The sequence below is a fragment of the Prionailurus bengalensis genome, chromosome B1 (assembly GCF_016509475.1).
Source record: "Prionailurus bengalensis isolate Pbe53 chromosome B1, Fcat_Pben_1.1_paternal_pri, whole genome shotgun sequence".
NCBI classification, from domain to species: Eukaryota; Metazoa; Chordata; class Mammalia; order Carnivora; family Felidae; genus Prionailurus; species Prionailurus bengalensis.
In genome coordinates this window covers 52,946,521-53,089,488 of record NC_057344.1, presented here as the reverse complement: position 1 = coordinate 53,089,488, position 142,968 = coordinate 52,946,521, and the positions used below count along the sequence as shown (strand labels likewise).

General features: G+C 45.3%; 3 protein-coding genes across 10 annotated transcripts; 1 reads left to right on the top strand and 2 right to left on the bottom strand.

Annotated features, from left to right (window-relative positions):
- The first annotated feature begins 49,641 nt into the window (after positions 1-49,641).
- CTSB (cathepsin B) lies at positions 49,642-69,792 on the top strand. 5 transcript variants are annotated; one of them, XM_043565293.1, is made up of 11 exons: positions 49,740-49,827; positions 53,963-54,155; positions 61,785-61,935; positions 62,923-63,008; positions 63,797-63,911; positions 65,124-65,242; positions 66,054-66,139; positions 66,395-66,538; positions 67,062-67,178; positions 68,179-68,307; positions 68,808-69,792. In XM_043565293.1, the coding sequence occupies exons 3-11, from the start codon at positions 61,810-61,812 to the stop codon at positions 68,903-68,905; spliced, it is 1,020 nt and encodes a 339-aa protein (XP_043421228.1). In that variant the 5' UTR covers positions 49,740-49,827; positions 53,963-54,155; positions 61,785-61,809; the 3' UTR covers positions 68,906-69,792. The 5 variants fall into 5 exon arrangements, with proteins under 5 accessions (XP_043421240.1, XP_043421248.1, XP_043421228.1 ...); XM_043565305.1 differs by lacking the exon at positions 53,963-54,155 and having other exon boundaries at positions 49,642-49,827; XM_043565298.1 differs by lacking the exons at positions 49,740-49,827; positions 53,963-54,155 and adding an exon at positions 59,622-59,664.
- Positions 69,793-73,994: 4,202 nt separating this feature from the next.
- Positions 73,995-111,875, bottom strand: FDFT1 (farnesyl-diphosphate farnesyltransferase 1). Of its 2 annotated transcripts, XM_043565286.1 has the most exons (8): positions 111,661-111,875; positions 102,294-102,391; positions 101,272-101,455; positions 94,712-94,840; positions 91,358-91,549; positions 83,685-83,861; positions 82,458-82,610; positions 73,995-74,606 (listed from the first exon to the last, which is right to left on the bottom strand). In XM_043565286.1, exons 1-8 carry the CDS (start codon positions 111,757-111,759, stop codon positions 74,385-74,387), a joined length of 1,254 nt encoding a protein of 417 aa, XP_043421221.1. In that variant the 5' UTR covers positions 111,760-111,875; the 3' UTR covers positions 73,995-74,384. The 2 variants fall into 2 exon arrangements, with proteins under 2 accessions (XP_043421221.1, XP_043421215.1); XM_043565280.1 differs by lacking the exon at positions 111,661-111,875 and having other exon boundaries at positions 102,294-102,727.
- Positions 111,876-120,670: 8,795 nt separating this feature from the next.
- NEIL2 (nei like DNA glycosylase 2) lies at positions 120,671-135,963 on the bottom strand. Of its 3 annotated transcripts, none has more exons than XM_043565271.1 (5): positions 135,577-135,963; positions 133,783-133,922; positions 128,381-128,733; positions 123,625-123,821; positions 120,671-121,712 (listed from the first exon to the last, which is right to left on the bottom strand). In XM_043565271.1, the coding sequence occupies exons 2-5, from the start codon at positions 133,918-133,920 to the stop codon at positions 121,399-121,401; spliced, it is 1,002 nt and encodes a 333-aa protein (XP_043421206.1). In that variant the 5' UTR covers positions 133,921-133,922; positions 135,577-135,963; the 3' UTR covers positions 120,671-121,398. The 3 variants fall into 3 exon arrangements, with proteins under 3 accessions (XP_043421206.1, XP_043421204.1, XP_043421211.1); XM_043565269.1 differs by having other exon boundaries at positions 135,806-135,963; XM_043565276.1 differs by lacking the exon at positions 135,577-135,963 and adding an exon at positions 132,171-132,620 and having other exon boundaries at positions 133,783-133,890.
- Between the last annotated feature and the right edge of the window lie 7,005 nt (positions 135,964-142,968).

The window sequence follows — 142,968 nt, the reverse complement described above, 5'->3', positions numbered from 1 at the left end:
TCCAACTAGCATATGTGTCGCCATCCAGCCTCCGAGGGGAGAAGACCCCGTCCTGCCCTGGGTGGTTTCCACCGGGCCAGACCCGCGCCGGGGTCTGCTCACCCTCTCTGCCCTTGAACATCTTTCACCGGCTCCTGGGGACGGCTGCTTGTTCGTCAGGCTGGCCGCTGGGTGGCGCTGTCCGCAAGAATGGAGGGCGCCGCCGGGCTGCGCAGCCCCGGGGAAGGATGTCTGAGAAGCTCCCTACGCAGGTCAGGGAAAACCAAGGCTCCGTGACTTCAAGGGGCCCAACTGCGGGCCTGAATTAGAAACAAATTCCGGCCCGGGCCGCCAGCTCTTGGCTGGTTTCGGAGTGGGGCTCCAGAAGAGGGTCTGTCGAATGTACTAAGATGAGAGGGTAGGAATGGTGACTGTCCACTATAAAGTGGAGGAAACTGGCCCCTGGGGGTTACAGGACTTACCCAAGTTTCTTTCGCTCCGAGGTCCAGTAAGCACAGGTGCTTCTCTTTCTGTTGTTTGCTCTGTGAACAGGGCACGATTGCGCAATAAATCATAATGGGAGGCGGGGCGCGGGGGGGGGGGGGGATTGACAGGGAAAAGAGAAGATAGGTCTGTTAAAAAGAAAGCCATATGCCCCCAAAGGTGTCACTTCAGTCAAGTTCCCAAACCAGAATTGCAGCGTCAGTACCCAGAAAGGTAGTCTTAACCAGACAGGAACTTTTCAATCAGTGCCAATGAGTCCACCACATGGGCTCTCTGTTTCCCCCAAAGATGAGGTAAGCTGCAAGATGAGACCTCTTGCTTTTTTCCCTAAAGAAAAGCAGCCTTGCCTGGAAGGATTCTTTTCTTTTGCTGTTAACTTTCTTGCCCTGCCCTCCTTCTACAGAAACCTTACATTTTGTTCCCCTCCTCCAAGGACCTCTACTTGCTAGACGGCATGCTGCCTGATTCATGAATTGTTTCAGAAGAGCAATTAAATCTTTGAAATGTACTCGGTTGAGTTTTTGGTATGCAACAGGCCAGATCTGTGATTTCAGAGCTGGTAAACGTGTGGGAGGTCACCACCAGGTGATGCCAGACACTGGCCTGGGGAAAGACTCCACCCAGGTCTCTGGACTAGAGAAGGAGTCCTGGCTCCACTACTCCCAACTTGGCAAAACCTCAGTTAGTTTCACTGTAAAATGGGCGCACTGACCGATGCTCTGCCCATCACAAAAGGAAGAAGTATGCTAGGCAAGGGCACACTTGGCAAAATTGTTACATGCACAGTCAGGGTAGAAAAGGGTAGAAGACGACCAAACCTGCACTCCCGGCCGCTTCTACTTCACAGAAACACCAGTTTGGAAATGGGATTAATCTACAGTGTTTATACTTTGCAGCCAAATTCCCTGGTAATTTGTGGTATGAAGCATTTTTGACCTGGAGCCATATGGGGGCTGAGACCAAAAAGTAGAAAGAGATGCCCAGACCCAATGAACCTCCCAGTCACACGGGCCCCATCTCAAAGGTTACAGCGCCACAGGATGCCTGCCAACTTCACCTTTCCCCCTCTTCCACCTGCCCGCCTCTTCTGCTATGTGACCCTCTTTGCTGCATTTGCCCAGGACCTTACAATTCCCTTCCAGCTTCCTGGTCATAGCAGGAGCGCAAGCTATAGGCAGAACTCACTGTCCCTGCGCAAATACCTTATGTGTTTATAACTCTGTATACTTTGTGTTTTATACACTCAGAAGATGAACAGCCCAATTTCAAAAGTGGGCAAAAGGCCTACATAAACACTTCAGAAAAGAAGATAAATGAATGGCCAATAAGCACGTGAAAAGATGCCCCACATCATTAGTCATCAAGGAAATGCAAATTAAAACCACAATGAGATACCACTGCACGCCCACTGGAATAATTACACAAAAAAGGCTGACCACACCAAGTGTTTGTGAGAATGGGGGACAGCTGGAACTCTTGTACACTGCTGGGGGCGGTGGCGGGGGGGGGGGGGGGGAGTAAAACGGTGTGACCACTTTAAAACCAGTTTTGACAGTTTTCTTTAAAAGTCACCTACAGATGATCTGGCCATTCCCCTTTAAGGTATTTACCCAAGAGAAATGAAAATATACAGGGGCGCCTGGGTGACTCAGTCTGTTGAGTGTCCAACTTCAGCTCAGGTCATGATCTCGCGGTTTGTGAGTTCGAGCCCTGCATTGGGCTCTGTGCTGACAACTCAGAGCCTGGAGCCTGTTTCGGATTCTGTGTCTCCCTCTCTCCCTGCTCCTCCCCCGCTTGTGCTCACACACACTCTCTCTCTCTCTCAAAAATAAACATTAAAAACAAAATTAAAAAAAAAGAAATGAAAATATACATTCACACAAGGACTGTACTCAAATTCATGGCACCCTTCTTTATAATAGCCCCCAAAATGGAAACAACCCAAATTTTCACTGATAGATGAATGAATGAACAAATTGTGGTCTATTTATTTAACGAAATACTACTCCACAATTTAAATAAAAAAGTGAAATATCGACACATGCACCTACATAGATGCAGCTCCAAAAAAAAGAGCTCATACTCTATGATTCCATTTATACACAATTCTAGAAAATATAGTCAAATCTGTAGAGAAAGCAAGATCCATGGTTGTTTGGGGATGGAGACAGAGAGAAAAGCAGAAGGGTGGGATGACTAAGGGGCACAAGAAGACTTTAGGGAGTGATGTATGCTTTCATTATCTTGATTCCAGTGAGGGTTTTATGGTGTATATTCATGGTTCAAATTTTATCAAAGTGTACATGTTGAATACATGCAGTTTACTGTATGTCAATTATACCTCAGTAAAGCTGCTAAATTTTATTAGTTTATTTATCTATTTTGAGAGAGAGAGAGAGAGAGAGAGAGCATGAGCAGAGAAGGGGCAGAGTGAGGGGGAGAGAAAGAATCCCAGTGTGGAGCCCAATGCAGGGCTCGAACCCACAAACTGTGAGACCATGACCTGAGCTGAAATCAAGAGTCGAACACTCAACTCACTGACCCATCCAGGTGCCCCGCTGTTTAAAATTTTTTAATTTTCAAAAAGAAACAAACTGGCATGCCTGGATGGCTCAGTTGGTTAAGCATCCAACTCTTGGTTTTGGCCTAGGTCATGATCTCACAGTTCATGAGTTCAAGCCCTGCCATTAGGCTCTGTGCTGACAGTGTGGAGGCTGCTTGGGATTCTCTCTCTCTCTCCCTGTCCGTCTGCCCCTCCCCTACTCTCTCTCTCTCTCTCTCTCTCTCTCAAAATAAATAAATAAATAAAACATTAAAAAGGAACAAATTATTGATACACATAACAATATGGATGATTGTCAAAATCCTTACATTGAATGAAAGAAGCCAGACATAAACTAGAAGGCACTGTGTGTTTCCAATTATTTGCAATTCTTTGAAATGAAAAGTGCCTGGTGGCTCAGTCAGTTAAGCATTGAACTCTTAATTTCAGCTCAGGTCATGATCTCACAGTTCATGAGTTCTAGCCTTACGTCAGGCTCTATGCTGACAGTGAGGAACCTGCTTGAGATTCTCTCCCTCTCTCTCTGCCCCTCCCCCACTCATGCCCGCACTTACGCTCTCTCAAAATAAACAAATCAACTTCAAAAATAAAATAAAAATAAAATTCTTAGAAATGAAAACAAATAGTAACAGACAGTATATCAGTGGATCACAAAGGGCGTAGTGAAACTTTTGGGGGTGTTGGAAGTATTCATTATCTTCATTTGGTGATGGTTTCATTGATACGGGCATATGACAAAATTCATCAAATTTTACACTATATACATGTATGTGTAGTTTACCATCACGCAATTATACTTCAAAATAATTGTTTAAAAATGCATTAGAGCATCAAAAAATTATGAATACAGTTGCTTGAAGCACATGAATTAATAAAGTCCACAAATCCATGATGATGATCCAAGAAGAGTAATCCAAGGGAATAAAAAAAAAATTCATTTGTTATGATTTGAGAGGACTATAAACCCAACCCCTTACTTTGAAAATGAGTCATTTAAAGGGAAGGAATTAGCCTTGGTTCTACTTTTCCAGTAAGAACTGTATTTCAGTTGATGAGAGAAAGTTCTACCCTCCAGAAAAATGCTGGCTTATAAACATAAGAGGATTAATTGATTTGGGAAAATCATTATTTTCCAATCTTAATAAAACTCCTGATTCCACTGAGGTGTATTCCTTAATGTTGAAACTGTGGAGTGAGTTCTAAGCGGGGAACTAGACTTTGTGTGACAAAGTAACACCCAGTCATTACTGCTGAGCCACAAGAGGAATAGCACGGCTGCCCAACAGAGTGACCAGGCTATCAACCCCTAACCCTGCAGTTTATTATGTGTGCATACGGGACAAGTGGGAAGAGAGAGGATTCTTCACACCAACGAATTCTCCAATTATCTGCAAACACCAACTGGGTGTCCTATGATTTAATTCGATGCTGACCTAACTCCCCAGAGTTAGCCCAGACCCCACAAGTTATACTGTCCCCACGTAAAAACACCAGTTGTACGTCCAAGTCTCCCATACTTCTGACCAACCAGCTATACGTCAGGGGTTCCCACAAAACTTCTCAGGTTCAGTAATTTTCTGGAATGGTTCACAAAACTCAGGAAAAGATGGACTTACATTTACTGGTTTAGTGTAAAGGATATTACAAAGAATACAGATGAAAAGCCAAGTGAAGAGGTGCATAGGGTGAGGACCAGAAGGCTCACTAGTACAGGAGCCTCTGTCCCAGTAGAGTTGGGGTGCATCACCCTCCCAGCACCTGGATGTCTTTATCAACCGGGAAGCTCTTCATACCCCTGGAGGCCAGGGAATGGAGCAGAAAGTTCCAATTCTCTGATCGCATGGTTGATCACTAGCAACCAGCCCCTATGCTGAAGCTATCTAAGGGTCCACCAAGAGTCACCTCATTCGTATAAACCCAGGGAAGGTTGAAAGGGGCTTTTTTATTAATAACAAAAGACAATCCTTTTACCCATACCACTCAGGAAATTCCAAGGGTTTAAGAAGCCCTTGTGCCAGGAGCCAGGGAGAAGACCAAAGATATATATCTTATTTTATCACAGACCAAATATATATTTCTTATTATATTACAATATCACATACACCAATGGAGGAGCAGACAGATTTAATGTGTCTCTTGAAATGCAGAAACACCAAATCTGTCTCCTATGATGTATTCTAGTTAAGAAAGTTAACTTAGGGGCACCTAGGTGGCTCAGTCGGTTAAGCCGCCGACTTCGGCTCAGGTCATGGTCTCATGGTCCGTGAGTTCGAGCCCCGCGTCCGGCTCTGTGCTGACAGCTCAGAGCCTGGAGCCTGTTTCAGATTCTGTGTCTCCCTCTCTCTGACCCTCCCCTGTTCATGCTCTGTCTCTCTCTGTCTCAAAAATAAATAAACGTTTAAAAAAAAAAAAAAAGAAAGTTAACTTAAACCTATCAAACCTTTAGACCTAACTTTCAATTATGGGAAATTTAGAAGATAGAGAAACAGGCTAACCTTCACAGCAGCGAAGCAATTAGACAAGCCCGGAAAATGGGACTTTCTGCAGAACTATTGGCTCGGGAACTTCCCAAGTCAGGGTCGTGATAAAAGGGCCTACTTTTGGGGCTCCTGGATGGCTCAGTCGGTTAAGTGTCCGACTTCAGCTCAGGTCACGATCTTGCCGTCGGAGCCCCACGTCGGGCTCTGGGCTGATGGCTCAGAGCCTGGAGCCTGCTTCCAATTCTGTGTCTCCCTCTCTCTCTGCCCCTCCCCCATTCATGCTCTGTCTCTCTCTGTCTCAAAAATAAATAAACGTTAAAAAAATTTTTTTTTTTTTTTTTTAAAAAGGGCCTACTTGGGGCGCCTGGGTGGCGCAGTCGGTTAAGCATCCCACTTCAGCCAGGTCACGATCTCGCCGTCCGTGAGTTCGAGCCCCGCGTCGGGCTCTGGGCTGATGGCTCAGAGCCTGGAGCCTGTTTCCGATTCTGTGTCTCCCTCTCTCTCTGCCCCTCCCCCGTTCATGCTCTGTCTCTCTCTGTCCCAAAAATAAAATAAACGTTGAAAAAAAAAAAATTTTAAAAGGGCCTACTTTTGAATAAAAGAAACTTACGGGACATAACAACCAAATGCAATGTATGGTTCTGTATAACCAACTGAAAAGGACATTTGGGAGACTACTTGGATTGGAGATTAGGCAATATTAAGAAATTATTGTTTTTTTTAAGTGTGATCATGTTAACTTGAGTCTATTGGGAAATGTTCTTTTTTAAAAAACATATATTGAATGTTTAAAATTTTTAGGGCACCCAGGTAGCTCAGTCGGTTAAGTGTCTGACTGCAGCTCAGGTCATGATCTCACGGTCGTGAGTTCACGCCCTGCATCAGGCTCTGTGCTGACAGCCCGGAGCCTGCTCTGTGTCTCCCTCTCTCTCTGCCCCTCCCCTGCTCACGCTCTCTCTGTCAAAAAAATAAACATTTTAAAAAAATTCTTTAATTTGTTTTAATTCATCAAATACCCCCTCCCCCCCCCCCCAAATACTATCTATGTTTACATTAATCCTTTCCCATGTTTACATTATCGGTGAGCAAAAGCCCTCGAGTCCAATTTTTATCATAAAATCATGGAAACCTAAAAGTTTCATACTGTCAGATTCTGGAACTCAATTAACATTATGAAAATGCATCTCCATATTGGGTTTTAACCAACACCAACATTCCATGTTTCTGGGCAATGTCATAGCATTGTACCCAGACTCCAAGATGACTCCCAATAATTCCTACCTCCCAGTATTCTCACCCTTGTGTAGTCCCCTCCCACACTGAATACGGCTGGCCTTTGCAACCAATAGTATATTACAGATATGACAGTTGTGGTTTCTGAGGCAAAGTCATAAAAGACATGGAGGCTCTGTCTTGACTCTTTCATGGGTGTCTCACTTGGGGAAGTGGGCCTCTATGTTGTGGGGACACTCCAGCAGCACAGAGGCAGAGAAAATAGGCCATCTGCCAATTGCCAGCACCCACTTGCCAGCCATGTGAGTTAGCCAGGAAGGCTGGAGATCCTCCAGGAGGGAGATCCTCCAGATCTTGTCAAGTCTTCAAGTGACCCCTCAGGGGACATCCTAACTGGGATTCCACGAGAGCCCCTGAGCCAGAGCAGCCCAGCTACAACAGCCCCCAAATTCCTAAACCATAGAAACTGTGAGATCATAAGTGATTGCTGTTGTTTTAAACTACTAAGTTTTGGGTTAATCAGTTGCTCAGCAAAGAATAACATGAGCAGTGATGGGCAAAAGCACTGAACAGGAAACAGAGCTGAGTTTCAGTTCGTGCTTTCCCATTATTGCTGTGTCACTTTATTCTTTGAGCCTGGTGATTGTCCTAGTCCATTCGGGCTATTATAACAAGAAGACCATGGACTAGGTGGCCTAAGCAACAAACATTAATTTCTCATAGTTCTAGAGGCTGGAAGCCCAAGACCTAGGTGCCAGTAGATCCAGTGTCTGGTGGGAGCCTGCTTCCTGACTTGTAGAGAGCTGCCTTCTTGCTATATGCTCACGTGGTGGAGAAACTAATCCCATCCTGGGGGCCCCATTCTCATAACCTCCTATAAAACTAGTTACCTCCCAAAGGTCCTACCTCCTAATAACATCCTCCTTGGGGGTTAGGGCTTCAACATATGAATGGGGGGCGGGGAGCAAACATGCAATTCATAACAGTTATCTTTAAAAAAAATAGCATAAAAATACTACTTGCCTCCCAAGTTTGTTCAAAGGATCAAATGTGCATAAAGCACCTAGTACAGCAGGAGGCGTGGGCGATAAACGTAGTACGTGCCCATTGCTTCTTTAACCACACTATTCCTCATTCTCTCCCTTAACATTGGATCTTCTCTGTCCAATGGACCTGAACTGCCCACCTCTGGGGAATGTGTATTTGAAGAGGTTTTATAAACTGTCAAGTATTTCACGTATGCTATTATTAGCATTGAAGAGCCTATCTCAGGAGAATCTGCTTAGTGGGGCTTCCTCTATCAGAGGGTCAGATCAGGGGTCCACCAGGAGTCATTGGTGTCATGTGGATGTGGATGGAAAGTCACAGAAAGACTTTTGCCGGCTGCTGACATCAGGCCCACAAGCTATCTATTGCCAAAGAGTTGAGGCTTTATAAGGCTCAAACTCCAAAGTAGAGAAGGGCATGTGACTCCACAGTCAGGAGACACTGAGGTCACTGCATGGACCGAAGACCCAGAGAGGAAGCCAAAATGCCAAAAATGAAAGATCTTTCGTAAGGACTTCCAAGAAACCAGCAGAATTTTGCTGCGTTGGGAAGTCTGTGCCCTGTGTTGAGCTGTCAGGTGTCCCTCAAGCAAGGACTGCACCCTCCCCCACCCTCCTGCCCTGACCACCTCCCGGAATAGGAACTGGGCTGGGGGTGCCTGACATAAATCACGCCTGACGGCAGGCGAGGAAATACGTACAGTGGTGAAGAAAAAGAGAGAAAAAAAAAACCACCATGACTTGCTCAAATCATGCCGACAAATTCCTATTTGTGAAAGTTTCACTGTCTGAAAAATTTGCCTCACAATGGATTTTCCCCCCTCCTCCTTTATCTAGACAAAGCTATGAATGAATACATATTAAGACCAGGCTATGTACATCAGGGAAACTGAACTAGGTATAACTCTATAGATCGATACGTATAGATGTTATGTATTTAACACTGGATCAAAAAAGCATGTCACAGAACAAGAACATACAACCATTTTAATAAACCTCAAAATAAGGAGAACCCAATAGTGATTATTTACAGGTGCATAACCCACAATAATACTACCTTTTTTCAAGGTAAACTAGGTGCACCTGGCTGACTCAGTTGATGAAGCATGTGACTCTTGACCTCAGGGTGGTAAGTTCCAGCCCCACCTTGGGTGTAGATGATATAGAGAACAAAGGCAAAAGAAATGTAGATAAAATGAAATTTCCTTATAACCTGCAGCCCATTGACAGATACTTGAGGCAGGCAGAGAAGGACATTTCTCCAGGAACTCCCAACGGTCTTAATGTGAATGCTCTGCTAGAGGGAAAAATAACCTTACCATGACAATAGCTAGGCCTCCAGGATCCTGTGGGTCTTTTTTAACATGTGAAAAACCAAAGGTGCCTGGGTGGCTCAGTCGGTTAAGTGTCTGACTTCCACTCAGGTCATGATCTCATGGTTCGTGGGTTTGAGTCCTGTGTTAGGCTCAGAGCCTGGAGCCTGCTTTGGATTCTGTGTTTCCCTCTCTCTCTCTGCCTCTCCTCCATTCATGCTCTGTCTACCCTTTCTCTCAAAAATAAATAAACATTAAAAAAATATAGGGAACGACTTTTGGAAATTTCTCCTGGGTCTTATCTCCCCCAACTCCCAAGTATAAAATCAGTCACTCCTCACAACCCCAGTGCAGCTCTTTCTGCCCAGGGGTCCTGTCCCTGTGCTAGAATAAAAACACCTTTTTGCACCAAAACTGTCTCAAGAATTCTTTCTGGCCGATTGCTCTAAACCCAGCACTTCAAACCACATCATTTTGGCACCCAAATGTGTAGCCTGAGTCTTCTTATCTGAACTCTGAGCTTTGGTACAAACTTGGTGAGTAGTTTGTCTCCTCCCCATTTACTTTCATTTCAGGGGCTTTTCAAGGAGTATGGTCTTGGGACACCTGGGTGGCTCAGTCGGTTAAGTCAGTCCGACTTTGGCTCAGGTCATGATCTTGTGGTCCGTGGGTTTGAGCCCCGCACCAGGCTCTGTGCTGACAGCTCAGAGCCTGGAGCCTACTTCTGATGCTGTGGTTCCCTCTCTCTCTGCCCCTCCCCTGCTCATGCTCTGACTCTCTCTCTCTCAAAAATAAACATTAAAAAAATTTTTTTTAAGGAGTATGATCTTCTTGGAACACTTTCATGTTGATTGTTCAGCCTCCAATCCTCTGTCCTGTGTTCACTCTAATAAGGAGGAGAAAGCATGCCTTTTAGCTGGAAGTCAGTACCTTGGCTGGAATGGTAATAGACCCAGAAACTTGATGTCCTCTCTTCATTTCTGTCCTTATACAAAGTTGTGTGCCTTGGGCATGGGACAGCCACCTAAGTCACCAAGAGGGCTGCTGATCTTAAGACTCCCATCTGAGGTTTCCTCCTCATTGATCTAACATGATCCCCTCCACATCTCTGGTCTAGCTGCCTCTGGCCATGAACCCTCCATTGGGAGCCGGCCAAAACCAGTACCTGAGTGAATTAAAACCCAACCAGGGAATTTGGCTATAAAGACTACAGGTGTTGGAATGTCACTTAGATCATGATGGATTTCTATCTTTACTGTTTTCCATCAGTGTCCCCTACTGACCAGTTAAGTCACAAAAGTGGGTAATTTCCCCTTGTAAAACTCTTCTATTGTTTTCCATGGATTTAAAATAGTGGATTCTTACCGCTAGAACTTACGGCAGGGCAAGGCACAGTATCTCCATCCAAACACAGGCATCCTTTTGTAGTCTAGAATACAATGGAGAAGCAGGAAGGGGGGGGGCGTTGCCAGCAATCCCACCTACAGGATTTTACAGCAGGACGGTGATTAAGGGCAATTTCTTCAAGGCAAGTCTCTGGTTATTTTTTTAAAAAAATTTTTTAACGTTTATTCATTTTTGGTAGGGAGAGACAGAGTGTGAGAGGGGGAGGGGCAGAGAGAGAGGGAGTCATAGAATCAGAAGCAGGCTCCTGGCCATGAGCTGTCAGCACAGAGCCTGATGTGGGGCTTAAACCCACAAGCTGTGAGATCATGACCTGAGCCAAAGTTGGACACTCAACCAACCGGTGCCCCAGGTCATTTTTGACATTCGGGACCTCTGTGTAGGAGGCCAGTCGGGAGTCAAGGGAGATTTTTGGTAACGGGCCTTCTCTAGGCTTCTTTAGTTCCCAAGGACTGTCTTTTGGGATGCCTTTTAACCCACCTGAAACAATTCAGATTGCAAAATTTAAGAAAGGACTGATCTCCTGTAGCACTGCTTGGCCTTAGTAGGATCTATCAGTTAGATCTCTTCTACAGGAAACAGCAAATGGACAGAGATACTCTAGGTCCAGGCCTTCTCTAAATCAGAACCCAGATCTAGGGGCTTCTAGACAGAATGTGTTTGGCCATTTAACAAGGCCAGTAAACTCCCTCCTGATATGTTGGATGATAATGGTCTAAACAGGCCTCCGAATAAACCCAGGTTGCTGAAGGAAACACAGGCTGTCCCTGACAAAGGGGACACTGACTCTCTCTGTCACAGTTCCTCCTCTGAATAGATGTGGGGGTTTCTCCCTCATTCATTTCTCAAGCTAATGGGTATAGTTGGAGTCAACCGTCTTTGGTAAATCTACCTTGGGATGGGGACTTTAAGAAATATTCCCAAGCAGGTGACGAAACTCATTTTGTTTCAGAGAAGTTCTCGGTCTTCTCCAGCCTGACGTGGACTGCATATTTCCACTTCGATGGAAAAAACATGGCATCTGTTCATCTGTCCGAGCTATTGAGGTTTATTTTTTTTAAGTTTTTTTCTATATATTTATTTTTGAGAGAAAGAGTGTGAGCAGGGGAGGGGCAGAGACAGAGGGAGAGAGAGACTCCTAAGCAGGCTCCACACTGTCAGCACGGAGCCCAATGAGGGACTTGAACTCAGGAACCGTGAGATCATGACCTGAGCTGAAATGAAGAGTCAGACACTTTACCAACTGAGCCACCCAGGTGCCCCCAAGCTGATGAGGTTTAGAACCAGGAACCCTCTTTCCCTGCCTTCTGGTGGCACCTCGTTACTTCTGCCTTCCCTTCCCCCTCTTCCTGTTTCTGCCTCACCTTGGGTGAGGCCTGAACAATTGGAGCCCCACTGGCTCCTCCTCCAATCTTCACTGTCAAGGACAAAGAGCACCCCCTCAGACTTAACACCACCCACTTCAGATTTTCCCACCAGTGTCCTGGGTAAAATTGACAATGGGGAACAAATTGATTGACTTTTAAGTGGGCCCCGGTGAAACATAGTCCATATTTAAACTAACTTAAGCTTTTTAGTTTAATTAAGATAGACGTGTCTTTAGAATTATAAGCATTAAATATGAAACTTTTATTCTACCAAGGTTTGCTGAAGGTCAAACAAGCTCGTGTCATCTCTGTTGCAATTTAACAAAAGGATGACTTAAAATGACTGTTAATTTTGTCTGTCTCTAAGTTTTCATAGGTAATTGTTAAGACGGTCTTTGGTAACCTAAAACTGTAAAATTTTTTTTAATGTTTTTATTTATTTTTGAGATAGAGAGAGGCAGAGAGAGAGAAGAGACAGAGCATCAGCTTGGGAGGGGCAGAGAGAGGGAGACACAGGATCCTAAGCAGGCTCCAGGCTGTGAACTGAACTGTCAGCACAGAGCCCAATGCAGGGCTTGAACTCACAAACCATGAGACCATGATCTGAGCAGAAGTCTGACACTCAACCAACTGAGCCACCCAGGCACCCCTAAGACCTTAACATTTTGCTTGGATGATAAATTGGGATCGAATTTGTCAGACATCTAGTACTTTTCCAAACATAATGGAGTGCTAAAGCATGGATTACTAAGTACAGGTTTATCTGCTTTTGACTTTTTTTTTTTTTTTTTTAAGTAGGCTTCAATGCTCAGCACAGAGTCCAAGATGGGGCTTGAACTCATAACCCTGAGATCAAGACCTGAGCTGAGATCAAGTGTCACACACTTAACCGACGGAGCCACCAAAATGCCCCTGCTTTTGACTTCTTACTGCAGAGAACCTAAGGATGTTTGAGTCTGTTGGTGAAAATGCTTTGTGCTTTATTGAAAGATGACACAATAGAGAAACATGTTTTTAAAATTATGGAATGTACTTATAAATTTCAGATCTAAAGAATTCTGGTATAACAGTTCACAATTGATTGCTACTTAGTTTTCACTGGAGGTGCAACTAGGGTTTCTAAGAGTTAAAATTCTGCTAAATGTAACCAAGACTGGTAGAAATAAGGGACGCAATTCAACATGTAGAAAGGTAGGAGATGTGCAAGAAAGACCTAAGGCATAAGAATACATTTTTGTCAAAGGTAAAAGAAAGTAATTTTGTCCCAAAAGGAAACTGGTTGTTTGGAAAGAAATGGCTTGGGACAAAATCTGAATGCAAAGGAAAGTTATGGAGGGCTTATGAAGGAAATCTTTGGAAAGGAATTTTATGTGTGGTCAGGATGGACTAAAGTCAAAATGCATGGATTTTAATTTTTGTTTAATGTTTATTTATTTTTGAGAGAGAAAGAGACGGAGCACCAGCAGGGAAGGGGCAGAGAGGGAGACAGAATTCGAAGCAAGGTCCAGGCTCTAAGTTAGCGCACAGCCGACCCAGGGCTTAAACTCTCGAGCCATGAGATCATGACCTGAGCCGAAGTCGGTCGCTTAACTGACTGAGCCCCCCAGGCATCCCGAAATAATGGATTTTATTTTTTTTTTAATTTTTTTAAACATTTTATTATTTTTTTTTTAATTTATTTTTGAGACAGAGAGAGACAGAGCATGAACGGGGGAGGGGCAGAGAGAGATGGAGACACAGAATCGGAAACAGGCTCCAGGCTCTGAGCCATCAGCCAGAACCCGACGCGGGGCTCGAACTCACGGACCACAAGATCGTGACCTGAGCCGAAGTCGGACGCTCAACCGACTGAGCCACCCAGGCGCCCCCCGAAATAATGGATTTTAAAAGTACGCTGGTATAAGATTGAAAGTCTGCTTTCTCTCTGTTAAAAAGACAAAGTTTTCTTGGATTGTTGGTGTGCTCTTGATAAGAAAATATAAACAACATTTTTCTTTTCTTTTTTTTTTTTTAATTTTTTTTTCAACGTTTTTTATTTATTTTTGGGACAGAGAGAGACAGAGCATGAACGGGGGAGGGGCAGAGAGAGAGGGAGACACAGAATCGGAAACAGGCTCCAGGCTCCGAGCCATCAGCCCAGAGCCCGACGCGGGGCTCGAACTCACGGACCGCGAGATCGTGACCTGGCTGAAGTCGGACGCTTAACCGACTGCGCCACCCAGGCGCCCCAACAACATTTTTCTTTTCTTTATCTGCCCAGGAGACCAGTTTCCATGTTTTGTCTTTATCAGGTCCTTGAGTACTTCTCAATGTTGAAGGAGCTAAGTTTTGCTAACTATATAACCCTGCATATTTGCCTTTGGAATCTCTTATTGTTACCTTGGTTAAATAAATAATTGAGGTTTTTTTTTAATGTTTATTTATTTATTTGGGAAGACAGACAGAAAGACACAGTGGGGAGAGGGGCAGAGAGAGAATCCCAAGCAAGTCCCACACCATCAGCGCTGAGTCTGATTCTGGCCTCCGAACCCACGAACTGTGAGATCATGACCTGAGATGAAATCAAGAGTTGGATGCTTAACTGACTGAGCCACCCAGGAGCCTCTGAATAATTACGTTTTAACTTTTGTAACAGTCTGTAATCCTATTTAGGCATGTGTTTTATAACTTTCTGAAGTTTTTTTAACCAACTTTCTGGAGATTCAAATTGCAAAGGAAGTCTTTTTACCAATTAGGCTTGTTTATTTGGTATGTTAAGTTACTTGTTTAACTTACAGTTAAACAAATAATAAGCCTTAGGTCATGTTTGGGTAAATGCTGTTAACTATTCTAAAGACTGTATGCAATTCCTAAAGTTTAAATGTATTTTGGTATGAGGTCTTCGCTCAATATTCTGATTACTGGAGTGTGTCACAAGTAATTGGATTTCCTTGTCAGCTATATTATTCTGACCTCCCATCAGATCCTTAACCATGTCCATTTTTGAGTCTTCTATCATTTCTATTTATTGTCCTTATTCTCTTGTGAAACGTGTGTCATCTTCAAGGAGATTCATCAATAGGGCTTTGGACAAATACAGGCTTTTTGATCTCTTTGAAATTGGTAAAAATTCACCAAAGAACTAACTAAAAAGTTGCATCCAAACTGAGTAAGAATTAGTAATGTGGGATTAAATAAAGTAAGGAAGATGATTATGGGTTTGAGATTCTTGTTTGATATATTGCTGGTTCTCTAATGTTTGCCCTTCCAGATTAAGGAAACTTTCTCTTAAGATATCTATGACTTACAGAAATATTCATTAGTAAACAAATTGAAGCCTTTGACTTTTCTCTCTACCTGAACCCTCTGAAATTCACAAACCCTCAGTGAATATTCCTTCTTTCATGGCAATCATAGTTACATGCATAGGTTCAATATGAATCTGCTCTCCTTATAACAGGAAACCATTGGAAATATTTCTCATTTTACCAAGACGTTGATTGGAATGTCCTATTTGAGAGACGTGCATACATAGACTCAGATATGCCCACACAGCTTTAAGGAACTAAAGTTGACTTAATGAAGCATGAAGCCAAGAGAGCCCCTTGGAAATGTTGGCCTAATACCTTGCAGAGTTCCCAGCAGCCTTACCAGGTGAGTAAAGAATGTCACTTCCTTGCACGTGAGGAACCTCAGGATATTTGGGGACCTCAAGAAGAGGGATTTGCCCAAATCTACAGGTATTGCAGGCATGTCTGATGGAAGAATTTGGCTGGCTTCTGGTCTAGAGAGGCTACTAAAAGTTCAATTGAAATTCCTTATAAAAAATTCCAGCAAAGCAGATTTTAAAGGATCTATATGATCAATCACTATTCTTTTTCTTTTTTTTTTAAGTGGTTTATTTATTTTTGAGAGAGAGAGACAAATAGGGTGTGAGTGGGGGAGGAGCAGAGAGAGAGGGAGACATAGAATCCAAAGCAGGCTCCAGGCTCTGGGCTGTCAGCACAGAGCCTGTGCTCCAACCCATGAATTTGGAGATCATGACCAGAGCTAAAGTCTGACGCTTAACTGACTGAGGCACCCAGGTGCCGCTGATCAGCTACTATTCTTGCTGTGTCTATGTAAATAATTAGGCCAAATTTGTTAAAACTGGGCTTGTTTTACAAACAAATTAGCCTTGATTTGGCTAACTCTGGAATGAGGGTAATCATAGAGAAAAATTATGTTTCAATAACACATCTTTGTACTTTTTACAGTTGAATACTATTTATTATAAACTAGGCTAGATCCTAAATTCTTCTGGTTTCCTCAAATATTTGACCATGGCTTTCCAACTAAGGTTTCCAATCTTCTTCCATTCACTTGACTTAAAGTCATTAAAAACCAAAACTGCCTTTTTCCTAAAAGCCCTATAAAAATTGACACTGACAACTTCAGGTAAACGTCAGAGAAATAGATCGTGTATAGATAATCTTGTTGCTTGTTATTCTGTGGGGATACTAACAAAGACTCCATGGGCATGTGATTATTTGACCAACTGGAAAATGGGATGTATTCCCCTAACAGTTGTATATGAAAAGCCTTTTCTCACTGTAGACCTATCAATAGATGAAGACTATAGTGCTTTATTAAATTATTCACTTGAGGCCCGGTTAATTCATCAATCTCTAAATGAATACGCAAACCATATCCTCCCTAAACCTGACCTAACATCACTAGCAACCCACCCCGTATAAACCCAGTTGACATGGTTTATTTAAAGGATTGAAACTCTAGTACAGCAGGGGATTTAACTCCAAAATGGAAAGGCCCCTACCAGATCATATTATATACCCCCACAGCCATAAAATTAGGACATTCCTCATGGACTCATATATCAAGAATTAAACCTGTACCTTCTGGTGTGAAAATGTTGGGGTTTGGAGCAAATGGTCAAGAAGGAATTCTTGAAATGTCTTTGGTGCAAAAAGGTGATTTTATTAAAGCACAGGGATAGGACCCATGGGCAGAAAGAGCTGCACTGGGGTTGTGACAGGTGACTGATTATACACTTTCAAGTTAGGAAGGGGTTAGGGATAGCATAAACCTCCAAGGTATTTTAGAAACCCTGAGGAGGCTAGCTATTGTTAGAAACAGGTGATTTATCACTATTTAGTAATAACTTAGTCATGAGACTCTTCCTATGTATATCAGTGGGCCATATACTTGGAGGACGATTGCTAGCATATATCTTGGGGGGAGATAAAGGAGGTTTCCAAAAAAATATCTACATGTTCAAGTAGACTTACAGGATTTTGGACCTCGGGATATTGTTAAGCTAAGATTGCCTTTTGCCCTCAGCTAAAGTGTTAATTAACATCAAGGCGGCTGAGTTCCTAGGGCAAGGTCACTGCCTATCTCAAGGACTTGTCAATGGGCTGGAAGTACAAGAAAATTTCATTTCTTCTTTTGCCTTTGTTTCCCACATCACCTTCCTCACAGGAATCCAGTGTGCCAGCTAACATGCCTTCTTATTCCTGTGAACCTGAGGAAGACCTCAAACTTCTCTTCGAACGAACATGATGGTTGTACCTCTCTTTTTCATTCTCCTTTCCCCAACTTATACTGGCAATTCCTTCTTACAATGGGCCATTCAGAAAGTTAACCAGAGATACTTGAATTATAAACTGGAAAAACCCATCGTATTCCCGAGGCATGATGGATTCTCACTCCACCTGAGCCTGGCATCTAAAACTCTTCTCACTGGCAGCCCTGGAGACTCAGACACTGGGTTTGTGATTTGTTCTAACCATTAACCTATATTTTTTCTTTTGCTTCTATAGAAGTGCCATTTATTAACTACCTGATTGCTTGCTAACTAAAACAGTACATGACGGCTAACACCACTTGCTACACAAGTAAGGCCTTAAATGACTCTCAAAACAGCATTAGATATTTTAACTGCCGTGCAAGGTGGAACATGTGCTATCATAAAAACAGAATGTTGTGTATATATTCCAGATATCACAAAAATGTAACAGGATTGCTAAAAGATATAAACACCCAAATCAGTACTTTAAACAATCTCTCGCTTTCCTTTAGTGATTGGTTGAACTCCTGGACTGGAGGAAATTTTTGGTCAACCCTCAGAAGTCTTTTTTTCAGGGGGCACCTGGGTGGCTCAGTCAATTAGGCATCCGACTCGATTTCAGCTCAGGTCATGATCTCACGGTCATGAGATCAAGCCTGGTGCCAGGCTCTGTGCTAAGCATGCAGCCTGCTTAAGATTCTCTCTCCTTCTGCTCCTCTCCCGTACTCTCATTCTCTCTCTCGTTCGTTCTCTCTCTCTCTCTCTCTGTCAAAAAAAAAAAAAAAAAAGTCTTTTAATCAGACTTCTCTTTCTCATAATAATATTAACCTTGTCTTTTCTGGTGTCTCCCTGCCTGGTGCTAAGACGCCTTTACTGCCATAACCTCCAGCTGACAGATGATCCTTTCTCCTCACGGAGGTTCATATGTGTTGTCTACCTTGGATTGGCTCCCTCTGCCTTTGGTAATTCCTAAATATAAATTCCTCAACTGACCAATGTTGACGCATAGGTAGGGACATCTCTACAACTTTATTCAGCCAACGAAGTTACAGAAGATAAGACCTGTCTACCCTCAACAACCTTAAAGACTGGGTCAAAATTGTTTAAGGGGGAATGATGTGGAGGATAAAGGCAAAAGAAACATAGATAAAATTAAATTTCCTTATAACCTGCAGCCCATTGACAAATACTTGAGATAGGCAGAGAAGGACATTTCTCCAGGAACTCCCAACTGTCTTAATGCTTTGCTAGAGGGAAAAACAACCTCAGCTTGATAATATCTAGTCCTCCAGGATCCTGTAGGTCATCTTTAACATATGAAAAACGTTTTGGCAATTCCCTTTGTCTTTACCACCCCCAACTCCCAAGTATGTAATCAGTCACTCCTCACAGCCCTTTTTGCCCGTGGGTCCTTTCCCTGTGCTATAACAAAAACACCTTTTTGCACCAAATTCTTTCTTGGCCTTTGGCTCCAAACCCCAACACTTCAAACCACATCATAAAGATGACTTAAAAATAATTTTTAAAATATTTACAATAAAGGGGCGCCTGGGTGGCTCAGTCCGTTGAATGTACGACTCTTGATTTTGGCTCAAGTCATGGTCTCACTGATTTTGGCTCATGTCATGATCTCATGGTCATGGGATCCAGCCCTGTGATGGACTCCGTGCTGAGCGTGAGGCCTGCTTGGGATTCTCTCTTTGTCTTCCTCTGCCTCTCTCCCCTGCTTGAGCTCTCTCCCTGTCTCTCAAAATAAACAAGCAAATAAATGTTTGTTTGTTTGTTTGTTTGTTTGTTTGTTTCAAAAGGCAAAACAGCGATACATAGTCAATTTTGAATAGGTGTCACCTCTGGAAGTGGGGGGATAGATAGGGAAGGATACAGGTGATACACTTTGGTGACTAGTGTTGTTATTCTTACATTGGATAGCAGTGTTACTTCATTTCATTATCATGGTCCATAACCTGCATATTTTGCAGATTCTCTCTCAAAATCTACATTTCCTTTATTCACTTTTCCTGTAATCTTAGCTGCAAAAGTGAATACAAACACATTAAAGAATTTTGAGGGGCACCTGGGTGGTTCAGTCAGTCAAGCGTCTGACTTTGGCTCAGGTCATGATCTCAGGGTACGTGGGTTCCAGCCCTGTGTCAGGCTCTGTGCTGACAGTGCAGAGATGGCTTGGCTCTCTTTCCCTCTATCCCTGCCCCTCTGCTCATGCTGTCTCTGTCTCTTTCAAAATAAATAAATAAATTTTAAAAAAAATTTAAGAATTTTGAAAAATTAAAAGGGAAAAATTCCTCCATAGTCCTACCCCTTTATTTGTATTTCAGCTCACAGCCTCCTCTCTTTCCCTATGTACATGGCTTCTTTTTTAACTAGTTGTAATCATACTGTATATACTTCTGCTTCTGCTCTTAACATTGAATTATAAGCAGTTTTCCAAATTTTCTAAAATCTTCAAAATCGTCCTTTTTCATGGCCACATAATGGGATCTCTATAATTCTTCGTGAAAATTCTAAGAATCCTAGTGATTCTGTATGGTATATGTGAGTTTAAAAGAAAATAAGTAATGCTGTTTTATTAGTCTCCCAATGTTGGCATAACAAATTACCACAAACCAGGTACCTTACAACAATAGAAATTTATTCTCTCACAGTTCTGAAGGTCAGAAGTCTGAATCAAGGTGTTGGCAGGACCACTCTCCTTTCCAAGTTTATCTAGGAAAACTTCCTTCATTGTCTCTCTCCTTGCTTCTGCCGACTCTGGCAATCCTGGGATTCACTGGCCTGTAGCTGGTCACTCTACTCTCACCTCTGTCTTCACATCTCCTTCTTCTCTGTCTCTGTGTGTCCTCTCCTCTTCTTGTGAGGACATCACTTATTGGGTTTAAGGTCCATCCTAGTCCATGGGGCGCCTGGGTGGCTCAGTCGGTTAAGCGCCAACTTTGGCTCGGGTCATGATCTCAGGGTTCGTGGGTTCAGCCCCGCATCGGGCTCTGTGCTGACAGCTCAGAGTTTGGAGCCTGCTTCCTGTCCTGTGTCTCTGATCTCTGCCCCTCCCCCACTCATGCTCTGCCTCTCTCTCTCAAAAATAAAATAAACATCAAAATTTAAAAAAAAGGTCCATCCTAGTCCAGTATGATCTCAACTTAATTATATCTGCAAAGATCCTACTTCCCAATTAGGTCACCCTCTGAGGTTCTAGATGGACATGAATTTTGGGAGACACTATTTGACCCGCTCCAGCTGCCTTTTGCAAAAATCTGAAAACAAAAACTGGCTTTTAAATAAGGTGAAAGGTGAAGGGCGCCTGGGTGGCTCAGCTGGTCAAGCATCTGTCTCTTGATTTCTGCTCAGGTCATGATCTCACAGTCTGTGAGTTCGAGCCCCGTGTGGAACTCTGTGACGGCAGCACGGAGCCTGCCTAATTGGGATTCTCTCTTTCTTTCCCTCCTCTGTACTCTCTCCCTCTCTGTGTCTCAAAATAAATAAATAAACTTTATAAATAAATAATTAAGGCAAAAGGGGCCACAAGCCAACCAATCCAGGTGTATTGGCTGCGGGCTCTTAATCCAAGTTGTAGAGAGTTTGCACTCAAAGAGATCTTGGAGATCTGTGCAAACTTCTCATTTCACCATAAGGAATTTGAGGGGGTTAGTGGTAAGGTGATCTATCCTAGGAGACTCAAATTTCTGGTTACATTCAAGGAGGCCACCTCAGGCCAATGCTACTTGAGCCCAAGAGTATATCTTGGGCCCAGTCTATATCTCAAGGACCTTTCCAAGATTATATTATTTCTCTACCACTGAGGAACAAATTAGCACACATTTAACACTTCAAACAGCATACATCTATTATCACACAGCTTCTATGGGCTGAATCTGGACTCAGCTTTGCTGTCTTCTGCTTCAACCTCTTTTGAAAAGCTGAATTCAAGGTGTTGGCCAAGACTGTGTTCTTATCTGAAGGCTCAGCTGGGGAAGAATCCACTTCTAAACTCACTGATGTGGTTGTCAGCAGGATTCAATTCCTTTTGGGCTGTTGGGCTGGGGGCCTCTGTTCCTAGCTGGATTGTGGCTGGAGGTGACCCTCAGTTTCTTGCCTTATGGGCCCCTCTACAGATTGGCTGACTTGAAACGAGGAAATGTATTTTCTTATGGTTTTGGAGGCTGGAACTCCAAGATCAAGGTATTAGAAATGTTGGTTTCTTCTGAGACTTCTCTTTGGTCTGCAGACTGTCACCTTCTCACTGTGTCCTCATATGGTCACCTCTTTGTGTGCTTGTCTGGTATCACATTTCCTCTTATAAAGACAACAGTCCGACTGGATTAGGGCTCACCCTAATGGCTTTAATTAATTAATTAATTCATTCATTCATTCATTCATTTATTTTGAGAGAGAGAGAGAACACATGAGCAGGGGAGGGGCCAAGGGAGAGGGAGAGAGAGAATCTTAAGCAGGCTCCATGCCCAGTGCAGAGCCTGACACAGGGCTTGATCTCATGATCATGAAATCATGACCTGAACTGAAATCAAGAGTCAGACCAACCAAGCCACCCGGATGTCCCGAGGCTTCATTTTAACTCAATCACCTCTTCAAAGAACTTATCTCCAAATACAGTCATACTCTGAGATACTGGGGGTTAGGGAAACTGGGGTTGGGGAGGGACATAATTAAGCCCATAACATAGACCTGACCTTATTTTAGCAGCTCTTACTCTCCTTGGCTCTCACCATCACACTGGTAGCCTCTGAGTGCATCTGACTGAGGATAGTTCCACCAGCAGCCTCAGAGTTCATTGGAGACCCTTCTTACAGGGGGAAGGTCCAGGGCCCTCAGGGATTGCTGTGTTCCCATGTCTTGCCACTGACCCAGTCTCCTTACTCTGGGGCTTAACCTCAGCATCTGGAGCCCACAATGGATGTTTCTAGACAGCTGTTTTTCCCTAATCCATAAATTCTTCTCACTCCTCAAAGCCCTCTAACCCCACACCCTGGCCCTCCCTGAAATGTGCCTCAATCCCCTTTCCTAAATGCTGAGTCATAAACTCCACTCCTTGACCTACCAGTGGCCCTCACACTCAACAGGTTTGTGGACGTATCTCATCAAGAACAAACCACCACTGATTCTGCTCCTTGGAGCAGATTCTTCACTAGAATTCCACAAAGATACACTATCCTGGTTGTCCTTCTCTTCATTTTTCCTCTTGATTCCTCCTTGTATCCCTGACCTCCTAACCTTGGAGACTCTTCAAGTTCACTCCCAGGACTTGTTTTTTGGGGCTATTCTTTCCACTTTGGTAAATTCAATCAGTCTATGGCATTAGACACCATCTATACACTGCTCACTTGCAAATCTTGACCCTCAGTTTGGTGGCTGTGAACTCCAGATTCAGCTCTCTATACAACATCTCAGCTTGAACATTTAATAAGGTATCTCATTCCGGACAGGTCCGAAAGTGAGCTCCTGATCTCCACCTTCCCCCCCAAACTTCCTCCTCTGAAGTCTTCCCCACCTAACTTTATAGCATCTTCAAGCTTTTTTTTTTTTATTTTTTTGAATGTTTATTTATTTTTGAGAGAGAGAGAGAGAGAGAGAGAGCATGAGCGGGAGAAGGGCAGAGAGAAAGGGAGACACAGAATCGGAAGCAGGCTCCAGGCTCCGAGCTGTCAGCACAGAGCCCAACTTGTCAGCACAGAGCCCGACGTGAGGCTTGAACTCACAAGCCCTGAGATCATGACCTGAGGAGAAGTCGGACGCCCAACCGACTGAGCCACCCGGGAACCCCAACATCTTCCAGCTTTTTAAGCCAAAAAATCTTGCAGTCATCCGTGACTTCTCTTTTTCTCTCATAGCCCACATAAAATCCATCCAAAGTCTTGGGGCTCTGCCTTGAGAATATTTCCACTTCTCACCACCTCCCCCACAACCACCCTGGTTCAAGGCACTATCTCTCCCACTTAACTAGCCTCCCTGCTTCTGTCCCTCCTCCCCTTCAATCACTCTCAACACAGCGGCCAGATATGCCTGTTGAAACCTAAGTCAAATCACAGCACTTCTGTGTTCAAAACCCACCAGTAGTTTGCATAACACTCAAAGTAAAAGCCAAGGTGCAGGAAGTAGAATGGGAGCTGCCAGGAACTGGGCGAAAGGGGAGGAGGATGTGGTGTTTCATGAGTACAGAGCTTCAATTTGGGATGATTGAAAGTTCTGGAGGTAGATGGTGGTACTGGTTGCCCAGCAATCTAACAAAAAATAGATAGCTTAAAAAGAAAAAAAAGCCAAGGCCCTCCACATTCTGACTCCCTTTTATTTTCCTGACTTTATCTCCTACCATTTCCCATCTCATACATTCCACTTGGCTCACATAGACCTCCTGACTGTTCTCCAAACACACAGGGCATTCACCACATTTTGCCCTCATTAACCTCTCCGTCAAAAATGCTCTTCCCTGGGGCGCTTGGCTGGCTCAGTCAGCAGAGCATGAGACTCTTGATCTCGGGGTTGTAAGTTGGAGCCCCACATTGGGCATAGAGATTACTTAAAAATAAAATCTTTTTTTTTTATTTTTTTTAACGTTTTATTTATTTTTGAGACAGAGAGAGACAGAGCATGAACGGGGGAGGGGCAGAGAGAGAGGGAGACACAGAATTGGAAGCAGGCTCCAGGCTCTGAGCCATCAGCCCAGAGCCTGATGCGGGGCTCGAACTCACAGACCGCGAGATCGTGACCTGGCTGAAGTCGGACGTTTAACCGACTGAGCCACCCAGGCGCCCCACTTAAAAATAAAATCTTAAGGAAAAATGCTTTTCCCCAAATATGTGGATGGCTCAACTTCCCACCTCCTCATCCTCTCGTGGGGAGACAACATTTCCACTCCGTCCTATCTAAAATTGCAAGCCACACCCTGCACTCCATTGGTACTTACCATCCACCTTCTCTGTTTTATTTTTCTCCATCGCTTATCATCAGGTGACACAATATATCATTATTTATTTGTATTTTTTTAGTTTCTGTCTTCTACCGCTGCAGTGTGAGTTTTGCGGGCTTGAGATTTTGGTCTGCTTTCACTTCCTCCTGCACCCCCAGCTCCTAGAACAGTGCCTGGCACATAGCAGGTGCCCAATAAAATGTTTGATTTCATATTTATGGTGGCCTTGGCAATATTTTTTAAACCAGAAATATTATAAATTCATGAAAAACTTACGGTCTTTCTCCGCAAATCTTCCGTAAACAGTAAAAAAGTGAGATCATGAAAGCTATATGGAAACAAAAGGAAATGTTTATGATCAAAACGGTGGCTATGCACATTATGACTGCAAGGATCTAGAACATGTATTCACGTGGGCAAGAGTGGAAAGAAAGGTGTAAAATGAGAATTGTTGTTAGACTAATGGGAGTACGTTTTTCCTCAAAAAAACCAAATGGCATTATTATTAATGAGGATATTCAGAACCTATCATGTGCCAGATCATATTCGAAGCAACTGACACATGTTGCCTCATTCAATCTTTGCAAAAATAAGCTCTAGGCTATGGTCGTGAGAAGTTAAGTAACTTGGTCAGGATTGCACATGTGGAGGCAGAAGCCAAGCCAAACTCCTGTCTGACTCATGTCAAAATATTAACCAACTCCTGTGTGAGTCACATTTTCTGCATGTCAATATAGCCACAACGATGCCGCATAACAAACCACCCCAAACCTGGGTGACTTGTCACGACTATTTGGTCTCCTGCTTACTGGTTTTCAGGTTGACTATTTTGGCAGGTCTAGACCTGGCAATCCAAAAGTTTCCGCTGGGCGACTTGCTTCAAGGAGCAGGCTGCACGTGTTGTTCAGGTAACCTCCATGTTCATTGGGAGGCCCCTGTGGAAGAGGCAGAGACTCCCAGGGGCATGTTCTTTATCAGGGTCTTACTCTCCTGGAGGCCCTTCTCGTGTGCACACCATGCCCTTTCCGACCTGTGTCCTTTCACTCAGAGCAGTGCTCCTTTGCCTTTTGTGAGGACCTAAGTACTACACTGGTCTTCGAAATTTCAAACGCAAAGCTGTTAAATATCTGAAAGTCATGTGGTCTCTTGAAGAGAGAGCCAAAGTAAGACCCGAACTGATGATCTAGTCCTACCATTCACCAGGCAGGAGGTTATGGGCCACACTGAGAAAACCTCTAGATTTTCCTTCTCAGTCTAAAAATAGAAACCACGTGGATAATATTCAAAGTATTTAGTGACCAACATGGTGCCTGGAGGTTTCCTGCTGTGCTAGTTGTTAACTCTTTAGTACTCGTTAGTTTAAAGCATTCCAAACAGGCCTTGAAACCTGGGGAGGCACTCGGGGACCCTTCACCACTACAATTTATGTCGCTGTTTTATGGCCAGTAAGGGCACACCACTCTGTCCAAACTGACTGTCATCCCTGGAGATCAAATGTCTCCGCCTTGCCATAATGACAAAGAAGTGTTCATCAGGAAATTATGGAACCAAGGTGAGCGAGGTGCCATCATAAGAGGAAAATCCTGCAGATCCCCAAGGCACTACCCGGTCAGATAGCCTTCAAGACTGCAAAATGCTGCCCAAAAGAAAGTCTCTAGCACTTGAGGCAGAACCTCTGATAACAGTTTTCCTTCTCTGCCATAATTTTGCCTTTTGGGATGCAGAGCAGAAATTACTACTATCTGCAGCCTGTAGGACAACCACAGTTCACAATCGTTTTTGTTTGGTCCCATCTGGTATTGGTCCCTCATTTGAGCCAGCATTTAAAGCTGGAGGATTCCTCTAAAAATTCAGATTTCTCTCACTCTCATGGGCAAAGCAGTTAGCCACACAGCCCAAAGCAGTCAGCACCATATTCTGGGTAAACTGTGCCTCTCCCCCCCACACCTCCCCAACTAAAATTTGGGAGCTCTTCCTTTTTTGCCTGGTTGCATCCAAGAAGGAGGGGGGGTGGGGTGGGGTCACCAGCAGCTCTGCTGTAGCCGCATGAGAAAAGTCAGCTAGGGTTGTCGTTCTTGCCTCATCTGCTCATACCAGCACGGTCTGATCCAGAAATACAGCCTCCACATATGCCTCTGGTGTTTCTGTCAGTACGCAAAGGATAGAGGCTCCCTTAAGCTGGGTTAAGTGAACTGCCTTCAGTGGGTCATCCAAGATTTCTACCTTAATGCTGATACCTCTTTGTACATAAAATTAAAATCTTCAATTTAAAAAAAATAAATAAAATAGTAAAAATATAAAAATCCAGATTTCTTCTTTTTTTTAATTCTGTTTATTTATTTTACATAATGTCTACACCCAAGGTGGGGCTTGAATGCATGACCCAGAGATCAAGGGTCCTAGGCTCTGCCCACTGAGCCAGCCAGGCACCCCTAAAACTCCAGATTTCTACTTGTATCAAATAAACCAGAAGATACAGCAACATTCTGTTGGCATCCCCTGCATGGCAAGAATCTGCTAGAACTGAGTAGAAGTTATCCCTTTATGTAAGGCCTATGTGGTCCATGGTTCTCCTCTCTTCACCATTCCTCAAGCTTCTCCCTAATACTAAGACACACAAAAATTACCATTCATCATAATGAACTTTTTTCCCTGATAATAGAGAAATATTTCTCTGGGCAAGACTCTCAAAAATGGGGAAAGGAACTCAGAGCTGCCGACTCCAGGAAGCCTCTGATGGACTCTGACATGACAAAAGCAGTGTGTGAAGGATGGAGGGGGCCCACGGAGCCATTTTGTACCATTGTGCAATTCGTCTCACTGCCTCTGTGAATGGTGCCCCCTAAGGTTGTGCAGTGAGCAATCTGCACAGCTGTTCAGTACATTCCGGAGGCATGAGAAAGGTACAGATATGGCACAGACTGGTGAGAATAGGGCAGGCAGGGTATGGCCCCAAATGGGGTGGGAGAGCACACTAAGTCCACAGAAGGAGCCCTTTCAGCTTTACTAAAAGAGAGAAGAGAAATGACGAAGGCTTGGGATTGATTATGATGGCAGACCTCAGAAGAACATGGACACACTTAACTCTTCCTGCTTTCATCTTCAGGAAAGTACATGATCCCCAAAGGTGAGAACACAAAGCAAACATGAGGAGGCCTCTGAAGTTCAAGGTTAGTAATATACACCTTGCCCTTGTCAGATGGGCTGGAAGCTGGGACTTACAGAGGACTCCCATCTCAGGGGCAAACAAGGCATAGCTGACCGCTCTAGATTAGGTCTCAACTTGATATTTTGTATTGTAGTAAACAAGAAGTTTCTAGACACTAAGAGACAGAGACTAGACAAAATATTTTGTGTTCCCTTTATTTCCTCACCACGGGGTGGCCCTCCCTTAGCCACGGGCCCTTTGATGGGTCCTGCAGCCAAGTCTGGGAAAGCCACCAGGTAGTGGCTTTAAGCCTCCTTTTCCCTTCCCCTAGGGATGAATGTGGGCTCACAAGACCTGCTATCACAAGTCACTTACTTCATTTATAATAATGAGGGGCAAGTGCTTTGATTTTTTCTAAACGCAAACTGCAGCATTAAAAAGCAAGCCTACTTTATAGACTCAAAATGTTCTGCAGGTTCAAGACTTTCTCCTTTCTCTACCTGGCATATTTTCTGAGAGAAGCACATATAAACCTTCATGAGCGGTCAAGACTAGACTATGGCCCCAGCTTAGTTCCACCTGCTCCCCAGAGTATAATGAATTTATTGCCCAGTGAGTGCCAAGGCCTCTTGAGACTGGCTGAGGGGCTGAGAGGGTAAGACTAGGTATGAATTTAGCAGGAGGGGTCTGGGAAGAAGGACTGAAGCTGGAGGCTGCCATGAGCTGCACTGAGATGCCCATGTGCAAGGTCAGAAACAGGATCCAGAAAAGGGGCAGAGATGAGCCTCTCCCTCCTGGGGCTCCCCAGGGTGTTTACCACCAAATAACCACAAGGCTGCCGGCAAGGTGACTACAGAGAACTGAGAACTGACTCCAGCAGCTGCAGGAGAGGGAGAGTGCACTTCCCGCCACGGTGATCAATAAACACGTCAGGGGAAAGATGCATTTATTCTTAGCCTGGAACTCCAAGGTGGAAGAGGAGAGAGGGAGAGCATATAAAGCACAGGGCACCGCAAAAACAAACTTCACAAGGCTGCAGAGTCTATTATTAACTCTTCCGGGTGCTTAACCTCCTCCCACAGGTCCAACATTCTGGCCACATCCAGCCGTCTTCAGGGATGTGCCTGCCATGTCCTTCCTCCCCAAGTGTTCATGCTGATTCCTGGCTTAGAAGGATCTGAGGCATTTGCTCCCCACTCTTCCTCCTGTTGAAATTCTACTGTCTTGAGAGGTCCGAATTCAGAGGTCTTTTGTGAAGCCTTCCCTGATTCTCGAAGTCACAATTCCAATTATGCCTTCTTTCTCCCCATCCTTTGTCTGACGGTGTGTGTGTGTATTTGTGTGTGTGTGTGTGTGTGTGTGCACGTGCATGTGTGGAGTGTGTGTGTCTGTATGTGTGCTGAAGTGTGACTCATGTGGTTCCCCAGGTAGAATACCCCCCTGGGCTGGGCACTGGGGGTCCCTCTGCTTTCTGCACCCCCCCCCACAACCCCACTCAGTTGGTCTTGATTACCGCTCCTGACTGATTTGCTGAATCCTGGCCAGATGAACACCCTCTGTATCCTGGTTTTACTGCTGACTGACTATGGGTGCTTGAACAGATTACCTCAATCCCCGTGCCTCAGTTTCCTCATCCATTAAGAGGTCTTATAAGCTTGATGTAAAGAATGAATGACATTGTACACTGAAAGTAGCATAATGACTATTACTACCATTTATACTTATTTGTTATGTATATATCACATATATTTTTAAATCTCTCTTTGAGAATTCCAAGGTCCTTTTCACCTTGAGTCCAGAGATAAGAATTTCCTTCAATGACTGAAAATGAGCAAAAGAGACTGACTTGTCCTTGAGCTCACAGTGACCTGGGACTATTCTGGAAAGACAAAGGAATTCCTGTCATCCTCTTTGCAGCTCAAACCACGGGTCAGGCTTCTAGAAATCCATCAATATTTAGGACGGGGCTTTTGTGACACCCAACTTTCCCTAGCTGGTCAACATTTTTATAAATAAATGAACACTATTGTTCACAATAATAACGAAAGTGAGAGACAGTGGCTTCGTTATGTTACCCTAATGTGGGGAAGAGAGAAGTCAGGTGACTTAATGAAGAGTCTGAACATTAGAAAACTGAGAAAAAAGACTCTTGCCCTTAGAAAAACTATCTGTAACTTCACTGCTCCCAGAGGAAGTAGCACTTCGGTCCTAGTGGGGAGTGCTTTCCTCATTCCACCCCCCAGCTGCTGTACTCTTCCAGGATTGGGTCCATTCTAGAGGCTCTGCTTTTAGGAAGATAGGGGCAAATGGTAAGAGGCCCAGCCAGAATGATATCACGTCTGGGAACTGTATCCCAGGAACATGAGCTAATGGAACTAAAGCCATTTGGCTCTACACCAAAGGATATGGCAGCCTTGCCTGGGCAGAAAGTGATATTTGAAGCTGAGGAGTAGGGAAGGTAGGGCGGAGATCCAACTTCATGTCAGGAAATTGCACAATCAGAGAGGATTTGTGAGGTTGCAAGGATTCCAGCATCCCATATGTGCAAGCACTGGGCCAGGGATCACTGGCTTGGGTTCACCTTATGTATGGAAAGTGCTACGTAAACTTTTGACAAGCTGTGTGGGATATTGTTGATCTCTTTGGGGCACATAGATGGCTCAGCTGGTTAAGTGACTGACTCTTGGTTTCAGTTCAGGTCATGATCTTAGGGTTCATGAGTTTGAGTCCTGCATCGGGCTCTATGCTGACATCGGGCTCTATGCCTGCTTGGGATTGCCCCCCCCCCACCCCCTCTGCTCCTCCTGTATGCTCTCTCTCAAAAACAAATAAATAAATGAAAGAAAGAAAGAAAGAAAGAAAGAAAGAAAGAAAGAAAGAAAGAAAGAAAAGTTGATCTCTTTGAGAGCAGAGAGCCTGTCAAGACACAATCTTATCCCCAATATCCAGTACGGTACCTGGCACATACAATCATGTTTGAAGTACCTTTCAATTTTAAGATTATTTAGATTCTTTCAAGGACTATAACAAAATAATAATGCTACTGAGAGAGACCTTCTCACCAAAGAGGGTCCACTTATGTGGGTATATAAATATCCACTAAACACCCTTTCTTCACTCATGCAGGGAACAAGAGGTGGGCGGTGACCGCAATCATGTTTTTGAGCTGGTCGCCACACTTCTGAATATTCCAGAACTAGCCAATGATTTCTCAGTAATACATCCCAAGAAAAGTACCTGAGGTAGACTCTTTGCTTAAAGAGCAATGCTGAGGAGGTTTTTTGTGATTCTCTTCCTGCCACTAATTAGCTTTTACTATTGAACTCTGTGCAAAATATTACTATCACCCCTTGCATAATTACCAACTCCCAAACCACAGAAACATTCCAGAATGGGAGCCAGGAGAAAGAGACTGGGAACGAGATGTCGAGTCTCATCACAGTGAGCATCTATGGGAGCCGGTACTTAGCTAGAAGCTTCACCTGGTGTTGTGGGCTAAATGTGTCCCCACAAAATTCATATGTGGAATGAATGAATGAAAATACATTACCTCAGAATGTGATTGTATTTGGGAGATAGGGTCTTGAAGGAGGTGATCTAGTTAAAATGAGGTCATTAGGGTGAGCCCTGATCCAAGATGGCCAGTGTCCTTATAATCCCAGGAAATTGGAAACTGAGAAAACTCAGTGGTGCTCAAGACCACAAGAGGACAGAGAGAGAACATGGCCATCACAAGCCAAGGAGGGGGATCTCAGGGCAAACCAAACCTGCTGACATCTTGACCTCAGACTTCTAGCTTCCAGAACTGTGAGAAAAGTAATTTCTGCTCTTTAAGCTCCCCAATCTGCAGTATACTGCTATGGTAGCCCTAGCAAACCATTTGTACCTGGGATATTTCGTTTCACCCTTAGAACTACTCAACTTATTTTCTTTATTTTGCAGAAGAAATCGAGGCTCAGAGAAGTCACTTAATTTTCCCCAATTCTTACAGTGGGTGAGTGGCAGAGCCAGGATTTTGTATCAGGTTTGTGGGTTGCAAAACCCACATTGTCTCTATCGCATCAAGTTGTCTAGTAAAATTAATGTTTTACTGAAAACACTCTACAACCCATCCTGTAACCAGACCAATCAAAGCAAGATGCTCCAGTGGAAGGGATTTCTTGCCAGTACCATAGGGACATTGGGCTCTCCTCAACTTGACCTCCTGGACGCACTCTGCCACCACCCATGGCAAAGGTCACGTGCACCCGCAGAGCTGAGGACAACCTGACAGGAGAAGATCTGTGGGCTCCTCTCATGGTATTAGAGCCACGTGGTGTTCAACAGGACCTGATGGGAAGCAACTTGGGAGAGGGGAAGGCTCCTTTGTACTCTCTCAAAGAGACATTATTCTACAAACCCTGACCTCAGCCCCCTTCTCTGATGGATAGCAGAGTCAGGCCCCTTCCCTACCAATTAGGATGATGACCACCACCTACAACTTCCGTCTCCCAAACACTATGCTAGGCACTTGGCATCCGTATCATGAGGTGAATACTATCCCCTATTACAGAGCGCACAGAGGATGTAACTGAGGCTTAGAAAGCTGAGTAGCTTGCCCAAGGAGGCACCGACTAGAAAGTCACAGAGCCCACGTCACAGTTTCCAAAAACTTGTCCTTCCTCTCCACCACCCTGCCTCATGCTGACAGAAGCCAAAGGACATGTGGAGACACACTTATGCTCCCATGAGTGCTGGTCCCAAGACCCCTAAGAAGACACACTCAAAATCCCACAGAAGCCTCTTCTTGTAGCCTCACCACAAGAGACAGGAGACCTCCACAGATGGCAACCTCATCATCCACCTAATAAAGTGGGAATTCAGCCAGGAGGAGACCAAAGATGGTTTCTAGACAGCACGTTCCCACCAAGCCATATCCCTAGCTTCTAGCACTCTGTATCTCTCTGCCCCATGCACTTGACCCACACTGCAGGAGACAGCCATGAGGGCGGGGAAGCAGCCAGCATCCACACTATAATCTTTGTGTTTGTTAACTCCGGCTCTGGAAACACCAGCACAATGATGATCCCTATCAGGTGAATGCCTACGTCCTGTTTGTTGACATCTGGGTCAAGTGGTGCCATCATCTGTGTGTGTCCGGAAGAATGGACAGCAGATACACATTCACAGCGCCGCCCAGGAACTCGGGTTCTTATCTGTTCTACCTCGGATAGTTTCATGTCTGTGTTATTTCTCTACATCTTATCCTCCTCAAGCCCCAGTTAAGGAGTTAAGCTAAATCATCTCAGAAGATAAATACATATACATATACATGTACATGTACATGTACATATACATGTACATGTACATATATCTCAGTAGATCATCAAAGCACCAGAGTTTTGGGATTTCATTCCCTGGATTTCATCTCTATCCCAGTCTGGCTGTACCAAGCTCTTTATTATTAGTCAGGATTCTCCAGAGAAACACACCAATAGGATATATATAGAAAAAGAGAGAGAGAGAGAGAGATAAAAAGGAGATTTATCCTAGGAGTTGGTTCATGCAGTTATGAAGGCCAAAAAGTCTCACAATCTGCTATAAGCTGGATACCCAGGAAATCCTGTGGTATAATTCAGTCCATGTGCAAAAGCCCGAGAACCAGGGGAGCGAGCCTGCAGTATAATTCCTAGTCTGTGGTCAAAGGCCCAAGAATCAAGGAGCTACTGGTATAAGTCCGGGAGTCCAAAGAGTAAGAACCAGTAGCTCCGATGTCTGAGGGCAGGAGAAGATGGTCATCCCGGCTCAACAAGAAAGAAAATATTTACCCTTCCTTTGCCTTTTTCTATTTGGGCCCCCAGTGGATTAGATGATACCCACTTGCATTGATGAGGGCTGATCTCCACTCAGTCAACTGAATCAAATGCTAACTGTCTCCAGAAACACCCTCACAGACACACCCAGAAATAATGTTTTGCCAGTTACCTGGACATCCCTCAGGACAGTCCAATTAACACACAAAATTAGCCATCACACTCCTAGATAAGAATCAGAGTCAAACTTTATAATCCATACATCTATCCCTTTACTCAATCATTCAACCAACATCTACTAACTGCTTTCTGTGAGCCACCCGTTGGAATAGCTACAGAAAATCATTGGAAAAGAGTAAAATAGCACTTGGTAACCTGGCTTACCAGACCCCCAAAAATATGCAGCCTCTAGATAAAAACCACAGCCATGGTGTTTTTTGTTGGGGGGCTGACTGATTAACATCTGTTTCTCCACTTAGGTCCTAAGTTATGCACAAGTCATGCTTGCCACTCAATGTCCAATGCCCAGTACAGTGCCTGGCTCATGGTAGGCACAATAAATACATAATAAACAGTGCAAGCCTGAAGAATACATTATTTTTATACTAATACAAACATGAATATGAAATTACAGATGCAAGTCAAATTTTACATGCATTTTTTAAAAATATTTTTTAAATTTTTTTTAACTTTTATTTATTTTTAAGACAGAGAGAGACAAAGCATGAATGGGGGAGGGTCAGGGAGAGGGAGACACAGAATCTGAAACAGGCTCCAGGCTCCGAGCTGTCAGCACAGAGCCCGACGCGGGGCTCGAACTCATGGACCGCGAGATCATGACCTGAGCGGAAGTCGGCTGCTTAACCGACTGAGCCACCCAGGCACCCCTACATGCATTTTTAAGATGAAAATTTTGGGGCAAAAGTGATGGAGGCACAGACAGGTGGAGCATAGAGTTTTTTTAGGGCAGCAAAACTCCTCTGTGTAATGGTGGATACATGTCATTGTAAATTTGCCCAAAACCATAAAATGTACAAAGTCAAAAGTAAACCCTAATGTAAATCCTGGAATCTGGGTGATAATGATGTGTCAATGTAGATTCATCGATTGTAACAAATGTACCACTCCGTGGGAGGTGTTGATAGTAGGGGAGGCTGTGCATGTGTGGGAGCAGGGGGTATATGGGAAATGTGTCTATCCTCCTCTCAATTCAGCTGTGAACCCAAAATGGCTCTAAAACACAAACACAAAACGGGGCGCTTGGGTGGCGCAGTCAGTTAAGCGTCCGACTTCAGCCAGGTCACGATCTTGCGGTCTGTGAGTTCGAGCCCTGCGTCAGGCTCTGGGCTGATGGCTCAGAGCCTGGAGCCTGTTTCTGATTCTGTGTCTCCCTCTCTCTCTGCCCCTCCCCCGTTCATGCTCTGTCTCTCTCTGTCCCAAAAATAAATAAAAACGTTGAAAAAAAAATTTTTAAATAAAACACAAAAAACACAAAAACTTCCTGGCAAGTTTGTGGTGTGGGTAGGTGTGTCTAGAACATGTTCCCTCTCCCAGGAGAGGTTCTGGAGCACCAGCAAAACCATTATACCAACTGGGAAGGACTTGCACCCCTACCCCCACCTCCACCCCAGTGGCTGGGCCCCCTGCTAGCCATCTCGTCCTCTCCGTCCTCTCCACAGCCAGACCCCAGAACTGGGAGATCAGCACAACACTGGGTTTCCAGGCACATACAATCCCACCAGCAATCCTGCCCGGACGCAGTTAGTTCAACTGAGCAAGTTTGGAGTTTCCTAAAGGAACTTTTGCAGAGAAGTGAAATTGAAAAGACAGCGTGAGACTGGTCCCAGAGCTCTAACTGGTACAGGGCCTCCTGAGGCCAGGTTGGGGTAGATAAGCCTTGAGGCACTTCAGAGAATGGGGAGGCGGCTGTGCATGAGGAGAGAGGGAAGAAATGAGTTGTCTGGCCACTGAAAGAAAAGGGGAAAGATACGTAAAGGAGCAAGAGAGCCCAAAAGATGGAGAGGTGGGGACTAAATGGAACCCAGCACAGGTGGGGTCACTAAAGAACATTATCTGAAAGGAGATGCCTCATGTTCTGGACGCCCTTCTGCAAAGTAATGTTTACTTATTTTTGACAGAGAGAGAGAGAGACAGAACATGAGCAGAGGTGGGGCAGAGAGAGAGGGAGACACAGAATCCGAAGCAGGCTCCAGGCTCTGAGCTGTCAGCACAGAGCCCGACATGGGGCTCAGGCCCACGAACCGTGAGATCATGACCTGAGCTGCAGTCGGGCGCTTAACCGACTGAGCCACTCAGGAGCCCCTCTTCCGCCAAGTAAAACCCTCCTCCACCTCTTGGCCGCCTCCGGCCCACCTCACTGTGCACTCCCAAATCTCCAGGAGGGTCTACGAAACTCCCCAGGATTTGGGCAGATGTGTACGAAAATCAAGCATGGTCTGGAGTTCTATGTCCTCAGAAAGCAAGTACACCCCTCCCCCAGTGTGCTTCCTCCACCCACAGATAGGCAAACATGAAAGGGACAGCTTTAAACATCCAAAGGGCCATGAAAATGGAAGGTTTCCATCCATATTACCTGGCTCTAAAGAAAGGGGAAGCCCCCAGTTGAAAACCTAAAGCAAAAGCACCAAAATAGAAAAGCATAAAAGGAACAAGTTGACAGAACACAGATGTTTTTGCTTTGACTGACTCCGGTTAATCTTAGATACGCAGACCATGCTTCCCCTCCTGTCCCATGGTCTTGAGCTGATGTGCTGGTTCACCGTGAAGGCTGGTTTCAGGCTTGAGCAAAGACTGTCCTCCTGCCCTAGGCTACCTGACCCACGTCTGGCTCAGTGCTACAAGCACCCTCTGATGACGGGTCTGGTCACGTTACAACCCTGCCTCCTACATGTCAACTCCCCTCTGTTGGCGGCAGGCTCCATTCTTTTATGGATTCACAGCCCGTAAGTCCAGATGACCTTCCAGGAAGCTCCTTTCCAGGACCAAAGGCCATGTCTGGCTGAGTGAAAGGCAGCAAACGGAGTTTGGAGTAAGCTGTACCCTGCCTCCATTGAATGTCCAACCCCTTCTCAGCCCTTGGTACAAAATTCACCAACTTCCCCCACCTGATCCATGACTGATCTACCACTTCCCTTCACACACACAAATGAGATGATTAACAATTAAAAAATGCTTTATACGTTTAGTCACAAACACACACATCAATTAGAGGAGGTCTTCTCATCCACACATAACTCTAGATAAACAAACAAGGATGAAAAGCGCACACGCATAAACATCTGGAGGAAACAAAGGATTTCATGCCTTACCATGGATCTCTAAAATCTGAAGGCCTTCTCAAGCAAATGCAGAATTCATGAAAAATAAAAACACTTCTTTAAAGGTTAGTTAATTTTTGAAAAGTGCTCACCAGCTATCGATAGCAAATGAGCCAATGTTTCTAAATTGATAGAGAAATTAGACCATTCTCCATGGCCCATCTCAGTGATATTAAAATGAGCCCGAGCAACGAGTATGCATTTAAATGGGAACAGTTTACTCTTCTCCTTCCCTTCATTTGGATTATGGCCGATGATTGAGAAACCCTAAATTGGGGTATGTCCCTATTGTCACTCTTCCTATTGGACAGTGAGTATTCACTGCTGGTGGCATAGGGCTGCCTTTTCACAGAGGCCTAAGTCAGTAAGTCTGCCCGGAGGGGAAATTTAGCACCTAAGACAAAAATGCCCTGAAACATTCCATGAGAGCCCAAAGTCTGAGACCTGAAGTAGACTCATCAATTCTCCTACCTCAGACCCTCTTTGCGAGCTTCTCAGCAGCCTTGGAGTAGGTCCAGGGGACCATGTGGCGCCGAAGGTGATGACTATAATCTCAGAAAACGAGACAGGAAGAACACTGGACTGAGTCAGGAGGCTTAGCTGCTTACGTGCATGTGACTTTGGAAAATCGCCCAGCCTTTCCTTGGTTTTGTCATCCGGAAAAAGCCTACCTCACAGGGCTGCTAAGAGGCTCCAAGTAGAAAACGTTGAGGGTGAGAATATGTTGTAAACTGTAAGAAGCCATATGAGTGCAAACATGCTTACGTGTATTGCCAGTGCTTTGATTTGGAGCAGGCTGTTTACTGAGCTTGCTCTGTGCTGGGCACTCAATGCTGTACAGGTACTAACTCCCTGCCATGGATGGAATTGTGTCCCCCCAAATTTCATACATTGAAGCCCTAATCCCCAATGGCACAGTATTTGGAGATGGAGCCTTTGGGAAGTAATTAGCTTTAGATGAGGTCACTCATGAAATAAGAAGAGACACTAGTGAGTTTGCCTCCTGTCTCTCTCCACCTGTCCTCACAGAGGAAAGGCCATGTGAGGACACAGCAAGAAGGCAAAAGCATTTGCAACCCACTGAGAAAGCCCTCACCAGACGCCAACCCTGCAGGCACCTTGAGCTTGGACTTTCAGCCTCCAGAACTGTGAGAAGCAAAGTCCTGTTCTTTTTTTTTTTTTTTTTTTTAATTTTTTTTTTTCAACGTTTATTTATTTTTGGGACAGAGAGAGACAGAGCATGAACGGGGGAGGGGCAGAGAGAGAGGGAGACACAGAATCGGAAACAGGCTCCAGGCTCTGAGCCATCAGCCCAGAGCCTGACACGGGGCTTGAACTCACGGACCGCGAGATCGTGACCTGGCTGAAGTCGGACGCTTAACCGACTGCGCCACCCAGGCGCCCCCAAAGTCCTGTTCTTTAAGTCACCCTGTCTATTGTGTTTTGTTACGGCAGCTCAAGCTGACTAAGACATTCCCTTGATCTCCTAACAACCCTGAGATCACCTCTATCATCACTGCCATTCTACAGATGAGGGAAAAGGAATCTAGAGAATTGAACAAACTTGTCCAAGGCCAAGGCCACCAACTGGGAAGTGGTGGAACCAGGATTATGAATTCATGGCAGAGACTACCTGGAGCTCACCGAAACCATTTCTTCTTCCTGGGCACACAGCTAAACCATGTTTCCCAGCCCTGGTACTGGGAGAGTTCTCCTCAGTGGAATGTATGTGAAAGCATTGTATACTGCTCATAACCCAGGGTGGTGTAGAGGACATGGACATCTCCACCATTTTCTCCCTTTCCTTTGGCAGGGAACTCAGAGTCCATGTGTAGGAGATGGCCCTGTGACAAGAAGGGAGCAGCCTGGGTCCCTCAGTGACATCATGAAGGAGAGCACCTTCCCCCAACCAACCCTCACTGGTCTCCAACTGTAATAGGAGATGAACTCATGTTAGAAGAAGAAGAAGAAGAAGAAGAAGAAGAAGAGGAGGAATAAGGGGAAGAAAGAGAAAGAGAGAAAGAAAGAAAGAAAGAAAGAAAGAAAGAAAGAAAGAAAGAAAAGAATGAAAGAAGAAAGAAAGAGAAAAAAGAAAAAGAAAGAAAGAAAGAAAAAGAAAGGAAGGAAGGAAGGAAAGAATGAAAGAAGGAAGAAAGAGAAAAAAGAAAAAGAAAGGAAGAAAGAAAGAAAGAAAGAAAGAAAGAAAGAAAGAAAGAAAGAAAGAAAACTGCTGTTGGGATAGGTCTATTTGTTATAGAAGCTCATATTACCTCATGTGAAATCTAATTATATAAGGTGAATTCTAAACACCAAGGTAACTAAACCAGTATTTTATATAAAAATGATGAAGATACTTGTTTGTAATGTAAAAACCTGAATACCACCTCTGATTGTAAACCAGGACACAACACAAAGATACTTTTTTTTTAATATTTAAATTTTATTTAAATCCAAGTTAATTAACACATAGTGTAATAATGATTTCAGGAGTAGAATTTAGTGATTCATCACTTACATATAACACCCAGTGCTCATCCCAACAAATGCCCTCCTTAATATCCCTTGCCCATTTAGCCCAACCCCCCAGCCAACACCCCTCCAGCAACCTTCTGTTTGTTCTCTGGGTTTAAAAGCCTCTCATGGTTTGCTCCCTTTCTTTTTATCTTATTTTTCCTTCCCTTCCCCAGCGTTCCCATGTTTTGTTTCTTAAATTCTACATATGAGTGAAATCATATGATACTTTTAAAAGGAATATAGGAAAGCTCATTCACTGTGGCATTTGTCTTCAAGGAAATTTATTCTGATTACCAACACTCATGCAACCTAATCCACTAGGCTCTACAGCAAAGTTTCCTTTTAACTTTCAGGAGCCAGCGTAGCCCCTGTCCCTTAAGAGACTGTCAATTAACATTTGTTGAGAATGACTGGCCTTTGCTCCCTCATTGCTTTCTGCTCACTACACATACAGTCCGGAATGTCCCCAGGTTTTTCTCTGGGGACTCTTCTGGGAAAGTCCAAAGCAGCCCTGTACACTACGACAGTGTTACAGGCTGGCCTGTATCCCTCCAAAATTCCTATGTTGAAGTCCTAACGCCCAGGACCTCAGAATGTGACTGTGTTTGGAGATAGGGCCTTTAAAGAGGTGATTATGTTAAATGATTCTATTAGGGGCGGGCCTAATCCAACATGACTGTTGTCCTTGTAAGGAAAGGAGATTAGGACACAAAAAGAGACACCAGGGATTGTGTGTGCAAAGAAAAAAAAAAAAAAAAAGATGTATTTGAACCCATCGTTTAAGTATAGTTTTTGTGGAGTTCTTTTCAACTTAGATTATGTTTTGGTTCATATAGTTCTAAGACCAGAACTTTATTCCAATGTGATATTAAGAAAAATTTCAAAAACAACAAAACTGGAAGAATTTTACAGTGAATTTTATGATGAACACTGATATGTATACCCAGTATACTACCATTAATATTTTACTGCATTCACGCACATTTATCCATTTTTGCTCCCCTCCTTCAATTTCTCCATCCTTCCATCATCCTAATGCATTTCAAAGTAAGTTGCAGGTATCTATAACTTCCCTTTCAGCATCTACATCACTAACCAGAATCCAGTATTTGTTTTCAGTGGTTTCTTTTCATGTAAAATGTATCAACAATGAGGAAACTCACAAAGCTGAAGTGTATATTCCCCCAGTGTTGACAAGGATATACATCTGCTGTTCTATGAAAAGGAAGTATATTCAAGACTGCCAAGGGCCAAAGGATCCCCGTGACCAAAGAAAAAGGCTGACAAATTTATTGAGGCAAGAAATGATCTGTTTAGGGAACTTAGGAAAGACACATGTCTTGCGTGGATGCAAGACTAGTAGACTTCTGCAATCCCACCTCCCTGAAAATCTACTTTTTATAGCCCTTAGAAGCTGGGAGCCCTTCCTGGGGAACCACTCAAAAAGAGAATGTTTAGGAATAGGTGTGCGTCACAGTCTTCTCTCCAGGGAAGAACATGGATATTATGCCCTGACGGTGTGTTTGAGGGTGTGCTTCAGGGTGTGGTTAAACAAAAAGAAAAAATGGGGGGAGGGCAGGTTGAGCTCGAGAAGGTTTCAAGGTCAAGAAGGTGGCAGATTTGTCCAAGATGGCGTCAGTCTCGCTCACACACCTGTGTGACCCAAACCCCTCTCAAGCTGTAGAACATAACCATCACTCCAGAAAGTGGTCAAGCCTCTTCTCAGTCAACTCCACTCTCACTATCCCCAGAGGCAACTACTGTAACTTTCATTCCACTATAGATTAGTTTTGCTTGCCTTAGAACTTCATTTGAAAGGAATCATACAGTATGCATTCTTTTGCTTACAGGTTCTTTCAGTCAGCGTAATGCTTTCAAGACTGATCCTGTGGTTGGTTGAGTGTAACAATAAGTTGACCTCTTTTTCTGCTTGGGAAGTATGGTTAAATATACTAGGGCTTGTTGATTCATCCTCCTACAGATGCACACTTGGTCTGGTTCCAGTTTGGGGCTATTATGAATAAAACCACTATAAACACTCTTGTATCAGCATTTTTGTGGCCACGTATCTTCATTTCTCTTGAGTAAATACATAAAAATGGAATCATCGGGTCATAGGATTAGGGAGTGTTTAGTTTTGTTTAAAAAAAAAAGTGTCAGAGTGTTTCTTAAACCAAGGTGCCTGCACTGTTTTACTTTCCCACTAACGATGTGCAATTACCCCATTGCTCCACATCCTTGCCAACATTTGGTGTTGTCAGTGTTTTTAAGAAAACTAGACCTTCCTATATATCTGGCTCTGGACATTAGGAAATGGGAGGGGCTTGCCATCCCTAAGCATGTGTCAGTGGGCGCTGGGGTTGGTGCACTGTACAGGATCTAATTTAAATTTACTCCTCATAGCAACTTATTCAGAGGCTGAGAGAAGTGGAATAATTGTAGAACTGGGCTTCAAACCCAGGTTTTCCTGGCTCTTTTTTTTTTCCCCAGCTTCGTTAGAAACAAGAAGGTGTTGAAAAGGGAGACTCCAGTGCAAAGGAGTGTTTGTCAACCTTTTCCCATTAGTCAGAGCCCATCAGGAAGCTCAGAAGATTCCGGTTCACGTTGGAAGCTGATGCTTCTGGCCCTGTAGGTTTGGATGACTTGGGGACAGAGAATAAGGGGGGAGAGAAATCCTTCTCCAAACACTCACTTCCTTCCACCTGCTAGAGGTCTTAGGAAATAAAGCTCTCAGGCTCATAAAAGGCCTGAAGGAAGAATAAGGGGCCTAGAGAGACCTTCCTCCGAAGGTCTTTTCTACATCCCTAAGCCTCTGGCAGAAGGAACCTCTGGGGCTACAGGGTTCTGGTTGCAGCTCTAATCCCAGTTAAAGTTCTGCCTTGCTTATATAATATCCTCCAAAATGGACTGGTTGACCCAGTGGGAGCCAATTATGTCCCTGGGGAGCTTCCAGTTTTGAGGAAATATGTCATTGCTGGGATTTGGGATACAAATGGAGAGGAAATGGAATGCATGGAGCCCTGTCCATCCAGTCCCCACAATGGTATGAGGTAAATATAAATATCTTCATTAGCCAGATGAAGAATCTGAGGGTCAGAGGCTCTGAGTCACTTATCTAAAGTCATACATGGCAGATTCCAAACGTCTTCCACCTCCCAGAGGAAAGGATTGATGCAGGGGCTGTAGAATCACAGACCTGGAGCTGAAGGACTGACAGAACCCTCTCCATAACCCGCCAGACTGCCCGTGAGAATCCACACTATGGTGAAATTCTCAACAAGACGGCCTCAGCTTCTGCTGCACCCGCTCTGTGTTGAGACCCCCACCTCTGAGACAGAATGCTGAAGCGTGGGGATCTTGAGGGAAGGCAGTGCCTTCCAAGTGGTCTTAGTAGGGACTAGAACCTGAAGCTGGCGGGGGAAGGAAGTTCCCCAGCAGACCCAGTAAAGGGAGAGTAATTCTTAGCAGAAAGTATGCCATGGGATCCTGGGCACTTATTTCTACAGGTTACCTATTTGCATTTTAGCAGCAATCTCCTAAGGACACAGTACCTTGGCCAGTAAAAAAGCCACTCTTTGTCCCTTCCTAAAATCCCATCACAGACTGTGGCTCACAGGTGTGTGAGTTGTGGCCTCTCTTATTGCCTGTTGAAGCAGGAGAAAGGCTGAGTCTGCGGGTTCACAAAGTGCTGTTATAAACGTTGCTCTGCTCTCAATAAATTGTCTCAAGTTGTCTTTGAGTCCCTTTTTCTTCATCTGTAAAAACTGTTCCTTTCATCACGCGGTGGATGAGAATATTCTTTAAAAGGCATGTATTATATAATAGAGTGTACTACAGAATAGACAGTTAACTGTTTTCTATTCTCTTTTCCTCTGGTCTTTGGCCAAATAGATGGTTAAAAAGAAAGTTAACTTGTTCTATTGTGTTAAATATGATCCTATTCCTTTGGGGATTGTGAAAAGACTTCCATGCTGTCACACTTTTGCCTTGGGCCTATGACCTTCTTGTCCAGCTGCTCTCCTTTTAAGTCCATTTGGGCAGGAAGGTTGGTCTGATCTTGGAAGACCCTTGCAACTCTAAGCCTGCAGGCGAATTTGAACTAACAGGTTTGAGCACTAACTGGGAGGAAAGGAAAGATAGGGAGGGAATTCACTCATCACTGTTGAGCCAACACCTGGGAGAAGGAACTGAGACCATGACCACTGCTAAAATTGTTACCCGAACCTGGTTTCTCCCCTTGGTGGATTTTGGGCCTCAAGTCACAACCAAGCCAAAGAATAGGAAAAGGAAAGGTCTTGCTTGCAACAAATACAGAAGAACACCTAGGATCTTTCCCAAATCAGTGTCTGCTCGAACAACAGTTCTGGGGAAGTGTTTTTTTGTTTTTGTTTTATTTATTTATTTATTTCTTTATTTATTTTATGTTTATTTCTTTCTGAGAGAGAGAGTGAGAGACAGAGCATGAGCGGGGGAGGGCAGAGACAGAGAGGGAGACACAGAATCTGAAGCAGCCTCCAGGCTCCGAGCTGTCAGCACAGAGTCTGATGCAGGGCTTGAACTCACAAACCTCAAGATCGTGACTTGAGCCGAAGTCAGAGGCTTGACCGACTGAAACACCCAGACCCCCCCAGACCTGGGGAAGTTTTAAGCTAAGGGTGCATACATATTCACAAACGGGTTTGTGTAATGGGAATACAGCATGAGGCTGGGCCAAAGGTCATCTTAAAGGAGTCCATGTCAAAATCACTAGGGCCAGCAAGGGTCAGCATTATCAGTTCTCTGACTCCAGCTGGTCTGGTATTTGAGTGCTCATAGGGGTTTAGATCCTGTGAAGATAACTCACCAGTGCTCAGTGTGTGTCAGGTCAATTTTCACTTCTGAATATGATTAGGCTACCTGCTGACCCGCCAGTGGCTGTTTGTTCTTACATTCTTTCACAAGACAGCTGGAGGCCTAAAATGATATTTCGTATGTCAAGAGAGCTATGTCTGTCTTTCTTCTTCTGGGGAACCCTAACTCTTTCTGCTTGCAATACCACCAGAAACCATTGCCAACTACTAAAGCACCCACTGAATAGCAACAGACCATTGGTGAAAAATCTTTCCACCACAGAGTCTAACTCCCCGGGGGATTTAGAAGCCGGCAGAGAGAAGCCAGAGGAAAACAAATTTACAAGCACTTACAAATAAAATGAAAATAAATCGGGCATTTCTTCAGAAAAAGGACTTCTTAAAAGACAGCCCAAAGGGGGCACCTTCGTCGCTCAGTTAAGCATCCAACTCTTTTTTTTTTTTATGAATATAATTTATCATTAAATTGGCTTACATACAACACTCAGTGCTCATCCCAAGTGCCCTCCTCTGTGCCCATCACTCATTTTCCCCTCTCTCCCCATCCCCCTCCTATCAGGTTGTTCTCTGTATTTAAGAGTCTCTTGTGGTTTGCCTCCCTCCCTCTCTGTTTGTAACTATTTGTTTCCCCTTCCCCTCCCCCATGGTCTTCTGTTAAATTTCTCAAGATGAACACATGAGTGAAAACATATGCTATCTGTCCTCTGACTGACTTATTTCACTCAGCATAATACCCTCCAGTTCCATCCACGTTGCTGCAAATGGCCAGAGTTCATTCTTTCTCGTTGCTAAGTAGTATTCCATTGTACATATAAACCACATCTTCTTCATCCATTCGTCAGTTGATGGACATTTAGGTTCTTTCCATAATTTGGCTATTGTTGAAAGTGCCGCTATAAACACTGGGGTACATGTGCCCTTAAAGCATCTAACTCTTTTTTTTTTTAACGTTTATTTATTTTTGAGACAGAGAGAGACAGAGCATGAATGGGGGAGGGTCAGAGAGAGGGAGACACAGAATCTGAAACAGGCTCCAGGCTCTGAGCTGTCAGCACAGAGCCCGACGCGGGGCTCGAACTCACCGACCGCGAGATCGTGACCTGAGCTGAAGTTGGACGCTTAACCGACTGAGCCACCCAGGCGCCCCTAAAGCATCTAACTCTTGATCTCAGATCTGGTCATGATGTCACAGTTTGTGAGATAGATCCCCATGTCAGCACAGGGCTTGTTTGGGAGTCTCTCTCCTTCTCTCTCTGCCCCTTCCCACCCTCAAAATAAAGAAATAAATAAAAACATTTTTTAAAAGGGGGTGGCACCTGGATAGCTCAGTTGGTTAAGCTTCTAACTTTAGCTCAGGGCATGATCTCACGGATCGTGAGTTCGAGCCCCACATTGGGCTCTGCACTGGCAGCGCAGATCCCGCTTTGGATCCTCTGTACCCCTCTCTCTGCCCCTCCCCTGCTCGCTCTCAAAAATAAACAACATTAAAAAAAAGAATAGGGGCGCCTGGGTGGCTCAGTCGGTTAAGCTCCAACTTCAGCTCAGGTCACAATCTCACAGTCTGTGAGTTCAAGCCCCGTGTGGGGCTCTGTGCTGACAGCTCAGAGCCTGGAGCCTGTTTCAGATTCTGTGTCTCCCTCTCTCTCTCTCTCTGCCCCTTCCCCACTCATGCTCTGTCTCTCTCTGTCTCAAAAATAAATTAAAAAAACATTAAAAAAAAGAAATTATTAAAAAAAAGAATAGTTTTTAAAAAAAAACAGGACAGCCCCAAAAAGAAAAAATAAATTATTGCTACCTTAGCCTTTTCCTGTACTTCTCTCCTCAATTTTCTTTTATTTGGTAATAGATGTATTGAGATATAAGTGACATACTATAATATTTATCCATTTGAAGGGTACAATTCAATAGCTTATATATAATTTTATAAGATATTATAAATATAAATGTAAATTTGTATTTATATATAACATAATTTATATAACATATATTTATAAATATATTATTTACTATAATAATATAATAATATAAATAGGGGCACCTGGGTGGCTCAGTCGGTTAAACGTCCAACTCTTGATTTCGTCTCAGGTCATGATTTCACGGTTCATGAGCTTGAACCCCATATTGGGCTCCACACTGACAGTGTAGAGCCTGCTTCAGATTCTCTCTCTCTCTCTCTCTGTCTCTTTCTCTCTCTCTCCCTCTGTCCCTCCTCCACTCTCTCTCTTTCTCAAAATAAATAAACTTAAAAATGTATAAATACTATCTATAAATAGATAAACATAATAAATAAAAGTATAAAACCATCATCACAATCAATTTTAGAACACTTTTATCGCTCTGAAAAGAAATCCTGTATCTTTTATCTTTCACCCCCAAATCTCCTATTTCAGCCTCAATCACAAATCTGTCTATTCTATATATAGAGTGGCCTATTCTGGACATTTCATATAAATAGAATTAATAACTATGTGGCCTTTGTGACTTGTTTATTTCACTTAGCATAAATGTTTTGAAAGTTTATTCATGTTGTAGCATACACAAGTGTTTCATTCCTTTTTGTGAATGAAAAATGTTCCATTGTATGTGTGTATGACATTTTGCTCATCAGTGGATGGACACTGGATTTTTCCATCTTTTGACTACTGTATATAATGCTGCAATCAACACGGAGCACAAATTTTTGTGAAGACATATGTTTTCATGTCCTTTGAGTATATACCTAGGCCTCTTTTCCAGAGGTTCAGCAGGCGAATGGCTTCTGCCTATACAGGCCCAGGCCCTTATAAGCTCTGAGGGGTATTCACTGAGCCTCTGACCTCAAACCTGGCAGATTAAGATTCAAGGCCCACTTCATTCACTGATACAGTCACTCAGTAAATATTTATTGATTCTGTACCAGGTGCCAGGCACTCTGTGACATGCTGGGGATGCAGAAAGAACAACAAAGCATTAAACAGCAAAATTCAACCAAGTTAATGTAAAGATCTAATTGGCTTTATTAAGCAATTTGTGAATTGACCAGCACCCCCCATGTAGCAAGTAAGGAGGGCTCCAAGGAGCTGTACAAAATGGAAAGTTTTTGTGGGAAAGAGGTTGGGGTAAAAAGTTATAGCAAAAGAAGACCGTTCCAGGCACCGCTGCCTTCCCTTAGCGGGCAGGGGGTCTTATTAGGTGGGTAATGTCATCTTCCCAGGGGAGGGGAGGGGGCATGGAAAGGGCCCGTGGGACAGATGACCTCATTGATGCTGACCAGAAATTCCAGATAGATTAGTTTAAAATTCCACTCTTGGGTAGGTGGAACCTGCAGTTAAGTCTTGGTTTGCTGTCCTTGGGGCAAATGACTCCACTGTGGTCCGGTGGCTTTCTTTTTAACTTTAGGGAAAAATGCTTGTCCTCACTGAGTTAAGATCCAGTGAGGGCGGAGGCGGGGAGAATAAACAAGTAAGTTATGTGCTGTGTTCCTTTCCCCGTGAAGCATTCCCAGATGTGGTAGGAAGGGTCAAATTCTACTCTGGTAGTACTTGTTTATCTCTTTTTTATTTCAAAAGTGATTTCTAGCTCTATAATGGCACCCATTGAAAACATCATACAAATGAGACAGTGCAAAGTAGTGAGCACTCCTGTTACGATGAGAGATTTATCATATTTATCTGCGTGTCACCCCCAAGTGGGTTTCCTTTTATGAGCTCCATTATGGGGTTTGAAAATGACTGACACCATGTGGAAAGTGATATGTCAAAATGATGAGGGAGCATAAGGCAGGCTGAGAGCAAAGCACAAGCCAGCACACCTGCCGCCCCCAGGTGGGATATGTATGATATTCCCTGGACACTCCCAGCTACCCAAAAAGGACAAAAAACAAAAAAACGACAGCAACAAAAAAACCCTACAAATTGTTAAACTGAAAAAAATCTCCACTAGTTTACCAGAAAAAGGCAATCTCATCAATAGCCTACTGTCCGGGGCACCTGGGTGGCTCAGTCGGTTGGGCATCCGACTTCAGCTCAGGTCATGATCTCACGGTTTGTGAGTTCGAGTCCTGCGTCGGGCTCTGTGCTGACAGCTGTCGGGCTCTGTGCTGACAGCTCGGAGCCCGGAGGCTGCTTCGGATTCTGTGTCTCCCTCTCCCTCTGCCCCTCCCCTGCTCATGCTCTGTCTCTGTCTCAAAAACAAAACAAAACAAAACAAAACAAAAACATTAAAAAAACAAAATAAAAAAAATTAATAGCCTACTGTCCAGGAACTCCATACTGTCTTGATGTTAATGCTTTGCTAGAGGGAAAAACAACCTTAGCTGGACAATAGCTAGGCCTCCAGTAATCTGTGAGTCTTTAGCATAAGAAAATCTCTTCGGAAACTTCCGTTTTGACTTTGCCCCACCTCCATAGTATGTAACCAGCCACTCTTCACAACCCCGGTGCAACTCTTTCTGCCCACAGGTCCTGTCCCTGTGCTTTAATAAAATCACCTTTCTGCACCAAATATGTCTTCAAGAATTCTTTCTTGACCGTCAGCTCCAAACCGCACCATCACCCCCAAACCCCATCAAAAACACTGATTTGCAGTCTAGAGTCCCTGGTTCTCAAGATATGACTGGGGAAGCTTGCAGTGGGACCACCTTGGTGGCCAGTCTTCTTCCCCACTATTGTGAGTTCCTCAGCTATCCCACTCAATTGAAGGTTTAGTAACCGTGGGTGGACCCCGAGACTTCCTTCCTTCCACTCTGATCTTTAATGGGGACCAAACAGGTAGAAGTATATGTGTCCAGATGGTTCTCTCTGATGGGCCCTGGCAGGCACAGGGACTGACAGCTGGAGGCCAGGCATCCCCAAGATGCAGCAGCTATCAGCTAGGACCTCTTGGGGACAAGATCTACAGACCTAGAGTTTTCTAATTATCAGAAGCACCTAGATAATACTGGACTTTCCTGAGCCTCTTGAATACAATCGAGACAATACCGACCTAGCAAAGTCATCAAAAGTCTGAGAAGCACTGGGATTCATGGAGGGGGTGGGTCTTGAGTCACCCCACCTTCTACATCAGCCTCCCTAGGCACTCTCCAAATAAATTCCAAATAAAATAGCGTACTTGCTGTGCGTGTCCCCTTTAGGACAGGTCTCCTGGCACCCCTCTTTCAAACATTTCTGCCCCTTCTCTTCCATGGACATCCTGACGCAGGTCCTGAAATTCATACCCATTTATTATTACACAGCCGGAGTATTTTACAGGCACGTTCTCAGAATATCAACGCCAAAAGAGCCTTTTAAGGCTCTTCTGGGAGGCCTACTATCATGATAATCCCCACTCAGTCAGTGGTTTCTGAATGAATGAAATGAAGGACAGTTACCCCTCCCCCCCAGCAGGGATCCATCAGGCTTTGAATGGCTGCTTTCAGGCTCCGGCTGCCCCTGGGGAATTTCTCCCGGCTGGATGGAGGTCCTTAGGGCCACCTGCATCTCCCCTCGGCTCCCCACCGGCCCCCATCCGTAAGCTCCCCCTACCCACCAGCCGCGGGATCTCCCGGAGCCGTGTCGGGTACAGGGTCCGCTGGGGGGTGCCGAGGGCGGAGATGCGGGGGGCGGGCCGGGGTGGGGGAGGCGGTGGGGGAGCGGGCCGGGGTGGGGGAGGGGGTGGAGAGGCGGGCCCGGGGCTCGCAGCGGTCACGTGGCGAGTCAGCTGGGCGCGCAGGGCGTGGCGAGTCAGCCGGGCGCTGTAAATAGGCGCTGGGGCCAGCTCGGGGAAGCTCCGGCGGCGGCTTGGGCATCGGCACCTCAGCTCGCAGGCTGCAGGCCCAGGCTTTTGGCTGCGGAGTCGGTGAGTGCGGGCGGGCGGTGGAGACGCGGCGCCGCCGCGATGGAAGTGACCTTGGCGATGGGACGGGGACACCGGGTCCCTCTGCACCCCCGCCAGGCCCAGGCCGGGTCCCGAGATATCCCGGGGCGTGCGGGAAGTGGGGGGGGGGGGGGGGGGGGGGGGGGGGGGGAGGAGGACCCTCGGGCTGTCACAGCTGGGCGGGCAGGGATGGCAGCCCGCACACTTCCCAAAGTCCGTGCGGGGAGAGAAGCAAAAAAACAATCCCACGAGGGCAGCCTGGCACCCGCCCCAACTCCGGCCAGAAAGCAGGCACCCGCCGGCCCGTCCCCTAGGGCTGTGCTCGCGGCCCCGGGTCGGCTCAGCCAGACCCCACGATCCGCCCGGCTCCAGGGTCGAGCCTGGGTAGCAGCCCGGGCGGAGCTGGGGAGTTTGCGGGGGAGATCCGGGGGAGGAGCTTGCGGGGAAGCGCTTGGCCTGGGTTCTGGTGACTTTCCGGGTAGGATCTACCTCCCCAACCCCTTGTGAGCTTCTGGGCCTCAGTTTCCTCAGGAAATTGCTGATAAAATAGTGTCTCCCTGCAGGTGTTTTCTTGTTTCAAAGGGTTTGCTTGGGCAACTTTCTGCACACGACCACACACGATTCCAAGGGACCCCAGAAGATAGAAACCAGAACCCGAGCCTGGAACTGGGTGGAGTCGGGTGGAGGCCACGTGTTGAGCTAATTCCACCATGGACGGGGAAATTAAGCTGAGAGAAGGTTGGGAGACTGGGTGAAGGGCATGGGGCTCCAGTCCACCTCTCCCTGGGAGGCTGGGGGTGGAGGGGAAGATGCCACTCCCTACTGCAGTGGAGCGAAGGTGGCGCCTTCCACAGGCCAGGGTTGTGTGCGAGAGGAGAAAGCAGGCCAGAGTCTCTAGGGCATCACCTCTTCCCTCAGCTAGTGACCCTGGAGGCCTGGGCGAGGGAGTCGAAGGGTAGCAGCAGGCCGTCCTGGTAGATGTAAATTGGATTTGCCTTCTTAGTGGGCCTAGAGCATTCTCTTCCACAGGCTGGAGGAGGCCAACAGGCTGGGGGGGGAGGGGGGGACGGGGGGACGGGACGGGACGGGGTGGGGATGGGGATGGGACAATTACTTAGGCCCACATCCCCAGTGGGAGGGGAGGAGGTGGGGTTCAAATGGAGACCTAGCTCCTTTTGTTACTTGGGAAACAAATCCTCAAGTGCCTCCGCCAGAGGCAAACACAGCTGAGATACATTCGTTCAGTTGACTTTATAATAGATTCAGAACGATAAGAATGTGACAGGTGACGAGGCTTAGAAGGGTGTCTGTTTTAGTAAGGGCTGCTTTTCTGCCCTAACATCTTTAATTTAATGGAGAATTGTTTCCTGTTGGCACAGTGTGACCCAGAGCCCTTGAACTTATGGGAAAAGGGGACTGAGCTGCACCCTGCCCCCACCCCCCAGGCAGTGGCTTTCCCAAAGAACAACCCTGAAGGTGCCCTGGAGAAAGGTTCTACTCAGATCTTTCTGGGCATCTATCCCACAGCTGGGATACTGCTGCTCAGCAGTGGAAAGCTGTAGATCCCTTATCTGGGGGCTTCGAAGGCCAGTCCAGCCCTGGCTCTAGTAACTGCCCTGCTGTTGGGTCAGGACAACTCTGTTTCTGAACTGGTCAAGCGGTGAGGCCTTTTGGCTACAGGATGAACCCACCGGTGTGCTGCTGATTCCGCAGCTTGAGCTGAGGACTTTTCTTCTAGACTGGCTCTTTCTTTTCCCAGTTACGGGACCTGGGAATTGGAGTAGGAAGCTGCACACATTTTAGGGATAAGAGATTTTGTGTTGCTATTGGCTGTTGGATTGAGAGGCAATGGAGAGCATATCCAGAGAAGCTGTCGAGCATCTGTTGGGTCATTTTCTTAAATGTGGTCATGACTTGTGGTTGTGTAGACTTTCCCTGTCATAAGGAGAGAAAAACTGAAGTATTTCAGAGGGAGGGCTCATGACATGACGTCTGCCGCCTATTTTAGATAGTTTCACATAAGGAAGGTGTTAAAGAAATGGGAATTTTTCTGGATCAAGAAGGATTGAAATTGGGCACTTTCGTAGGGTTCAGCCTCACCTGCAGAGAGATGGTGGGGGTTGACATGGGGATGAATCTAGGTGAGGCACATGCAGGTATGTATTGTATATACGGGATAGACAGCAGTGTCTGCATCTGGACCCATATATAGCGTCACCTCTTGGTTTAAGCTCAGCACACACTCCAGAGGCTGCCTAAGAAAGGGTGTGTGGGCGATAAATCCTCCTTCCGTGGCTGTTAATTAATGTTCCTATTCCACCCTCGTTTGGATAGGGAAGAGGACCTAGGAACCAAATGTTATTATATATTTAGACTTCAACCAGTCTCATTTTTAACCTCAAGCCTCATGCCCACACCCTTCCCACAGCCCCTGCGGCCTCCAAGTCTCAGGCTTGTGTGGGGTTCCTAGGGTGAGTGCACTTCTTGGTTACAGCTCCCCTTTGAAGGAGGCAGGTTGCAGCTTGTTGGCTCTGCAAATCCATTACCCACCGGGGCCTGCCTCTGATCTTCCTGGGAGACATCCTGGCTCCTGTCTGTTCTGTTCTTTAGAATTCTCCTGCATGCTTTTTTTTTTTTTTTTTTTTTTGGTAATTTTAATACTTTATATCAATCTGTGAACAATGTTATTAAAATTGATATTACTGTAGTTGTGCTGCGGTGTATCCCTTCCCGCTAGTGTTTGTGCGATTTATTTATGTTGATACATGAAGATCTAGTTCCTCTCCAACGCACAGAGTATTTACCAAGGTTACAGTTAGTTTTTACTTTTGCATTATTCACCATTGCACTACAGTAAACCCTCGGCGTCTCAGGCACTTGCAAGAGTTTCTCGAGGGCAAGAGCAGGAGAAGTCGCATTAATTGCTGGGTCATAAGGTGTGTGTGCACTTCCGTTGTGCTAGATGCTGATAGAGAGCGCTGTCCAGTGGATGTTATCAGTATGTGTTGCTAGCGGGGTTGAGAGTTCCTGTTCCTCATTTACCACCACTAGCTATCACCAGACTTTAATTTTTACCAAACTGATGGGCTTGAAATGGTGTCGCTGATTTAATTTTTATTTCCAGGAATTCAAATTAATTCCTTGCCCAAGAAACCACTGATCTAGTGAGGTTTTCTATTTTTGTTGTTGATCCCTGACAGTGTTTGTAGTTTTAATGTGTCTGTTAAGAGCGAGAGCGTACTAAGGTTTCTCTACATCCTAACAGGTATCTGGACTTCTCTGTAATTAGGTGGCATTTTCTAATTTTTTTTTTTTTTAACTTTCAGAATGCATGTGTGTTTTGGGTACTGTAGTTTGACGCTTCCCCTTTACAGATGAGAAAACTGAGGCTCCTGCAAGCTGGTGACATGACAGGGGTCACTAAAATAACTGAGGTGGAATTTCTCCTAGAGTTTGATCTCTTGCCAGTTGTCTGTCCCTACTCAGATATACTCCTCAGGGCTTGCTTGTTTTCTCAAGCACCAGTTTCCCTCACATGTGATAAAACAAAGGCTTCATACAAGACCAAAGGTCCCTTTCCAGCGTTACTGTCTTATGAATGCTGGACGCCGAGAAAGATGCATGCCTACAGTCTTGACTGTTGTAATCTGTCTCCACCAGGCCAGTAACTCACTTTGGTCTGGTCATCAAGATAACCTAGTTACCAGGAAGGATGAGGGGAGGAGGGGGGATAGATCCCACCAAAATAGGAAACCGATCCAGTGTAAGGCACCTAGATACTCTGCCAAAAGACCCAGCAGGGGCTGGGCTTCCCCATGACCCTCTGACCTGCTGACCTGGACTTGGGCAGGATGTGCTCACACATGTGTAAGTCACGCGGCTGCCAGGCTTGTGCAAGACCTGGGAAGGCCGTGCCAGCCAAGGGCCTCCGCCACTCCAAAGTGGAGGCCTTGTCAGACATCAGCCAGGAGCCACCGTCTCAGTCACTTAACCTGGTTGGTGTTTGGGAGTGCTTTGTTCTGGTGGTCAAGAGAGCAGAATGAACCAGTGTTTGGGGACCCGTTGCTGCAAGTAGGGCGATCATAATTTTTCATCCGTTTTTTCATTTACTTCTGAGAGTAAAAAGAATGAGCCTGGGACATCAAGAGTTAACTGGCCTGTGACTAGAGAGATGTGTACTCCCCTCACTAGTGAGCCCACAGCCATTTCCTGGTGGCAGTTCATTATAAGGGCTGCCCGCTCCGAGCCAGGCTGCATGGAAGGCGCTTTCAAAAAGACCATCTCCTTACATCTCCCAACAGCCTTGTGAGGTGAGTATGTTTTCCTGGAGCTTTGAGAGGAACCCAGATCAAGCAGAGAGGCAAGGCCTTTCTGTCGCTTGTGTTTGGCACTGCCGAAGTCTTAGCCACCTCCGTACCCAGCCGGCAGAGAGATGTGATCTAGCCTGCAATCGAATTACAGAGCTGCTGTGCCCCTGCAGGCTGGGGAGGCACAGAACCCTAATCTCATTTAAATCTCCAAGGATTTCTGAAAGCTTTTGCAAAGCGGTCCTGAGGTCCTTCAGAATCCGGGCAGTATGTCCATGGGAGAAACAGAGACATGAGAATGCAGTGCCCCCTTTAGCATCTCAGCAAGTCAGTATCAGGGCTGTGGAGCAAAGCTGGTGAGCAAAATCTTCCAGAACTTTCTAGGACTTTGCCCAAACTCTCTTGGTTCTCAGTGATACAAGTTTTTTCAGTTGCTGAGGGCCTTCCTGGGGTCCATTGTTTTAAGCCTAAGGTAGTAATTCTCTTCTTCTGTTTGCAGGATGTGGGCTGCCGTGGCCGATCTTAAGCGATGTTCCATTGTGGGCCGTGTAGCTAGATGGTTTCCAGGCCCTGTGGGAGACTAGCGTTGAGCAGGCCCGCCCTGCTCAACCTGGTGGGAATTAGTCACTGATTTTGGACAGATGGTTGGCAGGTGTGCTGCAAGGGAAGTACCTGTGAGTGGCCTAAGCTGTTTAGGTGGGTGAGGCAGCTGGGGCCTTCTCGCTGCTTCCCTTTGACCCTGCAGGGCTGTTAGCTGCACAGCTGGTGGCTGACTGCAGTGGACCCCCTTTCTGGGTCACCCAGGAGTTGCTTTGGGGCATTCAGCTGCAGAGCCTGGCTCTAGAAGACAGATTGCCAACTGCTGCCTGCTCACCCGTGCAGCTTTAAGGAGACGGATGGCGACTAGGAGCCCTTTTTGTTGTGTTATTTTTAATTTAAAGATCGTAAGCCATGAAGTAGTTGAACGTGTTTCCATCAGGAGCAAAGACATGAAACACGAAAGACACATCAAGGCTGTGATTCAGACTCAAAGGCAAGGCCCGAGCGTATCTGAGATGAAGGCACGTTGTGTCAGCATCACAGCCGCTCCAACGCTGAGGTGTGACTGGGCAGGTTGAAGTCAGAGGAAATGAAGAGCTGCCTGGTTTCGATGTGTAGGTGTACCAAAGCGGTCGAAACTTCAGGAACAACCATCAGTGGTGATGGCAGGAGGCAAGATAAGTCTTTGTGGGGGAGAAAGAAGCTTGACGAAGTTCTCTAGCAAGGTCCCACTCAGTCTTCATATCCCTCCTGCCTGTCCACCTTCCCCCTAATCTGTAGCCAAGATACAACTTTAGTTTGTGGCTGTTGGTAAAATCTAGGTGCACTCAGTTTTTGATTCTTTAGAGCCCACTGTGCAAGACGGTGGCAGTATACGAACAGCAGCAGTGGTCAGGCACGAGCCCCGTATGGGAAGGAAGACGTGCTAGGCATGCATTCCTCCTCTGTGTGGGCCACAAGATTGCCGCTGGCTTATGTGGGAATTGCAGACCTGTCTCCTTAGATTCAGTACAGATTTCGAATCCAATCTACCTGAGGGGCTCTACAGTCACATGAGAAAGCTTTCTTAAAAATCAAGCTTGGTGACAGTCCAAACTGATTGCATGTCCTTAGGGATATCAGGACTCTCAGCCTTCTGTGACTTGGCATCAGCTCCTCTCCTGTGTTTATTCCAGCACCTTCCAGAGTCCCAAGGTCTGCATTAGTCCCAGGAATGGCTTCAAAGGAGTCTGGGGAATGGTTCTGCTATAAGGGGGTGCGGGGGTGGCTAACGGGATCAGCTGGCCCCAGGCCCCTCTGTGCCCGTGTCGACATTCTATAGACCCTCAGTGGGACGTGCTTTCATGTAAACCGTTAAGTGCCACAGGGTTTGGAGAGGAAAGAAATGTGAGAGTCTGCCCTTTTTTAGCCGGAGTTTGTCTTGGCAAAATGGCAGAGGGGTGTAGTGGAACCCCAGGTCTACCCAGGAGGACCAGCTGACCCGGGGCCAGCTGACCCATCTGCCCGCAGCTGTTCCCTCCACCAGCCCATGCCCTGAGAGGGAGTCTGGTGACTTGGAAGTGCTTATCCACTTCGGGCCCCTCTTTTCTCACAGAATAAGGACTTGCTGTTGTTCTCTGCTGTAATTAAAAAAAAAAAAAAAAAAAAAAAGCCACAGAACTGAGGAATTAAAAGGGAAGTATTTGCCCAAAAGAGGGGAAGTGAGAGCTGGCTCTGTTTCATGCGAAGGCCAGGGAACCCATGACCAACATGTTAACAAGCTTATTTTATTTATTTATGTTTTCATTTTGTTTTAATGTTTATTTTTGAGAGAGAGAGAAAATGAATGAGTGGGGGAGGGGCAGAGAGAGGGGGAGACACAGAATCCGAAGCAGGCTCCAGGTTCTGAGCTGTCAGCACAGAGCCCGACGTTAACAAGCTTATTTTAACCATTTGCACATAGGTTGTCCAGTGTGCATGATTTGTGTGGATGCAGAGAGAGATGCCTGGAGCTCACTGAAGTCAAATTGCCACTGCTCTCAGGACATCTGTGTCCCCTTCAAGGAGGAGAAAGTTGACTTAATGTTCTTTGGGCTCAACAGTCTCCAGACTCTCAAAATGGAAACCCACTTGGAGGTTCATTGAGGTTAAAACCTCATTTTAATTCAGACTCTTTGTGATAGAGGGGTTTTGTGGACAGGTTTGGAGTGAACCGGAATTCTCTGGCACAGGCTAGAAGTAGGGGGAAGAAGGGAAGACGGAGGAGGGAAGGAAGCAGGGCAGTGAGTTGGACCTGGGCATTAAGCGTGCCCACGTGAGCAGCCCTTTATTGCTTTCTTACTGTAGAGCAGGCGCTGTACCAGGGGCTTCTGCCCACCCTCATGACACTCTTGATTTCCACCTGGAGCAATGAATGGTCATTAGCCCCATCTAACAGGTGGTGAAACTGAGGCTCAGTACAGGTGGGTACTCAAGGGTGCACAGTTAGTAAGTGGAAGATCTGAATCCAGGTCTCCTGACTCCAAGCCCAGTGCTCCTCCGCCCCACAGACTACCGCAGCTATTAGCCACTTCAACCCCGACTTTCCGCCAAATGCCACAGCCCTGTGCCTGGAGGGCTGGGCTGAAAAGAGGAGTTTCCCAAGTGCTCAGTCCTAGTGGGGCTGGGAATCTGGTTCAAGATGAGCTCCCGCCCTCCTGGCTCACATCTCTGAAGTTCACTGGGGCCCCTGGTTCTTCCTGACGCAGGGTTGTGAGTAGGGAGAATGAAGTTAACAGGAAATTTGGAGGAGGGCCTGTGGAACCGAAAGAAAAGGGCAAGTGCACCAAAGTGTCACATCTGGGGGGCCTGGCAGACCTCAGGAATTGGGCCCGGGTATGGCCATGGCAGCCGTCAGTGCAGGAACTGAGAACCGTCCGATAAACGGGTCGTGGCTGTGGTCTCTGCCACCAGAAAAGCCAGAGGAATCTTGTGTAAAGTCCAGGCTACCATGGAATTGCTCCCATTCTCCACTTGCCTATGATGTAATATCTCAGCAGATGGCTAAGCCCCGGGGGCCACCTGGAGACATATAGGGAGCATTCACCTGGGCCTGGCTCAGGACCCAGCCACATTCCTGTCACCCCTTCCTGACAGGTCACAGTGAAAGCCGAGGATAGGGTGTGATTCTGATGGGCTCTTCAGCCAGGTCTCAACCTGCTGGCATGGGTCTCAATGCCCACGTGCCCAGAGTGTATACTCCAGTGTTTGTGCCCCAGGTTCTTACATCTGGGGAAAATGTGAAGGTACCGGCTGTAATTCAGAGGGTGCCGTGAAAAAGGAAGGAATCTGACTGCTTTGCTTCTTTGCCCAGAAGTTCTAAAAGAGACCTCAGGGGCGCCTGGGTGGCTCAGTCGGTTAAGCATCCATCTCTTGATTTTGGCTCAGGTCGTGATCTTGAGGTTGGTGAGTCTGAGCCTCGCATCAGGCTCTGAACTGATGGCATGGAGCCTGCTTGCGATTCTCTCTCTCCCTCTCTCTCTTTTTCAAATTAAACTTAAAAAAATTTTTTAAAAAAGACCTCAGCTCCCTTGCCCTTTCCACCATGTGAGGACACAGACATTCACCTAACAGTTGGAGGTCACGTGGGTCCCTGATGTGGTCTGGTGAACACCAGCCTCCCTGTGAGTCACTGGAAAGAAGGTGTTCTGTGTTTTGAGCAGAAAGTCACTAGGGAGAAGGCCTCACTGTTGACTGGAAATCAACTGGAAGTGCCTTTGGGCTCAGGGGTTTTGGTAGCTCCGGCTACTCTTCCTAAAAGACCAAAACTTTGAATATAATATGTTAATTTAATTTAAAAAAAAGGGGGGCTAGTGGAGAATAAATCTCCCCGCCACAGATATTGCTTTCATATGTTTTTCCTTGTGTTTTACATGTGGTAACGGTAATGTGAATGTATATTGCTTCATGGTCTCACACGCTTACCATGACTCACCGGCTGCTTGCTTTTTTCCACTTACGGGTACCTTGGGCTTATTTGCTTATCAGTACAATGTGATTCTCGCTTCAGCTAGTTCCTATCTTAATGGTTACTTTGTATTCTATTAATCATTTACTGTAACTTCACAGTTGCAGTTAGTAGACACTTGCTTTGTTTCTGGTCTTCTGTGATACAAAGAATATTCAGTAAACATCTGTATACCTATATCTGTGAATTTGAAGCTCATAGGATACATTTCTGAATGTCAAATTGTTGAGTCAAAGCGTGTGCAGATCGCCAAATTAATAGAAATGGTCGGTGGCGGGGAGGGGCGCCTGGGTGGTATCGCTTAAGCATCCGACTTGGGCTCAGGTCATGATCTCACGGCTCCACGGCTCATGAGTTCGAGGGCCGCTTCGGCTCTGTGCTGACAGTTTAGAGCCTGGAGTCTGCCTTGGATTCTCTGTCTCCCCTTCTCTGTGTCCCTCTCCTGCTCATGCTCTCTCTCTCAAAAATAAATAAACATTAAAAAAAAACAAAAAGCCAGGCCATCGTCTCCATGGGGTTCATAAGCCCAGCACCTCTGCCTCCCCACACCTAATCCACCCCCCAGGAGCTGTCCAGCTGTCTGCCTTTGCCAGGCCTTAATTTTATCTGTACCTCCCTGTGGTGGAGCATCTTTTAATATCTGCTGGCCATTTGTAGTTCTTTTTCCTATACTTCACTGTGTGTGTCCATTTGCCACTTTTTTATTCTGCTTTTTCAGGTTTTTTTCAAGTTTACTAAGTTTTTTATTTTGTGAGAGACAGAAGCAGAGAAGGAGGGGGAGAGAGGAAGCATGAGCAGGATAGGGGCAGAGAGAGGGAGAGACAGAATCCCCGCATGGAGCCCAACATGGGGCTCGAACCCACGAACCATGAGATCATGACTTGAGCTGAAGTCAGAGTCAGATGCTCAACTGACTGAGCCACCCCTGTTTTTATTCAGATTTTTAGGCGCCTTTTGCATATTAAGGAAATGAAGCTTTGCGTATATGTAAGTACTATTTTGTAGTTGGTCACTTTTTATTTTGTTTTCTAGAAGAGTGGCTTTATTTTTATGTAAGCAAGCCTTGTCCCTTGGTTTTACGTCAGTCTTAAGTATCTTACTCCGATAATAGGTTGTTTAAACTGCGTTTATTTTCTTCATACGGTTTCTGTTTTAATTCAAGAACTTTTTTCCGTGTAGCGCTTCTCGTGTGTGAGAAACCAAGTGTAAACGTTCAGCCTTACTATTTTTTCCAAGATGCAGATGTGCGAGCACCATTTATGACATGTGCTGTTTCCTCACCCACCTATACCACATACGCTGAGCACCCACACATAGGAGATGCTTCTGAATGGTCTGTTTTGTTGACCAGACTGTTCTCAGGCAGGAGTCACCCAGGGTTTTATAATGTACCGACTATCTCAGAAAGCAAGCCTCCATCAATGCTCTTTTCTAGAATCGTTTGCTGCCATCATAGTTATTCGTTGGGATGAATTGTTGCTGAGGCAGCCGTCAAGTTTAAATCTTCCCTCAGACGTACTTCACTGTGGGAGGCGGCATGTTCAGTGCATCTTCCTGTAACCCCATGACCCCGGAGGAGGTGGGTCACTGTGGAAGCCCCAGAGGTCAGGGACAGGAAATCCTCCCCCTCTCCCCACCGCCGCCACTCCCCACTGTGTGGGCATCTCACAAGGCCCCATGGTGCTGTGACACCCAGAAGAGCATTTCTTGCTTTCGTTAGAGCTGCTTGCCTAAGAGCGTGATTCAGAGGCCGAGCGGGAAACTGCCCGTCTCCTGACTTGCAAGCCAGTCCAAGATCTAAGGACTGTGGTTGTAATGGGATGATTTCCCTTCTCGGGAGCTCCCGCTTTGAACCAGGAAACAGAGCCCTTGGCTGACTGGAAAAACCAGAGAAAAATCTCAGACTTGTGCCACTGGCCAAACCAGCCCTGCTTCCCTGGTTCTGCTGAGTTTGGCACACTCTGGGCTTGGCTCGCTTGTGTTTTGCTTGTTTTATATCCAGAATGTGTCTCATGAAATGTATTTTCTTTTGTATTTTTCTGTTCTCATTGGGCCTCTACTTGGGACCTAATCTGTTGACTCTTTCAGAGCACTGACTTGGAAAAAAGTCTCCAAGACTTGGGTTCTACAGACCCATGGAGAGGCAGTTTGGCAATAGTAGGGAGGGCACTGAACTCAATTTAGCCTTAGTATCTGCGTTCATTGATTTGTTTCGTGGAGTCACCGATCCTGCTTTGTGGCCTGGGCCCCGGGGTTATGACAGGCAGCGGGTCAGTGCGCGCCCCAGCCTCTCAGCTCCCAAGATAGCCACAGACCATCCAGGGAACAGCAGTGACTCAGACACAGCTTGAGGACAGCCCTCAAGACCCAGGCCACATGCATCACCAGGACGCAGCTGCAAAAGGGCCTCGCCGCTTGCAATGCAGCCATGTGGTTTTCTCTGTCCTGTCTCCCAGGCATCTGGAGGAGAAGCAAATACAGTCCGTCTTAGCCCGTGGGCTGCTACGACACATACTACACGTTGGGTGGCTTCTGAACAGAAATTTGTTTCTTGGTTCTGGATGATGGGGGGATGTCTGAGGTCAGGGTGCCAGGATGGTCAGATGAGGGCCCTCTTGAGGTCACCACACTTCTTGTGGAGTCCTCACATGGCCGAAGGGAAAGGGAGCTCTCTGGGGTGTCTTATAAGAAACTAGTTCCATCACAAGGGTTCCATCCTCCTGACTGATCACCCCCCACAGGCTCCACCTCGTAATCCCACCACATTGGGGTTAGGATTTCACCATGAATTTGGGGGGCTGGGGGGCACGGACGTTTAGTCCACGGCACGGTGCTGTGATGTGGGCATAGGTTGGGATTTTGATGATACGAGGCCTGGGAGCCCATGGTCCTTGAGGGCTCTCTGCCACCACACCCAAGCTTTCCAGGAGAGGACACTGAGGAACAGAAGGGGGCAGAGATGGCAGAGCCGGGAAGGGGACGTGGGTGTTTTGACTACTGGGTTGTTTCTGGCCCTGGAACCATGCCATCACAGATGGCACCCTTGTGTATGTTAAGCACTTGAACTGAAAGAAATGTCCTGATGTCTTGTGTGTTTTCTTTTCTAGGTGACTCTAAGATCCAGCATCCAAAATGTGGCAGCTCTTGGCCACTCTTAGCTGCCTGGTGGTGCTGACCAATGCCCAGAGCAGACCGCCTCTCCAGCTTCTGTCGGATGAGCTGGTCGACTACGTTAACAAGCGTAACACTACATGGAAGGTGGGCTGTGGGGACTTCTTTGCGTGTCCCTTTTGGGGATCGGTCTGTGCATTCTGACTCCCAAGGGAGGTGGCCGCAGCTGTGGCCCACAGGACACTCTGTCCTGGACAGTTGGTCTGATTGAGAGTCCTGGCCACTGAGGCCCATGCCTACCTGCTCCCTTCCGTGCGTGTGTGTGTGTGTGTGTGTGTGTGTGTGTGTGTGTCCATAGAAGTGCACTGGGTGATAAACGAGCTTTGGAAGGGTTCACGATCAGGAAGACCCTGAACCCCACCATGGTAGGTGCTAGTGCTCATCAGTAGTGGCAGCACCTCAATTCTGGCTGGCCCACAGTCCTGGGGCTTCAGGAATTAAGAAATGAGGAATAAGCCACGTTCAGGGCTGCAGAGCGTCTCTCTTGACATCAGTAAACATAGCAGATCAGAGGAGACACCCACTGGCCTGGGAGCTGTGTGCTGCCCGTGTGGCTCGCTCTGGGCTGATCGTGGCCTGCTCGCAGGGTGCCTGTCTTGTCCTTTCGGGCTGCTGTAACAAAATACCACAGACTGGGTGGCTTATAAATAGAAAAGTATTGCTTGTGGTTCTGGAGGCTGGAAGTACAATTTCAGGGCGCCAGCATGGTTGGGCTCTAGGGAGGGCACTCTTATGTTGCAGATGGGTGACTGTTCATTGTGTCCTCGCTTAGTGGGAGGGGCAGGCCAGCTCTCTGAGGTCTCCTTTATAAGGAGACTAATCTCATTCGTGAAGTCTCCACCCTCATGACCTAATCATCTCCTGAAGGCCTCACTTCCAGGTGCCATCAAGGGTTAGGTTTCACCATGAATTTGGGGACACGTGTGTTCTCTAAGAGGGCCCCAACCCCCCTCGCTCTGCTGAGCTGAGCCCTGGCCTTGTCAGGCGTTGCATGTGGGCGGTGTGCATACTTCCATCCACCCGCATCCCTAGACACCCCCTCTGTTAACTGCTGCGGGCGGGGCTCTCTTCCAGGCTGGACACAACTTTTACCATGTGGAGCCGAGCTACCTGAGGAGGCTGTGCGGCACCATCCTGGGTGGGCCCAAGTTGCCCCAGAGGTGAGTGCCTGCTCCCTGGGGGATAGATACTCTGTTGCACCTGCCCCGCTGCCATGGGAACCGCAGGTGTGTGTTTGGCACAGCGGGAAGGAGGGAAGAAAGGAGGCCTTGGCACCCACAGGTCTCCCCCTCCCAGAGCCGCAAGGACGCCACCTGACAGGGCTCAGCCCCCAGTGCCCGTGTTTTGTGCTGCTGCAGGTGTCTCAGAGCCCCAATGGAAAAGGCCCCAGGTCTGGTTCTGCATGACCGGGATGGACCCCAGTCTTAAACGGTTTAAGGAGAATTTAAGAAAAGTCATATGATCTCCATTAATGTTCCATTTTTTTCTAGAGAACTCTGCAGTGGGCATTTTCATGTAGACATTACTCTTGTAAGAAGCATTAGAAATCTCTGACAACACAGATGGAATAGCTATGAGACTTAACACGGTGGTGAAGATACTAAAATTGATGCAAGGACCCTGGGCAGACCCTGTGTGGGGCAGGTTAGGGGAGGACGAAACACAGTTGTGTGGACTTTGTGGCCAAAACTCTTGAAAGATACTCCAGAAAATAAGACTGGAAAACAGCATAGGGAATGAGAAGCTGTGTTGAGCAGTAGAATTCCTGGTTTGGTTCTACAGAATTCCCAGGGGACAGCCCTGCAGCCATCATCTTGGGCTTGTCTCCCTTGTGTCTCCCTTGTGTCTCCCTTGCCAGGCGGTGGCCTGGCCCGAAGTCACTGGCCTCTTTAGGGGTGGGGGTGGTTTGTGACATGCAAGCTTGTCACGGAGGCCTTCCTTTATCTAGAGTTTCGTTTGCCGAGGACATGGTTCTGCCTGAAAACTTCGATGCCCGGGAACACTGGCCTAACTGCCCGACCATCAAAGAGATCCGAGACCAGGGTTCCTGTGGTTCCTGCTGGGTGAGAGGGGCTGGAGTGACGTGGGGGGACAGCTGTCAGATCAGCCATGACTAGGCAAGTTATGGGAACTTGCTGAGCCTTCGTTTCTGTCAACATAAAAATTATGAAGATCTGTGGTGGAAGAATAGATAGATACGCAAAGTGCCCTGGGTGGCCTGTGTGTGTGCTGTGAGGCTGTCTCTTTTTCTGTTTGATGCGCTGTCCCAGGCCATCAGCAAGCACCATTAGACTCCTACTCTGCTTCGTGGAGAAACATCCATCTCTGTCAATGAGCTGTCTTAATTTTGTTTAACTGTGGTAAAGTGCACGTGGTATATTAACCATCTTAGCCATTTTTGGTCGGCAATTTTTTTTTAACGCTTATTCATTTTTGAGAGACAGAGACAGAGCACAAGCAAGCAAGGGGCAGAGAGACGCAGAGTCCAAAGCAGGTTCCAGGCACTGAGCTGTCAGCACAGAGCCTGAGCTGGGGCTCAAAACCATGAAGTGTGAGATCATGACCTGAGCTACCTTAGCCATTTTTTTAATTAAAAGTTTTTCTTTTAATCATTTATTTTTTAGAGAGAGAGTGTGTGAGCAGGGGAGGGGCAGAGAGAGAGAGGGAGACATAGAATCTGAAGCAGGCTCCAGGCTCTGAGCTGTCAGCACAGAGCCCGATGTGGGGCTTGAACTCACGGACCGCGAGATCATGACCTGAGCTGAAGCAGATGCTTAACTGAGCCACCCAGGCGCCCCTGTCCTAGCCATTTTTAAGTGTACTGTTCAGTGGCGTTAAGTACATTCACGTTATTGTGAACGCATCACCATCGTCCATCCATAGAACTCTTGTCATCTGTAAGTGTGGAAATTAAACACTGCCCCTCCGTTCCCTGCCTCCCAACAACCACCCCTCTCCTTTCTGTCTCTTACTGACCAGCCTAGATACCTTGTATTAGTGAAATCATACAGTATTTGTCCTTTGTGTGAGCTGTTTTTTCTGTTAACAGAAACCACATTTTAGAAATGAGCTGAGTGACCAGATAGAGATGTGGGGTGGATGGGTCTCCTAACTTTAAAGACCAGCTTGAGCACCAAGACCCTCACTGACCTTGGGAGAGACTAGTCAGCAAGGTCTGAGCTGCCTGCTGTGGTCCTCTGATGCTGTGGACGGTGGCCGGTGGGGCCCACAGTCCAGGAGTGGGGCTCACCTGCGTGGGGCTTGTTTTCCTGCAGGCATTTGGGGCTGTGGAAGCCATTTCTGACCGGATCTGCATCCTCACCAATGGCCACGTCAATGTGGAGGTGTCCGCCGAGGACATGCTCACCTGCTGTGGTGACCAGTGTGGGGATGGGTGAGTCTGAAGCAGCATCCTCCACTGTGGGAGCCGGGCCCCTGGGAATGGCACTGGGAGTCCCCAGGCGGAGGCCTCCTGGACAGCGGCTGAGGGCTCCCTGAGGACAGGAGTGGTACTTGCAGGTCAGATAACGGTCCTTTGCTGGGACATCTTGGGGACCTGGGGAGTCCAGAAGCAGGCCTGGCGTGACTGCTCTTTTCTGGGAGCCGCCTAAAACCGGGCTGACCCCACAGTGCTGGGTGTGGGTGGTGGGGTCCAGGCACAACACAGATGGTCTTGGAATATGTGATTAAGTTTCAGATCTCAGGCCTGGTTTTTGTCATCTTTGTTCCCTCTTCTTGCTGAAGGAAATGTAATAGCCTTGGGGTCTGTTTTCTGTAATTAAGAATGTTGGGTGCTTGCCTTTTTGCCAGCTCTGGCCTTGGTTTTATAACGTGGTTCTCAGATGTGGCTGCAGATTAGAAATACCTGGGAGTTTAAAAAACAGTGCCAAGGCCTCACCTCACACCAGTCCTTGGCCTTCGCATTTTCTGTATTAAAACACCAGGGAATTGCAATGTGCATTCCGTGTTCCAGGAAGGACACAGCCTAGTTTGGGGTAGACAGGAAGAAGAGTGTCGTTCCGACTTGTTGAGGATGGTGGTGGTGATTCCCTGGAAGAAGTGACTAGCCAAGGAGGGGATGAAGTGGGGTTGGCTGAGACCCAGGAGAGCTGCTGGGCCAGTTGCAACCCTGGGGCCCCAGGCAGTGGTCTGGGAGCAGCTACAACTTCTCTCACAGTGAATTTAATGAATGGCTCTTTTCTCAGCTGTAATGGGGGCTTTCCTGCTGAAGCTTGGAACTTCTGGACAAAACAAGGCCTGGTTTCTGGTGGCCTCTATGATTCCCATGTAGGTGAGTGTCTGCCATCAGCGCATATCTGGCTAGATGGATTTTATATCAAAGAACAGTAACAGGCTCATTGTGCATTACAAAGTGACAGTTGAGGGTGGAAGGCAGGAGGCTGGAGAAGAAGGCGGAGTTAGCACAGTGTGGGGAATGCTGTGTATTTGACCTACTGCCCCTGTCACCCCAGCTCTGCCCTCTGCTTCAAGGGGCTTCTGAAGAAGCTGTCGGCTGACACCCTTTTTTCCACTTGGTCCCCCCCAGGCTGCAGACCCTACTCCATCCCTCCCTGTGAGCACCACGTGAATGGCTCCCGGCCCCCATGCACAGGAGAGGGGGACACCCCCAAGTGCAGCAAGATCTGTGAGCCCGGCTACACCCCATCCTACAAAGAAGACAAGCACTACGGTAAGGTGGGGCCTGGGCTACTACCCAGCACCCTGGGCCCGGGGACCTGCCGACACCCTTCCCAGGCCGGAGAAAGGGAGAGGCCAGGGCAAGTGAGTCTGAGTCAGGAACGCAGGATGGAGAAAGGAAAGTTATGAAGGACTCTCCTGTCAGAGGGAGCAGCACGCTGCATTTCTGCATGTCTCCACCCTGAATTTGGCCTCAGGATTCCTGTTGTTTGAGAGTCACAGACCCTCTGGGTGGGGAGGGACCAGACCCCTCGCTTTACAGAGGAGTAATCTGGCCGAGAATCTTTCTGGGTGCCACTCTACCCTTCTTCCAGGGTCTCCTGCTCACTGCCCCTCCCGATACAGAGCTCTGCTCTCCCACTTCTTGGCTTCCGGGTCCAATTCCATCATTCTCCCCTGCAGAAGCCTTCCCTGACCCCCCAGGCTGGGTGAATCCCCCTTTAAGTCAGTGCATAGTTGACTGAGGGAACCGTGGGAAGCACGCCTCACCCCCACTCGGCTGATTCATTTGCCAGGATGCAATTCCTACAGCGTGTCCAACAGTGAGAAAGAGATCATGGCGGAGATCTACAAAAATGGCCCTGTAGAGGCGGCCTTCTCTGTGTTTTCGGACTTCTTGCTGTACAAGTCTGGTATGTATTGGCCCCTCTGATGGCAGTGGGAGCAGAGGAGGTCTGGGTTCCGGGGGACCACCAGGACTCTATCAAGGAAGAAGACCTCATTTTGTCCTGGCCACGTCCCAGATCATGCCTCACATTCAGTGGATGAGAAGACAGGAAGCACCTGGCCGTGTGGGAGGCTGTGGGGATTCACCCGGGGAATGAGGACAGCCCCTGGCCCAAGAGCCCTCTTAGAAACCCCCCATTCTAGATGAACGGTCTATAGCTGACCACTTCGGTCTCATTTACATTGTGCCAGATGGAAAACTTCAAACCTCTCAACTTTTATGAAACCTCATTGGATAAAGATGATTCTGGCACGGAAAAAGTTATAAAGCTGGCAGGTTTTAACAGTCCCCACCCATATTACAAAAGGATGCATTTTCATTTGACAAAGTGATTCACCAATGAGGGGATGGCCTGCTTGACAGGCCCATGGGCACCTCTGCCTGTATCTTTCTTCATCCATCAGTGCTCACCGCCACCAATCCGGCCTGTCTCCTACTTCTCCTCTGCGTGTATCCCAGGGCAGCAGTTAAAACTCTTTTAAGTTTTATGGAACCCTTTTGACAAATAAATCCTTACGTGGAGTCCCAGTATGTAGAACAGATAACTGGTTAACATTCCATTTTTTCCTTAAATTTCCTTAAATACAAAGAATTTGTAACTTTAGTTTTAAAGGGGACCAAGAAGCGTATTTTGTTGGGACCCCCATTTTAATATTTTTTCAACATATTTGAGTGTTGGGCTTTCAAAAACCTATTTAAATACTTCCCGAACGTTGTGGGAGCCCCTGGAGCCTTCTGGGAGAACACCAGGCCTCTTGTACTACCCTGTTTGCAAGCAGTTCTTTGGGAGGGCTCGTTGGGCCCTCTGGACCCCATTTATCCTGACAGGTAGCTGGCTGAGGTGCAGGGATGCCGTGGGAAATGGGGCATCGGCCTGGTCTCTACCTGAATGGGCTTTCCCTTAGGCGTGTACCAGCACGTCACTGGAGAAATGATGGGAGGCCATGCTGTCCGCATCCTGGGCTGGGGCGTGGAGAATGACACACCTTACTGGCTGGTTGGGAACTCCTGGAACACTGACTGGGGCGACAATGGTGAGTGGCAGCCCTCTTCCTGCTAGGAGGGTGTGGTGAGCCAGGACGTAGGGGTCCTCTTGTCCTTTTCTGCTCAGCTGAAAAGCTGCTGCACAGCTCCTAACACTAGGCCCGGGGCTCAGCTGTGAGCCTCCAGGTTTCTGGGTGCTAGTGAGCTGGGGGTTCCCTTGCCATAAGGGTAGACTCTGATCCTGAGAGGGTGGTGTGAACCAGGTGACAGCTTCAGGTCGCTGGTGCCCGCACAGTTCCCCCATCGCCCCAGGCGCAGAGCCGGTTTATGTGGGGTCCACTGGAAGTGGTGTCCAGAGGCCTCACGATGTGGTGCCAGGCTCCTGGGCAAACAGTAGACATCGATAGGGCACCTCGATGCGGATTTGATGCTTGCTTTAGGGCTGGGTTGGGGTCTGCCGCTCCTAGGTGTTTCTGGGGTGAGTCTGAGTATGTTGACAAGGACCAAAACCCAAGGCACACTTTAAAGGCATATTACTTTTGGTTCCCAGGCTTCTTTAAAATCCTCCGGGGACGGGATCACTGTGGAATCGAATCGGAAGTTGTGGCTGGAATCCCATGCACTGAGCAGTACTGGAAAAGGATCTAATCTGCTGTGGCACTGGTCTTGCCAGCCCCGGGGCAGTTTTTCCCTAAATCGAGCCAATTGGGCTGGTAACGGAGGGTAGGAATGTCTTTTATTCTTTGCATTCAGTTGAGATACAAGAGGTTTTGGACAGGGCCTGAAGGATTGGGCCAAACCTCGTGTCTACCGTCAGACTGTCTTCCAAGGAGACACATCCGAAGCCTGCCACCTTCCGGCCCGTTCAGTGGACCTGCTGTCACAGTGCACACTTAGCCCACGTCAGCGCCCGCTGCAGGCACGGCGAGGCCTCCCCCGTAGACTAGTGCTGCGCGTAGTGCCTGCTGCTCCGACTCCTGCGGCCGCCGCCTCCACGCCGCCCCCCCGCCCCCCCCAACCCGCGTGCACCAGGGAGCGAGACAAACATCCACATGGGCCTGTAGGCTTTCCACAGGAATAGGAAGTGGAGTTCCTCACAAGACAGATTGCCACCAGCGGCAGTACTTCTGAGCGAGGAACTTTCTAGATTTGGAGTAAGTTGAGGAGGAAAATAGTGCGGCAGCTCTCTGGAGAAAGCTGTTCTCCCAGGGCCCTGCATCCCTTGAGCTTTGCAGTACTGCACCCCCTCTCTGGTCTTCTCCGTGGCATGGCTCCTTTTTAAATAGGGGTTTTTAATTTTGTGCACCTCAGCTGGTCATGCGGACAAACGAGGAAACTTTTTGGAAGAGCTGGCCTGCTTCACAGGCTGTCTCCTTACAACAAAACCGGGTGGTCGTGAGCGAATAGGCCTATCAGCCTGACACAGTGGAGTTGTTTGGGAGAAGCCAGCTTTAACCGTTTAAAAAATCACTGCTTCACTCTGTTAATTTAACAAGGAAAGGAATGACGGTGCCAATAAAAGTTTGCTCCCTTAACGTGAAGCCTTGTGTTCTGGCGGGGATCCCGCTGTCCGTAGACTCGGAGCTGCTGTCTGTCCTTATCCCGTGGAATCAACATTTTCCTGCATCTGGGGGTCCTTGAAACTCTAACTGGGGGTCTCTTGCCTCAGTTAGGGGGAACTAGATAAATGCCTACTTTAACTCCTCGCTGCCCCAGCTGCACTTTCAAACCAGTTTCTCTCTTCTTAGGCCTCTGCCATTTTCATCCACCCTGTTTGGTAAATTCATCCCCTAAACTGCCTCAAGCCCTGATGAACTCTGCCCCTGCTTAAAGAGCTAAGACCAAAGCCATACTCCGCATTTTACCAGCTACAGGCCAGCAGTGACCTGTGTGAGGATTCACACAAGCAATGGCGTATCAGTGATGCCGTGACCCAGGTGTCCTAGCGGAGGACCGGCTTTCCCTGGTCCCCTCCGATGTTGGAACGGGATGGAGTGCTCGCTTCGGCAGTACATATACTAAAATTGGAACAATACAGGGAACGGGATGGAGGCAGAGCCTGTGTGTCGTATTCTCAGTTCCCTAGGTCTCTGATTTACACTGCTGGTTAACCGTGGCTTTGCATGGGCCTAGTTAAGAATCCTAAGCAAAGACGCGTACCAGTTCTTGGGAACGGGGGAAACTGCAGCCATCCCACTGGCCTATCAACACGTGACTTCTTTCCCTGAGAGGTAGACTCGCTCCAGAAGCATGGAAAGTGTGACTTTTGATGTGAATTGCAAGTTAGGAATCAGAGGGGCACCTGGGTACCTCAGTCAGCTAAGCCTCTGACTCTTGATTTTGGCTCAGGTCATGACCTCATGTCTCTCGGGATTGAGACCCTCATCGGGCTCTGCACTGATGGCGCGGAGCCTGGTTGGCATGCTCTCTGCCCCTCCCCAGCTTGCGCACTCTCTCTCAAAATAAATGAACATTAAAAACAAGGAATCCGAAACTGCATCATCAAATAAGCTCTTACACCCGGTGAATACTGAAGGGAAAATTTATGAAACCCGACATATTTCAGAAGTGTTTAACAAAGGCTACCAAAGCCACAAATTTTGCAATCGCTTTATTCTTAAAATTGCAATCAGAAGACATTCATAACCTCAATGTAGTTCTAACAAATTCAACCTGCTCTCCAAATGGAGTTGAATGATCCCGTTTCCATCCTGTCTGCCACATGCCCACCTGCAGCCCATCCTCCCCCCTGGAAGGCGAAAGAGCTGCCCTAAAACGAAGTACCCAAATGAACTTCATGGCATCCTCAGGGTCAGCTTGAGTCTTTGTTAGAAAATAAAACAATGTCTATTTAGGATTGGAGTCGATGTCAATTCTTTCATAAACCTCAAATTACCTCACTGACCACCACCCTGTCACCTCAGTTCAATTGGTGCCATGTTTTCCTGGGGTGCCTGTCCTGATAGATGGAAGTGACCGTCTGTGCCTTTTCGTTTATTCCCTGGAGAAGGACGTGATTTTAGTTTAGACTTCGCATCTGAGCACACAGTTGAACCTGTCCCACTCTTCACATACATCAGATAGCTACACTTGAAAAGCATGGCCATCACCTAGCTTGTCAGAAATGCAGAATTTGGGCCAGACCTCAGTCTGCATTTGTAATTTAACAAGACTCCTGGTAATTCAATATGTTCACTCAAGTTTGAAGAATAAGGCCTTAGAGCAGTGGTTCTCAAACTGGGCTCCTGTCCAGCAGCAGTATTTGTATCAGCTGAGAGCTTAACATGCAAGTTTTGGAATACCGCTCCAGACCTGAGAGACAAATGGTCCCAGCAATCTGGGACCTTCAGGCAACTCTGATGCTAAAGGCTGAGAACCACAGCCTTAGAGCTCTGCTTCCAAAGCTGCTAAGAATAATTAACAAATGGCTAGCCATGTCTCCTCCCCTATGCACATGTGCATGCCGGACCCAGAGAAATGGTTCTGATAGAATGGGCTTCTGGGTAATTGCTCCAAGCACTTGCCCAAAGGGAGATAGGTGGCTCTGTGTGTCTGCACAGGCCTTACCTGGAGCTCTAGAAGCTCCCAGAATGTGGAGAGCAGATTCCTGCTCAGGTCTGTTATAATGGAATTTTAGATTCAGATGGGTCAGATCCTCCTCTGAGGAAAAGCTAAAAAATACTTCACTGTAAGTAGAAATCAAGTAGACTATGGGCCAGAGATGCTAAATATTTGATGAATAATTAGTGTGGAGCAGAGTGAGGTGGCCAGATTTAACAAAAATAAAGGATGCTTAATTAGATTTGAATTTCAGATCAAGGAATTTTTTAGTAGAAATATATCCTGTGCAGGGCACCTGCATGGCTCAGTCGGTTAAGCGTCTGACTCTTGATTTCGGCTCTCATGATCTCAAGGTTTGTGAGATGGAGCCCTGTGTCTGGCTCTGCGCACTGAGTGCAGGACCCTCTTGGGATTCTCTCTCTCCTCTCTCTGCCCTTCCCCCTCTCGCTCACGTGCTCTCTCAAAATAAACATTAAAAGAAAAAAGTATGTCCCATACAATTTGGGGGACCTAATTCTACTAAAAAACACTATTATGTCTGCAATTCAAGTTTAACTGCGTATCCTGTATTTTACGTGGCAATTTAGAGAAACAGAAGGGCAATGGTCTTCCAAAGCACTCAGGAGTGGACAGTAGAGCTAAGACCTTGGCACAAGTCAACGATAGGAAAAATTCCACAGCTTTACAGTTGGGAGGGACCTGGAAGGTCATCTAATAAACCTTACAGAAGCTTAGAAAGTCGCACAGGTCACAAGTGAGCCAGGAGGAAAACTTCCGGTACATCCACCTCCGACCAAGGCTCTCCACCAAGTTGTCCTGTGTTCTACACAGGACAGAACTAATCTGAGACTTCAACGCACAAATTTATAACAACCTACCTTGGAATCTTTAACCAAATTCCGATGTTTAAATTACTTGGGAAATTACTGTTGAGTGCGGCTCACAGCTGTACTCCAGGTGGCAAAGGACTTTGGCTTCAGTGTGGTGACAAGTTTGTCCAGAACTGAGCCCCAAACCAATCAACCAACTGCAGCTCCCACAGACCAAAACTAAGCCATTGTGTCAGGCGGCGGCAGTCACAGGACGAAAATCAGTGTGGGTGTGCGTATAACAATGCAAGGCCAATATTATTGCTGGGGAAAACCCTCAACTTCGGTGATTAAGTCACCATCCACAAAGGACAGCAGCAAAAGAGTAGACTATATACTATGTACATGGAGAGCATTAATGGCTTCTAGAAAGCACTTTAATGCCCTACGACAGTGATTGCTCAGCTTGAGGGGCTTTTTCAAACACCCCTAGAGAGGGGTCCTCCCTGGTCCAGGCTGAGATTCTCGGTGAGTCACTGGGTGAGAACGCATCACCAACCCCGGCTGCGTGGGAGTAAAGAAGAAGGCAAACAGCGATGCTAGAAGAATTAGGCTAAGTACATTCGGCTTCCCAGCCCATCACCTGAAAACATTTTTGTCTTTGTTGAAACTTCAGTGTATAAACGTGATTTTTTTTAAAAACAGAAACAAAGGACAAAATAACAACAACCACCACAACCACAACCACAAGCCCCCTGGATGTAATAAAATCTGCTGTGGCTAAGAGAATTGGCCCACTTTAGAGTAGGCTGGCAGAGTTAATGCAGGTTACGGGCTGGGCAGTGAGGCAATGCTGTCACTTGCTCATCTCCGGCGGGCGCAGTGGAGCTGGGGCCAGGCAGCTGGATCCTCGCTCTTGGTACCGCTCTGGTCCGCTCTGCGGGCAGCAGCGGGCCAGGCCCCCTGGCCCTCGATCACTAACTCCGCTCTTGAGTTCTTATTTGCCATGTGCCTCCAGGCTTTCAAGTGAACTGCCCTTGACAAATGCAGAGTAATTCCATTCTTTTTTACAAACGTATCTTTACATATAGTGTCTTCTCAAAAAGTCAGCCTTGACTGGAGGCCAGTCTTCTACAATGGGGCCAAAGGCAATCCTGCAGTTTCTCTGGGAAAGCTAATCTCCTTTTAAATGAGGAAACCATTCCAGAACACCCAGAAGTGAATCCTTAGCCTTCACGTGCAGAAGACAGTTGCATTCTTAGGAAACGTGGGACCACCACCTAGAGCTACAAACACTGACATCTGCCACATTCAAATCAACTGAAGAGAAAACAAAATGAGAAAAATCAGAACCAAACCGAGAAAAATTCACTTCCTGCTAGGACATGTGTTCCGAGGTTGCTTCAAATTAAATACATTTCATTAGAATTCTAGCCAGGACTCACACGAAATAAAATCTCTCAGCAACCCCATACGCAACTATTTCCTCTGCCCTGCAGTGAGGAGCACCCGGCTGTTGGCCACCTTGCGCAGATGTGAGCATGCCCACAAGTACCTGCCAGCCGAGGGTGAGCTATCCTTCCCTTTTATCGTCATCTTCTCAACTGCATGTCACAGTTTCTAAAGGTCCAAGTCCACAGAGTTCTCTTAGGAATTAGAGCAGGAGGGAAATGGAGGGGGAGGGGGAAACCAACATCCTTCCTTGAAGGAAAGGTCAGTCTATTCCACGGCGAGCATTAGCTCCCACTCTTACCCAATCAGTGCTCTCCAGTCTGAACATAGTCTTCTGTGACCTGGGACAGGGTGCTCAGATACTGCCAGCTCAGGGCAGCCAAGAGCATGACAAATGACAGGTAAATAGGGGAGTAGTGACTTCGGGAAATCAGCTGACAATTGGGAAGATTCTGTGTCCTGATGGTGGAGATGATCTGTCTTGTTTTACTAGAAGATGGGTCTGAGCTGGGAATTCTATGATAAATCTGTTAAAGAAAGGAAAAAAAAATAGTTAAATGCCACTTATGGAGTCCTAGGAACTTTATCTTCTGTGTCTACTTCTTACAATAACCCTAAACAGGTAGGTATTTTATATCCACATTTCTCTTACAAAACAGATTCAGAGAACATGAAAGGAAACTCCAAGTCACTCCACTAATAAGGCAGGATGTCAACCGAGGCCCGGTAATCCCACAGTCTGTCCTAGGGAGCAAGCAAGGAGGCCTGTACTTGGGGAGCCACCCAGGTCCTCCCTGGTCTTCGCATCCCCAACGCCTCAGAGCCAGGAACAGAGTGGAGCTTGGTAACGTCAGCATAGTTTGGGCTGGAGGAGAGCAACACAGAAAAGGGGAAATGATATCGCGAAGACTGGGCGAACACAGCCAAACAAGATGGAATCTGTGGTGTGGGCAACAGGCTAGATGAAGAAAAGCGAGAGCAGAAGCAGGGCACCAGAGAGTTATCCTTGAGTCTTCCCGGTGCCTTCACCCTCCTCCACCTCCACAGACCTGACACCTTTGCTGCATCCAGGCCTCACCTTCATGCTTACAGCCACTGCTGCCGGCTAGACCCTCAATGCCTCTCATCTGAGCTGTCACCAACCTCCAACCTGAGCTCCTGACTCTCCTTCTGCCTGAACCCTGAAGTCCACTTGCCTGCTCTCCACGCTGTCACCAAAGAAACTAAAAACCTCTGGTTGATACCCTCAGTGGCTACCTATCACCAGCTGAATAAGCTCTGAGTTCCATGATGTGGAACGCGAGGCCACCCATGACCTGGGCCCACTGGGCCTCTCCGGCCTCGCCTGCCGCTCCCCACCTGTCTCTTCTCACTCTAGAACAACTACCCGCTGTCGTCTTCTACCTCTGATGCTCTGCATGCATCTGTTCCCCTTTGCTCACACCGTTCCCTCTGCCCGGAATGCCCGTCACACTCCTTCACCTGGCTAACTCACCTGGCTAACTTGACCTGTTGCCCAAGTCTTAGGTATTAGTCTTTTAGAAAACCTGCCTTGAACTCTCAGGTTGGGCCACATGCCACTCTCCTACACAGACTCCTACCTTATCACTTAGCACTGAATTCATCTATGTCTATGCGTCTCCCTCACTAGACTGCGAGCCTCTAAGGCACCACGTCTTACCTTTCTGCCTCCAGCCCAGCACCGAGCCTGGCACACAGGAGGCCCTCACTAAGCTGACAAAGCAGTTAAGAGATGACTGAGGGGGAAAGGGACAATGATGTGAGCCCAGAGACAAAAAGGAGGAAGATTACAAAGCGGGCATATTTTTAAAATAATTTTTTTCCCCAGACTTTCATTATATAATGGGTATTAAAAAATATATATTTTAAATATTTATGAGAGAGAGAGAGAGAGAGAGAGCGCGCGCACAAGCAGGAGAGGGGTAGAGAGCGAGGGAGACATAGAATGTGAAGCAGGCTTCAGGCTCCGGGCTGTCAGCCCAGAGCCCAATGTGGGGCTCAAACCCACAAACTGTGAGATCATGACCTGAGCTGAAGTAAGACGGTTAACCAACTGAACGATATAATGGGTATTTTTTCCAGAGACAGATTATATTCTTGCCACCCTCCCACCTCACCACTGAAAGGGCACAGCTGCGATTTAGTATGACAAGAAAATAAATGAATGTGCCCACAGGTGTGCCTGGCTGGCTCAGTCAGTAGAGCATGTGACTCTTGACCTCTGGATCATGAGTTCAAGCCCCACAATGGGCAGAGAGCTCACTGGGAAAAAAATGCCTACAGAAATATGCTAATGATATCTGATACCTAATATTATGATACCAAGAATAGCTCTAGAAAGAAGAAGAAAAAAGTTTCATTGAAACTACAATTTCCTCTTTCTTTTCAAAAAAATTTAGATAATGGAGTTAAGCTTATAAAAACAAGCAATACAAAAATAAAGTTAAAAAAGGAGCCAAAATTCCCTTACTTGCCCCTCAGCCACAGGCCAGTATAGTTACTTTTATACTTTTCCTCACTATGCCCTTATAACCTCAGATAAAAATGTATGAAATGTCATACACAATAATACATTATTATCATATACTGATGTAGTTACTTTTATACCTCTTGCCATGTGCATACAAGCCAATATAAAAACATATAAAAGGTTATATATATGTATTATATAGTCTACACACTATACAGAATGGCTACTCTATATAATGTATAAATATGACTATATTGTGTATATGAAATTATACACTATTTTTAAGATAGGTTATAAACATATCATGCTGTAATTTGACTTTTTTCACTCACATAATTTCTTTAATCTTTTTTAAAAATTTTCTTTCATGTTTATTTATTTTTGAGAGAGACAGAGACACAGTGGGGGTGGGGCAGAAAGAAAGGGAGACACAGAATCCGAAGCAGGCTCCAGGCTCTGAGCTGTCAGCACAGAGCCTGACGAGGGGCTCGAATTCATGAACTGCAAGATCATGACCTGAGCTGAAGTTGTATGCTTAACTGACTGAGCCACCTATGTGTCTCACTCACATAATTTTTTATAGATATTTCTTTCTTTCTTTTTTCTTTTTTTAGGTAAGCTCCTTGACCACTGTGGAGCCCAATGCGGGGCTTGAACTCATGACCCTTGAGCTGAGATCAAGAGTCAGACGCTTAACTGAGCCAGGAGCTTCTATGGACATTTCTTAATGCCAGAACCTAGAAAAAGAGGTCATTCCTTTTAAACACAACCTACGTAATGTGAACACACTATAATTTATAATCAACCGCCTCCCAATAAGGACCGAGGACAAAATGCTACAATCAGCGTCTCTGTACATTTTCTAGTTAATTGTGTAGGTAAACTCCTAGAATTGCTTGGTCAAAGGCTAATGCACATAAAATTCTGACAAGTATGAACAGCTAATGTCATTAACCAAAAGAAAAAAGAAAAAGGCTTAGAAGCATCTGGGTCGTTCAGTTAGTTGAGCATCCAACTTAGGCTCAGGTCATGATCTCGTGGTTTGTGGGTTCAAGCCCCACATGGGGCTCTGTACTGACAGCTCAGAGCCTGAAGCCTACTTCAGATTCTGTGTCTCCTTCTCTTTTTGACCCTCCCCTGCTTGCTCTCTCTCTCTCTCTCAAAAATGAATAAACGTCAAAAAAAAAAAAAAGGTTTATGACCAAGGACTGAACTGGAATAATCAGTCTGGAGTGAAAAGCATGGGGTGGAGGAAACAGCCTGGCCATAGAAGAGAATGCCAGGAAGATTTTGTGCAGCCAGAAGAAACGAAAATCAAGACAACTCTGGGAGATAAGGAGCCAGAAAGGCAAAGGAGGAGACAGATGGGTAAGAGGTTAAACCTGAGGTAAGCGTCACAGAAGCCAAGACAGGGAAGGGCTTTCAAGGTGAGAAAGATCCAGTGTCGAATTTTTAAAAAATTTATCATTAGAGCACTGCCTTGGTGGCTCAGTCTTGGTGGCTCAGTTGGCTCAGCGCCCAACTCTTGATCTTGGCTCAGGTCATGATCTCACAGTTGGGGAGACTGAGCCCCGTGTTGGGCTCCGAGCTGATAACGCAGAGCCTGCTTGGGGTTCTCTCTCTTCCTCTCTTTCTGCCCCCACTCTCTCTCTCAAGATAAATAAATAAACTTTAAACAAACAAAAACTGGTCATTAGAAGGTCATTAAATCACCTCAGTAAGAAAAGTTCTGACAAGGAATGAACAAAAGCTAGGATGACGTGGGTTGAGAAACAAATGGGAATCGATAACATGAAGTACATGAATCCTTCGAGAAGCTTAACTGTGAGGGAGAGGAGGATGGGGATGAGGTAGAGAGGAGCAAAGTCAAGCCAAGTATTGATCTGTTTACTTTTTGAAGCCGAGTGGCCAGAGTGCAAATACAAACTAGAGGAGGGACCCAAAAAGGAGGGGGCTTTAGATAAAGAGGAGGCGGATCTTGAGGGGGCGAGAGGCGGGAGCAGGAGTGCATACCTGCAGTTGTTAGGCTCACACAGGAGAGACGGACAGAGAAGTGGAGACAGTTCACAACATATAATCTCGTACTTCCTCCTGTGGTTAAAGGCAGAGCCAGCGGAGAAGGAAAAGATGGATGTACAGCAGTACTTTTCTTGTTTTGAGATAGAGAGTGAGTGAGCGAGCACACGAGAGGGGAAGGGGCAGAGGGGGAGACAGAGAATCTTAAGCAGGATCCTGGACCAGTGAGGCCGGCAGGACTCAGGGATCATGACCTGAACCGAAATCAAGAGTCGGACACTCAACCGAGTCACCAGGCGCCCCCAGCAGTGCTTTTCAAACTTTATGTTCACAGGAATCACCTGGGGATCTTGGTAAAGGCAGATTCTGAGTCAACAGGTTTGAGTAGGGGTGAGGCTCTATCAAGTGCCCAAGGGCCACCGATGCTGCACAACACTTGTGAGTTGTGAGCACAAAAAGGGCCTGGAGAGCAGGACGATGCTCTAGAGGAAGCACAGCGTAGCGTGAAATGGGAAGGTGTGCCAGCTTAAGAGAGGTTGCCCTCGCCGAGGAGTGAGCATTGGCACAGAAGGAAACAACAGCTTCTGGCCGTTTGCCTGAGTATTTGTTTCTGTCCCAAAATAGCTGGTTGAGCTTCTCGCCAGCTGACAGGTATCCAGACTGGTTTGCAGCTGAGGCTGCTCCAGAGGACAGAGGGTGTGGAAGAGCAGTGCCCACCTCCTCAGGAAGGTTCGGTGTCCCTCTAACTCCTCCTGTAAACATTAGAGTCCCATGAGGAGACCTTTACACGCCCCTGCAAGTGCATTCTTGTTACCACCAGTTAAGCCCAGGGAACTGACAGAACTTTTTGTTTTTAATCTGAGAACCTTTTTTTTTTTTTAATAATGTTTATTTTTGAGAGAGAGAGAGAGAGAGAGAGAGAGAGAGAGCAAGCGGGGGAGGGGCAGAGAGAGAGGGAGACACAGAATCCAAAGCAGGCTCCAGGCTCTGAGCTGTCAGCACAGAGCCCGATGTGGGGCTCGAACTCAATCTAACCATGAGATCATGTCCTGAGCCAAAGTCGGACACTTAACCAACTGAGCCACCCAGGCTCCCCAAGCTGACAGAAGACTTGCAGTCTTCTTGCAAAGGACAGACTTGGTCAGTGAGAAGTAGGATCAGGGTTAATATCTGGACACCAGCAAACAGACAACTTGTGGTCTTCAAAAAGTTTTAACTTGAAATTTCATTCATGAGGACATTAAAAAACCATTATCACATTTTATTCCTTTGGACTTGAAAGACTTGAGATTTTTCTGAATCAAATCAAGTATTAATGTTTCCTCCACATCACGCTGGGTTTCACCAGAGTAGCTTTAGAAACCGATGACCTCAATCAGTGTTCCTTAAAGGGCCAGAAATTATTTTCAGCTTGGTGGGTCACCCTCTGTTGCAGCTTCTCAACTCTGCTACTGTATTTTGAGGCTGCCTCAGACAAGACATATGCGAATGGGCATGGCTGTGTTTTAATAAAAAGTTATTTACAAAAGCAGTGGGGGCGGGGAGGTCAGTCAGCTGTAGTGTGGGTACCCATGCCCCAAATCAAACTGTTGATCACAACCAGGATTTAATTCCAATGGGTAAGGAAAACACCAGATAAAATCTGAATTTTAATATAGTAACGGAACTAGCAAACAACATTTTTAAAAAATGGTTTTTTGAAACCGGTGGTCAGTATTAAAACTAAAATATTCTCTGAACTACACACTACATAAAAGGATTCTAACTGATACAAAACAGAGAAAAAGTGCCTAATAAAGTACTACTCAGTTTAGAAAGGATAATCCAACCCCCTTAGAATTGTAGTGAACAGCATATGGTCTGAAGTCAGCCAGATCTGGGTGCAAATTATGGCACCAGCCTCAAGTTTCCTTGATATTAATAGCACCCACCTTTTTGGTTGCTATGCCAGGCACACAGTAAGCTCAGAGTAAGTGCTGGCTATATGGTGAATCAGACCGTCCCAAATCTCATAAGCAGCAATTTTTTGGTCAATAGCTGAACACTTAAGTCACTAAAAGAATTTTAGGATTAAAAAAAATTTTCTTGGGGCGCCTGGGTGGCGCAGTCGGTTAAGCGTCCGACTTCAGCCAGGTCACGATCTCGCAGTCCGGGAGTTCAAGCCCCGCGTCAGGCTCTGGGCTGATGGCTCAGAGCCTGGAGCCTGTTTCAGATTCTGTGTCTCCCTCTCTCTCTGCCCCTCCCCCGTTCATGCTCTGTCTCTCTCTGTCCCAAAAATAAATAAACGTTGAAAAAAAAAAATCTTTTTTCTTTAGTTTTCTCTTACGCCTTCTACAGGTACCTCTGGTAGAAATGCTGAAGTCCAAAGCTCGTCAGAAGACAGGGCGTAACTCCAAGGAGAATGTGCAATATGCCATAGAAATCAGAGGAAATAACTGTTTTTGCAGAATTCTATTTAGAGGAAACCACTATTACCAAGTGCATCCCTGTAAAGGCATAGCCAGAGGACTGGAAGGAGGCAGAAAACTATTGACAGCAATAGTTACCTCTGGGAGAGGTGGGGGAGGAAGATCTTATTATGTTTTCATGTATTTCTGTAGTATTTCAATCTTCAGTAAGAACATATCTAAGGATCTCAGAGCCACCCAGCTCCCTAGTGTGACAGTCAAAAAAAAAAAGTCTCTAGACATTGCCAAATGTCCCCTGCAGGAAAGGGGGTACTAAAGTATCTCCAATTAAGAACCACTGCTAGGGCGCCTGGGTGGCTCAGTTAAGCATCCAACTTCAGCTTGAGTCACGATCTTATGGTTTGTAGGTTCAGGCCCCACATCAGGCTCTGTACTGACAGCTCAGAGCCTGGAGCCCGCTTCTGATTCTGTGTCTCCCTTTCTCTCTGCCCACTCCCTGCTCACACTCTCTCTCAAAAATAAACAAACATTATTAAAAAAAAAAAAAAACAAAGGAACCACTGATCTAGGACCTAGAGTTTTAGCCTCTAAGAAAAGGCTTTTTTGAACCTAGTCATATATTATACCCTCCACAGAAAGATATTTGACTTGAACAAGTATGTTCTGTTTTATAGGATGGTTTTGGTACTTGAAATGAGATTTGCATTAGAAAATTTAGAAATCGGGGCGCCTGGGTGGCTCAGATGGTTAAGCATCCGAGTTTAGCTCAGGTCATGATCTCGCAGTTTGTGGGTTTGAGCCCCACGTCGAGCTCTGTGCTGACAGCTCAGAGCCTGGAGCCTGCTTCGGATTCTGCGTCTCCCTCTCTCTCTGCCCCTCCCCCACTTGCATGCACACTCTCTCTCTCAAAAATAAATAAAAACATTAAAAGAATTATAAAAAAGAAAAAAAAATTTAGATATCATTGCAACTTGATGGTTTTCCTTTGCCAAAATTCCCTACTGTGGTTTCTCAGTTGAGGCCTATGAAGTCATAGAAAGTACTGGATTGGGTGTGAGGCAATGTGGATGGACTGGGGTCCCAGATCTACTCAGTCAGATACTGCATTTGCATCCACAAGACTTAGCCTCATTTTTCTCACCCATAAAACAAAAAGCCTGACTGGCCTCTAACATCAGCTTCCAGCTCAAAACCTATGATTCTGCTTAGGAGCTCCACCCTAAAGGCTTGCTGCCTTTATACACTCTCACCAGGGTGCTGTGCAACTCTGAACAATCAGTAACTCATGCATACACGAACTTTCCAAATAAAGGAGACCAACTCCTGTCCTGTCTCTTTATACCATAACACAATAAGTTGTTAGGATCATCTAAGATTCAAATATAAACTATTTAAACAATGACATTATTTAAATACTATAAAAAATAGCTAGAAATTATCCATGTAGTTAAATAGAAACCCACCTCTTCCATATACTGGTATATTATAGCTTTGACAGCTGGCATATTGGTGGCATCCATCATTAGAGTTACTGCTTGTCCTTTTCGGATCTTCACTACGCCTTTGAACACCTGCTGGTTATTGTAACAGGCAGCCAAAGTGGCAATGGCCATTACCTACAGATATTAGGTGGGGGAGACGAAAGAAAATGCTAATTCATTTCATTTCGTGAAAGAAAAGAAATGGTACTATAGGCAATCACCATTGTGAAAACGTAAAAAAAATCTTATATAGAATAAGAAAGTGCCAAAGAGCTAAGATGTAACTAACCAAGAAAAAGTACCCATGAAGAAAGCATATCAAAACTTGTACCTTTCCCACTCCTCCCTTCCTCAACAACAGCCTCAAGTGATCTTTGTAGTCTTAAATGATTCTTTGGTTTGACCATGAAAGCTTTTTATTTGGAAAAAACAAACATGAGCCAATACAACATTTTCTATGCTAGAATAATGAGTCTTAGAGCTGAAAAATGTATCTCAAAATAATATCTGCGAAGAATTTTCTATTTTTCCTACAACAAACATAACCATCATACATGAAAAAAACCAGCATGGAGGAGGGGGTAGGGCACAATTGGGAAGGAGGGATAGTTCCCAAGCTCAAAGGTGTATTATTTCTAGGATAAATGGAAACCCATGTCAAGCCTACAGATTTTAGCTCCAACAACCATTCAAGATTGGCCATTAAAAGATTAAATCGAGTTTCCAAATCAGTTAAATCCTAGAACTTTCATTTACTGGAGTTAAAGTAATTGGTAAGGCATTTAAAAAGTGTAAGCTCCTAGGATATTGAGGGGCTAGGTCCATAGGGTCAGGTTCTGTTCTCATGAGTCTAGGAGAAGCACAGCAAAAACTAGGCGCTTAAGACTTTGTAATGACAACACCTTCACCTACATTTTACCCAGCACTCCCCATAAATCTAAGCCAAAGCCCTAGATTTAACTGTGAGAATAAGGATCTAGCAAGGCTGAGCTGAGGGTGGTGGTCATAGAGCAAAGGGGAGGTATGGTGAGACACTGTCTGCCTCTTCGCCAGCAAAAGAAAACAGACCAGAGTCCTCTTTTTGGAACCATATTCCAAATACAGCAAACCAAAATAGTAAATGCATTCTATCCACCCCCATCACCACCACCACACCACTGCCTGTAGCTTCCACCTCTCCTTTACAACAAGAACAGCAGCACTGCATACCTGTGGAATAGCACAGAAGTTAAACACACTTTGGTTTCTAAGTCTTGAAAGGTAAGTGATGACATCTGGGATGTGGTGTAGTGCGTTGGTTATAAGTTCGTTCAGGCACTGCACAGCCGAGTCAATATTCTGTGGCTTAGCAAAATCACCCAACTTCTTAACATACTTGCTCCAAACCTTAAAAAAAGAAGTCGGCATGTGCATAAGGGAAGAAGGTTTCCAAGCAACATGAAAGAATCTTCGTGAATAAGAACTATGATAGACAGTAAAGTTTTTCTTAGCTGCAGACTCCTCTTTCACCAAGATCAAGTCTGTTTTATGCTCCACACAGGGGCTATTTGTGACAATCAGTCAGGGTCTGATCACAACCTGGGAGTCAGTTAAGTTTCTGGGAAATTGTCCTTTTGGGAAGATTAGTACAGCATGTACTACAGCAATACTTTAATGACTTGAGATAAAGAAAACTCGTGTTATTCAGAAGGCATTAGTCTACTCCTGAAAAAAATAACCAGATATATACAAAACCAGCTACAACAATACTGCAGGCTAAACAGTAAAATTCTGAAGATGGTCAGGTCTCCAAGTAATTAGTGATTAACATTACGTACCCAATTCCGAGAATTCAGAATGCTGCCAAACAATCGTATTTGGGGAAAATGAGCTAGGTCTGTACTATGAGAACATTACCTCCTTGGATCTTAGTAACTCAAAAGTGAAATAACATCTTCGACTCCAATGGTGGGACTGATTTGACAATTTTTAATGTTAATATTTAAAGGAATCTCTAGGGGCACCCGGGTGGCTCAGTCGGTTCAGTGTCTGACTCTTGATTTCGGCTCAGGTCATGATCCCAGGATGGTGGGATTGAGTCCCGAATCGGGCTCTGTGCCGAGTGTGGAACCTGCTTAAGAGTCTCTCTTTCTCTCCTTCAACCCCTCTCCCCTGCTCATATTCTCCAAACACACACACACACACACACACACACACACACAAATTAAACATCAGAAAAAAAATAAAGTAGTTTCTGAAGCTAGCATAAAACTTACTTTCATCTTTGGTAACCATTTTTTTTAAGTACTTTTTTTTAAAATTTTAAGTTTATTTATTTATTTTGAGAGAGAAAGTGAGAGCAGGGAAGGGGGAGAGGGAGAGAGAGAGACAGAGAGAGAGAGAGAGAATTCGAAGCAGGCTCCATATTGTCAGCACAGAGACCGACATGGGGCTTAAACTTACAAACTGTGAGATCATGACTTTAGCTGAAATCAAGAGTCAGACACATAACCAACTGAGCCACCCAGGCACCCCATTTTTGAAAACTCTTAAGCCGCCCAAAGAATGACACTCACTGTAACCTTATGCACTCCCCCAAATACATGACTGGCCTAATAGGACTAGGAGATTCTATGGAAAGTCAAATTTGTTATCCGTTCTTAATTTGCACCTTAAACACACTCAGATTGATGGTACTAGATCAACGATGGTACAAGATCTGCAGAACTTGGAGAAAATAGTTAATAAACCCCTATGTATACATCCACCGGCCTCAACAATTATTGACACTTGGCCCATCTTGTTCCATCATGCAGGTTCTGTCTGTGGCGTTGGCATCTCGCCTGTGCCCACTTTTGTCTTGGAGCTCCTGGGGGTGCTTTGTACAGGTTATCCACGGGCTGGGTTTTGGGTGTTTGTTTGGATTTTTTTGTCGAGTTGTTTCATCTCTTTTTGAGAATTTGGGGAAAATCCCCAAACCATGCTGCTGCCACCATCACTACCATTTTTTACAAAATCCAAACTTCCTGCTAATAGATGCAGAAAGGATGACAGAATTAGGATAGCACCTTTTGGCCTCTTCACTGATAATAAGTCTAGGGAGCGACCACCAAGACAAAAAAGAACCCACAACTTACAAGGAAAAGAAAACGATCATTATATTTTCAACAGCCAGTCTGTAAAAGCAGAAGAAAATGGGAGTAACACATTTAAGGTACTCAAAACTATGAGCTAAAAACTTCATACCTAGAAAAAACTGACTTTCAAATATCAAGGACACAAATTATCTTCAATATGTATAAACATGGAGAATTATTATTCTCATGGCTCTTTCCTATCTACCAGAGTACGAGCTTGAGACAACCAAAATGGTTAGAGACATCAACATAAAGGCTGGTAGTGAGCATAAACCAAGACAAAATAAAGGAGAAAAGGGAGATATTACGGTGGTAATGGCTATCTGATCTGACGATTCAGATATAAATATAATCATAAAAAATTGGCAATTAGGATATCATATGTAAAAAATTTTTTTTGAATTATTCTCCGTAAGCATATTTGGTGGTAGTAGCATCAGTATCACTATTCAGAGACTGCAAGATCTGTAATGTGGAAAAAAAGCAGATGAGTAGTTATGGCATATACTAATTCTGGCATCTCTTATTTCCCTGAGAAATATGAATCTCAATGAGGAAAAAATGAGGTAGAGATATAATATAGAGGAAGCGATTATATAACCATTCTATTGTCCTGCGTTTGAATTGGAAATATCAATACAAATTTACAAGGTATTTGTAAATTTATCAATATAAATTACAAAGTATTTTAGCTTTGAAACTAGACACACACACACACACACACACACACACACACACACACACACACGGACTACCCCAAGAGCAATGACTATCCTGCCCAAGTGTGGTGTTGGCTATTATTTTCCATTAGCCCAGGTGTCTTCCCTGAGCTTCTTGAATAGCTGGAGGAGTCCAGATCTTAGTAAATGTACAAAATGAGTTTAGAACATCTTCACGTATCAAATGGCAAGGAAGCTATCATAGACTATTAAGGGTCATGAGGACTCAAGAGCCAACCTGAATCTATTCCTGACCAAAGGGAAATTTTAAGCTTTAATAATGAGAATAATTACAACCGATTAAACCCAAATATGTTTTAATCTGTAAGTTTATAATGATAGCAAAAGATAACTAATTGGTCACCTTCTGAGGGTGACAGAAATTTATCTTAAAAGCTAGGTAAAGGAAAGAATCAACTATATGTACTGCCTTCCATACGTGATTTGTACCACTCAATAAGCAAATAATAAAGGAGAGAACATATCTCCTATAAAATCAGCCCAGCTAATAAAGGAAGGCACAAATATAGAATTAAAAACTTCTTATTTTATGGCATAAAATTCAAAGTCCTGAAATGAACCCTCATGTTTAGGGTCAACTGATTTTCAACAGGGGTGCTAAAATAATTCAATGGGGGAAAGAACAATCTTTTCAACAAATAGTACTGGGACAGCTGGACATTTGTGCAAAATGATAAGCTGGACCCCTACCTCACACCACATACAAATACTAACTCAAAATGGATCAAAGCACTCACTTAAGAGCTAAAACTATAAAACTCTTAGAAGAAAATATAGGCATAAATCTTCATGACCTTAGATTAGGCAATGGTTTCTTACATAAGCACAATACAAAAGAGAAAACTAGATAAATTGGACCTCATCAAAATTAAAAACGTTTACGCTCCAAAAGACATCAAGAAAGGAAGAAGATAACCCACAGACTGGGAGAAGATATTTGTAAATCACATATCTGATAAGGGACTTGTATTCAGAGCATAGAAAGAACCCTTACAACTCAATAATAAAAACAAACAATACCATTAAAATATCTGAAAGTATTTCAGTAGTTTTCAGAAAAAGTACCTGAATAGATATTTCTCCAAAGAAAATATACAGATAGCCAACCACATGAAATGCTCCACATCATTAGTTATCAGATTGCATATCAAAACCACAATGAGAAACCACTTCACACCCATGAGGAGGGGTATAATAAAAAAAGATAGATAATATGGAGAAGTAGGGAGTCATTGTTTAAAGGGTACAGAACTATACACTTAAAAAATAGTTTGAATGGTAAATCTTATATTACATAAACTTTACCGCAATAAAAAAAAGATGTTAAACACATACATAAAAAAAGGTGAGAACTGTTGGCAAAGCTGTGGAGAAACTGGAACCCTCATCTACTGCTGATAGGACTGGCACAAGGGTGTAGTCACTGTGGAAAACAGTCTGGCAGTTCCTCAAAGGTTAGTAGCTGTATGAAGCAGCAATTCCTCTCCAAGCTATATGTATATATATGCAAGAGAAATGGAAACACATGTCCACTCAAAACCTTGTATACAAATGTTCACAGCATATTAATAATAGCCAAAAAGTGGGGGCACCTGAGTTGGTTGAGCATCCGACTTCAGCTCAGGGCATGATCTCATGGTTCGTGAGTTCAAGCCCCACATCGGGCTCTCTGCTGTCAGCACAGAGCCCGCTTCAGATTCTCTGTCTCCCTCTCTCTCTGTCCCTCCCCTGCTCTTTCTCTCTCTCTCAAAAATAAACAAACATTAAAAAATAATAAAAGCCAAAAAGTGGAAACAACCCAAATATTCCTCAACTGATAAACAAATGAAATGTGGCATATCTATATAAGTGAATATTGTTTGACTATAAGAAAGAATAATGTGTTGATAACATACTACCTCCTGGATGAACCTTAAAAGCATCACGCTAAGGTAAAGAAGTCAGTCACATATTATAGGATTCCATTTATACGAAAGGTCCAAAACAGGCCAATGTACAGAGACAGAAAGAAGATGGTTGGTTGCCAAGGGCTGGGGAGTGGGCATCAGCAGAAAACAGATCGTGACTGCTCGAAGGCATGTGGTTTCTTTCTGGGGTAATGAAAATGTTCTAAAATTAATTGTGGTGATTGTTGCACAACTCTGTGAACATACTAAAAAAACACTAAAAACTTTAGAAGGATGAACTGCATATAGTAAGTGAACTCTGTCTCAATAAAGCTGTGATAAAAATACTATTTTGCAACCCTAATAAATTAACAGAACTAGGGATGAAGCCTGATTGCTAACATCAAAAGTGGGCAAAGATCAGACATTACATGCCTCTTGATAAAAGAGCACACCAACATCTTTCATCAAGAGGTGCATGCTCATTTTTATTTAAACACATTTGATGTGTTTTAATCCACTGCCATTTTTATTCTTTTTTGGTACTCGAAGTGTTCCATATGTGGCCAGTGAAAGCCCCTTCAAATTGGATTGTGTGCCTCTTTATCCTGTACTTTTTACTTTGATAGTTCCCTTACTTTCTGGCATGACAGTATATTTCAAGCTCCTTTTATGTATTTTCTGCCCTTACTGTTCCTTATACTGGGAAATGGTATTAAAAGACCAAATTGGAACACCAGAGGTACATATTACTACTGGTTTGGTCATTGTTGCTAAACAGAGGTAGACTTTTTTTTTTTTTAAAGAATCTGTATCATGAGTTCATACTGATATTTCCAATTCAGTTCAGGATTATGGGAGTTTTGCTTAACTTGTTTCCTATTTGTATCTTGTATTTTAGACTGAAAAACCTTGGTTCTTAGACTGATAAGAACACAATTGCCTATTTACTTTATGTTACCAAGTTTCTGTAATAGTTTCAGTATTTCAACAAAAATATTCACAATATGATTACTGAAAACCTTTTATTACTTTTGGTTTATCCTTCCATTTAAACTCTGCTGTTGAGATAAGTCAGAGAAAGACAAATACCATATGATTGCACGCATATGTGGAATTTGACAAAACAGATGAACATACGGGAAAAGGAGGAAAAAAAGGAAACAAACCACAAGAGACGTTTAATGATTGAGAACAAACTGGAATGTTGGTGGAAGGAGGTGGGTAGGAGATGGGCTAGATGGGTGATGGGAACTAAGGAGGGCACTTGTGATGAGCACTGGGTGTTGTATGTAAGTGATCAGTCACTAAATTCTACTGAAACCAATACTGCACTGTATGTTCACTAACTAAAATTTTAATAAAAAGTAAAAAACAAAAACACAAAACTATGGTATTGTGCACCTGTTTTTTTCATTTAATAATATAGCCTGGAGATTACTCCATAATAGTATAGTTCTTCTTGCGCTCCACCAGGTGAATATACCATAGGTTCATTCAACCAGTCCTGTGTAGAGGGACATCCGGGTTGTTAATAAATTGTAACTATTACAAACAACACTGAATCCATATGCTCCCATATGAGTCATTTGCCAAACTGCCAGGCCTCAGGGCTGTACCAGTATATGCTCACCGGCCACACAAGAGTGCCTGGTTCCCCAATCTTGCTTCATTCAGGCCTATCAAACTTTTGACTGTCTGCCAGTCCAATGCAAGAAATAGTATCTCAGGATTCTTTTATATCTTTTTTGGGTTAGGCTATTTGAACTGACATTCATTAAGCACCCTGGGCTGCAGTTTATCTCACTTCATGCACACCACAACCCTGTGGTATAAACTATTCAATTTTACAGAAAGAGGGAAGTGAAATGTGTGCAGGACTGCAGAGCTGGTACTCATGAACCACACTTGGGTGATGCGCTTGTGTGAGAAGCAGGGTCATACGGTGGACAGGCCCTGGCAGGGATCCAGGAGACTGGGGCGTCCCTTCTAGCGGCCACTGACTCATTCACTGTAGGTCCTCACACGAATCTCTCCCCTTCTTTGAGGATTGGTGTCAAAGGAAGGGTGCACAAGAGCTGCTTCCCAACCCTGCCTGCACAGTAGTCCCCTGGGAAGCTTGACAAACTACGGCATCTCAGCCCAGGGTAGTTTTAATGTGAATTTTTCTCATTAGGAGTAAGATTGATCATCTTTTCAGCTGTTTAATGATCTTTCTTTCCTTGATCTGTTCTCATCTCTTTGTCCATTTTCCTGTAGGGTAACTGGTCTTAACTTTTAGCAGTTTTTATTTGCAGAATAAGTTGCAAATATTTTCCCTACTTTGTCACCTTTTTTTCCACTTTAAAACCACTTGGTTTTAGGAAACCATTTTATGGAAATCAATAGGCAAATGTAGGAAATAGTCATAAGATTTTCTAGCTTTCCAGGGTGCCTGGGTGGCTCAGTTAGAAGACTCTTGATCTTGAGGTCGTGAGTCTGAGCCCCACATTGGGTGTAGAGATTACTTAGATTAAAAAAAAATAAGGAAAAATATTTTATAGCTTTCTTTCTGAATAAAACCAACGTCCAAGTCTTTCCTTTCCCTGTTTTTTTAAAACTGAGTCAAAGATCAACTCTGGTCTCTTATAATGAACATCTGTAGTTTCTGTCTATTTAGCACCTTTCTTCCTGGGGTGGGTGGGGGGAATCCATCTATGTGTGTTGGGCAGAGATAATCCAGGTCTGGCCGAAGTATTCAGCCCTCTGGCTACAGCAGCTGATTATGGGATGGGCACAGGAACCAAGCCCCACCAAGTAGGCCTTCCTAAGGACTTTTCTGTTAAGCTAATAAGTTGTGAGTCATGGGTTGTTACACCTACTACTTGGGAGAAAGCATGTCCAAGAGATAGAAAGAAGGGGGAAAAGCCACACACCCACACACACACACACACACACACACACACACACACACACACGACTGAACCTGTGGATTTGGCCAGTCCACCCTGAAGCAAACTAAATCTTAACCTGTTTTATACACTCTCTTCCATTGTCTCAGGCAGTTTCATTCATGTTTCTATCACTTGCAACCAAAAGATTTGTTTTGTGTTCAGAAAAGTATTTGACAGTATTTTTCCCAAATCCCCTAACTCTGTTACCTCTTGAGGCCAAAACTCTCTTCCTTCTCGTTGGTCTTCCAGATAATCACGAATGATGTTTGTTTTCTGCAGAAACAGGCCCATAGAATTGGCACGTTCTACATCTTCACCAACTAGGGGGTCCTCTAACTCTGAGGCTGAGAACAGACGGGAAAGGCCAATTCCCACCAGCCCGGCGACATAGTGACAGTACTGTAAAAGATTATTTTTAAAGTACTTTAATATGTATTTAACTGACATGAAAACAGTAAAGATCATTAACTACAAAACAAAAGCAAAAACAAAAACAGGTTCCAAACAGAAAGTACAACATCTCATTTTGATTCAGACACAAATATACACTATGGACATATAAAGAATAAAAAAACATCCAAAAAGAATGTGCACAAAAGATTTAACCAAAGCGATCTCTGATCTCTGGCTGGTGTGATGTTTTTATTTGTTTCACCTGTATTTTCTGTATTGCTACTGTGAACATGCATTACTTCTAGAATAAAAGGTTACTGAAAAAATAAACTAGTACAGTAAACTTTTTGAGATCTAAAATTGAGAGTGAAGACCATAGGGAATTAGGAATATTCTAATAGAAACTAGAATACTAAGTAGAGTTTAATCTTGAAGACACTTAGAGATCTGGCAGTGTCTCAAAATCTTCATTATACAGAAGAACAAAGTACAACCACTATGTTCTCGACACTGTTTTAAGCACTCTGCATATTCAGTCCTCACAAACACCTTTATGTGGCACGTATTATTTTAAAAAAATTTTTAATGTTTGTTTATTTTTGAGAGAAGACAGAAGAGCGGGGGAGAGGCAGAGAGAGAGAAAGAGAAGATCCAAAGCAGGCTCTGTGCTGACAGCAGAGCCCAATGCAGGGCTTGAACTCACGAACCGTGAAATCATGACCTAAGCTGAAGTCAGACACTGAACCGACTGAGCCACCCAGCACCCTGAGGCATGTATTATTATTACCACCATTTTAGGAAGCTGGGACAGAAAAGAAATCAGTTAATTGTCCAAGATCACTCATCTGAGAAGTCAGAGGCCAGAGACTCAAAGCCAGGTGGTCTGGCTTAAAGGCAGGCTTTAACAATTTTGATAAAACTGCCTCTCCTCAAAAGAGATCTTGGCAAACGTCATTCTTAATCGTCAAAGAATTTTCCTCCATAAAAGTGGCTTGTCAAAGCTATCCTCTCCTGAGAAGAGTATTGCAAGACAACTTAATGCAATATTCTTATGAAATGAATGTCCATTAGACAATTTTAGAAGTGGAGAGCAGTTAAAGGTACACTCTGGGGAGGACATTAGGAAGGGTAAACGTTAGGGAAAGACCACAGAGGAGGGTCTTTGGTTGAAAGTAACACAAAGCCAGAGACCAATCAAGGGGCACAATGAAACGGCGAAAAGAATGGACTCGGAATACGGTCTAGGAAAGGAAGAATCTGGAAAGAGTAAAGATATGCTAAAATTAGACAGAAATGAACTGTGGGAAACTATAAGAAATTTCCAAAGAACTACTAGAAATTTAAAAACATGAGTACATCATAGAGCTGTCCAAGGAAAAGTATATTTTAAGATAACGGTTCTTAGGATAGAAATATTCCTAGAATGGAGGTAGTCCTCCTCCTCCACAGTTAAAGAGAGAGGGGGAAATCACTAAAAGTACTGATCTAATCAGAACTTGTATTCAACAACCGATCATTAGGTTCCCTGTGCAGGTCTGCAGGGCAGAAAAGGAAGTTACCATGCAGCTAACGAGTGCTGATTCTTGGCCAGGAGTTGTTTCAGCTTTAACTTTAAATTGATCAACTGATAGCCCAGCAGCAGTCACACGCATGCTCATTTGGAGAGCATAAGCCAGCAGTTCCAAAGACGCTGCCAGCAAGTTTTGACGAATGAAGGATTAAGAGGCCGGACTTTGGACCTACACTCACCCAATGCATATATGCATATGTATGCAGTTTGTGTCTCTTCTGAGATCCCAACCTAAATACCATTAAAGATACAAAATACATACACAATTAGATGATTAAAATGTCTTTGCCTCCACTAGGGTGACGAAGAAGGCTCACAAACACCATGCCTATGGAAAATGGGCAAGACCTGTCCCTTCTATCCTGTATTCTGATGTTTACTTTAGTCCCCAGAGTCAGTTAGGTCACTTTGTCTAGAAAAGCACTCTCTCCCTGCCCCCTACTCCTACCCTGGCTAATATCCTACTCAGCTGCTGCTCAGGAATAAACTCAGGCCAAATAAAAGCCATTATAATTTTATCTGCCACATCATCTGCTCTTATAGCCCTTTCCAGCTACTCTGTCTCCTGAAGAAGATAACCTCATCCATGTGAGGTCTCCCACCGCTAATCCCCGCACATACCCATTTATAACCGCCATAGGAATTGGGGGAGGGAGGTCAAGAAACTTGGAACATCTCATACTGTGTTAATTCTGTAAGGAGATGATGGGAAAGAAAAAGGTAAGGTGTTGGAGAGGTGCTCACTCCTCAGCACAACACACCCAAGATCCAAAGTCACTATCTTTGGTTTCTCATTAAACTTGTTTTTGTTTCTAAGGAAACACACATACAAATTTAACAGTTTGAGGGATGCCTACTTCTCCCAAACAAATGGGGTCAAGCTGGCACCGAGTTTAAAAGTAATCTTGGGTAGGGGCACTTGGATGACTTAGTCCGTGAAGCATCTGACTCTGGATTTTGGTTCAGATCATAAGCTCACAGTTTGCAAGACTGAGCCCCACAGTTCGTGAGATCGAGCCTCTGGGTATCAGTATAGAGCCTGCTTGGGATTCTCTCCCCGCCCCCATCCCTCCCCCTCCTCATGCTCTCTCTCTCAAAATACATAAACTTTAAATGAATGAATAAATAAACAAAATGTAATCTTGTGTTAAGATGGAACTGGAGAAAGGATTCAGATACTAAGGTACACATACACATGTACTCAGAAACGGAAGAAAATAATAAAAAAAAACATTTTTAAGATATGAAAACCACTGATATCTTTATACTACATGAAGCAATTTGGCCATTTATCTAAAATATCACAGTGAGTCAGAGACACTTTTAGAAGCTTAACATCTGTACCCCTGGGGCAAGTTGTATCTACTTTGGCCTGACTTACTGGTAAACTCCTTCTAGGGCATGGATTAGTTCAAGTATTCAAGGATAAGCCCCTATATTAAGTGTTTATGATGAGCCATTCAAACTAAACAGATGGGTTGTAAAAGCAGAAAACCTGGAACAGGTAGACAACTTTATCCCTCTTTCTGAACTTGACAGTGAACACCCTCAGCTCTGTCTCACATACCACACACCAACACTGCTTTGTAACGGCTCACCTTGTCCCACTCCTGTTCGGATGTCACGTGTTTATCCAAAAACTCCGCCATCCCAAATCCCATTTTCCGGCAAATGTCAACAATCACCGTTTGATATTTCTCAGCCAGATTTCTAAACTCGAGGGAGATCTGAAATAGAAATCACACAAAAAACAGAGAAAATATGAAACATGTAGGTACATTGGGAACCAACGTGGTTACCTATAGATTGTAAAACAAAGCAATAGTGGAACCCATTAAGGCTCCCAAATGATTCATCTATCAGCCTAACATGTAGGTTATGCTAGTCTATATACTGAATAATAAACTCAGAAATTTTATATTTATTAAAATAGAAGGGAAGGGTCTAAAAATTCTAAGATTTCTACACTCAAAAGAAAATTCAAAATCTCACAACATGCTCATCTTTCCATTATATAATAAATAAGATGCCTCAATATAGAGTAGGCATAAACATAAGAATTTTAGGAAGAATGCCCCATTTTAGACAAACCTCATGGGATGGGAGACTCATTCCTGCAAACATGTATCAAGCACTTCCCCTACAACAAGCACTGTTCTAGGCAATGGGGATACACAGCCTTGGAAAGGACCAGAAACTCATGCCCTTGTACAGTTTACTGAGGAGATCAGCCAACCATTTTCTATCATCAATTCCCAAATTTCTATCTTGAAGTTATAGTGTCTCCCCTCTAGAAGGCTATACATTTTAATTCCTCAAACAACTCAATTTACCCCAACCTGAGGCATGCTACCCAACATTTTTTTCCATAGCCCAAACTCTAATGTAGTAATCATACTGATATTTTTTAAATTCACTGCTATTATACAAACGTCCTAAGTTCAAAGAAGTGTTTATAGGTGATCAAAACACAATATGGAAACACCATGAAACTTCATAAAATGCTACAAAATATTAATAGAGGCAACACACAATACTGAAAACAGTTAACAGACTTTATTAATCATCAGAAGTGTGAGAATGACTTGGTCTGTGTTTGCAGAAATGTTAGAAAAACTTGTTCAACAAACACCTATACGTAAGGACCTGAGGAAAAACCAGCTGGTGGCACAGCACGGGATTCAGAGGCCTAAGATATTTTACCATTACTCTGAATAACATAAACTGTTAAACCCCATAAGTCCGGGGTCCCTGGGTGGCTCAGTCGGTTGAGCTCAGGTCATCATCACTCGGTTTGTGAGTTCAAGCCCCACATCAGGCTCGCCACTGTCAGTGCAAAAAAACCTCCCTCTCCCCCCAAAAATAAAAATTGAAATTAAAAACAATCCCAAAAGTCCATAAAATCAATCTAATCTTTCCAGAACACTGTTCTTTCCAGAACAGCTGGAAGACAAAGCCAAAAAGTCATTTCTATTATGGACTGAAACAAATGAGCAACTCTATCAAAGGGCATCTGAATCCCTGAGTCTCCTTAGGACCCCATTCTTTCAACAGATCCTTGACTAGGTCATTCTGTTTATGAGAACAAAGACCAGTGAGGTGAGGAAAGAGGAGGGGCTTAGATTCTTAAAATCAAGCACACCAAAAGAAACACTTCACTGCTGACTGTGAACCATCCCCTTCAACAACTTTTTGGGACTTATCATTATCTAATTATAGAATTCAAAAAATGAAAACAAAAAATATCTAGGAGGGTGCATGGGTGGCTCAGTGGGTTAAGGGTACAACTTCAGCTCAGGTCATGATCGCACAGTTCATGAGTTCAAGCCCCGCTTTCTGGCTCTGTGCTGACAGCTCAGAGCCTGGAGCCTGCTCCGGATTCTGTGTCTCCCTCTCTGTCTCTGTCTCTGTGTCTCCCCTGCTCATGCGCGGTCTGTCTGTCTCTCTCTCTCTCTCTCTCTCTCTCTCTCTCAAAAATAAACAAACATTAACGACAACAAAAAAAAAGGGTGATAGTGAAGAGCCCTATGTCTTCCCAGACACCTGAGGGAGGGAGAGCACTAAGGGGCTCCTCCGTGCTTGGCACCCAGTTTCACATACTCTCTAGGAGCAACAGCAAGCTCTGTTGAGTGAAATGAGCCACAAGGACGGTTTTTGTTTAAATATTTATTCATTTCTGGGAGAGCACAAGTGGGGGAGGGGCAGAGAGGCGGTCAGAAGATTTGAAGCAGGCTCTGCGCTGACAGCACAGAGCTTGAGACGGGGCTCGAACTCATGAACTGTGAGATCATGACCTGAGATGAATTCAGACACTCACCCGAATGAGCCACCCAGGCGCCCTGAGCCATGAGGACTTTTTACTGTCCCTCCAGGTAACTGTGTTTCACAACAACAGATTTCTAGGTCCTTGAGTCACACTCAAGGATAGCATGGTGAATCCGCTTGTATAATGGAGAAAGGCCAAACACCAAAGTAGGGGTTCAAGGGTAGCAAGACATTTCCATTAACCTATACTAAAAATTCCTTATAAATTTCAGGACGTTATGATCAAAACACCGGGTAATTCTACCTTCGCTTATTTGCCAAGTCCTGTTTTTGACCAATTTTTAAAAAGGCAGTAAACGGGGCGCCTGGTGGCTCAGTCGGTTAAGCGTCTGACTTCAGCTCAGGTCAGGATCTCACGGATCATTGAGTTTGAGCCCCACATCAGGCTCTCCGCTGTCAGCCCAGAGCCTGCTTCGGATCCTCTGTCTCCCTCTCTCTGCCCCTCCCCTGCTTGCATGTTTTCTCTCTCTCTCAAAAATAAAATAAATATTAAAATATATAATAAAAAAATAAAAGAGCAGTGAAATATGCCAACGATTAAATATTAAAACTACATTAACAGAAAATCATACAAATAGTAAATCACTAATGAAATATACTTTGTAACTAATTCACAGCTCAATAAATATTATTATTGCTATTATCATTTAAAAATAACCCCATGTTATCTTGAAGACTGCTAGTTTCCACTAGTACCAGGTGAAAAAGATATCTCATCCATAATGTACAATGAGAGTTCTAGAAAGCCTGACTTTCAAGTATTGACCACTAAAGCATAAAATACCAGGTTCAATCTCAAGGCACACACATTGAGGAAGTGTGCACTTAGACAGAACTCTCTGTCTAGGCTTATGCCTAAAATCCACACGGCCTGGGATGAAAGTTATCTTAAAATTATCAGTCGCTTGTTAAACGAGTAACTTGTGAAACAGTACGTTCTGTTCTCCTGCCTTGACAGAGATACCTCCACAACAGCCTGAAGGCCTCAGGTGTGAATTTACAATTCCCTCAGACTTGGTTCCGAAATGCAGCAGGGCAGACCGCTGATCCCACTCCCAGGCTGCACCCACTCTGTCCAGCACGAGGAGGCCTAGGGGTGCGGTGGCTCAGGGAATTGAGGGTAGGGAATTCCAGACACTCAGAGCACAGTCTAGAAGGGGAGCTGCATCAGTTCTTGCTACCCCACCCCCCACCCCTTTGAGAGTGAGGAGCCCCCCTTTTGCCTCAGAGTAGGGCCCTCCTTGCTTCAGTCTAACAGCAGTACTGTGCGGGGCACCTGGGTGCCTCAGTCGGTTAAGCGTCCGACTTTGGCTCGGGTCATGATCCCACAGTTTGTGAGTTTGAGCCCCGCATCCGGCTCTCTGCTATCAACTTGGAGCCCGCCTGAGATCCTCTGTCTCCCTCTCTCTCTCCCCCTCCCCCACACCCTCTCTCTCAAAAGTAAACAATAAAACATAAAAAAAGAAATGGCTGTGTGCCATGTCTAAGAAAGAGCAGTACTGTGTGAGTGAGGCCAAGTTATCTATTCTGCCTTTAGGCCCTTGCCGAAAACTGACTGTCCGCCTAACCAGACGGCTTTACCTTTCAAATTGTGCATCTTATTTCAAGGAGATGGTGGGAGAGATCAGCATGTGCACAAACCTCTCCTTAAGAAAGTAAGGCACCATGAATTTCCATATATTTCTATCTCAATCAAACAAAAGGCCGAAAGGACCTCCAATTCAAAATTACACTCTCACAGGGCGCCTGGGCGGCTGAGTCGGTTAAGCGTCTGACTCTTGGTTTCAGCTTAGGTCACGATCTCATGGTTCATGAGTTTGAGTCCCGCATCAGGCTCTAGGCTAACAGCACGGAGCTTGCTTGGGATTCTCTCTCTCTGCCCCTCCCCTGTTCACTCCCTCTCTTTCTCTCAAAATAAATAAACCTAAAAAAAATTAAAAAACAAAACACAGTTACACTCTCACAAAACACCTAGCTCCCATAGATTTCACATTCATAAGGATATAAAGGGTTAACAACAGCAAAATAATGATGCCTGGCCTGTACTCTCTGTTCCCTTCTCCTCTTCCAGGGCTAGTCTCTGCTTTCAGGACAGTAGTGCCTGTCAGCTCTCACTCTACTCCCCAACACAGGAAAAGATAGATTTAATGCTGCAATTTTCTTGAACAAACTGTCGTTTTTCCATTGCAATGCAGTATTTATAAAGGAGAAGATTTTGGTTTTCTAAGCATATTGGAATTATCTAAACATTTATCAGCTCTACCCCCCCCCCAAAATTATTCTAGCATTCACACATTTTCATATCTATTTTTGCTGAGTGGATAGGGGCACCCTGATTTTTAAAATACCTATGACATTTTCCCATGACTAGAAATTATTTGTTATGAATTTACTCAAGTCAAAAGTAGTTTGGAAGGTTTTTTTGGTTTTGGAGGCTCTAGCTAGAATATCACTTTTTAAAGTGAGAATACACATCAATAATAAAGGCTCTGGGAGCAGGGCACCTGGGTGGTTCAGTTGGTTAAGCATCTGACTTCGGCTCAGGTCATGATCTCACAGTTTGTGGGTTCGAGCCCCACATCAGGTTCTGTGCTGACAGCTTGGGGCCTGGAGCCTGCTTCGGATTCTGTGTCTCCCTCTCTCTGCCCCTTCCCCGCTCGCACTCTCTCTCTCTCTCTCTCTCTCAAAAATAAACAAATAAATAAATAAAGGCTCTGGGACTCTGTCTGCAGCACTTTCTCTGCATTAGTGGAGTGTCACAAGCTCATCAGTGAATGTCTGTGGATTTCCAGTCAGAGGAAACCCAACCTCTGCTCATGTGAGAGGTACCCTGGGAGAGTCAAATCACTGGTACCCTCTCTAGGTGAGAGCTCTAATTTCTCACCTAATTACGCGTCCCAGGTTCTTCTTCCTCTCTTGTATCATAGCAGTGCACTGGATCAGCTCCACCTAATAATTCCTCACAGACTTTTTCTTTTGGTTTGAATCATACCGTATTTTTTGTCTTTGACAGTGAAGGTATGATCTCAGTACTCTGAAATAGCCCTTCCTCACCCAAGGAGTGTCTCAAACATTCTTCTGTAATGGGTGGATTCCTCGCCTCCCCACTGGAATATAGACCTGTTTCAATGGCAACAGCCACGTGAGGACTATTCTTCCCCCCAGATTCTAGAAATTGTGCATAAAAAGAAGGGCTTCTTTGGGCTCTTAGAGAACATGAGACTTTGCTAAATCAAACCTTTATATATAAGATATGAAAGAAACACTTATTTGTGTGATAAGACATGCAAATTCCAGAAAAGACCTAATGACACGTGTAACATAAACTTGTCAATTTTCTAAAGCTCAAGAGTTTAATTATAACCCACTTTACTCCAACAGAATGGACTAAACACCTAGTATTTATAGAATACTTAGTATGCAGCAAGCAATCTTCTAAGTACTTTATTTTCATTTATTTATTTTATTTTAGAGAGGGAGCGTGAGTGGGAGAGAGGGGCAGAGGGAGAGTGGGAGAGATAGACAGATAGAGACAATCTGAAGTAGGCTCCACCCTCAGCATGGAGCCCAATGCTGGGCTCTGTCTCATGACCCTGGGATCATGACCTGAGCTGAAACCAAGAGGTGGACACTCAACCAACTGAGCCATCCGGGTGTCCCTAAGTACTTTATACATATGAACTTATCAAACCTGAGAGCTCTTAACTTTACAAATGAGGAAACCAAGGCACAAAGGCCCTAAGTGGCAGGGCATCATTGTGCTTGTCAGTCCTCACCCCAGCTGCTAAGAGCCTGCTCCCTACCCCATGGCGACTACCCGTCAAGAACAACATCAAGAACAACACATCCACACTACCAGGTTAAGGGTACCAGAAGCCTTCGGCTGTATTACATGGCAACGGGTTTTGTGAACGAGCCTGAGAATCCATCTTTTACCACACTGGATTTAGAATGTAACTTTCTGAAGAAGGAAATACTGGACTTCCCAGCAACATACTGGTAACAATAATAGAAGCTAACACCATTCTAACCTGTGTTAAATCTTAGAAATCTCACAGCAATACTATGGGTAGGTATTATTATTATTCTTCATCTCTATAGATGAAGAAACTGACATTTAGACAGGCCACATAACTAAGCACCGGTTACTAAGTGGAAGAGGTGGCAGTCTGGCTTCAGAGTCTTGGCTACCAGAGTTCTTACCCAGCACAGTATATGACACTGTCCTCAGACTGCTTATTTCACTGCTCTCTCCAGGTATGGGGGCTAGCCGCCAACTATATCATCAGTTATCAACACAACCATAGGCAGAAGACATTTGTAATTCCACTACCGTTGGGAAGTCCTCTAGCACTTGTCGATCCTTCTCCTTGCTCTCCATATACCGCCAGTCTGGTTCATAAAGGTAAGAGTGGAAGTTGTGCAACAGTGGGACCTTTTTTTCTACACTGATGGTCATGTCATCTTCCAGAGTGTCCAGAGCCCGGAGGACCAGATAAAATATGCATACCGCATGGCTGTAAAAAATGGAAGAACTATTAATGTAACAGATAAACATCCAAAGATATGTATTTTAAAATAACATGTCATGAATGCAAACCTCCTATAGCCTTACCTCTAAAGAACTCTGAAAGGAGAGCCAAACCCTTTTGTACTTAATGAGCCATCTCAGCTTTCTTTTCTTAGATGGGAGCAATGGACTTCAGTGGTTTATTTATAAAACACGAAATAAAAAACCTAGCAGCTGGATGTCACAACTACTCCCAGAATGAGTTACATTTAACTACTGTAGAACAACCATACAAAGATCAGCAAACCAAATGTTTACATGGAGCAAATATTTTGCAGATTAAAATGTCAAAAGACGCTAAAACTTCTCGGTATAAATGCTATCATACACCAAGGCAATTGGTCTGGGTTCATGTATGCAGCCTGCACAGCAGCAACTTGGGAAGAATTAACCCCATATACCAGAATTGCAAAGCAGCATAAGGGAAGCCAAGAAAAAAAAATGCATGACCTCCTCAGAGACAGGTTCCGCTGCCAGGACTAAAAAAAGTTAATAAACACCACCATCCACTCCCCCCCCCCCCCTTCCTCCCCGCTTCCCTGAAGCTGGGCCCACAGGGCAACTACTGGATGGCTAAACGCCTGGAAGGGCATTCTAAAGTAAATACATGGGTGTTCCAACGAGACATTGCCTTCACTCAGGTGGGGCATGAGTGGGGCACGTTCTAGCTGAGCCACAAAAGGAGACTGCAATGATAGGGACTGTCAGAAAGTAGCTTCGAGTGGCTCAAAGTCCCCTGGAAAAGCCTTCTTGCCCCAAGCAAAAAGGAGCTGCTGGCCACTCACCGCATTTCCCCATCCAGCGCCTCGATGACAGCTGCGAAACTGCGACTAGTCTGATTGAGATACTTGTAGCAAGTTTTCAAGCTGCTGCTGAGCGAATCCTGCGGGCAGAGAACACACACGGCGGTGGGAGACGCGGCGGAGCAGGAGTGGGAATGGGGCAGGCGGCCGGCCACCGGTGGGCTCCGCAGCCTGCCGCAGACGCCCTCTCCGCGCGGCCAGTCCTTGGAGGGCCAGGCGGCGGGAGGCAAGGGGCAGCCGCGTGGCGGGGAGCCCGCGCCCGTACCCCGGGGCGCCGCGGCGGGGCTCAGCACCAAGGTCCGCTTGAACAGGGACATGGCCTTGGTGCCGCAGGCGGCTGCGGCCATGGAAATCGCAGGGCTGGCGTAGAATTTTTCCTCCATAGACCCGAGCCGATCCGGGAGGCGCGCCCCAGAGGGCGGGGCAGGCTCTCCCTCCACCCCACCAGGCCAGCGGTAGGCCCAGCGGCTGCGCGCCTCTGCCCGCCCCGCCCACCCAGTTGGGGGGCCACCGCCCTCCTGAGGTCAGCCCCGCCCCCGCGGCCCCTGGCGGGAGACCCCTCCACCACCCCCACCTTCCTCCTGGTCTTCCCCGAGTCCGCAGAACCCACTGATGGCTGGCGGAGCCCTGTCCCCTCTGCCAAGCTGGCTTTTCCTCCTGATGACAGAACCTCTCCTTGACCAGACTTAAGTCGGGCTCTCTGGACCTTACATTTCTGTGCTTGTGCCTATCCCCGCAACGCCCAATTTTAGCAATAATCCTGCACAGGTTAACCTTGACCGTCCTGCAGGGTTCCTCATCTCCCATCATCCCATCGTCCTGGCCTGCCTCCAGCAAGAATCCCTTTAGGTTAGATCCTTTAGCTAGAACGCCCCTCACCCCAGATGTTTCATCTCAGTCATTTTCCATCCACCGACCCCTTCACTCTGCTCCTTGGCTAGAAATTCCCACTCTTCCTTGTCGTATTCGAAACTGAGCCCAAGTCTATACTGGGGTCTCTTTTCCCCTTTAGTTTTTCTGAATAAAACCTGTTTCTCGCACTTTACTGTCCACCTCTGGCTTTTAACACCTGTTGAACGTCTTCTATCCCCTGGAAAGCTAGCTGTTACTTTTAATATTTCTAATCCTCTTTCTCTTTCAAACTAGTGAGCTGTAATGAGCTGCTTCCTGAACTTTACTCTTCCCTAAGGAAAACGAGAATCATTTTTCTAGGAAAAAAAAAAAAGCCATGTTTTCAATTCAAGCACATCTCAAAGAATTGCTGAGCTATTTTACGTTCACAAGAGAATTCAGTGTGAAATACAGAGTTTCCATATACTTACTCTCCCCCCAACCCCAGTCTCCTCACTGTCTTTGTAAGAGAAGGAAACATTTGAAATATCAAACAGGACAGTGGTTACAAATATACATATGGCATATCACTAGTTGGATATACCACTTTGGAATGTTAACAATGAACCCTGAACCCCAGTGGACCCATGTCCTTTTCATATGTGTATATTAACTAAATTTCCTATCATGGATGCATATCATACTGTCAAGAGAGTTAACCTTTAAAAAAAATATCATATACTCATGAGAATTTCATTTCAGTTCAATTAAAAAATGTTCAATTAAAAAAATTATTAGTAAAAGGGGTGCCTGGGTGGCTCAATTGGTTAGGCCTCCGACTTTGGCTCAGGTGGTTTGTGGTTTGAGCCCAGTGTGGGGCTCTGGGCTGATGGCTCAGAGCCTGGAGCCTGCTTTGGATTCTGTGTCTCCCTCTCTCTATGCCCCTCCCCTGCTCACGTTCTCTCTCTCTCTTTCTCTCAAAAATAAATAAACATTTTAAAAAACTTTAATTATTAATAAAAATTAATATTTACTGAGTACTGTATATTAGTAAAATCATTTAGTGCAGTGTCTGGCATATAAAAATACTCAGTGAAGGTTTGATGAATAAATGAATACAGAGTATTTAAAAACCATTCACCAACTCCTTCCCTCTCAAGTGTGGAGAGGCAAGGCTTCACAATGAAACAAAAGAAACAGAACAACAGCTATTCCTGATCTCCATGGCAAGCTCTCCACATAAACTGTTGTTACCAGGCCACAATGATGCCTTTCTCCGCACTGCCAAATGTTTTAATCCTCAGCTATACCTAATGGCTTTGGGGCTGATTTCTAACCATGAGTTCCATTAAAAAGCTGGACAGCAGCAACCTTAAAGAATACTACCCCTCCTTACCAACACCTCCTCCACTCTTAAAACAAAGTCAATAACTCCCTTCCCTATCTCCTTCCATCATTCTTTTTCGGCCACCTATTTGTTTCAGTTCCTCGCTCTGAACAGTAAGTTCTTCAAATTATCAAGAAGATATAGGAAGCTCTAACTACTAAACACTGGAAAAAACTCTGCTCACTATAAAAATTTCCACTGCTTGATTCGCATGAGTTGGCAGGCAGGGGAGGGTGGAAAAAAAGTCTAGGGCTAACTGCTGCCTGTCCCTAGAGCCTCCTGACATTATCCATTGCTGTCTGAGATGAAGTACACTCCAGAGAACTCTCAAGTAAGAGAAAACAGGGATGAAGGGCATTTGGAGGAAGAGTGTGCAGTGGCCAGAAGTGCAAGACTGAGCTTCCAGGACTGGGGCTCCAGCCTCAAGTTCCACAAGCTACCAACCCTTCTGACAGCTTTCCTTAAGACTTTAACACAGATCGCTCAGAATAGGGAGAAACCCTACACACGGAGCCAAATTTATGTAACAATAAGATTAATAACTACCATATGTTGGGCAGATACTACGCGCTAAGCACAATACAGACATTACCTTTTACCCGTACAAAACGCTTTAAGGAAGATATTACAGACCTACACCCACCTACCTCGAATCTTCATGGCCGGATGCGTGCAGAATTCAGAATTTTTAGTGTTGTAGAAAGCAGGCAATAAGAAGCACATACAGCCTCAGTTGTTATGGAGTAACGTCCCATAATTAATTGTTAATATTTCTTCTGCACAGCAGTGTGAATATACTAAGCCAGGATCATTTTGATTCAGGGCAGGTTTGCTGCCAAATGATTTTGAGCCACATTTATGAAAACGCTCCTCATTTTCAGGTCATTTGCCAGTTGGGAAATTGTGGCCAAGGGCCTGTGATCAATATTTCTACTTTATAGATGAAGAAACTGCTGCCTGGAGCTTAAGTTACCAAAAGTTATTCAGCTAAGAGTCAGGATTTAGACTTGATAGAAGCCAGAAATGCATCATGAAACATCTGTTTTTTCCACTATGTGCCCCTCTAAGTGATGTCATACAACTTGCAGGTGGCAGCAAGTCCCTATTTACTGAAACGCTCCTAAAAATTCAGTATAAATTAAGTTTACTGAACCCTGAATCCTACAGCCAAATCCTTTTGTGACAGAAATAGTCAGCCGTCAATATCTATGAAGTGTACATTTCCCCCCAGTTTCTTTGTTAATTAAGAGAGAAACTAAGATCATGTTAAGCTAAGGAAAACGTATGGTCCTATGTTTCCTCTATTTAACTATTTTCTTTTTTAATGGCTCTTTGGGCTTAAAAAGGACTCAGAAAAGCTGCAGGCAACAAAACAAATAATATTATACTGTATTGTTCATCAAATCTTGGAGCTAGAAGAGTCTCACTTAAAAAGAAAATCAAGAGATTATAGCGTGGAAGGTCTTTCTCCTACCTCCTTACCACTTCTCTCTCTAGGAATAACCAAGGCTACCATTTTCTCCAACACTCTTATTTTATAGAGGAGACCTGAGAATGAGAGCAGTCAAGTCTCTAGACTCTGGGGTAAGGGGTGCTAACCCCCACACTGTAGAAAATCTGCATATAACTTTTGATTCCCCAAAACCTTAACTACTATTAACCTACTGATGACCAAAAGCCTTGCTGATAGCATAAAGTCAGTTAACAAATAATTTCGTATGTCATATGTGTAAGTTTGAGAAAAGAAAATGTTATTAAGAAAATCCTAAGGTCGGGGTGGGGGGGGGGGGGGGACACCTGAGTGGCTCAGTTGGTTAAGCATCGGACTTCAGCTCAGGTCATGACCTCAGTTTGTGTGAGTTTGAGCCCCACACTGGACTCTCTGCTGTCAGCACAGCAGAGCCTGCTTGAGATCCTCTGTCCCCCTCTCTGCCCCTCCTCCACTAGCGCTCTCTCTCTCTCTCAAAAATAAACAAACTTAATGGGGCGCCTAGGTGGCTCAGTGGGTTAAGCGTCTGACTTCGGCTCAGGTCATGATCTCATGGTTTGTGAGTTCGAGCCCAGCTTTGGCCTCTGTGCTGACAGCTCGGAGCCTGGAGCCTGCTTCGGATTCTGTGTCTCTCCATCTCTTGGCCCCTTCCCTGCTCATGCTCTGTGTCTCTCTGTCTCTCAATAATAAATAAACGTGTAAAATAAATAAATAAATAAATAAATAAATAAATAAATAAAATCATAAGAGAAAATACATTTATAGTACTGTACTGCATTTATCAAAAAAAATCCATGTATAAGTAAACCTGTGCAGTTCAAACTCATGTAGTTCAAGGGTGAACTGTATTTGCTTTTTTTCATTCTCTCTCTCTTCCTCTAGCATGTAAGTAAGGCTCATAAAAGCAAGGTCTTCACCTATCTTGTTTGCTGTTATATCTTCAGCACCTAAAATGATATCTGACATGCAATTGGTGGTCACATATTTGGGAAGGAAGAGAGGAAGGGAGAGAGGGAGGGAGGGAGGGACAGAAGGAGAGAGAGGAAAGGAAAGGAAAGGAAAGGAAAGGAAAGGAAAGGAAAGGAAAGGAAAGGAAGCTAATCTACATCAGATTAAGAAGGGAAGAAAGGAACTAGGAATTATAGAGTATCTGGGACGCACCAGGAGTGACAGTGGTGGGATCTAATCAGCTATCTGAGGCCAGTCAAACCTAAGCTCTTCATCGAGGGCAAACTAGAAGCATGGAGGTTTTCAGACTAGCCTGAGTTGGCATCCTGGATCCACTTCTTGCAAGCCAGGTGACTTTGAATTTATCTGATTGCTTTATGCCACTGTTTCCTAATCTGTAAAATAGCAGTAATAATAATACTTCTCACTTTCGGGCTGTTGTCAAGATTGACTAAGTGTGATGAGTTACAAACTGGCCACAGGAGTTTATGGCTCTTTCCATCAGGGGATACGGTTTTTCTCCACATCCTTGAATCTGGGTTCCCTTGTGACTATTTTTGGTCAATAAAACAGTAGCAAATGTGATTCCAACAGAGGCTTGAAAACTCCAGCTGCCATGCGGAAGCCAAGGGCTAGCCTGCTGTATGATGAGACACATATGGCCTGGTCTCCCCTTAACACTGCAGCCTACAGCCTGCTAACCACCAGATGGCCCAGCCATAAGCCAGCCAGCCAGCTGAGCAAGCCCAGAAGAAATCAACCAAACTGGCCCGGACTAGTAGAACTCCCGGGCTCTCCCAGATGACTAGGAACTAAAGTTGTTGATATTCTGAGTCACTGAGTTTTTTTGTAAATTGTGGTAAAATATACATAAAATTTATCACCTTAACCATTTTTTTTTTCACCTTAACCATTTTTAAGTGTTCAGTTCAGCAGTGTTAAATACATTCACATTGGTGTGTAGCCAGTCTCCAGAATTAAGTCCCTCAGTTTTGGAATGGTTTGTTACTCAGCGAAAGCTAACCTAATACACTGAGATAACAGACTTGAAGAGCTCAGCGTAGTGCCTGGCAAACATAAGAACACAATAAATGATGTCCATTGCTATTATTAGGTAATTATTATCATTATTAATTTGATTATTCTAACTCACAATATAATTTCTTCCCAATCCCACCCACTTGTCGAATTTGTGTTCCAAAAATGTTGCTTTCATTGTGTCATAGTTCTGCTCTTAACCATCACCTGCTTTATTGATCACAGCTAAGCTTTTGGACTCCCACATGCACTTAATGAATTTTATACTTCTAGCTTTCACTCTTTCATTTCAGCCAAGTTGGTTTCCTCATCATCCCACACACATCAGGCTTAGTCCTATATAACCTGGCTCATGGTAGCTTTTACTGAAGATCCTCCCCACTAAACTAAATCTAACACTTTACAAAGTACTTTTCCTGTGTTTTCTGAAACTTTTCCCTCTAAAACATTTCTAATTTCACTAAAATTTCCTGAAATCAAAATGTACTTAAGAATACTTGGCACTCCCTAGGCTATCTTACTTTTGTACACCTATTCTCCATTAGATTTTGAACACATCAGAGTGGGCATTTTCCACCCTGTGTCCATCACACTCAAGTGGGTCAATTTTAGCTGAATCTAGATAATCCTCTGTTTGAGGCGCCTCTGTGGTCCATCACCTGACTGATAAGCAGCATGGTGGGGTTTAGAGAATGAACTCTGCAGTCAGACAGCCAGAGTCAAAGACAGTCTCCACCCCTGAATAACTAGACCTCGGGCAATTAATTAACCTCTCTATGTCTCTGTTCTTCATCTATAAAACAGTAAAAATAACAGTACCTTCCTCATAAGATTACTGGAAGGTTTAAAAAATAGATGCAAGGAGGTGTATAAAATAATGCTTGGCACACACAAAGAGCTCAATAAACGTTAGCCATTATTATGAAACCCTTTATCTAAAAGGTAAAGATCTAGGTTTAAAAAGTGTTTCAGCACAGGGGCACCTGGGTGTCTCAGTCGATTAAGCATCGGACTCCAGCTCAGGTCGCGAGCCCCGTATTGGGCTCTCTGCTGTCAGCACAGAGCCCACTACAGATTCTGTGTCTCCCTCTCTCTCTGCTCCTCCACCACCTCTCAAACATGAATAAATAAAACATTATATATATATATATGTGTGTATATATGTATATATATATATATATATATATGTATTTTTTTTAAGTGTTTCATCGGGGCATCAAGATGGAATAAAAGGTCTTGAACAAGTGCAATTAGGAATCTGACTGACCCCAATTCTAAGCCCACAGCATGATGAGACTGCCTAAAAAAGACAGTGAATGTGATAGGTAAGATGGAGAAAAGGACTTTAGTTGTATATGGCCCTTTTATTTCTTAACAAAAAAAAGATGAAGCAAATATAGCAAACACTTACTATACGATATAGTTAATCTTGGAAATAGAAAATGGTTTGTTAGAGTTTTTTCAGTATTTTTCTACTTGCTTGAAATATTTTATAATTAAAATACATTTTTTAAAGCGAAAGCAGTCTTCAACTATGTTACACAGAAATACTGCATCCATAAAGAAGGAATTTAAAGTTCTGAAATGCGCAGACCAACCCGAAAGAGTACTGTTCAACTTTGGACACTAGACTTTAAAGGGAGAGAGAACAGGCTGGTAAATGATCTGGAAAGAATAACATATAATGAATAACTAAAGGAAGAACACAGAATATTTGGCCTGGCTATCAGTATTCGTAAGAACAGGAGAGTTCTCTTAAAATATGTCAAATGCTGGATTACAAACATGGATTAGACCCTGGCTCCAGGGGGAGAACAGAGTGAAAACAATCCCGCTTACTGTACTAGAAGGTAGCACTTCCTAAAATCGAAAAATGTCTGGGGGGTGAAGTGGGCAAGTCTCCAGAGGCAGTTAACTACTTGTCACAGGTAGTGCCCAGGAGACTGTACAAACTGGTTTGTAAAGCAGTGACTATGCATTTTGGGTCACAGATCCCTGGAAGGATAGGATAATAGTGGACACTGTTCTCTCAAAACACACAAATGTGCACTAACATAAATGTTTGCAAATAATTTCAGGAAAGCTCCAAAAACTCTCAGTAAGAATCTCTAATTAAATACCTACTGAACAAGGCACAGGAGCATCCCTCAAAAAAGGACTCCCCTGTCCCACCCACAAGTGATTTTTCCCTTTTATAAATGTCCTTATGCATTTACTATATTCTGCCGCATTTACTTAAGTTTATCTTGTTTAAAACGCTAGAGGTTTCTTGGGGGTAGTGTACCCACCTTTTATTCATTAATTCACCAAAGGTACATCGAACAAGATTTCCACATCCAAATAGCTTAAAAATCCAGAATCAAATATAGAATCTTGGATCTGAAAGGGATTTGGGGACCACCATTCAAGACCGTGGGGCCGATATAAGGTAAGCAGTACTGGAGAAAATGGTTGAGGGAGTTTCATAGGTAACTTGTTATGGTGCTTTTCTAAATTTTCTGTGAACAGTCTTACAATGTCTTATTCACTTGACAAGATGGGGAGCATTTTGTGTGTCCTATTTGTCTGTGCATGACATCCTGCCACGGTGCACCCACCATAACATCTAGCACAAAACAGGTGTTTAAAAATGTCTGCTGAATGGTCACTAGGGGTGGCACTGACTGAAGCTAGACCCTGAAGGATGACATGGATCCTGAGTTATGAAAAAAATTTTTCTGATGGGAAATTTAAAGTGTTTACTTAATAAAGGACACCAATTAAGAGTGCATTTAAGCAAAAAATAGTATGTGTGATGTTTCCATTGGCAAAAAGAATTTAAAACTTTTGATACAACCCACTAATTCGGCTGAATGTATTTATTCATCCACTAATCACTTAAGAGTAAGTTTCTTGTTGGAATAAATACCTTTGTAAGCATTCAGTTAACAAAGGATACAAGAATGAGGCAGATGAAATATAAATAAATAAAACCAAGTCTGGCCTTCAAGCAACCAACAATGTTGCTAAACGACAGACATGCAGGTAACTAAAGAGCTTGGAAGAGTAAATATGTGTTATAAAAAAAAAACCTAAGAAGCACTGGAGAATAAGGGATTGATCAGACCCAAGGAAAGTGAGGGAAGCTTATAGAAGAAGTGATGTAACCGAAAACTGGAAGGATGAGCAAGGTTTCATTCCAGAAAAGGTACTGGGACAATATCTGCATAGCTTTTTACATTCACCAAATTCTCTCACAGGTCCTCCCCCATTTAATCTACCCACACAATCTCAATTTTGCAATCACCAGTTAAGACACAGATAACATCAATGCTCAAGGACAGAAGGAAAAGTGAAGAAAAACGACCTGGCAAGCAATGTCTTGAAAGAGCAGAAACATCAAGACAACCTGGGGTAGGGTTGGAGTGGGAAGAGGAGGCCTACCACCTGGGCCCCATTTGGGGTTAGGAAAGCAAAGTTAGGCTGGGCCGGTGGGGCCGCCAGAAGGGGCGGGGGTCTGCCGCCCCGAGGGAAGAAGAGCGCCTGAGGCGTTTGGCACCCGCTCGCCGCACCCTCCGCCCAGCATTTTCGGCCTGGTCGGCCAGGCCCCAGGCCCCAGGCCCGGCGCCGCGCGCAGCCGCCCCGCCCCAGCCAGGATGCAGGGATGCTCGGCCCACCTGGTCCATCTTGGGAATCACCTTCCGCCGGCCCCCCATCTGGAAGCGCAATAGGTTGTAGAACTCCTCGGGGCGCCCCAAGCACTTCACGAACTCCATTCTGGCGGCGGGCGGCGGGTCCCGGGGATCGGTGCTCACCTCCCGGTATACCTCCGGTGGACACCCGCCCGCACACAGCAAAAGATTAAAGCCAAGAGGCGCGGCGGGTGGGGCGGGGCGTAGGCGGGCCCAGTTCATGATGCCACGCCCACATCCTGCCCATCTCAACGGGTCCCTGGCTCTCGCGCCGCTTCTCGTGGGCTCGCGGGGTGGACTGACGGTCTCTGATTGGCTAGGACCGCTCGCACCAGGCAGACGCCGGCCAATCGACGGTAGGATGAGTCTGGCGTGACGACCACACCCTCTAAGCTAATTGGAGATGAGAAAGGAACAGGCGAACGGGATTGGTGCTTCTATGGGGGCAGGCCTTTTCCCTCTCTCTAGGTGGAGCTTGGGGCTCGAGCACAGAGGGAACCAAACCAGGGCGCTGCGGCGTAGGTGCAGTGGATTCTGTCTCAGGCACGGGCTTTTGGTGAGAACCAAGCAGAGAAGAGCCCAGCGGGTGACAGTCCGCTATGATTTCGTCAGTAATCCCTCCACCTGTTTATTCGTGTTTGTCCTGTCGGCTAGATTAGCTCTTCAGTGCCGCGCTCTGAGCGCCGCCGCGCACCTCCTGTGCTGGATCCGCGCAAAGCAAAAGGCGAGTGGGCCCACCACCAAGGTGTAGGTGCTTACTGCAACACAAGAGAGCAAAAGCTTGGCAGAGTCATCCGCGGCCCTTGCAACCCCATGGAATCCCGGGCACCTGCCCCCAGCAGTAACACCCCTTCTTTGCCCGCTTCACAAAGCCTTTCACTTCTTTCTGGCTGATATCACTCACTCCTGGAAATTCAACAACAGGAGCTCTTTAAATAAGTGTTTTAGACCGCATTTTGTACCCAAAATGAATCTGAAGCGTTTCTATAACCTCTGTTACAGGGATGTGGAAATTTGTATCTCCATCTGAGATCGCTCCAGTCCTAGAAACGACTTGCTACTGCACACTCCCACACCCAATCTATTTTAACACAGCAACCAGCAATCAGTTTGAATTTAAGCCAGATGCAATCACTGCCTAAAACCCTGAAACCTCTTCCCTGTTTAGTAAAAGCCTAAGTCCCTACAAGTGTCTACAAAGGCCTGTATCATTACCCCTCCACCCCCATTACCTCTTTGGCCTCCATCTTTTCTCTCTCCCCTTCTCTGGCCCTAGGGCCTTTTTGTATAGCTGTTCACTTCACCCTTCCTGCAATATCTTACCGCCAGATACCCAGCTCCTTCATGTCCTTGATGAAATCTCACCTTCTCATTTAGGCCCACCCGGATCATTCTATTTTAGACGGTGTTTGTCCCCCCACGCCCACCGCACTGCTGATCCCCATCCTGCTCTAGTTTTCTCCATAGAATTTATCATGTGCTAATATAATACAAGGTTTACTTATGATGATTAGTGTCTGTTTCCTCTTGCTGGAGGAAGATGAGATAGATCTTTGTTTTGTTCACTAACACACCAAGTATCTAGAACAGTGCCTGACACATACTAGTTGCACAATGAACGTTTACTGAACTGAGCCGGACCCCCTCTTTGGTGTTCCCCAAACAGTGCAAGCTTAACATGTCCATAACTGAAATCTCCCACTGAAACTGTTTTTCTGGTGAATAGCAATAACAACCTCTCAGCTGCCAAATTATCAAATCCAGATGTCATCCCTCACTCCTCCTTTCCCTAAACTTGTCCCCTTTGAAATCATTCATCAAGTCTAGAGTCCAAGAAACAAACATCTCTCGTCTTAATCTCTCCTCTCTGATCCATCTTGGTTTAAGTCCCATCTTCTCTCCCAAACTATTTTGAAATCAACTTCGCATCTCTCTCTCTCCATGCATGCCTAGTGACAGCTTAATTTATTTAAAACACACACTTCATTATATTACCCTCTTACCTACAATTCTTCAATTTTAAATTCCTCAAAGGAAATGCCTTTCAATAATATTAATGATTCTGGCATGTAATAAAAACTTTCTCGGGGTGCCTGGGTGGCTCAGTCGGTTAAGCGTCTAGCTTCGGCTCAGGTCATGATCTCGAGGTTCACGAGAGCCCACTTCAGATCCTCTGCCCTGCTCTCTGTCTCTCTCAAAATAAATAAACTTTAAAAAAGAAAGAAAGAAAGAAAGCTCTCTCATCATTTGGCACCTCCATTCCTTTTTTTGGATTTTAGCCACCTTCTATCCCATCACTACCCTAACTTCTAGCCCTGACCCAGCCCTGGCAGCACCTGCAGACCCCAAACAGGCCACAGGATACCCCAGTCTCGGCCCCAGTAATTCACCTCTAGCATGCTCTCCCTTGCTCCTCATCTAGCCACCCACCTCACGTTCATTACAGCTTAAATGGAATCCCCTCCTTCGGAAATCCTTTTCTGAAGTTCCCTGGCCTCACCATTATCTGTTCTTTAGATTGAACAGGCATCCACCGAACATCAGCAATGTGGCAGGCACTGAAAAAAACAAAGATGAGCAAGGTGAGCTTTGACCCCAAAGAGCTTCCAGAGGCACCACACCAGACACGGTTGCGTAATGGTGCTGGTATTTATGAGAGACATGGTTGAATCCTAATCCAGCTCCCTGAGTCTGACCTGTGTGCCCAACCAGAGACTACGTATACAAATAGTCAATGGCCAGACCATATACCATAGCAACACTCTGACCCACAACCTCTGCAGCAGTAGGCCCAGAATAGTCAGGACGAGGTCAGTAACTTCTCTATTGCGCTTCCTTTCAACTCAAGAACAACCACAGAAAGCCAAAGAAATCGCGTAAGATACCCAGCTGCCAGGTAGCCTGCTTCCAGCTTCTCTATGACAACATCCTCCAGTCAGCACACCTGAGTCCTTCCTTTTTGTTCATTATAAAGCTTTCCCACTCCCCTGCCTGAGTCTCTGCCAGATGCGGATGACAAGTGACAGTGGCTGATGCCCTTGCTATATAGCAAGCTCTGAATAAAGGGCCTCATTTGTTCTTATTTCAGCAGTCTTTATTTTCATAAACCTTAGTACTTGGATCATGTTCATCGGATGCTCTCATCTTGAAATTGGTGTGGTCCAAAATCTCTTTTCTGTCTCTTCACTGTGAACTCAAGGCCAGAGAACATGTCAAAATGTAACACCTGGCACAGTGCTTGCCACATAACAAAACCTCCACTACTTTCTGTGGAATAACAATGCTTGAAATTGGGACTGTACTAGAACTTTTATTTTCATTTTTTTAATTTACTTGTTTTAAGATTTTATATTTTATATATACGGCTTAAAGTTTATTTACTTTGGGAGAGAGAGAGTGTGTGTGCTAGAGTGCGTGAGTTGGGAAGAGGCAGAGAGAGGGAGAGAGAGAATCCTAAGCAGGCTCCATGCTGTCAGCACAGAGCCCAACTTTGGGCTCAAACCTGTGAACCTTGAGATCATGACCTGAGCTTAAATCAAGAGTCAGACACTTCACTGGCTGAGCCAGCCAGGCACCCCTTTAAAAGATTTTATTTTTAAGCAATCCCAAACCGAACTTGGGGCTTGAACTCACAACCCCAAGATCAAGAATCAAATGCTCCACTAAGACTACCAGGCGCCTCTGTACTGGAACTTTTAGAACACAAGATCAGCACTCACTTATCCTCCCCACCCTCAACACAACATTTTTTTCCATAACCTACGAAACACTTTTAATGCTTTTTGTAATAAGCCAGCCTCCTGCTACTAATGTAGGGGTTTTCTTGTCTTTTTTATCCTTGTGTTCCCAGACCCAGCACTTAGAAGCCATTTAAGAAATCTTTATTACAGGGCACCTGGGTGGCTCAGTTGGTTAAGTGTCCGACTTCAGCTCAGGTCACATTTCACAGCTTGTGAGTTTGCCCTGCATCGGGCTCTCTGCTGTCAGCTTGGAGCCTGGTTGTGATTCTCTGTTTCCCTTGCTTTCTGCCCCTACCCCACTCGTGTTCTATCTCAAAAATAAACAAACATTTTTAAAAAAGAGAGAGAGAGGAAGAGAAAGAGAGGAGAGGAGAGAGGAGAGGAGAGGAGAGGAGAGGAGAGGACAAGAAAAAGAAAAGGAGAAAAAGAAAAAGAAAAAAATTTATTGAATGGCTAGGGCCACTGAAACCCAACATTAAATACCAAGTTTTTCACAATGTCAGTCATCACATAACTCCAGCTCACGAGATAAATAAATCTTTCCCCTAAATCTGTTGAATACAAATCTCACCTCTCCTTACTTCTAAGTGAAACCTGGTCTCTCCCTCTATGAATCCCATCCCTCACCTGCAATTCTGTCAAGCAAAAGCCTCTCCTTCCATCCAAAAGGCACAGGATAAGAGTACTTTCACTGTTCTACCCCACCCCCCCGCTGTTGTTTCTGTACCACCATCACCTCTTTTCTAGCTCCCATTCACTCCACTTATGCCACACCTTCCTCCCTCCTTTCAGGACCAACTAAAACTTTCTGACACCCTCCTGCCATGATGAATAAAATCTTAGAAGGGAGCATGGTAGCTGTGGTTTCTGTCAGCTCTCCACGTTTCTGCTTCCACATTTCTTCCATGCAGAACCCAGTCTGTGTAATTCTTTTTTTTTTAATGTTTATGTATTCTTTGAGAGAGAAGGAGAGAGAACACAGCAGGGCAGGGGCAGAGAGAGGGAGACACAGAATCCAAAGCAGGCTCCAGGTTCTGTGCTGTCAGCACAGAGCCCAACATGGGGCTCGAACCCATGAACCGTGAGATCGTGACCTGAGCTGAAGTCGGATGCTCAACCCACTGAGCCATCCAGGCGCCCCCCCCCCGCCCCCAGTCTGTGTAATTCTGATGAAGTTCTGATGGTGCCAACAGCAACACCTACAACTCAACTGTTGGTAGGTGCTGTATCTTCCCCATTCTACAGACTTTAGGTAAGTCAGTGAAGTCAGAGAAATAAGAAGTCCTCCTGAGAGGACAGAGCAGATGTAAGGATGATTCTTCCATGTTTTTCTATAAGCTTTATTATTTTATCTTATTTTAGTTTATATTATTTTATTTCAGAGAGGGAGAGAATGTGAGTGGGGGTGGGGTGGGGGGGGTGGAGAGGCAGAGGGAGAGAGAATCCCAAGCAGGTTCTGCACTGTCAGCAAGCGAAGAGCCTGACCCGGGGGCTTGATCTCGCAAACAGATCATGACCTGAGCCAAAATCAAGAGTCAGATATGCAACCAAATGAGCCATCGAAGAAGTGTCCCTATTCTGTAAACTTTATCACTTGAATCTTTTGATATCTGTAATTTAAAAGATAATAAAAACACTTTAAATAATAAAGATTCTCATTCACCTTCTTGGCCTTCTACCATTCTTACCCAGGCTACTTTCAGATGTGGGTTAATACAACATCCATTTCATTGTTTTGGAGCCTTGGCTACTGGATACTGCTGGAGAAAGTCGGGAGGTAGAGCAATTCACCCTGCGTGTTCAGTGTGGCTCTACAACCCTTCCCTTGAACCCTAAGTGGCTCTAAATTCCCAGCTATTATAAAACTCGCCCCCTCCTCCTTTGTACTTAAAGAGATCTCACCTTCAGCAAATTTCCTCCGGATCTATTTTTCTCTTCCTATCCTTGCCTGGTCATCTTTAAGTGCCAGCGCTACTGTGCTGTCTAGTTTTTCCTCTCAACTAATTACGTACAAATCCTCACACCATATCCACCTTTTATTTATTTTAATTTTTTAAATGTTTTATTTCTTTAAATTTATTTTTGAGAGAGACAGAGCATGAGCAAGTGAGGGATAGAGAGAGGGAAGGAGACACAGAATCCAAAGCTGGCTCCAGGCCCCAAGCTGTCAGCACACAGCCCAAGGCAGGGTTCGAACCCATGAATCCTGAGATCATGACCTGAGTCGATGTTAGATGCTTAACCGACTGAAGTACCCAGGTGCCCCAATATCCAGCCTTTAATAAGTATCTCCTCCCTGACCTCTTCGTTCTCATTTCCTTCAAGACTAACCTTCTTGAAGGGCACACCATCCTCATCACTTCTACTTCCTCAGCTCCCGTGCAGTTCTGAGCCCCTTTAGACTGGCTGCCACCCTGTGCAATTGTTCTCTTGAAGGCTCTCATGACCTCACATTTGATTGGCAAATCCAAAGGCCTCTTCTCATTCTCCTCCTTCAACTTGGCATGAGCTAGTTGACTATCAGCTTCTACTTGAAGTTGACTTTTCCTCCTGTTATACTTGATCTTTCATTGACTGGCTTCTCTTTCTGCTCTTGCCGCTTAAACACAAGACATTCTCTAAGGTCCCACTGTGACCGCCATCTTTTCTCATGATATGTGATGGCCCTTGTTAACCTTCTCTAACTGAGCATCATGCTATGAGGAAAGCTCTCACATCCGTGCCTCCCAGCCCGGCCCGCACTTATGGAGGGCCAGGTCTACTTCCAAACTACGCTGTCCTCCCCAGCTCCGGTGCCATACAGGTGCCTCCAGCTCAACATGCCTCAAGTTTGATCTTCTCCCCAGAACCTGCTCACCTCCTCACTGATTTTCCCTATCGGTCAGCGGGGAAGCTCCTCTAGCTCAGGCGCCAGGCTTGAGCTATCTTCAGCTCTCCCTCTCCAACCCCGGCCTTGAGTGTCCACATCTAGACACCTAGGAGCTCGACCCCGTGACTGCCCTTGCACCTCCCCTCCGTTCCATTCCCATTGCTGTTTCCAGTTCTGTCACTTCTTTTATCAACAGCAGCCACAGCGTTTTTCTCCTTCCTTTTCTACCAATCACAATGGGATAGACCCACACACAGGCCACAGTGCCCAACCCTCCCGTGTCTCTAGAACCTTCCCAGGCCATTCCCCTTCTTGTACTCTGGACCAAGTGTACTGATAAGATGTTGACTTAGAGGAAACAGTCTGGACTTCGTCACTGCCCTAGCTCATACCTAATATTTTACACTCAGGTTTTTCCACGTGAGTTAGAAAGATAAATTTGAATTCAGGAAACATATATATACGTATATGCATATGTATATACACATACACACACATAACATTTTCATATAATATATATACATGCACACACATACATGCAAGAGTGGATAAATAATTCTTATAGATACAAAAAGCAGTCTATTACTCAAATAGTTATTTTCACAGTATCCAGTCTGGAAGTTGGGTTTTACAAACTAATTTAAGTTAAATACCCCCATTTCTCTCCCCAGTCAACTCTTACATTGAAGTCTTAACCTGCCATGTGGGATATTAGGATAGGACCTTTAAAGAGGTGACTAAGGTTAAATGCGGTCGTAAGTGTGGGGCCCTAACCCATATACAGGACTGGTATCCTTCTAAGGAGAGCAAGAGACCCCAGTTAGTACCTGCACATAGAGAAAAGTCCCTGTAGGGACACCAAGAAGGCAGCTGTAAGCCAAGGAGAGAGACCTCAGGAGAAACTGACATGCTGGCACCTTGATGGTAGACTTCAGGCTCTGGAACCATGAGAGCACAAATTTCTGTGAAGTTTCCCACGCCATACTATTTTGTCAGGCAACCCTAGCTGACTCATATACAGCCTAAGGCCGAAAGAATGGCACTTCTGTAAAGTATAAAAGGTAACTAAGGTACAATTGTGTAAGATATTTATGAAAGAAATACAAAGAAAGCAGAAATGATTTAGATTGGATATAAGAATGTCATGACTGAGGGGCACCTAGGTGGCTCAGTCGGTTAAGCATCTGACTCTTGATTTTAGCTCAGGTCAGGATCTCACGGTTCACGAGATTGAGCCCCACATTGGGCTCTGCACTGACAGTGGGGAGCCTGCTTGGGATTCTCTCTCTCTCTCTGCCCCTCCCCCACTCACCTGTGTGCTCTCTCAAAATAAACTTAAAAAAAAAGTCATGACTGAATGGGGTTGTTGATATTGGTTGCAGGCAATGATCCAAAGGATAAACAGACAGTGGAGAGGCACATGTGAGAGCAGATTCAAATGGTGCTTGAAGAAGTTTGCCTTTTCCACACTCTGTTCCAAGGAGGAGTAAAGGTGAAATGCGTTTCATGGTAAAATAAGGTTTGGAAACAGTGGGCAAAGTAAGAGCACTTTGCTTCATTGCAGAATTTCTGGGAGCCTTTTATGAGGTCCACAAAGCACCACGAGGGGAATAAGGCATTATCTGATGACAGAACCCTTCATTTGCGAGACATCAGGGGTGATGCTTCTTCCTAAGGTCATATTTTCAGAGGTGCTGCATCGAAGGAAACTTGGCTACTTTCAGGGACATACCCCTACTGATGTCAGTCATCACCTGGGTCAGTACGGGGGCACAGTTATAGAGGCCTGTACAGAAGGAACCACAAAGTTGTGAGTGATATGTGTGTGCCCTTGAACTCTGTTAACTGTGTGATCTTAAGCAACTTCCTCAGCGTCTAGTCTAGAGTTCTGTTTCCTCACCTATAAAACAAAGACTGTAACAGTGAGTACTTATCTCCACGAAAGGTTTTTTTTGCAGATTATATGGCAATAGCTGGGCTAACAGCTTTCCTCACAAAGTACTCGGTACATGTTAACTGTCCCTACAGGTTACAGGTCTGCCATAAAGTGGCTCTCCCCAGTGTTAACAACTCTTGATGACATAAGAGATGAATGTAAAGGAAAGCCTTAAAATATTTACTATTTTTCCATTTTGCTCATGCAAATCACTGTCTTCTACAGGCCAGAGGTTGGTGCATGGAAATAAATCCACCTGTGCTCTGCCACATTTCATGGCAATGCAGCACACCTACGGGCAGAAGAGCAGGTGTGTGTTCACCCCCTCCCTGCCCTGCTCCTTTTCAGCAGACCCGTCGGACCAACTCAGCCAGTCCTACACAGCCGCCTTCACGAGAGCTCAGGTATTTACAGCCTGAGAGCCCTGACTACCAAATAAAGACAACAACGGAAAAGAACAAAGAGCTTTATTTTCACGTCACTGTCCTCGTTTCTTGGACATGTTGCTGACAACCTGACAACATGTCTCCACAATCCTCGATTCCTGCACTGTTCAACATATCAACACCTTAAGGAGGAAATAAGCAGTTTTTCTCTTAAGCCCACTGGGCATGGCAGGAAGGTGGTCAATTCCTGGTCCCTCTCTTCCTCCCACTCTTCTCTCGGGGTCTCCATCCCACAGGAAAGGATCCAGGTGGGTCACTACCCTCATGTGCTACTCCATCCTCATCCCTGGATCCCTCTAGGGGAACAAAGAGAGACAACTCCTTTTTCCAAATGGAGGGCCTGAAAACCAACCAAGCTTTCAAAAACAAAACCAAAGGCCTGCAAAGCAATGTGGAGGCATAGCTGTTCTCCATATGCTATCACTTTCAATGCCCCACTGGGAGGTTTCTCCCTTTACCGTTGCCATAATTTTTCTCATCTTTCACAATGGCAGAATTAGATAAGAAGAATTAACCAAAACTAGAGAAAAGAAAAAAATCTAACCCTGTAGAAAGTGCCTTAGAACACCAGAGAGATGGACAGCAATGGTACTGACACCCGCCCCCCGCCCCCGCCCCACGCTGCCCTCCACTTCCTGTGCCCAGTCCCACATACTGACAGTGCCCGCTTTCCTGACACTCAGGAATCAGCCCCTGCAGGGCAAAGTGTTATGAAGAAGGGGCTAGAGAGCCTTAGGAGAGCCGGCCCTGCTCTTGCTCGTCAGGTGGCAGCCTGGGCTGGCACTGCGGGCACCACCAGGTGAGCCTCTGGAAGCCACCTGGAGGCCCAAATGCCTCTTTCATAACCTGGTGCCCGACGGGGCACTGCTCCTTCTGGTAGACCTGCGTGTGCTGCTGTTTGCCCTGGAACTTGCCCCGAAGCCAGTCGGCACTGAACTCCACCACGTGATCCACCAGGGCCTCCAGATGCGGAGGACTGAGGAGGGAACCAAGAGAAAGGGGATGGATCCCAGCTCTGTACAAGGCTTCGTTCTTAATGATGTTCCCTGGGAGGAGGCAGGGAGAGGGCAAGGGAAGGAAAAAGAACAGATCCATGAGGAGCTCGGTCCGCAAAGTTAGCAGAGCAAACTGAAGCTGGTTGGATGGCGGCGGGGGCTCCTCCAGGAGACCTGGAGCCAGCTCTACCACGGACTGGAGGCTCTTGGGCAAGTCACATATCCTGAGTCAACTTCCTGTCTGCCAAGCGGGTTTGCTAATACTTACCTTTAAGGTTGCTGTGAAGACGGAATGAAGTAAACTTAGGCATGGTCCATGTTACAGCAAAGAGGTTATCAAAACAGGCTATGGAACCTGACCATCTGCCTTTGAACCCCTGCTCAACCAGATCCTAGCTATGTAACTCTGGCAAGTTCCTTAACTTCTGTAAGCTTCACTTTCCTCAGCTGTAAAATGGGGCTTGGTTACCTGCTTTTGTGAGCAGTAAACAAGAATTCTCTCTCTTTCTCTCTCTCACACACACAAGCACAAATGCTGAGCACTGTGGCTGGTACACAGAAAATACTCAATAAATATTAGCTGTTATTATTTAAAATGTCAAGCATAATGCCTGAAGTAGAAAGTGTTTAAGAGGTATTATTTCATTATTTTTCTACTGCTGCCACATTCTCTGAAGTCAGCCTTGAGCCCTCCTTCCAGAATCAGTTAACTGATTCTCTTCAAAATGTTCCAGCAGCACACTTTCTTTAATCTCTACTAGGCATTTGCCACAATCTATCTTAAGTTGTGGTGACCTGAGTCCATGCTCACCGGGCCATTAATAACCTCCTTAAGAGGGGAAGCTGAGCGTGGCAGAAGGCAAGTGTTCAGCATGTGTGGACTGGATGGATGACCAATTCACTGGCAAACCGGATTCACGGCTCAGTTGTACCATTTATCTGCAATGTGTCCTCTGCTTTAGTTGCTTCATCTGAATAAAGGGAAAAGTAATAAGTATCCTACAGAGAAACAGTAAGAATGAAAGCACGTGCCTGGCATATTAGAGTCACTTGAAAAAATGTTGGCTGTTATTACTATGGTTAGTAATAATGACTAGTTAGTAGAGCATTAGCTCCCGCTATAAATATCCCAAAGGCTACTTGTAAGGGTCTCTTTATTCCTCAGGGCTCAGGGACTCCCACAGTCTTACTGTGAAAATGCGAGGCCGCTGTCTGGTGAGCCCCTGGGCCTCCTCCCTGCTCACGAGGTGAGCTGTGGCTGCGGCAGGCAACACGAGGCCTCGGCTATGAGGTGATTTTGTCATCACCGGCTCCCTCGATTGCCTCAGCAGCTAATCACAGGTGCACTAATTCTTCTGCTGAAGCAGGAAGAACAGTAAGTTTTTCTAGTTCAGGCTGTTCTAGTTTTCACAGTGTTCAGCTCTCCCCGCCTCAAAACGCTCACAGTTTCATTGCTCATGACCCTTGCACAGAGAGAGGGAACCCGCTTCCTCGGTCATGTCTTTTAAGCTCCCAGAGGAGGCCTGAGGCTTGTGTGCTTTGGCCAGCAGGCAGCTCCACCTGCCCAAGAGAGGCCCCACCAGCGAACGCGGTGCTCTCCCTTAGCAAACTGTACAGCTCTCAGTTCCCAGCAGATACCGATCAGGTGATCGAGTACCTGCCGGGTGCCAGGCACCGCACCGGGCAGTGGAGCATTCAAGGAGGAAGAAGACAGGGCTCCTGCCCCTTAGGAAGTTACACTGGACTGTGGCCACCGGCAGACTCCAGCTTATAATATAATTAGGATACGAATTCTTCAGCTAGGAGAGAAGTTAGAAATTGCCTAATCTAACTCCCTCAGTTTAAAGATGAGGGAAGTGAAGCTGAAGAGATTAAATGACCGCCTCAAGACCAGCAATACTGGCACACTTCGGGGTGGGGGGGGCAGGGGACAGTGGTCTCCTCCCTCTCCCATCAGTCATACCTAAACCAGAGAAGTATCTTTGGTCCAGCAGTGTATAGCAGACAGGCTGCTCCTGGCTCAGAGCTTCCAAGGCTCGTGCTCGATGGAACTTTTCGGACAAGATGTCAGAAGCGGGTATGACCACTGGGGAAGGGCTCCAAGCCATCTGACAATTATAAAATGCCAGGAAGCCGCCACCGCCAAAGTACAGGACCAACCTGGGAAGAAAGAAAAGATCGTAAGTCCATACATTTCAGCGCACGCATACACACAGTTCCCACTCGAGAGTCAGGCCAGACATCCATAGTGCTCCCACTCCACAGTCAAGATTAACCCATGGAGCACCTGGATGGGTCAGTCGGTTGAGTGAATGACTTCGGCTCAGGTCATGATCTCCTGGTTTGTGGGTTTGAGTCCTGCATCAGGCTCTGTGCTGACAGCTCAGAGCCTGGAACCTGCTTCCCATTCTGTGTCTCCCTCTCTCTCTGCCCCTCCCCCACTCATGCTCTGTCTCTGTCTCAGAAATAAACATTAACCAAAAAAAAAAAAAAAAGATTAACCCAGGGAAGCTAAGATCCCAGAAGAGAAAACGGATGGCTCTGCCAGCATCAGAAAAATCTCAGGGCTAAATGCGGTGATTAAAAGAAGACATCTGTATCGCTTCATTTCTCTGATCATAGCAATACATGTATGTTCACTGAAGACAGTGTGGAACACACAGAAAAGTCTTAAAGCCCAGCAGGTGTGGCTACCTGCACAAAACACAGTTTGTTAAGAAGGACAGAGAAATGAATGCTAAAGAGGTACCACTCCCAGTCCAGGCAAGATTTACTGAGAAATCCATACCCACACGTACTCCCAGGGGCTTCCTGAATTCCAAGGACAGAGGAGAAACTTTAGGAACTTTGATAAAGAAACAATGGGTTACTTTGTGAGGGCAGATAATCAGACCGCAAACGGACTCCACATCTGAAAGGGAATATCCACATATCTGACGTAGCTGGCACCTTAGGTGGAAGTGAAGGGACAACTTCAGAGGAAGAGGACTCAGAGACACATCTACCATAGCAACTAAGGTTAACTACTCAAGGAAGACTAACTGTCCAATGGGAATGAGAGCAGCAGGGACCTCAAGCCAAGGGGAGATGAAAAGGGGGGGTCATAAGGGGCAGCACTGGGTTGTGTAATATTTATTGTGAGATCTAAGCGGACTATACAGTAGCACACCGGAGAACTATAATGTGTTAGGAAGGCATTCTTGAATCAGAAGATACCCATGTTCATGTGTTTTTAATATTAATTAATTTACCTACACATAATTAATACTATTATATAGTTAACAACCTGGAACTAAGGTTCTAAACGATCTCAGCAAACGCAGGAGATAGGGTGGATATGACAAGAAAAGCAGCAGTGAAGTACAAACATTTTAAAGGTCTCCTCTCAGAAGGATGAAGGAGAGTGAGCAAAAAACCAGTTTCAATAATAAGGGACAGGTGTCATTCACTTAATGTTGTTTAAAACGCAGTCATTATTAGCTAAGAAAAAACGCAGGTCTAATTTAAAGTCAAGATTATTAGCAATAGAAAGGAGATGAACAGAAGCACTTCCAAATTAACAGGAGTTAAAAAGAGGAAAAAAAAAACTTGAAAAATCCAACAGAAGGAAAGAAACAAGATAAAATAAAGTGGCAAATGGAAGAAATCCAAATACTGCGGCTACCCCATTCCAAAACACAGTTTCGGTTTGACTTTAAAGAGATACCAAAGCCGGGGCACCTGGGTGGCTCAGTCAATTGAACATCCGATTCTTGGTTTTGGTTCAGGTCACGATCTCATGGTTCGTGGGTTGGAGCCCCGTGTCGGGCTCTGGGCTGCTGGTGTGGAGCCTGCTTGGGATTCTCTCTCCTTCTCTCTCTGCCCCTCCCCTGCACACTCTCTCTCTCTCTCAGAATAAATAAGTCAACTTAAAAAGAAATAAGATACGAAAGCCAGATGTTCACCGTTTATAAGAAACATACCTAACATCAATGAAAAAAGCATGCCTATAACTAAGTGGAAAAAGACCAAATGGGGGGCCAACCAGAGTAGCATTATTCACATCAGGAAAGGCAGAATTCAAGATTAAAGGCAACTAGAATGTATGTTATTATTTAATAATAAAGCTGCAAAGAACCTATGAGAGTCAGAGACTTTGATGCCTTGAACAAAAGGGCAGCAAACACATAAACACACTAGAAAGACAAGGAGAAACTTTATAAAACCACAATCACCCTAGAGGATTTTAACACTCTTCTTCCCACATTTGGCATATTAAATAAAAAAATAAGCAAGGATAGAGAAAATTTGAGTTTTCAAAGCAATAACCTGTTCTTAACAGTTTCATAATGTTTTACGTTGATCTTCATTTATGTACATAAAAATGTAAGCAAAGATCAATGATGTGTTTGGCTACAGATCTTAACAGATGCCTAAAGTAGAAAATTTACAGGCTGACTGTCCTGATCATAATCCAGTAATAAAATGAAAACAAAATGATGACCCCACTCAAACATTTGGAAAATGAGTAGACACTCTTCCCTTATAGAGTATATAAAACTAGTATTATTTATTTGAAAGACGAACAAAGTTGATAAAACTCTGGTAAGCCTAATTAAGAAAAAGAGTAGGGTGGGGGACAAAGGAAAATATAAAACATGAAGAATAAAAAAAACAGATATGACTTGGCAAGAGAAGATTTAAAGAAAAGACCCCTGGGGTGCTGGTGGCTCAGTCAGTTAAGCATCTGACTCTTGATTTTACCTCAGGTCATGGTCTCATGGTTTGTGGGATCGAGCCCCATGTTCAGGCTCTGTGCTGACAGCATTGGAGCCTGCTTGGGATTCTCTCTCTCCCTCTCTCTGACCCTCCCCTGTGCACAATCTCAATCTATCTCTCAAAATAAATAAATAAAAAGACCCCGAATAGCCAAAGTAACGTTGAAAAAGAAAACCAAAGCTTGGAGGTATCACAATTCCGACTTCAAGCTGTATTACAAAAAGCTGTAATCGTCAAGACTGTATGTACTGGCACAAAAGCAAATATGTTTATTAATGGAACAGAACAGAGAATCCAAAAATGGACCCACAAATGTATGGCCAACTCATCTTCAACAAAGCAGGAAAGAATATCCAATGGAAAAAAGACAGCCTCTTTAGCAAATGGTGTTGGGAAAACTGGGTAGCAACATGCAGAAGAATGAAACTGAACCACTTTCTTACACCATACACAAAAATAAACTCAAAATGGCTGAAAGACCTAAATGTGAGACAGGAAGCCATCAAAATCCTAGAGGAGAACACAGGCAGCAACCTCTTTGACCTCAGCTGCATCAACTTCTTACTTGACATGTCTCCAGAGGCAAGGGAAGCAAAAGCAAAAATGAACTATTGGGACCTCATCAAGATAAAAAACTTCTGCACAGTGAAGGAAACAATCAGCAAAACTAAAAGGTAACCAATGGAATGGGAGAAGATATTTGCAAATGACATATCAGATAAAGGGTTGTATCCAAATTCTATAAAGAATTTATCAAACTCAACACCCCCCCCACACACACACACAAAAATAATCCAGTGAAGAAATGGGCAGGAGTCATGAATAGACCCTTTTCCAAAGAAGACATCCAGATGGCAAACAGACACATGAAATCTTTTGTTGCGAATTTACTTAGTGGCATTATTTTCCCCGCCATTATCTGCAATTGTGCACATACTGTGTGGCTTAAAATATTGAGACTTGCATAAAGTAAGGGCATCATAATAAGAGTAAACTTAATCTTCATTATCTGTCTTCTGAGAGTGCACAGGGGCTTCAGCCTCAGCCTCAGGACTACCTGGTTGTCCCTTCCCACAGTGCTGAGATGTGCATTCTGATTTGTAAGTTTTCTTTTTTTAATTTTTTTTTAACGTGTATTTATTTTTGAGACAGAGAGAGACAGAGCATGAACGGGGGAGGGACAGAGAGAGAGGGAGACACAGAATCGGAAGCAGGCTCCAGGCTCTGAGCCATCAGCCCAGAGCCCGACGGGGGGCTTGAACTCACGGACCGCGAGATCATGACCTGAGCTGAAGTCAGACACTTAACCGACTGAGCCACCCAGGCACCCCTGATTTGTAAGTTTTCAAGGTCTCAGGACAAATTATCCATTAAACTCTGACCAACATATTTTACCCCCATGGAAAAAAATGTATAATATATATATGCTATATCTATAGATCATATCTACAGATCTATATATCTATAAGCTTTATATATACATATACACATATATATAAATATAAAAGAATCCAGCCAAGTGTGAGCACTTCTGCAAGGCCATGAGAATGCGTGTTCTCCGTGACCAGCAATGACTCCTTTGGGAATCTGTACTAAGGAAATAATCCTGGAAATGGACAGAGACTTACACACCAAGGCATTGCTCTCACAGTGCACTAGTCAAGCCATAAAATGTCCTTCAGAGCCATCCCACCTTCAGGAGCCACGCCTGTGGGGGAAGTTCTTCCTTTTTTCTAAGCTGCCCCAGTATGTTTCCTGTGCTCTCTGAGTACAGACCACAGACTGCTGTCTACTATGGGTAGACACAGAAGTGTCTTCTCTCTCCTAGGAAGTGTGCAGCTGGAGAGCAGGGAGGATAGCCACGTGAGTGAGCCCACAGAGCCTAGCCCCAAGCCTGCACGGGGGCGTTGTGTTAAACACTGCAGAGCCACAGCCCACAGCCCACTCAACCACGCCATTACCTTGGAATGGGGTCCCTCCAGTCACCCCTCTTGTTTGCTTTCTTCGCTCTGGAGAACTCGTTCACCCAAATGCTGCCAAATAAACCAAAGCTGACCTGCAGCCACCTCTCAGCACCTTCTGCGGGAGTGTCTCCCCGCAAACACTCCAAACTGTTGTCTCCACTGGGAACAACACGCTCCAGGGACTGAGAGGACCGGTTGATTTCCCGGCTGCTGGGCCCCAAGGCCTGCTTTTGGTCCTCAGCCTCTTCCTTCTTCTCTCCTTCCTGCAGAGGCTCCGGTAGTGAGTTGTTGCCAAGGGACCCAAGTTCTTCATCTGGATCAAATCTAAGGAATAATTTCTTTCCATGGACCTGAAAAAAATGAAAGTGATCTAAGCCTTTGCTATGGAGTTGTGTTCTCCCCACATTTGTACAGTCAAACTTAACCCACAGTGTGATGGTATCTGGAGGTGAGGCCTCTGGGAGATAATTAGGTCATGAGAGTGAAGTCTTCATGAATGGGATTAGTGCCCTTAAAAGAGACCCCAGAGAGCTCCCATACCCCTTCCACCAGGTGAGGACAGCAAGAAGGTGGCGGTCTATGAACCAGGAAGCAGGCCCTCGCCAGACACCCAAGCCGCCAGGCTGTCTGATCTTGGATTTCCAGCCTCTGGAACTGTGAGAGATGAATTTCTGTGGTTGATAAGTCACCTCATCTGTGGTATTCTGCTAAAGTAGTCTGAATGGACTGGGACAGGCTTACAGCCCCAAAGAAGGGAAGACGAGAAAAGGGGTACGCAGGTATCTCTTTGAATGCAAATTTATCCCTTTTTGCCTCTTCCATGAAGCTCTCCCAAGTTGAATGTTTTGAACTTGCCTTTTGCTCTCCACTCAAAAGGTGTGGGCAGTCAGCACACAGTTTTCAAAGTGATTGAAAGCAGAAGACTTAGATTAGCAACGACACAGATCCATGCTATACAGCAGGACCCCCCTAGGATTCCTGAGGGGAAATGCTTTCACGGATTGGCTAAGAAGTAAATGCAAATTGTCATTCTTGTATTTAATTAATACCTTTTCTTTGTTAGAAATAGCCAGCACACACACCACACAAATCGACAGCAGCTAAAGTACTGTATTGTGTACACTCTAAATATACAATGTATTTTACACATCGTAAAAATTGGTACTTCTCAACTCACTGAAATTGGGTTTAGAAGAAACCACAAGAGAACTCACAATAAAAAACTATAATCAATAAAAACTGGAGTATCGATCAACAAAAACTGATCCATGAATCAAACCATAAAATGTATATAAAATGTAATAAGGAAAAGAATTCACCTCATCCCAATAAAAGTGATTTCAGTAAAAGAGGAGAAAGGGAAATGTATGTAAAAGAATGTTCCAGCTGCTTCATATTCTATTTTCATATTGCTAGTCCTAGTATGTAATATGCATGTCCAGATTCCAGGATGAGCCAGATCTGCATGATTTGAAATTCAGGCAAAACCAAAACACCCGGCGTCAATAATGGAATCGCCTATGTTGCTTTTTCAGCCACCCAAAGTACGTACTTAGAGATCACACAGTTCTGATGTCATCTCCAATTTGTCAGTGAGTATACACATTATAACTGTAGTTCTTCGAAATCCTCTCCCTAAAAGAGGGCATTACCTTTCTAAATAATTCCAGAATAACTCATCTGCAAGTCTGAGCACGGCAGTTTGCTGCCACATATTAGAAACAGCTTTAACTGAGCTACATAAAAAAGTGAGCAAGAATTAAGTGGGCAAAAACAGGCTTTGTTCCAGAAAACACCCTCTTGATGAAAATTCACCAATGTTGGTATAATGCTGTATCTGTCAAATGCCCCTGAGGATCAAAACATTCATCAGGTCAAAAAATGCCTAGGTCAAGACACTGTTGGCAATTTCTACTGTCCCTCTTTTAAATTCCTGTGAAATTGTTGTTACTTCAATTAACTGACCATTAATTGAGCTTATACAATGTGCCAGGCAGTGCGCTAGGCTCTGAGGGGCATACAGATGAGTAAGTCTCCACTCTTTCCCTCTGGAAACTCATTATTTCAAAAGGAAATTCTTGACACATGCTACAACATGGATGAACCTTGAAAACATTATGCTCAGTAAAAGCAGTCACAAAAGAATACATGTTGCATGATTCCATATATGTGAAATGTTTAAAAAAAAAGACGGGGGCAAATTTATAGAAACAGAGAATAGATTAATGGTTGTTTAGGGCTACGGGTGGAAAGTTGGGGTGAAATGGGGAGTGACTGCTAACAGGCACAGGGTTTCTTCCTGGGGAGATGATAATGTTCTCAAATCAATTGTGGTGATGGTTGTAAAACTATGTGAAGATACTAAACACTACCAAATCGCACATTTTAAATGGCTGAATTGTATGTTATGTCAATTATATCTCAGTAAGGCTGCTACAGATTTTTTTTAATTAGAGGATTGGTTAAAAGTCTAAGTATGTAGGGGGGTTGGATTAGATATCCCACTCCACCCAAAAAGGATGGAATAGAAACATTAACAGCCATGTAAGGACTCAATACTTATCCCCCATGCACTCTTTCTCAGGCAGCTCCTGGAGTGTGTGCTTTGCAAAATGAGAGGGAAAAACAAAGATATGGAACCTGGTGTAGGGAGACTGTTGACTGCCTCCCAAGCTCCCTCTCTCCTCTTCCCTACTGACAAACCTGCTGAATTATGGGAACCTCAATATTCTCAGCTAAAAATCTCTGTCTCCCAGACTCCCTTAGAGATGGGGCAGCCAGTGATACATATGCAGGAGTGGTCAAATGTGGTTTCCAGAAAAGCTCTTTAAATCAGGTGAACCATGGAGAGCCCGGGTGTCTCAGTCAGTTAAATGTCTGACTCTTGGTTTCAGCTCAGGTCATGATCTCACAGTTTGTGGGATGGAGCCCTGCATCAGGCACCGCACTGTTAGTGAGGGGGCCTGCTTGGGATTCTCTCTCTCCTCTCTCTGCCCCTCCCCCACTCTCTCTCTCTCAAAATAAATAAACTTAAAAAAACAGTAAAATAAAACAGGTGAACAAGCAGCTTTCAGGTCCCTTCTGCCCTATCCCCCTTTCTTCCTGCCTAGAATGTAATGGCTGGAATCCCAGCAGCCATGTTATCATCATGAGGATGAGGGTCACACCCCAGGGAGGGGAAAGCAGAGAACCTGATGCCTAATGATCTTGTGTTGTTCCCATACCACTCTGGACTGCCTCCTCTAGACTTCCCATTATGTCAAGGAAGTGAAGGGGGGAGCAGGGGGGCGGGGGGTGGCAGGGAGGAACCTCCAGACATGAATAAGCTGTTCTTCTGAATCTGTCATGAGTAATCAAACACAATTCCAGATATAGAAACTGGAGAACCAACAAGGAAAGACAGGGAAAGTGACATGCCAGAAAAACAGGTGGCACAGAGTGGGGCCAATCTTTTCCTGCTTCATCAGCCCACTGTTCTCATTCCTGTCTGTAACTGCTTCAGAAACCTGAAATGCCCTTCTTTTCCTTTTGGTCCATCGAAATTCCTACATCCTTCAAGGTCCAACTCAAATCCCACCTCCTTCATGAAGTCTTTTACTCTAGGCCCCAAGGACCTCTTCTCTGTTGAGGCCCTCAAATGGGGCTTAATCATATGCTCTTCTCCTTTCCGTTCACTGTTACCTAACAGTTTCCTCTGTTGTCCATCCAGGTCTTACTTTCCAAATTCGACTCTTGGACCCTTAGGAGGGAGACGTGCCGAGAAGGAAGTGCAGTGATGAGAACTTACCACCCACATGCCAGGCTGTTCCCCAAGGCCATGTCCCGCAGGGTTCTCAGGCTTCCACAACACCCAATTTCTACCTTGGTTTTCTAGGAAACTGGCTCCCAGTTCCGTCTCGAGATTTCTTTTTCCACACATTCTTCAGTCCACTCAGCCATTCCATATATATTCTCGGAGAGCTAGTTCTGTGGCGGGCACGGGCTAAGTGCTAATGATCCAGAGGTGAAAGGATATAATCCTGCCCCTGCAAACTTTGCAGTGTAGCATCTGGTCAAAGAGTCCAAAGGCTCCCGTGGGAGGAGCACCGACCTGGAAGTCAGGGGACCTGGCTTCCAGGTAGCTATGTCAACTTGGGTTGAGAGTTCTACCTCTCTGAGCCCCCATCTCCAAACGTTGAAAATATACGTGAAGTTCTAGAAGACCTCTTTCAGTTCTAACCAAGAATGGTTTTATAACCTGAGGGGGGTGTGTGAAGGGTAAGGTGGAAAAAAGAGAATTAGCATTTATGGAACACCTATCTGTGCCAGGCATAAAGTCGGTTTAATACAATTTTAACTGGTAAGTGATTTATCCCCATTTTACGATTGCAGAAACTAGAGCTAAGAGATTAAGCAATTTGCTTAGGAGCACACAGCTAAACACCAGAGCTAATTTATTTTTTCTATAGGTAATTACCATATATATGCCTCCTAAGAGCAGGCACTCAGCTTAGTGCTAGGCATACAATACTGATGAGGGCACAGGCCCTGACCTATTTATCTGTCTCCTCCATTCAACAAGTAAAACAAATTCAATTGGAGGACCCCCCCACTCCCCCCCCCCCCCCCCGCCTTTCAGGGTAGGGGGGCCTGGAAGCACAGAGAAGTCTCTCCCCAGCTTTAGAGCAGGCAGGCCAGGCTTCTCAGAGGATGTGATGGCAAGGCTGAATCCTGAAAATGAGGAATTACCATGGTCACATGAAGGGATAGGAATGGGGCAGATTTGGGGAAAAAAGGAAGACTTGCCCAAGCAGGGGAACAGCATGTCAAAACCCTGAGCAAGAAGGATTGGTAGAGGAGCTCCAGATAGTTCAATATGATTGGAAGTGAGATTTAGGGCAGGGTAAGAAGCAGGCCTAGAGGAAGAGCCACAAGTCAGACCACAGGAGCCCTGGGACCCTCCTTGAGGCAATTCTGACTTATGCTCAGGGCAAGGATGAGTCAACCGGAATCTAGATCAGAAGGCTATGCTCTTTCAGAGGAGAGGCTGCATGGGGTCTTAGCGTGGCTGTCTTGGGCTCAAGGAAGCGACAGCATGGCAAGTCTGGAGATAAATTCTTTTTTTTTTTTTTTTTAATGTTTATTTATTTCGACAGAGAGAGACAGAGCATGAGCAAGGGAGGGGCAGAGAGAGAGGCGGAGAGAGAGAATGGGAAGCGGGCTCCAGGCTCCTAGCTGTCAGAGCAGAGCCTGACGCGGGGCTCGAACTCACAGACCTCGAGATCATGACGTGAGCCGAAGTCAGACACGCAACCAACTGAGCCACCCAGGCGCCCCTAGAGATAAATTCTACGGGGGTCACAGGACATACTGATGGAGCCAGCCCATTTATGTGAGGTATCAAGCCCAAATCAACTCACCTGGTTGTCTAGGAGCCACAGGGACTGAAAGCTGGCAGGGTTTAGCTTCTTACTGCTGCCCCCTGTCTTGACCACCTGCTGCCCCACAAAGGGGGAGACCAAGTGGTGGAACTTCCTCACAGATGGTCCTTCTGGCATCCCTGCAGGCAGAAGTGGGGAAAAGAAGCTAGCTTTTCTCTAGCATTTTTTATGGGTGCCAAGTTCCAAGCAGCTGTGTTTTGCCATCAGCTTGAAGAGTATAGATGGCCAAAAAGAGAGTGCGGCTGAGAAGAGGGGTCAGATCAAAGAGAAGGACGAACTGTGCCAGGGTGTGGGCCAGTTCCCCAGTAATGGCCCAGTTTCCTTCTCCTTTCTTCATGCAGCAAACTTGTTACACACCAACAGCATGCTAGGCATCACGTCATGGGAGCCTCCACTTTGCTCCTGTGGCGGCTTGGACGGGAGCTGGCCCTAGGTAGTTTGCCTGCACTGTGGGCCCCAGACTCCTCTCCACACTTTCCCTGTCCTCCCCCTTCAGCAAAATTATTCCAACCCACTGCTGCTGATTTCTCTCCCCACTTTTAGGGGAGAAATGGTGATGGAAGAGAAGGCTGTAAGGGACACAGAGACACAGATGTGGATGTGGTCTTCCCAGGACCACCCCACTAGTAGGGGTTCTGTGTGTGTGATGACAAATACAGAGCTCAGAACCATGACAAGTGCAAACAGGGGGTCATGTTCCTTCCGAGCAGGGAGAGGCCACATCCAGCTTAACTACAGATAATTATTCCTGGTAACTGCAAATAGCTGGGGTTGTTTTAACCCTGGTTATCTGTGACCCCCATCTCTCTCTGCCCCCAATCACCCAAGTTCACTCAGAGTTTACGTATAAACATTCAGATGTTTGAGTCTGAGTGGCCTGTACCCAGGTTTCCTGCAGCTAGGAGTCCCTCCCCACCCCACCCCTCCCCTTAACCAGGGCACACTACTTAACCATCCATTTCCTCACCTGCACAAGACTCTGTAAGTATGACAAAACCCCAAAGAACTAAGTAGGTACCTGGCATGGTGGGAGCTATCGTATTTCAGCAGTTCTAAAAAACATTTAAAGTTTTCCAAAATGGGGATGCCTCTTACTATATGCATGCTTTCTCATAGTTTAATTAGCAGCACGTTCAATAATGTGTATTTTAAATTTGATGGTGCTTTAGATTCGCTAAAAAGTAGTGCTATTTCCCTTAATCAGGCCTTCAAGATACTGGAGAGGCTTTACTGACAAAAAGCTCTGGATTGCAAGGAGCCCTGCCAGACTGGAGCGAACCTAAACCTCAACCAGCTCTCTGTACCCAGGCCATCTCCAACGGAGGAAGTTTCTGGAAAAGCGTCCATCTGAAATGCACTTACCCTTTGAAATTTCTTGACACAGGGGCGTATTTCTTTTAGGTATACTTATGGAGATGTAAAACTGGGCAGCAAGTTACCTCTGCCATAGCCTGAAGGGACCAGAAGGGGAAAGGACAAAGATTTGATGGGGACATCTTGCCTACTCTCAAGGCCCCTCCTTAGAGAGGCTAACTGCCGTGAGGCTGGTTAATGGCTTCGTAGCCGAAAGAGGCAGCGGAGAGGGGCTTCAGGGCGTCCTCCCTTCTTGAGGTAAACCACTCACTCCCCGAGGGTGGCTCTAAAATGGCTACTTTTCCCCAAGTCTCTCAGGGTGAGGCAGGGAGATGGGCAGGCGCAGAGACAGGGCTGAAGGGCACGGAGGGGAGCCTCCCAGGGGTAAATGCAGGGACGCACAGCGGTAAACAAACCAACCAAAAAATTGGGCCGCGGGTGCGGATTCCGGAAAGGATGCTTCTAAAACTGTCGGTCACTGCGTCGTCGCGCAGGTAGCTGGTGACGACCCCGCGCAGGCCGCGGGAAAACCGGGCACTCCCGGCCGCAGGGGCTCCGCGCACCGCTGCGCAGGGGGCCTGCGCCGTCCCGGCCTGCTCCTCCCTCCCCGCAGGCGCGGGCCACGGCGAGGGCGGGCGGCGGAACTCACCGGCTGCGGCCCGCACCCCTCAGCCCGCCCCAGGACCGCGGCGCCGCTTCCGAGCACAGGACGGAGAGGACGCGAAGGCTGGCGTGCGCCCGGCTCTACCCGCGGAACGGCCCCGGGAGAAGCAGGTCCAGATCCCGAGGCGGGGAGGGGCGGGGTAGCGCCAGGCTCCTCCCCCAGGGGGGCAGGGCTCCGGTGTTCGGCCGGGGCGTGCGGTGGAGCGGGACTCCGCCCCCGAGGGGGGGTTGGAGAGCGCAGGGGGCGGGGCCCTGCTCTGGCTGGGGAGGGCGCGAGGCTCCTCCCCTGAGGGGGTGGCCGCGTGTTGGGCGTAAAGGGCGGGAGAAAGGGAGAGAGGGGCACAGAAAGGCAGAGATCGAGCACCTGGTGGAGACCGGCAAACCGCGTTTGGGAACGTTTATTGTCTAATGGAGACAGGCAACTATAGTGAAAAGTTAAATTCCTGAATAGGAGAACTTTGGGTGGTTCGGGCAAAACCTTTTTTGAGTTGATTTCGCACGGCGTCCAAGCTTAGGTCATTTTGGAAAGGAAACAAGTTTCAAAAAAGTCTCATGAAATTTTTAAAGGGTGGGATCTTTCACTTTATATTATTTGATTATTATTTAATTTTTGCCCTAAGCAAATTTTGCTTTAAAATTAATATTTAAATTTTTATTTCAGAGAGTAATAAAGATAAAACGGTAGATTATTTAAAAATGAATGTGCCTTTGTTAGTTCTCCAAAGAGGATGGGGAGCCAGCACTTTCCAAGAAGACAGCAGGGAAGTTTGGGGAAGAGCCAGAGCAGGTGTTCTGGAAACTATCCAGGATAGCAGGCACCATAGACCCTGGCCGAGAGGATCCTGAGGACTTGGCCAGCACAGGAGACAGGGCCAGTCCCTTACCAGATGGTGTCTTTCTGACTGAGAGGGAACGGAACAGGTGGCCTTCTACTAAAGGGGATGGGGCAGGAAGTGAGGAGAGGAGAGCTAGGGAGGCTTGGGATACTGAAGTTCCTCAGCATGGAGGGACCCTGGAGACGGGATGAGGTTTACAGGTGCTGAATTTCCAGGTTGGAAACTGGGATCCCCTGAGAACCTTCTAGTCTCCTTCTTTGTATATCTGGCCTCTTCTGGAGAACAGCCTCACCATCAGGATGCCCCCTGCTGTAGGATCTGGACAAACAGTAGCTTCTGGAGCCCCTAAATCCCCATTCTCTAGACTCTGGCTGAGTTAGGAAGGAAGACAGAACGCAATCATTGCCTCAGCTCTTGGAATGAATGGTGCCTAAGAAGGCTCTGCTGAGGCCAAAGGGCTATAGAGTTAAGAAACCAGGAGCACCTGGCTGACTCAGTCAGTTGAGCTTTGTATCAGGTCATGATTTCACGGTTCATGAGTTCAAGCCCCACATCGGGCTTACTGCTCTCAGTGCAGAGCCTGCTTTGGATCCTCTGTCCATCCCCCACTTGCACTCTCTCGAAAGTAAATAAACATTAAAAAAAAAAAAGAAACCAAATGTTTCACAGCTTGACTATCATTTATAATAGCTATTTGTTGAGCGGATACTATATGTGAGATACTGTTGTAAGCTCTTTACATTATATTGCCTTGTTATTAGCTACGGGAAGATAAGCAAGTCACAATAGATCTTTGAATCTTTATAATTTAAGTGAGATATATATGGCTTTATTATGGACAGGGTTTCTCAAACTTTAATATGCCTATGAATCACCTGAGAATCTTGTTTACAAGAAGATTCTGACTCTGGTTTCTAGCAGGGCCCAAGACTGCCTTTCCAGCAGCTCCCTCCTGCTGGTCCAGGGACCACACTTGGGGTACCAAGGACTTAGAACATAGTGGTTGGCAGTTGGTAGGCACTCAATAATAAATATTCTTTGAATGATTAAATGAGATATTAGATGCAAAACACTCATGAACTGTAAAGCGCTGTGCAAGGGTATGTAACCATCATTCCAAGAGAGTAAGGCTGGGGAAGGACAAACTCCTAGAAGTGCAGCTCTGTAGAATAGCAGCAAAGAACACTATTTCTGTAACTGACTACCTGGGTCCAGGTCTCACCACTCAGTGGGCAGAGCTTGGGCGAGTAATTTACCTTTCTGTGCCTCAGTTTCTTCATCTATGGAATGAAATGAAATGCCTACCTCCCTGGGATACTGTGGGATTTATTGAGACGATTTCCCTACATCTCTGAGCACTGGGCCCGGCTCCATATGTTTAGTTATTATTATTTGTCTCCTGTATTGGGGGCAACCCCAAAGCTCACAGGAGCCTGGGCCTCAGCACCTAGCTTTCTAAGGGCCATCGAGCCAATTCCTCCCTCTTCCTTTGTGGCCCTGATTTCTCCAACAGCATTAAAGTTACAGTGCACATGAAAATCAGTTAGAATACAATCAGTTAGAATATAGAATAGAATAGTTAGAATATAGTTAGAATCAGTTAGAAAATCAGTTAGAATACAGCCACCTCAAAGATAGCAAGAAAGGACATGAAGGAGAAAAGCAGAAGGATCTGGTGAGGAATCAAACTGCCAGTGAAAGAGTATGGGATTCTGAACCACCCTGAGAAGGTTCAGAATATGCCTGGAGGCATATTCATTCTGTGACCTACAGTAAGTTACTTAAAATCCATGGGCAGTATCTTCCTGGTGTTCAAAACATGATTGTGAGGATATAGACATGTTTTATGTAGAGATATAAAGCTACTAGCGGCGTCCTACGTGCAGAAATGCTCAATAAGCAGTAGGCACTTTTTTCAGTAGAAGTTTTGGGCTGACCTCAGATTGCTTGAAAATCAGGCTTTTTTATATTCCGGTGGCCACAAGAGAGTAGGAGGATGCTGGTGCCCCCATATGGTGAGTGCATTAACTGCAAGGATGGTACTTTTATGCCAATTTCCGAGCCTTCCTTGAGGTTAGGTGCTAAGTGTGGCTCCAGGTCAGCTCCATGGCTTTGGGCAGGTTCCCTCAACAACGGCGGGAGACCAGAGGGTTTGGACCAGATGATCTCTGAGACCCCTCACGATCTGTAAATGAATCAGGCATGGTCTCTCAATCCAGGTATCTATCCTTTGTTCCTAGCGGGGTTCAGTTTTCTTTCTGTTCGACTCTCCTGGTCGAACAGTGGTTGGCAGTTGGTAGGCACTCAATAATAAATATTCTTTGAATGATTAAATGTTGAGCGGATCTTAATGTTGAGGCCTGCTATCGGAAACCTTAGCAACGTTAACTTCCCCAAATCCTTAGCAGCTTGTGTCCTGTAACCCCATCGTATTCCCACAACTCCAGACCCATACCATCCTGTAAGGTTGAACTACCCGGAATTCCTCGGCCCTGTCCTTGTGCAAACAGCTGGATTTTAGGCTGCAGGGCCTCCTGGGAGTCTAGAGCAGCACCAGGGCCCCTGGGATTGATAGATTGCTTGACTTCATAGCTAAATAGGAAGGTTTACTCTGAGCCAAAGTGTCCTACCAAGTGCCAGGACACCCTAGATGGAGCTGACCTGGCCTTGCAGCACTGGACCAAACCAGAGCCTGAGAGCAGGAGTTCTTAACCTGGGTTATATGGAGAAGTTTCCAGAGTCCGTGAAACCCCTAAAATGATGAATAGCGGGTAAAATCTCAGGGCGTGGGTACCTTTCTGGGCAAGTAGACCTGGCTTTTATTATATTTTCAGAATACTTACTTAGAATGTTCTAAATAAGTAACATTCTAAGTAAGTAATGTTCTTCTGGAAACCTCAGACCAGAATTAGCGCGTAGCATGCTTTCCTCTGCAGTGTGGCATCCATAGAAGACCCGAAAATGTCCCCCATTTCACCTGCTTTCTTTGCTGGGAGTAGCTTTCCGAGTCTATAGAACATTCCTCAATAGCTCTTCATTTGATGATAAATTCCTATCCTTTAAAGAGGTAGTTAGAAAGGACTGGTGACAAAATTTGGTCAGGTGATATAATTCTATTTGGGGCCCCACACTGAATGTGGCTAGGAAGCAATGAGCAATAAGCCTGGTTCTCTTAGGTTGACATGAGCAGATTCTGGAGAGTGTCTAAAGGGAATTCCAACATATATTTCTGCAATGGCTGCAGCATTAAAATAAGTAGTTTCCAAGGTGGGTACTTTGTGAGACAATACTTGCTGGATGTATGGCTTCTGAAACTTTTTTTTTCAAGTGCATTACTTAGAACACAAAAAAGGTATGGGTTTCCATTCGAAGAACATCAGTCTGGAGTCTCTAGACTCCAGGCCCTGAGGTTTCATCTGTACTGACAAGAGTATGTAAGACTGAGAAAGAGGTGAGCCACTTTCTTGTAGTTTCAGAGCTGTTGGTCCGAAGTCCTGGACGGTAGATCTAATTCAGTGGGTCTCTGGGGAATAATTTTTCTGTCCTTTTCTGATCATCCTCACAACACAACGGAGTACCAAACAGGAAAGGTAGCGTGCACTCCTTGTATGATACCAGACGTGGCACGGATAATTTCAGATTATGGCAGCTGTCACAACTACTTAGAACTCAGAGGAGCCTTAAAGATCTGCTGGATCCAAAACATTTTACAGATAAAGATGCTGAGGTGGAGAGCAGTTTGGTGAATTGCCCCAACTCGTGCAGCCAGACGATGGCCAGACCTGGACTATAATTTCTGAACCCTCAAATTCCTTTTTTTTTTTTTAGTTTTTTATGTTTATTTTTGAGAGAGAGAGAGCGAGCAGGAAAGAGGCAGAGAGAGAGAGGGAGACACAGAATCCGAAGTAGGCTCCAGGCTCCGAGCTGTCAGCACAGAGCCCGATGAGGGGCTCGAACCCACAAACCATGAGATCATGACGTAAGCCGAAGTCAGATGCTCCACCGACTGAGCCACCCAGGTGCCCCAAATTCCATTTTTTACTCTTTCCAGTGGACTCTCTCTCCAAGGTTGTGGGATTGAGCTCCTGCACGGACAGTGAGGAGCCTGCTTGGGATTGTCTCTCTCTCCCTCTCTCTCTGTCCTTCCCTCCACTCACGTGTGTGTGCTCTCAGAATAAATAAACTTAAAAAAAAAAACTTCCATTTTTAACTCTTTCTGGCCCTCTCCCTTTTTTGAGGAAGCAGAAGCATGAATGGAGATGGACACAGAATCCATTCCAGGAGTGTGTATATGCCAGCGGCCCCCTTCTAGAGACCCTGAAATTCACCCAATAGGAACCCACAAGTAATTTTTAAATAGTCAGAAAGTCCCAAGGTAACCATCCTCCTAATTGCTTTACCAAGACTGTAAAGCAGACTAAAAATCTGCCTTGAGTGGGAACTCAGTCACTTCAGTGTATCAACTATCTGGTACTTGGTAGCAGAGATTGGCAGTTATGTTTTTGTTCTTTTTAAAATAGAGGTGTAATTTACACATGGTTGTGTTTTTGATCTATGAAAAACGAGGAAAGGCCTAGATTATTATGTAAATAGAACAATTTCAAAACATGCGAATTAACGCAGGGGTGGGGCGGGGTAAAGGGGACTCGGCTGTGGTAAGGCTAGAAGCCACATTGAGGAAATCTGCAAGGTGAGCTACACCATGAAGCTACTGTCAAGGATGTCAGAGAGACAGGGAGAAAACAGGTGGATTCCTAAAAGTGTTTCTAACCCCCATCACTACAGCAGTGCTGGGGGGGTGCTTGGAATAATACAGCAATGAAAAGCCTTTAGGATGAAAAGCATACGAAACGGCATTGCCTATCACTTTGGCAGAGAATCCTGCTTGTACGCCTGTTTAGAATTCTCTTATGTCAGTCTTTTCTTACTACATCTATGCCCCAACTCAAACGTCTCAGGTTATCAAGAACCCTAGGAATAACAGATATTTTCGATTTTTTATTTGCGTTCTAAGGAAAAGAACAAGGGAGGAATGGCGAATCTAAGTGTTTTCACATCTCTAATTACAATCCATTTCATTTGAGCAAATCCATCTTAAAGAGGCAGCACAAGAGACAAGTCATTGTAAGAGGGGTCTACTAGAGTTATCCACTAGTACTGTTTACTACTACTGAGCTGCTTCTGAACTGCTTGCAATCAGAAATTCACTGCTTAGAAACCTCCACTGCTCAGTGATGAGAAGAGCAGGTGCATCTGTTTAAAAAAACCTCTTCTAAACCCAGGGTGGAGGAAGTCACATCTTTGTTTCTCAGGTGAACCAGGGCGACCACAGCTGTACAAGAGAAGACAATCACCAGAGAGCAGGGAGGGGTTGGAGCGTGCGTGATGGGAGTCATGTGCAGAGTGCAGGGGTGGGGGGACATCTCATTTATCACCCTTCACTCAGGAGGAAAAGCTCCCTGTTCGCATCCATCTGAAGACCTCCCCAGTTGGAGCCTGCAATCACTTCTACAGCCTGGGCCCAGGAGCTGTGGGTGCCTTGCAGGCTTTTTCGGATTCCTCTGTTCCTGGTAACCCATAACACAGCTATCGATCACCTCTGTAAATCTCCCAGGCTTCAGCCAGAAGAGTGAACAAGCAACACACAGACCAAAAGAAAACTGACTTTGAAAAACCAGGTCTGTTTTAATGTCACCTTTGCTTGGATTATTTAGTTCTCCTTGTTACAGACTAGTCTGTTTGCAAATGCCATGCCACAGCCACTGGAGGGGAGATAAGAATCACACTCGGGCCAGCACTCTCCAGGAGGCCAAGAGTGAAATGAAAGCAAGTGCCCAGGAGGCGGGGAGAGCTGGACAAGACTGATTCCACTTCTCAGGCTAAACCCTGAAGCTCTGAGGCTGATCCTTGGTGATGGGATGACTTAAACCTGTGTTATGACATGGCATTTTGGTGGTCTAGCTTCAAGCAAGCCAAGGATACAATCTGAAGATTAGCCTCCAATGTCAGAAAATGATTAAAAAGCCAAAAAACAGTCACCTCCACTCCAAAAACAGCTTTCCAAATGGCTATTTCTCATGCAGTCGGTATTCATGTATGTCAAGTTCTGGGGGCTCGAGGGGTAGGAGGCTCATCCAAATAACCTCTACCCCAGCTCCATTAGGTGCATGTTCAGGGACTATAAATGTATTCTCACTATTGTCAACTGAAGTCAAGTATAATCACAGATAAATGTGCTACCAATCATTCCCCTAAAGGAATTCAAAAGTCAAATATTAAGGGAGCGCCTGGGTGGCTCAGGCGGTTAAACGTT

What these genes read in the sequence shown, in the direction of transcription:
- NEIL2 (XM_043565271.1), bottom strand. Translation starts at nt 133,920, where the DNA reads ATGCCAGAAGGACCATCTGTGAGGAAGTTCCACCACTTGGTCTCCCCC. An exon ending in TGGAGGGACCCCATTCCAAG is followed by an intron (nt 123,822 to 128,380) that starts GTAATGGCGTGG and finishes CTTTCTTCCCAG; the next exon opens with GTTGGTCCTGTACTTTGGCG. An exon ending in AAGATACTTCTCTGGTTTAG is followed by an intron (nt 121,713 to 123,624) that starts GTATGACTGATG and finishes GCCTCCTCCCAG; the next exon opens with GGAACATCATTAAGAACGAA.
- FDFT1 (XM_043565280.1), bottom strand. Translation starts at nt 102,694, where the DNA reads ATGGAGGAAAAATTCTACGCCAGCCCTGCGATTTCCATGGCCGCAGCC. An exon ending in GCGCTGGATGGGGAAATGCG is followed by an intron (nt 101,456 to 102,293) that starts GTGAGTGGCCAG and finishes CATTTTTTACAG; the next exon opens with CCATGCGGTATGCATATTTT. An exon ending in ACTTCTGTGCTATTCCACAG is followed by an intron (nt 82,611 to 83,684) that starts GTATGCAGTGCT and finishes TAATATCTGTAG; the next exon opens with GTAATGGCCATTGCCACTTT.
- CTSB (XM_043565305.1), top strand. Translation starts at nt 61,810, where the DNA reads ATGTGGCAGCTCTTGGCCACTCTTAGCTGCCTGGTGGTGCTGACCAAT. An exon ending in CCTCTATGATTCCCATGTAG is followed by an intron (nt 66,140 to 66,394) that starts GTGAGTGTCTGC and finishes GGTCCCCCCCAG; the next exon opens with GCTGCAGACCCTACTCCATC. An exon ending in CAAAGAAGACAAGCACTACG is followed by an intron (nt 66,539 to 67,061) that starts GTAAGGTGGGGC and finishes TTCATTTGCCAG; the next exon opens with GATGCAATTCCTACAGCGTG.